This window comes from Entelurus aequoreus, linkage group LG11, assembly GCF_033978785.1.
Source record: "Entelurus aequoreus isolate RoL-2023_Sb linkage group LG11, RoL_Eaeq_v1.1, whole genome shotgun sequence".
NCBI classification, from domain to species: Eukaryota; Metazoa; Chordata; class Actinopteri; order Syngnathiformes; family Syngnathidae; genus Entelurus; species Entelurus aequoreus.
The window spans coordinates 69,797,828-69,942,006 of NC_084741.1; the positions used below are offsets into that span (position 1 = coordinate 69,797,828).

A 144,179-nucleotide genomic window follows, 5' to 3' on the forward strand; every position below is an offset into this window, starting at 1 on the left:
GTATATGTGTAATAAAATACAATTTAAAAAAAATACACATTGTAACATAAAAAATGACAATGTATATCATAAAACACAGTATAACAACCCAACATAACACAATACAATATCATATACATACAAAGCATGATAAATGACAAAATATTCTATAAAGAATAGCAATACCAAAACAAAAAACAATATATAGTATTGTGCAGGACTGCGGACTGTCTTGGCTGAATGAGCAGGTATCGGACGCCTCGGTCCCCTGCGACGCGGCCGAGGGTGGCCTTGGTTGCTTTGTTGGGTCTGCTCCTATCTCTGGCCATGCTCCTCCCACCCCAGCAGACGATGGCTTGGAACACCGCAGAGGCCACCACAGTGTATATGTTTTAGGGTTTTTTTTGTTGCTGTTTTACTTTTGTGGCTGTGTGTAGAAGTGGTTAGTTGCATCAGCTCTGCTCTTTTAATGTCTCTAATGTCCTTTGTGTTCTTTTATGTTTCCCTCTTACACGCATGTTTATGTGTGCTATGGCTATGAGGTTTTTTCTCTTTCGCCTCAGTCTGGACTAGGCTTACACTGATTTTATTTTTCTCACCCGTTTACCTGTTTCTCACCATTTTTTGTAAGGGGTGCCGGAAGTTGGCAGACCCGTCAGCGATCCTGTTCTGTCTCCCTGTAATGTTTGTCTGATCTTTGATTGAGATTGATTGAGACTTTTATTAGTAGGTTGCACAGTGAAGTACATATTCCGTACAATTGACCACTAAATGGTAACACCCGAATAAGTTTTTAATAACTTGAATGGGATTGTGTTGAAAATCTTTAAATTCCCGTCGGGGATTATTAAAGTATTTCTGATTCTGATTCTGATTGTCAAGAAAATATTTTTAGAAGATAAATAGTGCCCTCTAGTGGACAACTTATTCTAGTGCGGCGCTTTGTTTCACCGCGCTTTGTTTACAAGTCAAGCCAGTGCTTCCATCCACCGGAATATACGAAATAGCTTTCAAGTTAAAACTCAATTTAACCATACCCTCTTGTAAAGACGATACAGCTAATATACAAAATGTTGATTTTAATGTTATAAGAGCTAATATACTTTAAATATAATTTTTCGAGTCACTTAACGTGGTTATTTCGTAAGTTTAGGTCGATTGGATTTTATTTTGAAAAGCATATATCCGCCTTGTCAATGCAGTGACGTGATATGGCATTGCGGCGCAGGCACCGTGCGGTCGAGGTGACATTTGTTGACTAAAATGAGTTATTATTATTTATTCGTCATTTTAATGCCGTTGTAACAGATTTGAATCGAGGCGCGTCAGTCAAAAGTGGGACCAGTGATAATTCCTGTTGTAGTTTGTATTTGTCGTGTGTTTGTTTTGATTGTTTGTGTCACCGCGCGGATTCACACAGCAAAACACTATCCGCTTTCAAACTGGTTTCGTTTTCCTTCTGGGTTGAAACAGCTGCCAAAAACGACAAGTTAAAACTGTTGCGTTTGAACGAACGGCGGGGAGAAGAAGGAAGAAGACATTTTCCTGTTTTTCAATTTTCCCCCAAGCCTCGCTGCACGTTGACATTCTATCATAGCAGGTAAGCATGCTTTTGTTTGGGGACACTATAAATATACACATTATTTACTTGTCACTCGCTCTAAACATATGGATCACATGACTTTTTGGGGGTAAAAAAGGATAAAAAAGGAACAAAAACATGGGTCAAGCACATGTTATGTGCTATAATGTAATATAAATATGTCAATTTATACAGTACACACCTCATTCAATGCGTTTTCTTTATTTTCATGACTATTTACATTGTAGATTGTCACTGAAGGCATCACAACTATGAATGAACACATGTGGAGTTATGTACTTAACAAAAAAAAGGTAAAATAACTGAAAACGTGTTTTATATTCGAGTTTCTTCAAAATAGCCACCCTTTGCTCTGATTACTGCTTTGCACACTCTTGGCATTCTCTCGATGAGCTTCAAGCACACCTGGGAAATGAAAACAACTTCAGGTGACTAAAAACAAAAGAAGAGAAATATAACCTCAAAGAAAAATGTAATTTAAAACATTTGTATACATACATATACGTATATATACATGTATATATATATATACATATATATATATATATATATATATATATATATATATATATATATATATGTATATATATATATGTATATGTATGTATATATATATATATATATATATATATATATATATATATATATATATATATATATATATATATATATATATATATATATATATATATATATGTATGTATGTATGCATATATGTGTATGTATGTATGCATATATGTGTATGTATATATATATATATATATATATATATATATATATATATATATATATATATATATATGTATGTATGTATGCATATATGTGTATGTATGTATGCATATATGTGTATGTATATATATATATATATATATATATATATATATATATATATATATATATATATATACATACATGTGTATGCATGTATGTGTATATATATATACACATGTGTAAATATATATATATACACACACACATTATATTTATATATATATGTATATATATATATATATATTATATATGTATATATATATATATAATGTGTGTATGTATATATATATATATATATATACACATGTATAAATATACACACACATTATATTTATATATATATTATATATATATGTGTATATGTATATATATATATTACACATGGATATGTATATATGTATACATATATGTATGTATATATAAATATATATATGTGTATATTTGTATCTATGTGTGTATGTATATAATTATATACAGTATATATGTAGTATATGTATACATATATACGTATATATACATTTATATACAGGGACGGTGTGGCGAAGTTGGTAGAGTGGCCGTGCCAGCAATCGGAGGGTTGCTGGTGACTGGGGTTCAATCCCCACCTTCTACCATCCTAGTCACGTCCGTTGTGTCCTTGGGCAAGACACTTCACCCTTGCTCCTGATGGCTGCTGGTTAGCGCCTTGCATGGCAGCTCCCGCCATCAGTGTATGAATGTGTGTGTGAATGGGTGAATGTGGAAATACTGTCAAAGCGCTTTGAGTACCTTGAAGGTAGAAAAGCGCTATACAAGTATAACCCATTTATCATTTATCTCTAAGGGAGAGCCCCGCCACCCGACGGAGGAAACTCATTTCGGCCGCTTGTACCCGTGATCTTGTCCTTTCGGTCATAACCCAAAGCTCATGACCATAGGTGAGGATGGGAACGTAGATCGACCGGTAAATTGAGAGCTTTGCCTTCCGGCTCAGCTCCTTCATATATATATATATATATATATATATATATATATATATATATATATATATATATATATATATATATATATATATATATATATATATATATATATATATATATATGTGTGTATATATATGTGTATACTGTATATAGATAGATGTATACATACATATATAGATGTGTGTGTGTATATATACCATGTATATATATATATATATATATACGTGTACATATATGTATACATCTATATATGTATATATATACATATATATATATATATATATATACACATATATATATATATATATATATATATATATATATATATATATATATATATATATATATATATATATATATATATATATATACGTGTACATATATGTATACATCTATATATGTATATATATACATATATATATATATATATATATATATATATATATATATATATATATATATATATATATATATATATATATATATATACATATAGACGTACACATATATACGTATATATATAGATGTGTATATATATATGTGTGTGTGTATATATGTATGTATTATATATAATATATTTTATTTTTTACTAAAATAGGGACTTTTTTGAGCCTACAACCAATTATTCATTTTTACATGGATTCTTATGGGGAACACTGCTTCACGATACAAACTTTCCGGTTCCATGTTCAAGAACCCTTTGATCGAAATATTGAGGTTCCACTGTCCTTTAGTAGCTGCGCCCGCTAAATCTCTGGGAGACCAACAATGAATAGGCTGTCAACAGTAAAATGATGGACAGTAAATATTGACTCATTTTCATGGTTGTTAGCTTTGACTAATCATGGCAGCATTATATCAAATCAACAATGACAATGTAATAATAATGAAGGAAATAGATCAAATGGTATCGTTATCCGCAGATATCCAAATTCAAGTATAAGCATAGAATTAGAAGTGAAAAATGTGAATCGGAGCATCCCCAGTCAGAAGTTGTATTGTTTTTACATTTTACTCTGGTTTGGAAGCTTAAAGGCCTACTGAAATGATTTTTTTTTATCTAAACGGGAATAGCAGATCCATTCTATGTGTCATACTTGATCATTTCGCGATATTGCCATATTTTTGCTGAAAGGATTTAGTAGAGAAAATCGACGATAAAGTTCGCAACTTTTGCTCGCTGATAAAAAAAAAGCCTTGCCTGTAGCGGAAGTAGCGTGACGTCACAGGAGCTAGTATTCCTCACAATTCCCCGTTGTTTACAATGGAGCGAGAGAGATTCGGACCGAGAAAGTGATGATTATCCCATTAATTTGAGCGAGGATGAAAGATTCGTAGATGAGGAACGTTACAGTGAAGGACTTGAGAGGCAGTGATGGACGTATCTTTTTTCGCTCTGACCGTAACTTAGGTACAAGCTGGCTCATTGGATTCCACACTCTCTCCTTTTTCTATTGTGGATCACGGATTTGTATTTTAAACCACCTGGGATACTATATCCTCTTGAAAATGAGAGTCGAGAACGCGAAATGGACATTCAGTGCCTTTTATCTCCACGACAATACATCGGCGAAATGCTTTAGCTACGAGCTAACGTGATAGCATCTTGCTTTAACTGCATATAGAAACAAAAAAAATAAACCCCTGACTGGAAGGATAGATAGAAAATCAACAATACTATTAAACCGTGGACATGTAAATACACGGTTAATGCTTTCCAGCCTGGCGAAGGTTAACAATGCTGTGCTAACGACGCCATTGAAGCTAACTTAGCAACCGGACCGCACAGAGCTATGCTAAAAACATTAGCTCTCCACCTACGCCAGCCAGCCCTCATTTGCTCATCAACACCCGTGCTCACCTGCGTTCCAGCGATCGGCAGAAGGACGAAGGACTTCACCCGATGCGTTTGGCGGGCCGGAGACGTAGGAAGTCAAGGTGAGGTCGGCGGCTAGCGCGGCTAGCGCGGCTAGCGCTCCAACAAGTCCTCCTGGTTGTGTTGCTGTAGTCCGCTGCTAATACACCGATCCCACCTACAACTGTCTTCTTTGCAGCCTTCATTGTTCATTAAACAAATTGCAAAAGATGTCCAGAATACTGTGGAATTATGAAATGAAAACAGAGGTTTTTGTATAGGATTCTACGGGGTACCATAACTTCCGTTATACTGACTTCGTCACGCGCATACGTCATCATACCGCGACGTTTCAGCCGGATATTTCCCGGGAAATTTTAAATGTGACTTTATAAGTTAACCCGGCCGTATTGGCATGTGTTGCAATGTTAAGATGTCATCATTGATATATAAACTATCAGACTGCGTGGTCGGTAGTAGTGGCTTTCAGTAGGCCTTTAACATTATACCCTGGGGACAGTTTGACACTGGAACAGATGATTTCTATTTCTGTTGTTTTCTTTGGGCAAAATTAGTTGAACAAATCTGATTGCGTAAAATTTGAGCTACCCTCACGTAACGAGGTGAAAATATAAAAATAACATCGCCACGCAAGTCGTCACATGATGAATACGTCGTCCTTTTAGCCATGACAGTTGCATTTACATCATCTAGGTGGAAAAGCAGAAGAGCTTTCAGTTAGTGTTAATATGCAGGGTGGTTTTTGAAGTTCACATGTGTCAATGTGTGTGTGTGTGTGTGTTATGCTGGGGAACTTCTCCGTGAACCCACCGCGCCGTTGCTTCATCCGATGACGTTGCACCATGTGAGACCTCCCGCCTGTTTTCTTTAAAAAGCCTGGAAACTCTCAAGAATTGACTTCACACACTCAGAGGAGGGTTGAACTCTTGCAGCTGTTGTCTCCCAAACATTTTTGACAAAACATCAGCGGTGTCTCTCCACGTCTCCAGAACCAACATGGACGTCAATCTGGACGGCCTGTTCCGCCTGAACTCCAGCTACGACTACGGGGACGACTACGTGTACACGGACGACGACCTGGAGTCCCGAAGGGGCCAGGCGGTGTGGATCCCGCTGGTGTACTCTGTGGTTTTGGTCATCGGCCTGCTGGGGAACGGACTGCTGCTGGCGTTTCTGGCGCAGAAGAAGCGAGCTTGGAGGACGTCGGACACCTTCGTCCTCCACCTGAGCGTCGCAGACGTCCTGCTCCTGGTGACGCTGCCCCTGTGGGCCGCCCAGGCCTCGCAGAGCTGTGGATGGTGTGTGGGGCTCGCTCTCTGCAAGATCAGCGGGGTTCTTTTTAAGGTACGTTGCCAACAGATTGCATTATAAGCATGTGTGAATGGACAGACAGATGTCTGTGAATGGACAGACGTCTTAAAATGTTACTTTATGCAAGATCAGTGGAGTTCCTTTTAGTGTACGTTGTGAACAGATTATGCGTGTGTGATTGGACAAACGTCTTCAAATGTTACTTTATGCAAGATCGGTGGAGTTCTTTTTAAGGTACACTACCGTTCAAAAGTTTGGGGTCACCCAAACAATTTAGTGGAATAGCCTTCATTTCTAAGAACAAGAATAGACTGTCGAGTTTCAGATGAAAGTTCTCTTTTTCTGGCCATTTTGAGCGTTTAATTGACCCCACAAATGTGATGCTCCAGAAACTCAATCTGCTCAAAGGAAGGTCAGTTTTGTAGCTTCTGTAACGAGCTAAACTGTTTTCAGATGTGTGAACATGATTGCACAAGGGTTTTCTAATCATCAATTAGCCTTCTGAGCCAATGAGCAAACACATTGTACCATTAGAACACTGGAGTGATAGTTGCTGGAAATGGGCCTCTATACACCTATGTAGATATTGCACCAAAAAGCAGACATTTGCAGCTAGAATAGTCATTTACCACATTAGCAATGTATAGAGTGTATTTCTTTCAAATTAAGACTAGTTTAAAGTTATCTTCATTGAAAATAAGGACATTTTAATGTGACTCCAAACTTTTGAACAGTAGTGTATGTTGCGAACAGATTGCAATGTATGCGTGTGTGAATGGACAGACGGATGTGTGTGAATGGACAAACGTCTTAAAATGTTACTTCATGCAAGATCAGTGGAGTTCTTTTTAGGGTATGTTGCGAACAGATTACAATTTATGTGTGTGTATGTGCATGGACAGACAGATGTGTGTAAATGGACAAACGTCTTAAAATGTTACTTCACGCAAGATCAGTGGAGTTCTTTTTAGGGTATGTTGCGAACAGATTACAATTCATGTGTGTGTATGTGAATGGACAGACAGATGTGTGTAAATGGACAAACGTCTTAAAATGTTACTTTATGCAAGATCAGTGGAGTTCTTTTTGGGGTATGTTGCGAACAGATTACAATTCATGTGTGTGTATGTGAATGGACAGACAGATGTGTGTAAATGGACAAACGTCTTAAAATGTTACTTTATGCAAGATCAGTGGAGTTCTTTTTAGGGTATGTTGCAAACAGATTACAATTCATGTGTGTGTATGTGAATGGACAGACAGATGTGTGTAAATGGACAAACGTCTTAAAATGTTACTTTATGCAAGATCAGTGGAGTTCTTTTTAGGGTATGTTGCGAACAGATTACAATTCATGTGTGTGTATGTGAATGGACAGACAGATGTGTGTAACTGGACAAACGTCTTAAAATGTTACTTTATGCAAGATCAGTGGAGTTCTTTTTAGGGTATGTTGCGAACAGATTGAAATGTATGCGTGTGTGAATGGACAAACGTCTTAAAATGTTGCTTTATGCATATCAGTGGAATTCGTTTTAAGGGATGTTCCGAACAGATTGAAATGTATGCGTGTGTGAATGGACAGACGTCTTAAAATGTTACTTTATGCAAGATCAGTGGAGTTCTTTTTAAGGTATGTTGCGAACAGATTGCAATTTATGTGTGTGTGTGAATGGACAAACGTCTTAAAATGTTACTTTATGCAAGATCAGTAGAGTTCTTTTTAGTGTAGGTTGCGAACAGATTGCAATGTATGCGTGTGTGATTGGACAAACGTCTTAAAATGTTACTTTATGCAAGATCAGTGGAGTTCTTTTTAGGGTATGTTGCGAACAGATTACAATTCATGTGTGTGTATGTGAATGGACAGACAGGTGTGTGTAAATGGACAAACGTCTTAAAATGTTACTTTATGCAAGATCAGTGGAGTTCTTTTTAGGGTATGTTGCAAACAGATTACAATTCATGTGTGTGTATGTAAATGGACAGACAGATGTGTGTAAATGGACAAACGTCTTAAAATGTTACTTTATGCAAGATCAGTGGAGTTCTTTTTAGGGTATGTTGCGAACAGATTACAATTCATGTGTGTGTATGTGAATGGACAGACAGATGTGTGTAAATGGACAAACGTCTTAAAATGTTACTTTATGCAAGATCAGTGGAGTTCTTTTTAGGGTATGTTGCAAACAGATTACAATTTATGTGTGTGTATGTGAATGGACAGACAGATGTGTGTAAATGGACAAACGTCTTAAAATGTTACTTCATGCAAGATCAGTGGAGTTCTTTTTAGGGTATGTTGCAAACAGATTACAATTCATGTGTGTGTATGTGAATGGACAGACAGATGTGTGTAAATGGACAAACGTCTTAAAATGTTACTTTATGCAAGATCAGTGGAGTTCTTTTTGGGGTATGTTGCGAACAGATTACAATTCATGTGTGTGTATGTGAATGGACAGACAGATGTGTGTAAATGGACAAACGTCTTAAAATGTTACTTTATGCAAGATCAGTGGAGTTCTTTTTAGGGTATGTTGCAAACAGATTGAAATGTATGCGTGTGTGAATGGACAGACAGATGTGTGTAACTGGACAAACGTCTTAAAATGTTACTTTATGCAAGATCAGTGGAGTTCTTTTTAGGGTATGTTGCGAACAGATTGAAATGTATGCGTGTGTGAATGGACAAACGTCTTAAAATGTTACTTTATGCATATCAGTGGAATTCGTTTTAAGGGATGTTCCGAACAGATCGAAATGTATGCGTGTGTGAATGGACAGACGTCTTAAAATGTTACTTTATGCAAGATCAGTGGAGTTCTTTTTAAGGTATGTTGCGAACAGATTGCAATTTATGTGTGTGTGTGAATGGACAAACGTCTTAAAATGTTACTTTATGCAAGATCAGTAGAGTTCTTTTTAGTGTAGGTTGCGAACAGATTGCAATGTATGCGTGTGTGATTGGACAAACGTCTTAAAATGTTACTTTATGCAAGATCAGTGGAGTTCTTTTTAGGGTATGTTGCGAACAGATTACAATTCATGTGTGTGTATGTGAATGGACAGACAGATGTGTGTAAATGGACAAACGTCTTAAAATGTTACTTTATGCAAGATCAGTGGAGTTCTTTTTAAGGTAGATTGCGACCAGATTGCTGTGTGTGTGTGTGTGTGTGTGTGTGTGTGTGTGTGTGTGTGTGTGTGTGTGTGTGTGTGTGTGTGTGTGTGTGTGTGTGTGTGTGTGTGTGTGTGTGTGTGTGTGTGTGTGTGTGTGTGTGTGTGTGTGTGTGTGTGTGTGTGTGTGTGTGTGAACAAATGTCTTAAAATGTAATTTTACCCTCTCCAAGATCAGTGGAGTTCTTCTTAAGGTCTGTAGCTAACAGATTAGACTGACTTGCATCATGTGTGCGTGAATGGACAAACATCTTCCAATGTTGCGGTTTTAAAACTGTGTACCTGTACCTAACAGAGGTCCAGCAAAGGACAAATGTGAACATTCTATTTATGTGTGAATGGAATCCTAAAGAACATTCTTGTCTACTGCAGTAGAAATATTTCCCCAAACAGGGAGTGAAAGTGAAAGTTCCATGCATTTCTGGGAAGGGGCACCAGAAGGGGTGAAACGAAAGCGAAAGTGTTTTGTAAATGTTTTTCTTTTACTTTTTCTAGCTCAACTTCTTCTGCGGGGTTTTCCTCCTGGCCGCCATCTGCTTGGACCGCTACCTGTTTTGGGTCCACGCCAAGCCGCTGTTTTCCCACAAGAAGCCCAGGATGACTCATCTCAGCTGCGCGTGTGCCTGGGTCTTCTCCCTGCTCCTCACCCTCCCCGACTGGCTCTACCTGACGCTGGAGCCCCATCCTTGGAAGGAGGAGTGGACCCGGTGCGTTCCCAGCTTCTACCCCGCCGACACGCGGCTGGCGTCACGCCTCCCTCAACACCTGTTCGGCGCCGCCGCCGCCGTCGTCGTCGGCTGCTCGTGTCTGCTGCCGTGGCTCCTGCGCCCGCCAAGGAGCCTCCGGAACCAGCGGGCCGCTATCATCACCCTCGTCCTCGCGGGCGTGTTCTCCTTCTGCTGGGTGCCGTACAACGTCGCTCTGGCGGTGGACACCTTCGGCGGCGCCAAGAAAACCTCATCCGCCACGAAAACCTCCCTGATGGCCACGGCGGCGTTGGGCTGCGTCCACGCCTGCCTCAGGCCGCTGCTCTACTTCGGCGTGAGCGCGAGTTTCAGGACGTGGACGCTGGCGGCGCTGAGTTGCGCAAAAGTTGAACCCGAGGGGTCGGTGTGGGGGCTGGGTGTTGGCGAGGACGCCGTGCCTGAGCGGAACCCGGAGGAGGAGGAGGAGCTAAAACAGGTGGCCAATGGGGAGCAGCAAGAGCAGTCAAAAGTGTCCTCATGTGACTCATAGCTGGATTGATTGAGTTGAACGTGTCAACAAGGGATGTTTGTGTCATGCACGACGAGGAATGGGTATTTATAGAAAATGACTTATATTGCCACTGTTATTTATTTAACCGCCATTTTTGTTACATTTCTTTTAATGGCTTCATTTGAACTGTTGTAGTTGCTGCTGTGTAACAAAGAAGGTCATTGTCATACTCTAATATCCGCTACTTCGGTTTAAGAGCAGGCGAGTCAGTTTATTCTGAACATTTTCTGTGTTTATAACTGGGGATGTCCGATAATATCGGGCTGCCGATATTATCAGCCGATAAATGCTTTAAAATGTAATATCGGAAATTATCGGTATCGGTTTCATAATTATCGGTATCGGTTTCTAAAAGTAAAATGTGTGACGTTTTAAAACGCCACTGTGTACACGGACGTCGGGAGAGGTACATGCGTGCGTGCCATCCGAGTCACATAATATCTACCGGCTGTTATCATCACGAATTAATGCAAGGCATACTTGGTCAACAGCCATACAGGTCACACTGAGGGCGGCCGTATAAACAACTTTAACACTGTTACAAATATGCGCCACACTGTGAACCCACACCAAACAAGAATGACAAACACATTTCGGGAGAACATCCGCACCGTAACACAACATAAACACAACAGAACAAATACCCAGAATCCCTTGCAGTGCTAACTCCTCCGGGACGCTACAATATAAAAAAAAAAAAGCAACAATGAGAAAAAAAAATATAACAATCAAATAGGAATATAACAAGAGAAACTAGGCAGTAGTGACCACGTTATGAAAAAGTATTGCACTGTTTTTGTTTTGAGGCATGTTAAAAAAAAATAATGCACTTTGGTGACTTCAATAATAAATATGGCAGTGCCATGTTGGCATTTTTTTCCATAACTTGAGTTGATTTATTTTGGAAAACCTTGTTACATTGTTTAATGCATCCAGCGGGGCATCACAACAAAATGAGGCATAATAATGTGTTAATTCCACGACTGTATATATCGGTATCGGTTGATATCGGAATCGGTAATTAAGAGTTGGACAAAATCGGACATCGGCAAAAAAGCCATTATCAGACCCCTCTATTCATAACTGTACTGTAGTCTAGGTCCGAATTAATTAATGGCATTTAGTGTCAGAAGCCTGCGAAAACTGTAATTCCCAAACTTCACCACTAGGTAGAGCAGTTGTGGTATTTTGTTTAGTCTGATGTACAAACCCCAAACCACTGAAGTTGGCAGGTAAAATACAATAATTTGCAAACCCTTTTCAACTTATATTCAATTGAATAGACTGCAAAGACAATATATTTAACAATCGAACTTAAAAAAACTCAATTTTTTTTGCAAATATGAGCTCATTTTGGAATTTGATGCATGCAACATGTTTCAAAAAAGCTGGCACGAGTGGCAAAAAAGACTGAGAAAGTTGAGGAATGCTCATCAAACACTTATTTGGAGCATCCCACAGGTGAACAGGCTAATTGGGAACAGGTGGGTGCCATGATTGGGTATAAAAGCAGCTTCCATGAAATGCTCAGTCGTTCACAAACAAGGACGGGGCGAGGGTCACCACTTTGTCAACAAATGCGTGAGCAAATCGTCGAACAGTTTAAGAACAACATTTCTCAACCAGCTATTGCAAGGAATTTAGGGATTTCACCATTTACGGTTCGTAATATCATCAAAAGGTTCAGAGAATCTGGAGAAATCACTGCACGTTAGCGATGATATTACAAACCTTCGATCCCTCAGGCTGTACTGCATCAAAAAGCGACATCAGTGTGTAAAGGATATTACCACATGGGCTCAGGTACACTTCGGAAAACCGCTGACAGTAACTACAGTTTGTCGCTACATCTGTAAGTGCAAGTTAAAACTCTACTGTGCAAAGCGAAAGCCATTTATCAACAACACCCAGAAACGCCGCCGGCTTCGATGGGCCCGCGCTCATCTAAGATGGACTGATACAAAGTGGAAAAGTGTTCTGTGGTCTGACGAGTCCACATTTCAAATTGTTTTTGGAAACTGTGGACGCCGTGTCCTCCGGAACAAAGAGGAAAATAACCATCCGGATTGTTATAGGCGCAAAGTTGAAAAGCCAGCATGTGTGATGGTATGGGGGTGTATTAGTGCCCAAGACGTGGGTAACTTACACATCTGTGAAGGCACCATTAATGCTGGAAGGTACATACAGGTTTTGGAGCAACATATGTTGCCATCCAAGCAACGTTACCATGGACGCCCCTGCTTATTTCAGCAAGACAATGCCAAGCCACGTGTTACAACAGCGTGGCTTCATAGTAAAAGAGTGCGGGTACTAGACTGGCCTGTCTGTAGTCCAGACCTGTCTCCCATTGAAAATGTGTGGCGCATTATGAAGCCTAAAACACCACAATGCAGTCTATGAAAAGGATTTGCAAATCATTGTATTCTGTTTTTATTTACGAGTTACACAAGGTTCCAACGTCACTGGTTTTGGGTTTTGTAAATTCCGAAATTTACCACAAGGAACGGTATGTTGTAGTTTTTTTGATCGAATGTCCATCCGTTTTCTACCGCTTGTCCCTTTCGGGGTTGCGGATGTAATTCACAAATTTCACCACTAGGTAAAGTAATGGCGTTCTGTTCTTTTTATCGAATTCATATTTAGGACAAAAGGGTGTATGACTTATCGATAAACTATTATATTTTCAGACAATATTCGTCCGTTTTAAGGTAGCCAACTACACAAGTACAACAGTATTCACAAATAATTAACTGTATTGGTTCATTATTTGCACAATAGGTGAGGGCCGACATCCGGGCAACTGAGCTACATACGGGTTCTTCGAGCCATAGCAACCAGACTGGCGTTGAAAACAAACCGTTGCCATTACTCTTTAACCTGTCGACCTACGCTGGTTAAACCCGTCATTCTGCCTCCAAAATGCTGAAAAACTGTGTTGTTTTTGGTTGTGCTAACCACAACTGGAAACAGGGAAAACAAAGGTTGTATTTTGTTCTGTCAAAGCGCGATAAAAGCCCACAGAGACGAGACAAATGGCTCGCAGCTTTACACCGGGAAAACGAGGACGGTTCTCACTGGAGTCCCCCAAAGTCCCGGGTCGTGTGTTCGGATCACTTCGTTTCTGGTAAATATAAGGAACAAAAATCCACCTTCTTAACCACAACTTGGCTATACCGTCCGTGCTAATGTTGTACTTGTTGAATTTGTACCTTATAAGTTTCGACAGCTGAAGTTGTTGTTGTACAAAAATAACATGCGGTATACCAGGGGTCACCAACCTTTTTGAAACCAAGAGCTACTTCTTGGGTAGTGATTAATGCGAAGGGCTACCAGTTTGATACACACTTAAATAAATTGCCGGAAATAGCCAATTTGCTCAATTTACCTTTAATTATATTAATAATTAATGATATTTACACTTAATTGAACGGTTTAAAAGAGGAGAAAACATGAAAAAAATGACAATTAAATTTTGAAACATAGTTTATCTTCAATTTCGACTCTTTAAAATTCAAAATTCAACCGAAAAAAAAAGACAAAAACTAGCTGATTTGAATCTTTTTGAAAAAATTAAAAAAATAATTTATGGAACATCATTGGTAATTTTTCCTGATTAAGATTAATTTTAGAATTTTGATGGCATGTTTTAAATAGGTTAAAATCCAATCTACACTTTGTTAGAATATAAAACAAATTGGACCAAGCTATATTTCTAACAAAGACAAATCATTATTTCTTATAGATTTTCTGGAACAAAAATTTAAAAAAAAAATTCAAAAGGCTTTGAAATAAGATTTAAATTTGATTCTACAGATTTTCTAGATTTGCCAGAATTTTTTTTTGGAATTTTAATCATAATAAGTTTGAAGAAATATTTTACAAATATTCTTCGTCGAAAAAACAGAAGCTAAAATGAAGAATTAAATTAAAATTGATTTATTATTCTTTACAATAAATTTTGTTTTACTTGAACATTGATTTAAATTGTCAGGAAAGAAGAGGAAGGAATTTAAAAGGTAAAAAGGTATATGTGTTTAAAAATCCTAAAATCATTTTTAAGGTTGTATTTTTTCTCTAAAATTGTCTTTCTAAAAGTTATAAGAAGCAAAGTAAAAAAAATGTATGAATTTATTTAAACAAGTGAAGACCAAGTCTTTAAAATATTTTCTTGGATTTTCAAATTCTATTTGAGTTTTGTCTCTCTTAGATTTAAAAATGTCAGGCAAAGCGAGACCAGCTTGCTAGTAAATAAATACAATTTAAAAAATAGAGGCAGCTCACTGGTAAGTGCTGCTATTTGAGCTATTTTTAGAACAGGCCAGCGGGCTACTCATCTGGTCCTTACGGGCTACCTGGTGCCCGCGGGCACCACGTTGGTGACCCCAGCGGTATATACTATATAGTCTATAGCCTGTATAGGCTATTTTCGAAAACCGGTTTCGTTTAAATTTGCACTTAACAGTTGGGTTTTTAAAAACCAATAAACCCTATAATTTTCATGTTGCCATTTAATCAACTACAGAACATTTTAACTCGTATCTTAACCTAGCCTCACTGGAAAGACTATTTACATAATCATACGCCATTTAGAACAGTTTAAAATGCCGTTAAACCTCGTTAAATGCTTTTTCTGTCAATGCTGTGTTCGCTGTGAGCTGGTTTGTTTTCAACGAATTCAATATGGCGACCGGTTGCTAGGGAATTGGTAGGCGGAAGTGACGTAGGTCCGCCCTCACTACCACTTGCGGGGGGGTCGGGGGGCTCTTGTTACAAAGCGGTAGCCCTTCTGGCGCTGATCCAGTTATCCAGCCCACCTAAGTAGTTAAGCAATGGCAAAGACGTGGAGTGGGATTGGAGGGTATGTATGCGTATGTGCAATCAATGGTGTGTGTGTGTGTTATGTTTGTAGCCCTGGAGTCGCTCTGCAGGCTCGGCAAACAGAATTCAACTCCCAGCTGCGTCTGTTGCGTCTTCGCAGCTCTGTCCTTAGGGCAGGGGTCGGCAACCCAAAATGTTGAAAGAGCCATATTGGACCAAAAATACAAAAACAAGGAGCCGCAAAAAAATTAAAAGCCATATTACATGTGTCATGAGATATACATTGAATTAAGAGGACTTAAAGGAAACTAAATGACCTCAAATATAGCTACAAATGAGGCATAATGATGCAATATGTACATAGAGCTAGCCTAAATAGCATGTTAGCATCGATTAGCTTGCAGTCATGCAGTGACCAAATATGTCCTATTAGCACTCCACACAAGTCAATAACATCAAAACTCACCTTTGTGCATTCACGCACAACGTTAAAAGTGTGGTGGACAAAATGAGACAGAAAAAGAAGTGGCACAAAACACGTCCTAGAAAGTCGGAGAAAGTTATACATGTAAACAAACTATACGGTGAGTTCATGACCGCCAAAATTAGTAGGACAAAACGGCGCTCGCCAAATACTCGAATCAGTGAAGCATGTTTAATATAAACAGTGTGATTTATAACAATTAGGGAGGTTTGTGTCATGTTTGTCCTCCTACAGAAACCATACTAAAACAAAAAAAATAGATTTTGTTCCCCTCATCTTTTTCCATTCTTTATACATTTTTGAAAAATCTCCAGAGAGCCACTCGGGCGGCGCTAAAGTGCCGCATGCGGCTCGCCGACCCCCGTTTTAGGGGAATCTCGAAGGAACAACCTTGGGACCCATAACCTCCCTGCTTGGCACTCAGCAACAAAGGGTTGGAGTTGGGGGTTAAATCACCAAAATGATTCCCGGGCGCGGCGCCGCTGCTGCCCACTGCTCCCCAAGGGGATGGGACAAATGCAGAGGACACATTTCACCACATCTAGTGTGTGTGTGACAATCATTGGTACTTTAATCTTAATCTTAATCTTTACCAGGTCGCTTGCAGCCAGGGAAAACAATCCGGATTAGAACGTTTGTGTTTGATCGAGCGAAAACAACATTTTCATCCAAATTGTCCAATTTTCGTCCTCAAATTCATCATACTTTGCCCGTGCAGAGCAGACGGCGTCTCCAAGATGTTGTCCCAGTTTCTTCCATCCACAACCATCCAACCATATATGTTGTATTGACCTGAATGTAAGACAGCTCCTTAGAACAAAGGGCAGTTTGTCCTATACTGGTGTCGACATTACTCAGTGGTCTAGTGGTTAGAGTGTCCGCACTGAGATGGGTAGGTTGTGAGTTCAAACCCCGGCCGAGTCATACCAAAGACTATAAAAATGGGACCCATTACCTCCCTGCTTGGCACTCCGCATCAAGGGTTGGAATTGGGGGTTAAATCACCAAAAAAATGATTCCCGGGCGTGGCCACCGCTGCTGCTCACTGCTCTCTCACCTCCCAGGGGGTGAACGAGGGCGATGGGTCAAATGCAGAGGATAATTTCGGGGGGAAAGTATCTCAAAAGTGGTTAAGCGAGTAAGCAAACAACGGAGGAGGAGTTACGATGCTAAAATGAAGACAATGCCGATCAATCAAACTGCCGAAACACAGAAGAAATATTATGTTTGTGTTTAAGCTTACTTTTTTAAAAACCGGTCCTGGAAAAGAGGAGTCGCTTTATATTAAGGGTCATCTTGTATGATCTGTTCGTCCATCCCATCATACCTGTCAATCCTGCTGTGTCATATTAGGCCCTACTTTTCATCGGACCTGCTTGAAATGACCAACAAATCCCTTTTTGTTTCTGGCTTGTAAGGTTTGGTGTATCCAAGCAGCCGTGTTCTATTAGTGGAAGTAACATTTCCCACACTAAATGCCAGGATTGTTCTGGAAAGCGTGATTCTGGCAGCGTGACCGTGTTTCCACGCATGGATTAATCACCTTGGAAGTGGAGTCTCGTAACTCCGCTGGGATTCTTGGGACTGTGCTGACTTTAAGCAGTGGTTCATAGCATTATTATTCAGATCTGTACCCCCAGTGAATGTGGTAGCGTATTGAAATGATGCAAAGGTGAACCATGAATATTTTGAGTGTGTTACAGTTTTACCAGCTACGTATCACTTGACTGTTATCAAGATAAAGGCTGTAAGTCCTTATCAGTGTTATTGTTCTTAAATCATAATGTTGTCCGTGGTAAAACTTCAAAGATAAACCAAGTAATCCGGTCGTCTCCATAAAGCAATAACAACATGCATGTTTTAGTGCAGTGGTTCTAATGCTAGGTTCACACCAACGGCGCTTTAAAGCGGCATGCAAAGCGGCGTTAAAGCGTAACAAAGCCTGATTAAAGCCTGAGGGTCGTAATGGATCGTGGGAAAGCTTGTAGTAAAGCGGGACATGCGGCAAGTTCGCCAAAATTTTTTAAACGGTTTAAAAAAATTTGGCGCTCTGTCAAGGATGGAATAAAGCGTATCAAAGCCTGACAAAGCTCAGAAAAGCTTGACTCAAAGCGTAGGAAAGCTTAACAGATCTTGGTTCAAAGCGCGGACCCCAGTCTACAACTACAAATAGGAAGTGACTGTGATATTGACTAGTGACATTGAATATAAAAAATAAAAGAAATGCCTTTTATTATTGTCAACTTGCATAAGAAATGAAAGATAGATATTTATTAAGATGACAAAGAAATAAAAGAAATGAAGATATAATGAATAATATACATAATATAACGGAAAAAAAAGACAAATTGAAAAAATAAATGAATATAAAACATAATAAATAATAAACAAAAAATAACGAAAAAAGAAGAGAAATTGAAAAAATAAATGAATATAGAACATAATAAATAATAAACATAATATAACGAAAAAAAAGAGAAGTTGAAAAAATAAATGAATATAAAAAATGTGTGGAAAACAGTATACTGAGTTTTTCACTTTTTTTTTTTACTTGTTTATCATATTTCTCTTTTTTATTACATTATGTGTTTTATCCTGTATATAATAAAACAAAAAGAGAAATCAAATAAATAGATAAATCTAAAAAAATGTGGGAAAAACTTAGTATACTGAGTTTTTCACTTTTTTTTTTTACTTGTTTGTTTATCATATTTCTCTTTTTTATTACATTGTGTTTTATCCTGTATATAATAAAACAAAAAGAGAAATCAAATAAATAGATAAATCTAAAAAAATGTGGGGAAAACTTAGTATACTGAGTTTTTCCACTTTTTTTTAACTTATTTGTTTATCATATTTCTCTTTTTTATTATATTATGTGTGCGCACGCAATTTATTCATCAAATTCACAAAATAATAATCACAGCATCTTCCAAATTGCACATAATTACATAACAAAATCACATTTCAAAGTCATTATTACAAATTAATGTTCATAATGTTCATGACACATTAATTCCAATGCACAACAGAGCTTGATAATCGTGTCAGAGCCTGATTTAAAGCGTCAGGATCGCATCAAAGCATAATAAAGTTCAATAAAGCCTAATAAAATGTATCAAAGCGTGATTTAAAGCGTATCAAAGCGGCATCAAATCGTGAGGAACGGTAATTCGTCCCCCCAAAGCGGCAACTAATTCGTATCAGAGCGTATCAAAGCATAACATTACTTCGGAGATCGGGATATTCGTGGAAAAATTGACAAAAATGACGGCGCTTTGCGGCAAGCGCCGTTGGTGTGAACCAGGCATTAACCTGGGTTCGATCGAACCCTAGGGGTTGGGCGGAGGTAAAGAGTGAGTCGGCCTCAGGGGTTCGGCGGAGGTAAAGAGACATCCGACTTATCGTGTAAATAAAAACTTCTCCCTGTCAGCGTATTATGGATACCCCCAAACAAAGTTCCCTCTAATTTTCCATCTGATTTGCAGGTTTTTTTGATTGATTGATTGAAAAATTTACTAGCAGATTGCAAAGAAAGAGAATACACAGTACAGTTTACACACTACAGTACATATTCCGTACAATTGACCACTAAATGGTAACACCCCAATAAGTTTTTCAACTTGTTTAAGTCCACGTGAATCAATTTATGGTAATGTGTGTAAGGCAGGGGTGTCCAAACTTTTTCCACTTAGGGCCGCATTCTGAAAAATCAAAGCATTTTGATATTTTTTATTTTAAAAACCAATACAATGTATGTATAAAAAATATACATTTAGGCCTCCACTCAGGCTTGATCCCGGGGACCCCAAAGGGTTTTGGTCAAAAAAATATTAAAAATGTGTCATTATTCAGTATTATTATTTTAATTATTATTTAAGTTTTAAATCTCTAGATCAGTGGTTCTCCACCTTTTTTCAGTGATGTACCCCCCTGTGAACATTTTTTTTAATTCAAGTACCCCCTAATCAGAGGAAAGCATTTTTGGTTGAAAAAAAGAGATAAAGAAGTAAAATACAGCACTATGTCATCAGTTTCTGATTTATTAAATTGTATAACATTTGTTGTGGTCTTTCTTGAACTATTTGGAAAAAAGATATAAAAATAACTAAAAACTTGTTGAAAAATAAACAAGTGATTCAATTATAAATAAAGATTTCTACACATAGAAGTAATCATCAACTTAAAGTGCCCTCTTTGGGGATTGTAATAGAGATCCATCTGGATTCTTGAACTTAATTCTAAACATTTATCTTTAACATCAATATTTATGGAACATGTCCACAAAAAATCTAGCTGTCAACACTGAATATTGCATTGTTGCATTTCTTTTCACAGTTCTTTTTGACAGACATTTAAAAAAAAAATCTCACGTACCCCTTGGCATACCTTCAAGTACCCCCAGGGGTACGCGTACCCCCATTTGAGAACCACTGCTCTAGATCGGTCAATATAACTGTTTTAAAGATTTAAGTTGTATGCTCTTGTCAAAGAAAGCCCTGTTTTTTTATGTAAAAAATACAAAATATGCAATATTTTCACACAATAACATTTTTATGTGGAATATTTGAGATTATATAATAATTGGAGCCTTAAAAAGGTCAATAACTCAATAACTTTTTGAGCAATGACACTTAAAAACAAATCACACTAAAATTATTGGGGATCCAAATAATTATAGTGTTGAAAAATAAATTCTATTTTTTTTTTTACTGTTTACCTTTAACACAATAATCTCGAGTTTAACTTCAGCTCTATCCGTCAATTATACGTTTTATTGTTGTTTTTCGTTTGTTCGATTTAGGTCCTTTATAAAAAAAACAGCTCAGTTTTTCATATGGCAAGCACAAAATATGCAACATTTTCCCCCAAAATATCTCAGATGTGACGTAATTGGAGCCTTGAATAGGTCAATAATTCATAATGACATTAAAGAAAGAAACAGCCTGCATGGCAGCTTGGTGTTATTAGAGTATACATTAGGGATGATGTTTGATAAGGAATTATCGAGTTCCAGCCTATTATCGAATCCTCTTATCGAACCGATTCCTTATCGATTCTCTTATCGAGTCCAGATAGGTTGTTGTATATGGGAAAAAAACACAATATTTGGTTTAACAAAAGCTCACTTTTATTATATAATAAAAAAATTAAATCTAATAAATAAATAAATATTGACTGTTACCCACCTAAAAAAATTAAATAAAATAAATAAATATTGACTGTTGTTACCCAAAGAATATTAAGTGGGATTTTTCAGAGAAACAAATATATACAGTAACACAAAAACAAGCTGTCTCTGTGATCACTATAGGTGTATAAATAATAATATAGTGTTAAATAAAATCAGTCCCTTGGGCACAAAACTGGAAATAATACAGCTCTCCAAAAAGTGCACTTCTGCTGCTATTTGACATAACTGTTTGTTATGATGCTTTGACATTTTTGCACTTTATTTCTTTATTGAAAGAAAATTCTAAGAAGAGAAAAGTTGTTTGCAAATGTGGTTACAATGCTAAAAAATGAAAAGTTAAAGCTAAAAAAAGAAATACACTTTATTGAGTTAACATTATTTCTTTATGGGGAAAGATGTTATGAGCTAGAGAATACGGTATAACAACTACACTACCCAGCATGCAACGGGAGTTACGAGCATGCGCGGTCACCCCGAAAAGTGTTGCATGTTGCCACGCTGTGAAAGTAAACGTCAAGAACTCAGCCAACGCGCCTCGTCTGCATTATTTATAATTAGACAGACAACACATATACAGTGTGATTTTGTTTTGTTTACAAGGAAAGAAAAACAAAAATTAAAAAAGGGAGATATGTTGTATATATATGTATGTGCTGCAGTGTTGTATATATATGTATGTGCTGCGGTTGTTTTAAGAACGTTGCGACAGCTGCCGTAAAGGAGGTGCGTTGCTAGCCTGGTTGCTATGTTTCCGGTTGGTCGTAAAAGTGTTCGTCATGTGTTTTTACCCTGCTAAAATCTCTCAGTAAAGTTATTCGTTGGATTATACCTTTTGTTTCGAACTTTATTACACCTTGGAGCGCTTTTTCCCGTCCATTGTTTTCCTGCTTTCGCTATCTGCGCCTAATGACTGAGCTACGTGACGTCATTTCTTGTGATGTCCCACGGAGCATTTCTGGTCGGGACGGGATTCCACTCTTTTTCTTTACTATAGTGGTCTCGATAACGGGTACCGGTTCTCAAAAAGGGATTCGAGTCCGAGGACTCGGTTCTTTTCTTATCAAACAACCGGGAAAACCGGTTTCGAGTATCATCCCTAGTATACATTGCGACATTTTCTTGTTACATTTCACCCGTTTGCTCTTTTATACCACTTATAATGTTTTTAATTGTTTTCAATCGTATTTTTAAACTGTGCCGTGGGGCCGTTAAAAAATGGCCACAAATGGCCCCCGGGCCGCACTTTGGACACCCCTGGTGTAAGGTGTGTAATTTGTTGTGAGTTCATGCACTGTGTTGGTTTTGTTCTTTGAACAAGGTGATGTTCATGCACGCTTCATTTTGTGCACCAGTAAAAAAAACATACAACTTTTTCTTGAATTTGAAAAATACAGTATATTTATATATATATTTTTTTCACTAAATAAGGGTTCGGTGAATGCGCATATGAAACTGGTGGGGTTCGGTACTTCCAACAAGGTTAAGAACCACTGTTTTAGTGTATGCCCGCGAAGGGATTTCCCTCGGCAATTCCAGCAAGTCTTTTAAATTTCACTTTTGTTTCTACATGTTTTTTGGGACCGCACATTGCAAGTTGCCACTGACACGTTGTGATGTCATCTGTCTTGTGATGGTGAGTGGAACAGAAGATTAAAAAAACCCTTCTTGTGAACTCCCTGTCTGTTTGTAGAGACTTGCCCTACACCTTTACAGCACAACCAGACCAACCGGAATTTGTAAGGTGAGTTGTCAATGCAAGACATTCAGTCTGACTTTGACAAAGACGGTGGTGTCATACCTTCTCACTATTCAACTTCATGTGACTTTTAAATGATCCAACAGTAATCTGTGTCCTTAGGGCTTGTTTGTTTTCTTGCCATTAGCTCACTGTCCCTGTGATTCAGCTATTTATTTTCATCTTACTAGGTCATTTGTCCATGGGTGGCAGTATAACATTGGTTGTATAAGCACAGGTGTAGGGAATTAGAGGTATTAGGTGGGGGATCGTGCGTCTTTTGAGTTAGTTCCTCTTACCAGTGCAGTCGTGTTTGGTTTTGTAACATTTAATGTTATTAAACAGGAAGTTGACCCAACTACCGTCTGGACAATAACATTAAGATGTGTCACACCCAATGCCTGATTGAGTGAGGACAAGAGGACAGTCACCTACACAGGTGAAAACCTCCGTTACCTGGAAAAGGCAAGTAAGACGTCGGATCTTTTGGAAAAAGGAAACCTGGATTTATATATATATATATATATATATATATATATATATATATATATATATATATATATATATATATATATATATATATATATATATATATATATATATATATATATATATATATATATATATATATATATATACACACATATATATATATATACATATATATATATATACTACCGTTCAAACGTTTGGGGTCACCCAAACAATTTTGTGGAGTAGCCTTCATTTCTAAGAACAAGAATAGCCTGTCGAGTTTCAGATGAAAGTTCTCTTTTTCTGGCCATTTTGAGCGTTTAATTGACCCCACAAATGTGATGCTCCAGAAACTCAATCTGCTCAAAGGAAGGTCAGTTTTGTAGCTTCTGTAACGAGCTAAACTGTTTTCAGATGTGTGAACATGATTGCACAAGGGTTTTCTAATCATCAATTAGCCTTCTGAGCCAATGAGCAAACACATTGTACCATTAGAACACTGGAGTGATAGTTGCTGGAAATGGGCCTCTATACACCTATGTAGATATTGCACCAAAAACCAGACACTTGCAGCTAGAATAGTCATTTACCACATTAGCAATGTATAGAGTGTATTTCTTTAAAGTTAAGACTAGTTTAAAGTTATCTTCATTGAAAGGTACAGTGCTTTTCCTTCAAAAATAAGGACATTTCAATGTGACCCCAAACTTTTGAACGGTAGTGTATATATATATATATATATATATATATATATATATATATATATATATATATATATATATATATATATATATATATATATATATATATATATATATATATATATATATGTATATATACTGTATGTATGTGTATATATATGTGTATGTATAAATGCATGGATATGTGTATGTATAAATGTGTGTATAGATATACAGTCGTGGTAAAAAGTTGACATACACTTGTAAAGAACATATTGTCATGGCTGTTTTGAGTTTCCAATCATTTCTACAACTCTAATTGTTTTGATAGAGTGATTGGAGCACATACTTGTTTGTCACAAAAACATTCATGAAGTTTGGTGCTCTTATGAATTTATTATGGGTCTACTGAAAATATGAGCAAATGTGCTGGGTCAAAAGTATACATACAGCAATATTAATATTTGCTTACATGTCCCTTGGCAAGTTTCACTGCAATAAAGTTATTTTGGTAGCCATCCACAAGCTTCTGCTTGGATTTCTGACCACTCCTCTTGACAAAATTGGTGCAGTTCAGCTAAATGTGTTGGTTTTCTGACATGGACTTGTTTCTTCAGCATTGTCCACACGTTTAAGTCAGGACTTTGGGAAGGCCATTCTAAAACCTTCATTCTAGCCTGATGCCATTCCTTTGCCACTTTTGATGCGTGATTGGGGTCATTGTCTTGTTGCAACACCCAACTGCGCCCAAGACCCAACCTCCGGGCTGATGATTTTAGGTTGTCCTAAGGAATTTGGAGGCAATCTTCCTTTTTCATGATGTTGTTACACCTTTCCTGCTGTTCGGCTGCCATGCAGTCCATAGTCAAGGAGCACAGGGCAGACGTTCCCTCCAGGGCGGACGAAAGAAAGTTTTCGTCGGGGGTAACACCTTTCACTTAACCCGGTAATGGGTCTGCTAAGCTCAGCTTTTGGGTGAGAATGACAAGGCCGCCGAGTCGTGACAATCTGGTTGCTTTATTATTAGTTTTGCAGCACACAACCGGACCCGTTCATCACTCTACTGCGCAGTGCACAGTGCAGGCTCTCCCTCCCTCTCTCTCTCTCTCTCTCTCTCTCTTTACTCGCCCACTCACTCGCTGACCTTCTCCCATTCTCGCAAACACACACACACTACTCTTATAAATTAACTATCTCCCCTGGTGTGCACATGTAGACACATAGACACACACACAGCTGCTTGGCTTGATGTCAAATATAAACGGGATTAAAACCGCCCAATTCGCGTCAACTAATGCAAGTGAAATGACAGAATCTTGTAACAAATTGCTACAATTTGTGTTTTGTCTTAAACAAATGTGTTTTACCTGCTACATGGCTTATCTGTGTACATATGTCAATAATGCTTTTTTAAAATTATTATATTCTGATCTAATCTTTGATTATGGCAGACTATATGGAAAATTGAGAAAAGCCCCATGTGTTTAATGCCTTTTAATTTCTATTTTAACCTTGTACAATTGTTCTTTGAGTGCATTAGGAAACATGTTTATTGTATTGTCAGATTTTATGTTAAAATAAAGCCAGTATTGATATTGTTCGTAGTTCCCTTTATTTGGAAAAGTATCAAAAGTATTGATATACATTTTGGTACCGGTGCCAAAATGTATTACAATTATTGTACAGCAACCCCACCTATTCCTTAGTCCAATTCACTATTGTGGACTCTTTAAGACTTGTTTAAAAGTAATATAACATCATGAACCTTTTAATTGGAGGAGTCATTTCAAGACAAGTGGCTAATCGAAATAAACCAATGTTCTATCTTAGTACAAAAATCCATAACATAATGGTTTCAATCATAGAAGTTTGATCACACTCGAGCACTGCCGGTTGTAGTTTGCAAGCCAATTCTTTTTCCCTGTCCTCATTTTTCTGCACGAACCACACATTGTGAAAAACTATTGTTTTTTTTTTCAAAAAGTCATTTCCTGTCAGAATCCTGACAGACATTTCTGCTGCATATTTTGCATTCATGTTGAGTAATGTTGCCACCTACTGGTTTGCATGGAGGTACCTTATTTGTCTGCAGGACTACATGGCAGACCGTGGGTTTCCTACCCGTCTTCTAATGAGATGCAATACATCTCAATATGATACAGTGCAACAATTCTGTATTGGTTAATTACTTGCTCAAATGTTAGCATTATTGGATAATTACAAAGGTATGTTTGTGATACAACCCCTGAATAATGATGTTAGTAATACTGTAGCTATTTGTTGACTGCAGAAGAAAACAATAGCAGAAATATTAATAATAGGGGTGTTTATATCGAATATCGGACCGATATCAGCAAATATTAAGTATTGGATGATATTGGCTTGCGTTTAAAATCTTTGATATAAGCTCCGACACAAGCAGTCCTGCGGTGTGTTTACTTGTGCAAAACTGGACAGACAGTGAACATCTAAATGCCTCTAATAGGCACACAAAGTTGATCTTTTCTTGTATTTTAGTGAAGTAATTTACAATAGGTAAACATGGTCGGCTATAGGCTACATTGTAGCCTATAGCCGACCATGTTTACCTATTGTAAATTAAAGAGCTGGGCATGCGGCCCGTTAAGCTTTTCAATCTGGCCCGCTGCACATTCCCAAATCATTTTTTTAGATCTTTAACCTCTTAAGGCCCAAGCTGTTTGTTTACATGCTTTTATTTATTTATCTTTGCTATTTGGGCTTATTGGAACCTAATTATAATAAAAACTAAGAATCATCTTTTGATATGATGTACTTAGTCCATAAGTACACAAACGTGTACTTCATGTTTAGTGACATGCTAATTCTTATTTTTACACTTTTTTTTCTCCAAATTCCATTGTATGTTATACTCTTCTGACACCACCAGATGGCAGTATAAGTGTCCACATGAGCGGCCATAAGACCCCAATTCAGTAGTGTACACCATTTTGGAAACAAGAGCTAAAAGGTGCTGTCCACGCATGTGGCCACTAATGACCTTAGTTTAAGATAGAAAGTGTAGCTGCCATTATGATGTGCACTCATGTTTTCAAATGACCGTAAGTCTTGAACTATACAAAGTATTTCAATGGTTGGAATCTGCTCTTTTGCTTGATATACTAGTTACTATGGTATTCTAATTAGTTACTATGGTAATCTAATTAGTTACTGTGGTAATCTAATCACAGCAGCTCAGACGAGGCACCACGCAGTGTGGGTGGGGAGCGTTTCCACAGAGTGTTTCCAGACGCGGAAGGAGATTTTTATAACAAAGCTCTAAAGCTTAGTGATATATCAGATGTATCAGATCGTAGGTATTTCTTATTTTTTTGCCTTTTGCGTTCATATTTCGCTGTGTTTGTTGCATTTTTATTGCGTTTCGCTTGATTGTAAAATATGTCGATGGAGACGGGGTGTGACGTTCATATGTTATCAATATTCAGTGTTTTATCCTTCATAGTTAATATTGTAAACCCCACATTCTTTATTTTCATGTACATTCTGGGTGTCTAATTCAGTAAAAAAAAAATTAAATTCCATTCTGTTTTTTTTAAGGCGGTCTGTCATAATGTTTTTAGCTTTCAATCAGACATTATCGTGATATTCTGTATTAGTGTTCCTAAAAATAGATATACCGGCCCCCAGACACATTTTTTTTCTCTAAATTTGGCCCCTGAGTGAAAATAATTGCCCAGGTCTGGGCTACAAGCAGCTTGCAGAATAGCACACAAACTAGACATTCATAGTAAGTGTCCTTAACTGAACAATATTGCAGTCTAAAACACATCTGTCAATATAAACAAGTGTGAAATAATCATAGGTACATCCATCCATCCATCCATTTTCTACTGCTTGTCCCTCTCAGGGTCGCGGGGGGCGGCTGTAGCCTATCCCAGCTGTTCTTGGACAAGTCGCCGCCTCATCGCAGGGCCAACACAGATAGACAGACAACATTATAAACAAACTCAATAATAGTTTTTTTCTCCCAAAGAAATAACCACCCGGAACTGTTGTGTGCTGTGACTTTTCATAGATTCTACAACTAATCAAAACCATCAATGCACAATATTCCATGTGTGCAATATATTTATATGTCCATAATTAATACTCCTTTTCACCATATTTATCTCAGGTTACCTCCATGTAACTATGCAACATTCACACACTAGGGCCAATTTAGTGTTGCCAAAGAGCCTATCCCCAGGTGCATGTTTTTACATTTTACTTACACATACAAAGCTTATTACAAAGTATTAAACGTGTCCATATTATTCAATTTACTGTGTCATGAGAGTCATGCGCCTAATGTAATGAATTATTGTGACCATTAGATGTCGCCAATAAAACAAATGACCACTCCAATTGAATTTTGATTTAAGAGAGCATAAGTCCATTCTACTCAATGGTTTGTTTGTTCTTTGTTTGAGTAATTTCACATGATCAAGACTTTTATAACATTCCACACTACTAAATAGTAAAAGTATGGATGATTCCATATCAGGTTAATATTGTATCGGACAACACTAAAGACTTCAATATCGGTATCGTGTTAGTGGTGGAAAAGGTTAAACCCAAAACCAGTCAAATTGGCATGTTGTATAAATGGTAAATAAAAACAGAATACAATGATTTGCAAATCCTTTTCAACCTATATTCAATTGAATAGACTGAAAAAACAAGATGTTTAATGTTTGAACTGGGAAACTAAATTTTTTTTGCAAATAATCATTAACTTAGAATTTAATGGCAGCAACACATTGCAAAAAAGTTGGCACAGGGGCATGTTCACCACTGTGTTACATGGCCTTTCCTTTTAACAACACTCAGTAAACGTTTGGGAACTGAGGAGACACATTTTTGAAGCTTCTCAGGTGGAATTCTTTCCCATTCTTGCTTGATGTACAGCTTAAGTTGTTCAACAGTCCGGAGGTCTCCATTGTGGTATTTTAGGCTTCATAATGCGCCACACATTTTCAATGGCAGACAGGTCTGGACTACAGGCAGGCCAGTCTAGTACCCGCACTCTTTTACTATGAAGCCACGCTGTTGTAACACATGGCTTGGCATTGTCTTGCTGAAATAAGCAGGGGCGTCCATGATAACGTTGCTTAGATGGCAACATATGTTGCTCCAAAACCTGTATGTACCTTTCAGCATTAATGGCGCCTTCACAGATGTGTAAGTTAGTCATGCCTTGGGCACTAATACACCCCCATACTGGCTTTTCAACTTTGCGCCTATAACAGTCCGTATGGTCCTTTTCCTCTTTGTTCCGCAAGACACGACGTCCACAGTTTCCAAAAACAGTTTGAAATGTGGACTCGGCAGACCACAGAACACTTTTCCACTTTGCATCAGTCCATCTTAGATGAGCACGGGCCCAGCGAAGCCGGCGCCGTTTCTGGGTGTTGTTGATAAATGGCTTTCGCTTAGCATAGTAGAGTTTTAACTTGCACTTACAGATGTAGCAACAAACTGTAGTTACTGACAGTGGTTTTCTGAAGTGCTCCTGAGCCCATGTGGTGATATCCTTTACACACTGATGTCGCTTTTTGATGCAGGGAGGGATCGAAGGTCACGGGCATTCAATGTTGGTTTTCAGGCCTTGCTGCTTACGTGCAGTGATTTCTCCAGATTCTCTGAACCTTTTTGATATTAGGGACCGTAGATGGTGAAATCCCTAGCTGAATGAGAAATGTTGTTCTTCAACAATTTGCTCAGGCATTAGTTGACAAAGTGGTGACCCTCGCCCCATCCTTGTTTGTGAATGACTGAGCATTTCATGGAAGCTGCTTTATTACCCAATCATGGCACCCACCTGTTCCCAATTAGCCTGTTCACACGTGGGATGTTCCAAATAAGTTTTTGATGAGCTTTCCTCAACTTTCTTTTGCCAGCTTTTTTTAAACATGTTGCAGGCATCAAATTCCAAATGAGCTAATATTTGTAAAAAAATAAAGTTTCTCGGTTCAAACTTTATGTATCTTGTCTTCGCAGTCTATTCAATTGAATATAGGTTGAAAAGGATTTGCAAATCATTGTATTCTGTTTTTATTTACCATTTACACAACGTGCCAACTTCGCTGGTTTTGGGTTTTGTAGTATTATGTCCGCTACAGTACTGATAATAATTGTCACATATAATACTCATTGATATTTGAGCTAAGGATCATTTCAATTTAATTCCACTGATTCTTTGGTTAATACATTTGTATTTGTTCAATTGTTTTACATGTGATATCATTTTATTTTGTATTCCTCGATGAAGCCCATGTACAGTATCAACAGTGGTACAACAGTTTTAAAATCATTGAGCAACAGTACAAGCCACGGCTCAATATACAGTATTACATACATGTATATACAGTTGTCAGTTTAAATGCACAGTAAGACATCGCAATTTACATAGCTCAACAAAAAAAGATCTTAAAGAAGAGATCTATGACTGTGTGAACCCCAAACTACATTAAAGAAGAACAACCCGAAGAAGAATGATGAAGGTCTGTGCATGCTTCTGTCTCAGATCGCCAGGGAGTTGGAAGTGTCCCCAGAGTTGGACCAAAAGGAGCTTCTCCTGCTGCCCACTGCCGACTGGAGTTTGACGCTCTCCTTGGGTTTGCAGGTCATTACCCTCAGGATGTCCTGGAGCTGACGACGGAACTTGATCCCCACAAAAGCATACAAGACAGGGTTGAGGCTGCAGTGGAGGTAACCTACGGTGGGGGTGATGATCATGGCCTTCCCCAGCGACGCTCTGAACTCACAACTCTGGCTGGTGTCCTCTGAAAAGGCAGTGTCTACCATTAGTGTGATGTTGTACGGCATCCAGCAGATGAAGAACACCACCACCACGGCGGCGATGACCCTGAAGGCCTTTTGTTTCTGGAGGCCCTGTGAGCCGCAGCGCAGCCGCCGCAGGATGCACGAGTAGCAGAAGACCAGGACCAATGACGGCACCAGGAAGCCGGCGACGTGGTAGACGAGGCGCAAGGCCAGTCTCCAGGACTCGGAGACGTTGCGGACGCATTCGGTTTTGTCTCGTCGGGCGTCTTTCAGGGCTTCCAGGAAGATCCAGTCGGGGAGAGACAGGAAGAGCGAAAAAAGCCATACGGCCGAGCAGCTGGCCTGGATGAAGTGGGGTTTCCTGTGGGAGTACATCTGGGTGGCGTGGACAATGGAAAGGTAGCGGTCCATGCTGATGCAGGCCAGCAGGAAGATTCCACAATAGAAGTTGATCTGAAATTGAAACAATAATGGCTCTCAAACCATTTGTGTCCTTCAATATTTCCATACATGGATCAGTCTGTCAATCTGTCTTTAAATTTATCTCTGTCTGTCTGTCCTTCTGTGTGTTGATTCGTCTGTTCGTCCAACTGTAGATCCATCAATCTTGTATTTCAGTTTTTTCTAACCATTGAGTGAACCACCACGCTGTCACTCAATTTAAACATCTGTCAGTCCAACTATCTGTCTGACCTTTCATCTGTGCATTCATCCTGTCAGTTCTTCCAAGTCTGTTTGTCTGTTTATCATTTTGTCTTATCTATCTGTCCTCCCTTCAGTCTGTCAATCAGTCGATACAAAAATCTGTCCAGGCAATCTGCACTCCGTCCATCTCTGTTCATTGACCCATTCCGTCTATTGCTTCCTGTCTGTCCTTCAATCAGTTGATTTGTCTGTCTGTCTGTCCCCCTGTTGTTCATTTAGTCTGTCTCTCTGTCTAATGTCCATCCACTTAACTGTCTACTGGTCTTTCGATCTGTTGATTCGTCTGTCTTTCCGTCCACCTGTCTCACCACCAATCAGTCATACGTTCTAGGTATCAGTCTGTCAATTTTGTCAATACCTCTGCCAGCCAGTATAACCTTTCATCTGTACATTCATCAAGTCTGTTGATTGACTGCTGTTAGTCTGCTTGTCCGTCTATTTGTCCATCAATTTATTCATTGTCAAGTCCTGTCCGTCCGTCTCCCTGCCCCCCTATCTATCTATCTATCTATCTATCTATCTATCTATCTATCTATCTATCTATCTATCTATCTATCTATCTATCTATCTCAGAGGTGTCCAAACTTTGTGACTTGGGGGCCGCACAGGGATAAATACATTTGGTCGAGGGCTGAAAGCCGACTGCATAGTAACTATATATATAGTCCCTTATATATATATATATATATATATATATATATATATATATATATATATATATATATATATATATATATATATATATATATATATATATATATAATGTATACACATACATGTGTACACACACACAAACAATATATATATGTATAGGCTATATATGCACTCACTATATTTATGTATATGTGTGTGTGTATATATATATATATATATACATATATATATATATATATATATATATATATACACACACATATATATATATATATATATATATATATATATATATATATATATATATATACACACACACATATACATAAATATAGTGAGTGCATATATAGCCTATACATATATATATTGTTTGTGTGTGTGTACACATGTATGTGTATACATTATATATATATATATATATATATATATATATATATATATATATATATATATATATATATATGTATGTATATATATATATATATACACACATGTGTGTGTACATATTAATATGATTGATATATAATTAGTCATTAATATAATTGGATTTTAAGAGTATGTGAAAGTTTGACTCCTTCCTTGTTTACTCCCGTGACAACCTCCTTAAAGTTGTGTAATCAATCAGAAATATCAAGCAGCTAAAATGTGCCAAACATGGATGAGTGTGGAGAGTGTTTTACATTCTTCCCATCAGGCTTTGTAATGGATTTAAATGGGTGTAATTTAGATTTTTTTTGTTTTTGGTTGGACTTTTTCTTTTTTGCACCATGACTATGGAAGGTTGTTTGCATTGGGTCATATAAGTGAAACGCTGCAGTTAGTGCCATTTTAAGTATAATTGACCTGAATTCCTAGCAATGTCCACTTAGTGGCGATACAATTGCAGCATCAAAAACGGTCTTTTAAAATGATTCCTCAATTAACTCATGTCGTTTCACAGGCTTTAATTGAAGACGTCAACACGGCAAACTTGGCCCGCGGGCCGTAGTTTGGACACCCCTGATCTATCTGATATGACAATCATTTTAAAAGCTAGTCTTACCGTGAAAACTGAACCTGTGATCTTGCAGAGAGGAGTACCAAACGTCCACCCCGCCCCTTGGGCGTCCTGTGCCATCAACAAGGGCAGCGTGACCAGCAGCAGCACATCAGCCACAGCCAAGTGGAGAATGAAGGTGTCCGTCACACTCCAGCTCTTCCTGCTCCGAGCCAGAACCCCCAGGAGCACCGCGTTCCCTGGGATGCCCACCACCAAAGCCACCGAGTACAGAACCGGGATGAAGACCGCCTCAAACTGCCGGCCCTCCTTCACGCTGCTGCATGAATCGTTGGTGTAGAAGTCAGTTGCTTCTGAGAAGTTGACGCCATCAAAGATCAGATCGTCCACATCAAAGGTAACAGCCTCACTGCTTTCTGGAAAATATGCCTAGACAGACAGTACACTTTGTTTTAGGGTGCTTTAAAGGCCTACTGAAATGAATTTTTTTTATTTAAACGGGAATAGCAGATCCATTCTATGTGTCATACTTGATCATTTCGCGATATTGCCATATTTTTGCTGAAAGGATTAAGTAGAGAAAATCGACGATAAAGTTCGCAACTTTTGCTCGCTGATAAAAAAAAGCCTTGCCTGTACCGGAAGTAGCGTGACGTCACAGGAGCTAGTATTCCTCACAATTTTCCTTTGTTTACAATGGAGCGAGAGAGATTCGGACCGAGAAAGCAACGATTACCCCATTAATTTGAGCGAGGATGAAAGATTCGTAGATGAGGAACGTTACAGTGAAGGATTAGAGAGGCAGTGATGCACGTATCTTTTTTCGCTCTGACCGTAACTTAGGTACAAGCTGGCTCATTGGATTCCACACTCTCTCCTTTTTCTATTGTGGATCACGGATTTGTATTTTAAACCACCTCGGATACTATATCCTCTTGAAAATGAGAGTCGAGCACGCGAAATGGACATTTAAAGTGACTTTTATTTCCACGACAATACATCGGTGACACACTTAGCTACTGAGCTAACGTGATAGCATCGTTCTCAAATGAAGATAGAAACAAAATAAATAAATCCCTGACTGGAAGGATAGACAGAAGATCAACAATACTATTAAACCATGTACATGTAACTACACGGTTAAAAATTTTCAGCCTGGTAAGGCTTAACAATGCTGTTGCTAACGACGCTAAGGCTATTTTAGCAACTTAGCAACCGGACCTCACAGAACATTAGCGCTCCACCTACGCCAGCCAGCCCTCATCTTCCCATCAACAGCCGTGCTCACCTGCGTTCCAGCGATCAACTGCGCGACGAAGGACTTCATCCGTGGGTTTGGCGGCAAGCATCGGCTAGGCGTCTGCTAGTCCTTGTAGTGTTGCTGTAAGTATTGTACTTAGCCACTAATACACCGATCGATCCCACCTACAACGTTCTTCTTTGCAGCCTCCATTGTTCATTAAACAAATTGCAAAAGATTCACCAACACAGATGTCCAGAATACTGTGGAATTTTGTCGAAGAAAACAAGAGGTTTCTGTATCGGGTTAGACGGGGTCCAACCACTTCCGTGGATTTTGTGACGTCACGCGCATAAATCATATCAAAAGGAGTTTTTCAACCGGAAGTGTGGCGGGAATTTTAAAATTGCACTTTATAAGTTAACCCGGCCGTATTGGCATGTGTTGCAATGTTAAGATTTCATCATTGATATATAAACTATCAGACTGCGTGGTCGGTAGTAGTGGCTTTCAGTAGGCCTTTAACCACATATTACAGAGGAAGCACTTTTCAAGATTTTAAACAACCTCAGGTGGAATATACAAAACCCAAAACCAGTGAAGTTGGCACATTGTGTAAATCGTAAATAAAAACAGAATACAATGATGTGCAAATCCTTTTCAACTTTTATTCAATTGAATAGACTGCAAAGATAAGTTATTTAATGTTCGAATTGAGAAACTTTTTTTTTTTTTGCAAATAATCATTAACTTAGAAGCAGCAACACATTGCAAAAAAGTTGGCACAGGGGCATTTTTACCACTGTGTTACATGGCCTTTCCTTTTAACAACACTCAGTAAACGTTTGGGAACTGAGGAGACCAATTTGTGAAGCTTTTCAGGTGGAATTCTTTCCCATTCTTGCTTGATGTACAGCTTAAGTTGTTCAACAGTCCGGGGGTCTCCGTTGTGCTATTTTAGGCTTCATAATGCACCACACATTTTCAATGGGAGACAGGTCTGGACTACAGGCAGGCCAGTCTAGTACCTGCACTCTTTTACTATGAAGCCACGCTGTTGTAACACGTGGCTTGGCATTGTCTTGTTGAAATAAGCAGGGGCGTCCATGATAACGTTACTTGGATGGCAACATATGTTGCACCAAAACCTGTATGTACCTTTCAGCATTAATGGTGCCTTCACAGATGTGTAAGTTACCCATGCCTTGGGCACTAAAACACCCCCATACCATCACACATGCTGGCTTTTCAAATTTGCGCCTATAACAATCCGGATGGTTCTTTTCCTCTTTGTTCCGGAGGACACGACGTCCACAGTTTCCAAAAACAATTTGAAATGTGGACTGGTCAGACCACAGAACACTTTTCCACTATGCATCAGTCCATCTTAGATGAGAACGGGCCCAACGAAGCCGACGGCGTTTCTGGGTGTTGTTGATAAATGGCTTTCGCTTTGCATAGTAGAGTTTTAACTTGCACTTACAGATGTAGCGACAAACTGAAGATACTGAAAGTGTTTTTCTGAAGTGTTCCTGAGCCCATGTGGTGATATCCTTTACACACTGATGTCACTTTTTGATGCAGTACCGCCTCAGGGATCGAAGGTCCGTAATATCATCGCTAACGTGCAGTGATTTTTTTCAGATTCTCTGAACCTTTTGATGATATTACGGAGCGTAGATGGTGAAATCCCTAAATTCCTTGCAATAGCTGGTTGAGAAATGTTGTTCTTAAACTGTTCGACAATTTGCTCACGCATTTGTTGACAAAGTGGTGACCCTCGCCCCATCCTTGTTTGTGAATGACTGAGCATTTCATGGAAGCTGCTTTTATACCCAATCATGGCACCCACCTGTTCCCAATTAGCCTGTCCACTTGTGGGATGCTCCAAATAAGTGTTTGATGTGCATTCCTCAACTTTCTCAGTCTTTTTTGCCACTCGTGCCAACTTTTTTGAAACATTTTGCAGGCATAAACTTCCAACTGAGCTAATATTTGCAAAAAATTAAGTTTACCTGTTTGGATGTTATGTATCTTGTCTTTGCAGTCTATTCAACTGAATACAGGTTGAAAAGGATTTGCAAATCATTATATTCTGTTTTTATTTACCATTTACACAACGTGCCAACTTCACTGGTTTTGGGTTTTGTACAATATTATCAAAAATAAAGTGCAACCAACTTCTCTTCAGTTTGGATTAACAGGTGGTTTACCTAATAAATTAAGTGCAACCAAACATTTTCAGGTGGTTCAAGCGGTCTGACCTGCTATTACTCTCACTTTAATAAACCGCTACGGTAACTGTGAAAGGTCAAAACAAGTGCAATCGCCACAACACAACATGAAGCCACAACACAAGTTTTAGCTTCAGCACGATTGCAAAAGCCACAACAAATACAAACACCACAACACAACAACATAAAGCCATAACTCGAAGCTGGGGGTCAGCAACCCACGGCTCTTTAGCGCCGCCCTAGTGGCTCCCTGGACCTCTCTTAGAGATGTGTGACAATGGAAAAAGATGAAGAAAAACTTTTTTTGTTTTTGTTTTTGTTTTAATATATTTTCTGTAGGAGGACAAACATGACACAAACCTTCCTTATTGTTAGAAATCCCACTGTTCATGTTAAACATGCTTCACTGATGAGAGTATTTGGCAAGCACCGTTTTGTCCTACAAATTTCAGCGGTCCTTGAACTCATCGTAGTTTGTTCACATGTACAACTTTTTCCGACGCTGCCACAGAAAGACGTGTTTTATGCCGCTCCTTCTCCGTCCCATTTTGTCCACCAAACGTTTTATACTGTGCGTGAATACACAAAGGTAAGCTTTTGTTGATTTTATTGATTTGCTGGAGTGCTTACCAGGCATATTTGGTAAATCCATGACTGCAAGCTAATCGATGCTAACATGCTATTTAGGCTAGCTGTATCTACATATTGCATCATTATGCCTTGTTTGTAGGTATATTTGAGCTCATTTATTTTCCTTTACTTATGTCCTCTGTGTATTTCATTTATATTTGCATGTCTCGTGACACATTATCTGTATGTAATATTGGCTGCATTTCTCATAGTTGTTCGTGCGCCATGTTGTTCCAGACCACAGCAAAAGTTACCCAGCTTGCAAAGATGGTAATGAATCCATTAATAGAAGACAACCTGCCGTTTCCTTAAACTTGGACACACATCTATGCATTTGGCCAATATAAGCCAGTCATTTCCAGAAGTTATATCATCCTGTGAGAAGCCTCCTTTTTACTAATGATTTCCAATGTTGCAAAAATGTGTAGAATGAAAATTAAAATACAACATTTCTGTTAACGAAGCTTTTGATAGTAGGCTAATATAGACACTTACATCATGTGTTGCCTTTATTATAACACTTATATAAGGTTTTTTAATTTTTAGCGGCTCCAGACAGATTTTTTAGGGGTATTTTTGGTCCAATATGGCTTTTTCAACATTTTGGGTTGCAGACCCCTGGTCTAAGCCAAAAAACAACAACATAAAGACACAACAGAAGTGAGAGCGGAACAAGTTTGGCGGATGAACCAAGTGACTGAGGTGGAAAGTTGGAAATGGTGTAATGAACAAAGTTGGAAAAGTAAGTGAATTGTGACAACCTTTTCAATAATACTAATATACTATGTTCATTACACCATTTTTAACCCTCCTCCTAAACCACCTGGTCCGTTAACGAAAATTGGTCCGCTCTCACTACCGTTGTGTCGGTCACTTCCTTCTAAGGTTTAAAGCACAGCACTATTGACAATAACAAAGCAAAACCAAAACAAAGCACGGCACGGCACCGAGGATTTGAGGAAAAACGTCACCTCTTGAAGCGTCCACACTGAAGAATAACAAAAATTAACGCCATCTAAAAAATTGTATAAAACATATGATAAAACATAAGTAAAAATAAAATATTTTTAAAAAAAAGTTAATAAAAACATTACATTGAGAGAATAACAGTAGTAAATATAATTAAAATGGGCCATGCAGGCCCTAATAATTAAAAAAGAACACAAACACTCAGTAAAATAATAAATAATAATGATAATAATAAATAATAATAAAATAATAAAAAAACATAAGAGTTTTAGATGATCAGTAAAAAGTTTTTGGCTTTTTTATTTATTTATTTTTTAAAATTGTTTTTAATTAACCGGTCTCTGCAGTCCTGACGCTCTCTGGCAAGCTGTTCCACAGGTGGGGGCCATGGTGTCTGAATGAATATGATACATATTCTGATATTTGGTAAACGCTAAAAGGCCAGTGCCTGAGGACCTCAGAATCTGCGATGGTTGATACGATAAAATCAGGTCAGATAGATAACAAGGTGCAAGGGCTTTAAGATATTTAAAAACTCATAATGGAACTTCAATCACTGAAAGTGTTAAACTCCATATGGAGTCTGGCGTTCTTAAATCAATGTTTTCTTTTATAGTATTGATCAAATCTATTGCTTGCCCTTTAAAACAATGTTTGATCGATATATATCTTCCGGAAGGCCAACTTGCCGAGCACAGATTAGGAAAATAAATCGATAGGCCAATGAAGTGGTTTAATTGTTTTACCCTTTCTATTTTAATCTTTTTATGCATTTATTATCTTTATCTTATTTCTACATATATTTTAAAATATGTCTTATATATTTTTTAGAGTGCGTTAATTATTATTTTTACTTCTGTGTGGGTGCCTCAAAGATAGTATTTTTCCTCAAACCTCAGGGTGTGTGCATCTTTTTTTTTTTACTGGTGTAAAGAACTTTGATGCAACTTGCCTGTGCATGAAAAGTATTCTATAAATAAAGTTAGATTGATTGATGTGGAGTCTTAAATTCACTCCTAAAAATCTCTCATAATGCGATGTGAGTTCTTTATGTGCTTGCCGATTAGGACAGGAAGTCATTGTGCAGCAAGTAGACTCATTTGTAATTTTTGTGCATTAAACATTTTAAATTTAGCTACACGGGTGAATGAATAAACACCTCATGTCATTCCAAAGTGGACATTGTATTGTTGTAAAGGCATAATAGTTAGTTTTTTTTGGTAGTTGCATTCTTACCTTCAACCTATGCAGCTGAACTTTCTCTGAACTAATTAAGCTCTGATGCTGCACATTATTGATCAGTTTAAAAATATATGTAAGAGTAGTGAAAAAAGTATAGATATTAATGACTTACCAGGTTGAAATTAGCAGACATTGTCTTCAATAAGCGGGTTTTCAATGCAGAACAATGCACTGAAGAACTACCAATGTGGTCGAGAGGAAGCAAGAAGTTATACCAAGTAAAAAAAAAAAAAAAAAATACCACAGAAGGCAGGTGTGCTGAGGATAATGCCTGCAAATAAGTATTTCAAACATTTCTCATAGTAAATGTAAAATAATGGGCGGACACATGGGTAAGATTAGTTGTTTTTTCATATTCACATCCACACATTACTTTGTTCATAATGCAAATTTCTTGCTTCTTCCTAAGTTTAACATTAAAATACATTTATATGACTATATATGCAATGCATTTATTTGCATATATTTGATGTTATCCCCATTTATTATTGAATGGGAATTTACACCTAATTCAGAAAAGTCCAATTATAATGATTTTAATAGATATAATGAATGATAACAATAATTATGATAATACTACTACTAACTAGATGAGGACATTTCTCAAGGAATTGCTCCAATGCTGAAGTTGAACTGAAATGCTGCTAGAATGTACAAAACCCAAAACCGGCGAAGTTGGCACGTTGTGTAAATCGTAAGTGAAAACAGAATACAATGATTTGCAAATCCTTTTAAACCTATATTCAATTGAACAGATTGCAAAGACCAGATACTTAACATTCGAACTGGAAATCTTTTGTTATTTTTTGCAAATATTAGCTCATTTGGAATTTGGTGCCTGCAACATGTTTCAAAAAAGCTGGCACAAGTGGCAAAAAAGACTGGGAAAGATGAGGAATGCTCATCAAACACTTATTTGGAACATCCCACAGGTGAACAGGCAAAGTGGGAACAGGTGGGTGCCATGATTGGGTATAAAAGCAGCTTCCATGAAATGCTCAGTCATTCCCAAACAAGGATGGGGCGAGGGTCACCACTTTGTGAACAAATGCGTGAGCAAGTTGTTGAACAGTTTAAGAACAACATTTCTCAACGAGCTATTGCAGGGAATTTAGGGATTTCACCATCTATGGTCGGTAATATCATCAAAAGGTTCAGAGAATCTGTAGAAATCACTGCAAGGCCGAAAACCAACATTGAATGCCCGTGACCTTCGATCCCTCAGTCGGTACTGCATCAAAAAGCGACATCAGTTTGTAAAGGCTATCACCACATGGGCTCAGTAACACTTCAGAAAACCACTGTCCGTAACTACAGTTCGTCGCTACATCTGTAAGTGTAAGTTAAAACTCTACTATGCAAAGCCATACTTTTACGTTGTCGCCAAGTAACAGAATCCATGATTATTAGGTTACAAAGTAAGAAATTAGATCAAATGCTAGCGTGACATGTTAGCATGCTAACATTAGCATACTAACAGGGGGACAGCTAGCATACTTCCAAGATGGCGCCATGTAATAAAATTAATGAGCTGAACATGTTGCTGTTTGAACTACTCGTGGAACTTGGAAAAATGTCTTATTCATTTAAATGGGAAATTCCTGGTAATTTGGGTATTTCGGGAAAAGCAGGAATTTTTTTAAGGTGATAAATAGAATGAATGTTCTAAATGATCTGAATTAGTTGGTGTTGGAAAGGTTTAATCGGTCAAGAAATGTTGAAGTATTGCCATTTTTTAATTGACAAATGGTATTACGGAATTCCTGGAATTTCAGGAAAACCGGGAATTGTTGTAGTTTCTAAACAAACTTATTTTTTTGTCCTGACTAAGAGTAATGTTTTGATGGTAGAACGGTTGAAATAGGTTGAAAAATGTGACAAAAGTATTCGAACGAAAAAGGGTGGAAATAGGGTTAGAAAAAAAAAGTGAATTCCTGGAAATGTGTTGAACCTGGAAATATGGTAGTTTCAATGTCCAGGATGAGTTGAATTTGTTGAAGGTGGAATGGTTTGAATCGGTTGAAAATTGTGAGAACTGTGGAAGTTTGAAAAATGGGGAAAATTTCCCTGAAAACTGGGAATTCTGAGAAATCCGGGAATTGTTCTGGAACTGTTGGTGGAGGGCACAGAATTCCTGAACAGGCTGAATATTTTGAAGTTGAAACGTAATGAATCGGATAAAAAATGTGGGAATTGTGGAACTTTGGAAAATGCCCCATTCATTTAAACCGGAATTTCCTGAAAATTTGGGAATTTTAGGAAAATATTTGAAAATAGTAAAAAAAACTTGAATGTTCTGAATGGGTTGAAATGGTTAGTGTTGGGATTTTTCTAATAGGTCAAAAATGGTTGAAGTCGTAACATTTTTAATTGAGTATGGTATTACTGAATTCCTGGAATTTTCCGGTAAAAACGGGAATTTTTCCAGTTCAAAAACCAACTTAGTTTTTTTTTTTTGGAATAAGAGAAACGTTTTGGCGGTGGAACGGTTGGAATGGGTTGAAAAATGTGGGAGTAGTAGTCGACAAAAAAAATAGGGTGAAAATAGGGTTTGGAAAACCGGGAATTCTGGTAATTCCTGGAAATGTTTTGAACTTGAAAAAATGGTGGTTTAAATTTCCAGGATGAGTGGAATATGTTGAAGGTGGAATGGTTTGAATCGGTTGAAAAATATGGGAATTGTAGAACTTTGAAAAATGCCCCATTCATTTAAATCGGAATTTCCTGAAAATTTGGGAATTTCAGGAGGGGGAGAATTTGAAAATAGTAAAAAACTTGAATGAGTTGACATGGTTGGTGTTGGAATTTTTCTTATCTTGAAGTCGTCCATCCATGCATTTTCTACCGCTTGTCCCTTTTGGGGTTGCGGGGGGCGCTGGAGCCTATCTCATCTGCATTCGGGCGGAAGGCGGGGTACACCCTGGACAAGCCGCCACCTCATCACAGAATCTTGAAGTCGTAACATTTTTAATTGAGAAATGATATTACAGAATTCCTGGAATTTTGGGAAAACCGAGAATTTTTCCAGTTCAAAAACCAACTTCGTATATTGTCCTATAAAAATAAATAAATTAATATTATCATTATTATTGTTGTTTTATTGTCATCCAAAGTATTATGATTGTAATATTGTGGAATTATACTCCTCATCAATCCATATGAATAATCTCTAATCTTTTTTTACTACTATAGAGTCATTTCTATTATTATTATTATTATTATTATTATTAAGCCTTTTCCGAATATGACTTTCTTCAAGAATCTGGCTGTCTGAGGTGTTGAAGTCCGTCAATGACTTGATACATCTGCTAGTCAGTCTCTCTGTCCTTCTTCCTGTCCATCCATCTATGTTACCGATCACTCACCTGCCGCCTCTCTTTCTGCTGAGCGCACCTCGGGACACGCCCACGGGCGTTCCCCTCTGCGCGGCTGAAACCGCTCTGCAATCAACACACCTGCCGGTGATGAGAGACCTGCCTTCTTAAGCCAGCGCGTCTTGCGTCCCAGTGCCAGAACGTAGCTAATCGTACTCGTACGGTAAGCCTCGTTGCGTTTCCAGCTTTCCTTGCCTATGTGCTTCCTCTCTCTTTGTGTTCTTCCCCCGTCGCGCTCATTGTGTCCTGTGTTGTGTCGTTGTCCAGCTACCCGTCTTCCTCCCCCGTTGTCGAGCTGTGTGTCTCGTCTTCCCGGATCCCCTCTGAACTCTCTGCTGCCTCTCTGGATCTCGACCTCACGCCTGCCCTTGACTTTCTGCCAGTCTCTGGACTTCCGAGCCTACCTTGCCCTATCTGGACTTCCGCCTCGATTTTAACACGCACCTTCAACACCCCCTGGTAACAACCCTCACATACTTGCTACACATAGTCACACCATATTCATGTGGATTACGTACACACTTCACTAAGGCTGCAGCTAACGATTATTTTTCTATCGATTAATCTATAGATTATTTTTTCGATTAATCGGTTAATCTATAGATTATTTTTTCGATTAATCTATAGATTATTTTTCCTTTTACCGATTATTTTTTTTATTCAAAATGAAGATGAAAAAATAAATGTAGGCCTGTTTTTTCAAAAGGCATGGCTTTTATTTACAAAAAAAAAGAAGTATGGCCACTCAGTCAACATTGACAACAACATGACTAAATATTCTGTAACAATGTAAACATTTAAAACTTTTAACATTTAACAAAATTAAAAGTAGCTTATTTGCTTTTTAATGTGCAAATATAAAAGTCAACATCCAGTGCAAATCTTAATATTCTGCAATAGTATAAGCATTTCAAAAGTAAAAGTATTGCTTATTTTGCTTTAAAATGTGCAAAAATAAAGATAAACATCCAATACAAAAAAGTGCAAAACGAAATATTCTGTAACAACAGTGTAAACATTTCAACAAAAGTGAAAGTATTGCTTATTTGCTAAAATGTGCAAAAATAAAGATAAACATCCAATACAAAAAAGTGCCAATCTAAATATTCTGGAGCACTGTAAACATTAAGTATTGCTTTTAAAATGTGCAAAATAAACATCCAGTCTAACACCGTACACAATAACCAATTCTACTCATTCCAGTGAGTGACTAACAGTTGTAATGAAGAAAGGTTAGCATGTGTACATGTTTGGTTCTTTTCTTGTTTACAATATTCCCAGCAGCTGAAAATAGGCGCTCAGAAGGGGTCGATGTGGCTGGAACGAGAGGTAATTAGCCTTCACCTCAAGCCAGGACTGCGAGTGAGCTGAGCTGCAGTTTATATTTCTAGAAGGTCAACGGGCTCATAGTGATGTTACTAGTAGTTGACTGGGAGGTGTTTATTATCATTTGGGGAGAGTCCGCTGCCTGATGCTCACCTGCTAAACACCTATCTGCTCCACGCTGAAGCGCTGACTACATGCGCTCTGAATACACACTGCTGATTGGCTGATAATGCTTCGTGTGTACCAATCAGATGGTTGTGTGGGTGGGACAATGCTGCGTGTGTACCAATCAGATGGTTGTGTGGGTGGGACAATGCTGCGTGCTGAGACAGACGCAGAGGAGCGAAGCAGCTTGTTAAGACTTTAGCAGCTAAAGTTAGCTTTAGCTTAGAAACTCGTTCGGTACACCCCCGTGCCGAACCGAAAGCCCCGTACCGAAACGGTTCAATACAAAACACGTACCGTTACACCCCTAGCAGATACAAATGACACAGTCATGTTTTTGTGTAATGATGACAACGTATGCTCGCGCGGACGATTGACTAGTTGATGGTTTTCTTTTCAAATGTTCGTTCATAGCCGTTGTGCTGCTATGATAGGCCATTTCCGCTCGACACAGTGTGCATACAACAACATTATTAGGCCGTTTATTGAAATACTCCCACACTTTTGACCACTTTTGGCATGCTTTTCCCCCCTCGCTCGCACCGCTCGCACCGTCTGCTTTGATCGTCTGCTTTGCGGTCCGCCATGACGGTAGTGTGACGTAAATATGCGACGCGTCGACGCACAAAAACGGCGTCGACGTATTTACGTAACCGATGACGTCGACTACGTCGACGCGTCGTTTCAGCCTTACACTTCACACACGTTTGTTTATTCCAATAAACGCGCTGCGAGCTAACGACTCAGCTGTCTCCGTGCCGTCTCCTTCTCCCGCTGTACCGTTGCAATCTATCTGTCATAAAAATAATTGATGGTACTGCAATCAACGGAAATTCTATAGTCCCTCTCCCACTCTCCATGACTGAGGTTGCCAGATACGCAGCCGAATCTAGCTCGATCGATTGGGCTACTCCATTTTACCCAGAAATAAGGCTAATTTCAGGAAGAAGTACGTCATCCCTGCGTACAATATCACAACAAATGGCAATCACATGGTTATTGTCAGTACTATCAGAAAACAAAGACTAAAACTAACTACAACCAACACTAGCAATGGTTATACTGGTGAAAATAAGTAGAGTATGCTTAGCAGCCTAATGTACGCCCAAAACTAAAGAGGAGACATTTTACCAAGGTATGCCTATAGGCTACTGTTTCAAACGTTTCAGATTGCCATATAACTTGGTACATGTAGTCCACAACATGCAAACACGAATGAGGAATTATTTTATCATGTGATTTTGCTGTCTCCATACGTTTCACATTGCCATGACAGCCGTGCTAATGTTGGAACCCATTTCCTCAGCGTCTCAGCATATAGAGAACGAAATAGGCACTGACACTACCCATATATGCACACAGGTTTTATTTGTTAAAAACATATTTTGCCCTGTCAGTTCGATGACACATCGACATACAGGCTAACGGCCATATATTTCCCCTCTTAGCCTATATGTCGATGTGTCATTGACCAGGCTAGCATGCTAAGCATTACACTAGGAACTAAGCATCACACTAATCGTCCGTTGCACGAACATACTAGCTTTGTTAGACAAGATCAGACTGTATTGGACAATATAGTTTACATAGTTTCCATTTATTAGAAGTAATAACAAAACGCAAATGTCTTACTTACCTATCAAGGAGGAAAATAGCAAGTTTGGCATCAGATGAAAAAATCTTCTCCGCCTTCAATAGTCTCCATCTTTCAAAGACACCCCCGATACAAATCCTCGTTTTGTTCCTGGCTTTGTCATGAATAAGTTGAGAATCGTAACGACGCCTTTTAGATTTACTTAGGTCTGACATGTTTAGTAACTTTACCGGTGGCAGTAGCTAGACCAGGGGTCGGCAACCCGCGGCTCCGGAGCCGCATGCGGCTCCTTGACCACTCTGATGCGGCTCAGCTACATACATGCCGACACCCCCGATTTTCCCAGGAGATTTATGGATCTCAGTGTCCCTTATAGATTACTCCCAGGGAAAGAATAATACTTTTTACACTCTAGTTATTAAATTAAGGGCGTGCCCTAATTACACTACAGTAATTGTCCTCTATAGCATTTACATACAGCGTGCCAGTTCAGCCACATGTCGCATGTTGTTATTACTTGCGCACACAGGAGACAGCAAAGCATACTTACTCATCAGCCACACAGCTTACACTGACGGTAGCCGTATCAAACAACTTTAACATTGTTACGTTACAAATATGCGCCACACTGTGAACCTACACCAAAAAAGAATGAAAAACACATTTCTGGAGAACATCCCACCGTAACACAACATAAACACAACACAACCATTACCCAGAATCCCATGCAACCCTAACTCTTCCGGTCTACATTATACACCCCCGCTACCACCAAATCCCCCCCACACATCAACCCCCCCCCTCTCCGTGCGTTGGTTGAGCGGAAGAGTTAGGGCTGCATGGGATTCTGGGTATTGGTACCGTCAGTGTAAGATGTGTGCCTGCTGAGTTAGTACGCCTTGCTGTCACTTACGTGATTAAGCTGAAATTTTACATGTGGTCGAGCAGGTACACTGTTAGGGCAGACTGTAGAGGGCGCCAAATGCAGTGTCATCACGCTCTGATATTCGGGAGTCTCCCGGGAAAAATGAGAGGGTTGGCAAGTATGGCGCTATCAAGCGCCATTCATTCAAAACTCGCGGGCTGCACTAACATATAATTTCCACATTAAAGTGCGTGCCGGTGCCGGTAACATAGCACAAAGCGTTTAAGCTTTGTATGCGGTGTTTTTCATTTAAAAATTTTTTTTGTGGCTCCCATTACTTTCTTTAATTTGTGAAACTTGCCAAAATGGCTCTTTGAGTGGTAAAGGTTGCCGACCCCTGAGCTAGACGAAGAGGGCGGTGTGCAACGGACAACCTGGATGTGACACACTCACAGACTTTCTAATTGGTCAAACGGTAGAGGGCGGGGCATCTAAATGAAAACAATAAGATTTCAGGGCTGTAAATCTCATTTTTAAATGAGCATATCCCAACTGAACTACTGTTATCAGTTATGGAGGTATTTGAAAAGAACATGATTTATTAATGCCTTTCGACATATCAGGGCCATTTAATGATGAATTGACATGAAATTATTATATATGGCTCCTTTAACATTGTTGTTATAATTATGACATTTTCGGATTTCAAGATTCTGATTGGCTAGAAAGTGTTGCCAATAGATAAATAAAAAAAACTGGGATAAGTGCGCATCAATCCGGGCTACAGTTCTGGTGGATGTGTCTTCCTTGGAGGAAGTTTTTCCTTTCCTCTGTCACCAAAGTGCACATGTGTGACTTCAGGCTGTATTTTCTATGTGGTGGAAATTAAATGGAGTCGTATATCATATAGTCCCTTGAGACATTGCTTATGCACTTCACTAGTATAATTTAGTGTAACTTGTTGGTGTTTTTTCTTCTCAAATCTCTGCTCACGCGCAGAACTGCCACCTGCCACCGTCATTGTGCTAAGTTTCCGCTCCTCTTATTGAAATTATCATGTGAGCGTGTTCCTGTTTACTTCACACCTCGTCTTCACTTCTTGTTTCACAGTACATACGTTCGTGACCTCGACATGGATGTGCCAGCACCTGGCTCGTGAAATAAGTCAAATAAAACACAAAAAAGTTTAAATTACAGTTAGGTTCAGAAGTATTTGGACAATAAATGAGTCTAAAAATATAACAATAAAATGCAAACATGCCGCAAGCTGAGTCCAGCACTGATTGGTGCAGTGCTTAATTTTTTTCTTCTCTTTATCGAATAACATGTTTACGTTAGTTGCCATGGAAACATATTACTCAATGTTTGCACTTCTAGAAAAAGTACTGAAGTTAAATTTCATGTGTCTCAATACAAGTACAATATTGCATAGGTTTGGTTCAGTCAAGTACATGCATTATTATACAATATTGTGGACGTATAATTCCAAAAAGACCAAATTGACACAAAGAGCACAAAGAAAAACAAGGTGAGAAACTAATAATCTCCCGTACAAAAGTGAGAGCACCCCTCTCTTTTTAATGACATTTTTGATGTCTCAAAGGAAGTAGATCTGAACAGGTTGTATTGTCATTGCACAAGTTCAACAAAATAAAATAAAATAAATATATATTTGTGGAGGGGGGCGTGGTCTGCGGGCCTGCCGCGGAGCTGGGTGTGTAAGGACCGTCCTCGAATCAGCGTTTGAACACTGCTGATTGGCCTTCTCAATTCCTTGGATATCTTTTTATACCCCTTTCCTGTTTTATGCAGTTCAGTTACCTTTTCTCGCAGATCCTTTGACAATTACTTTCCCTTCCCCATGACTCAGAATCCAGAAACATCTGTGCAGCACTGGATGAAAGATGCAATGGTCTGTCAGAAGCCCAGAAACTCACTGACCTTTTATACACACACATTAATTACAAACAAACATGTCACAGGTGAGGATTGGAACCTTGATTAGTCATTCAAACTTGTTTGTGTCAACTTTTGTGCATGTTATCAGATCAAAGTCACTGGGGTATGTAAACTTTTGATCAGGGTCATTTGGGTACTTTCTTTTGTCATTTTAATTTAAAAAGAGTAACGTTTGCCAATAAATAGCTTCACACAACCATTAAGCATGAGTGGAAGAAAGGTTTTTGTGTTATCATTCATATTCTCTGAAGAATGGCCAATAAATCATAAATTCTCCCAGGGTATGTAAACTTATGAGCACGACTGTATATAGATAGATGTAGCCTACAGTAAAAGCCAAAAGTTTGGACATACCTTCTATTTCAATGTATTTTCTTTATTTTCATGACTATTTACGTTGTAGATTGTCACTGAAGGCATCAAAACTATGAATGAACACATGTGGAGTTATGTACTTAACAAAAAAAGGTAAAATGACTGAAAACATATTTTATATTCTAGTTTCTTCAAAATAGCCACCCTTTGCTCTGATTACTGCTTTGCACACTCTTGGCATTCTCTCGATGAGCTTCAAGAGGTAGTCACCTGAAAGGGTTTTCACTTCACAGGTGTGCTTGAAGCCTGGACACACCTGCTCATTTCAATGTGTTTTCTTTATTTTCATGACTATTTACATTGTAGATTGTCACTAAAGGCATCAAAACTATGACACCTGTGAAGTGAAAACCATTTCGGGTTTCTTGAAGCTCATCGAGAGAATGCCAAGTGTGTGCAAAACAGTAATCAGAGCAAAGGGTGGCTATTTTGAAGAAACTAGACATTCTATAGTTCAAGACTTACGGTAATGGGAAACATCATAAAGGCGGCTACAGTTTTGATGTAAAAGGTCTAAAAGAATTATTTGGAAATGTCTGGCGGGCCGGATTGAAAATCTTAACATACCATATTTGGCCCTGGTCTGTACCAAAGAAACGTTTCCTTCGATGACCCGCGGCTCCCCTTTGAGAGCCAGCAGCACTCGTGCCGGTTCAGATTATGGCACTACCTCTTGACAAGCGTCAATTACAAACCCCGTTTCCATATGAGTTGGGAAATTGTGTTAGATGTAAATATAAACGGAATACAATGATTTGCAAATCCTTTTCAACCCATATTCAGTTGAATGCACTACAAAGACAAGATATTTTATGTTTAAACTCATAAACGTAATTTTTTTTTGTTGCAAATAATAGTTAATTTAGAGTTTCATGGCTGCAACACGTTCCAAAGTAGTTGGGAAAGGGCATGTTCACCACTGTGTTACATGGCCTTTCCTTTTAACAACACTCAGTAAACGTTTGGGAACTGAGGAGACACATTTTTGAAGCTTCTCAGGTGGAATTCTTTCCCATTCTTGCTTGATGTACAGCTTAAGTTGTTCAACAGTCCGGGGGTCTCCCTTCTGCTATTTTAGGTTTCATAATGCGCCACACATTTTCAATGGGAGACAGGTCTGGACTACAGGCAGGTCAGTCTAGTACCCGCACTCTTTTACTATGAAGCCACGTTGATGTAACACGTGGCTTGGCATTGTCTTGCTGAAATAAGCAGGGGCGTCCATGGTAACGTTGCTTGGATGGCAATATATGTTGCTCCAAAACCTGTATGTACCTTTTAGCATTAATGGCGCCTTCACAGATGTGTAAGTTACCCATGTCTTGGGCACTAATACACCCCCATACCATCACAGATGCTGGCTTTTCAACTTTGCGCCTATAGCAATCCGGATGGTTCTTTTCCTCTTTGGTCCGGAGGACACGACGTCCACAGTTTCCAAAAACAATTTGAAATGTGGACTCGTCAGACCACTGAACCCTTTTCCACTTTGTATCAGTCCATCTTAGATGAGCTCAAGCCCAGCGAAGCCGACGGCGTTTCTGGGTGTTGTTGATAAACGGTTTTCGCCTTGCATAGGAGAGTTTTAACTTGCACTTACAGATGTAGCGACCAACTGTAGTTACTGACAGTGGGTTTCTGAAGTGTTCCTGAGCCCATGTGGTGATATCCTTTACACACTGATGTCGCTTGTTGATGCAGTACAGCCTGAGGGATCGAAGGTCACGGGCTTATCTGCTTGCGTGCAGTGATTTCTCCAGATTCTCTGAAACCTTTGATGATATTACGGTCCGTAGATGGTGAAATCCCTAAATTCCTTGCAATAGCTGGTCGAGAAAGGTTTTTCTTAAACTGTTCAACAATTTGCTCACACATTTGTTGACAAAGTGGTGACTCTCGCCCCATCCTTGTTTTTGAATAACTGAGCATTCCATGGAATCTACTTTTATACCCAATCATGGCACCCACCTGTTCCCAATTTGCCTGTTCACCTGTGGGATGTTCCAAATAAGTGTTTGATGAGCATTCCTCAACTTTATCAGTATTTATTGCCACCTTTCCCAACTTCTTTGTCACGTGTTGCTGGCATCAAATTCTAAAGTTAATGATTATTTGCAAAAAAAAAATGTTTTATCAGTTTGAACATCAAATATGTTGTCTTTGTAGCATATTCAACTGAATATGGGTTGAAAATTATTTGCAAATCATTGTATTCCGTTTATATTTTCATCTAACACAATTTCCCAACTCGTATGGAAACGGGGTTTGTATCTTGCGAGTCACTTGTGTTCTGTCTTGAATAATTTTAAGTGGTTAGTAAAACTATACTGCTATACAAGACTATTCCAAGTTTCATTTCTATAGTATTGTCCCTTAAGAACATACGGTATACTCAAATGTTTGCTGTAGCCTGAAGGCTGTATATGTATAGTGTAGTACATTATAGTATTTTTTTCTAATTTTCACACATCCTTGAGTTAAAGCCTCCGCTTCCTCTAATGACTCAAAGTGGTTACTTTCACCGCATTGTTGGTTTATGTGTGCATGACTGCATCTTTTTAAGGTGCAAAGCTTTCCGTCATATAAAGTGCAACATCAGCAAAGATAAGGCAATACACAATTGTTTATCACCATAAAGATATTCACTTTGACTTCTGAGTGCCTGGATAATGACCAAGTGTACGGTTCCCCGGAAAGACAAACTTTGGCCCCTTTTGTGTATTTGCTGTGCAACATTTTGCTGTCATTGCCAACTCTGCTAATGTTTCCACTGCATTTTTGCATAGTTTGGAACAAGTTTTGACTAGTTTTTTATTTTTATGTTTTTTATGCACAACCATCATATGCCCATGCTTGGTTGTGTATAATATTAAAACATATTTAAAAAAAAAAATTCAAATAAATAAATAAACCATATAATGAGAGAGTGTGTTGATAATTATTCACCTTTTTTGTCTTGCTTTATTCAAAAATGATATGACTGTACAATGTTTCTGTCAGCATGATTATACTCATTGATTGTGCAGTGGTCATGAATTGAATGCAAACACTGTGACGATATTATTGTGGGGGAGAGAAAAAGGGACATTTTTAATAGAAAATATTAAAGTAAATATCTCAATCAATTTTTATTCTTCAGTATTCAAATTTTTTAAAACAATATATATTTACATGGATTTATACATATTGTACATTATATTCTATCTACTCAGTATTTTAAAATTTGGGCAGTTTTTGACATTTTATTTTCCAAAATGCTATCAATATATTACTGTGTATATCAGTGTGTCCCAAACTACGGCCCATGGGCCGGATTCGGCCCGCCAGAGTCCAAAATCTGGGCCGCGGGGAGTCCAAAGTTTAAAAACGTTTATATTTTTCTATTATAAATTTTTAAAACTCTGCCACTCAGGCAAATCATATTGTATAAAAATGCATTTTCCCATCAAAAACGTGACATCATTGCGCTCGCACCGCAGTGTCGGGTGAGCGCGCAGCAAGTGCGCGCTCTTTCAGTCAATTAGTGCGCGGGGAATAAAATATATATGTATGTATATTTATATATATATATATATATATATATATATATATATATATATATATATATATATATATATATATATATATATATATATATATATATATATATATATATACATATATATATACATATATATACACATATATATACACATATATATATATACACATATATATATATATATATATATATATATATATATATATATATATATATATATATATATGTGTATGTATATATATATGTATGTATGTGTGGGAAAAAAACCACAAGACTATTTCAACTCTACAGGCCTGTTTCATGAGGGGTTTTCCTCAATCCTCAGGAGATTTTTATTTTTATTTTTATTTTTTTTCTTTATTTTTTTTTCTCCTTAAGCTTAAAAACCCTAATCTCCTGAGGATTGAGGAAAACCCCTCATGAAACAGGCCTGTAGAGAGGAAATAGTCTTGTGATTTTTTCCCACACATACATATTACGCTCTACCACGGTATCGAGCACTATTTTTTGGATAATCTAATTAAGACATATATATATATATATATATATATATATATATATATATATATATATATATATATATATATATATATATATATATACACATCCTTATTTTTGAAGGAAAAGCACTGTACTTTTCAATGAAGATAACTTTAAACTAGTCTTAACTTTAAAGAAATACACTCTATACATTGCTAATGTGGTAAATGACTATTCTAGCTGCAAATGTCTGCTTTTTGGTGCAATATCTACATAGGTGTATAGAGGCCCATTTCCAGCAACTATCACTCCAGTGTTCTAATGGTACAATGTGTTTGCTCATTGGCTCAGAAGGCTAATTGATGATTAGAAAACCCTTGTGCAATCATGTTCACACATCTGAAAACAGTTTAGCTCGTTACAGAAGCTACAAAACTGACCTTTCTTTGAGCAGATTGAGTTTCTGGAGCATCACATTTGTGGGGTCAATTAAACGCTCAAAATGGCCAGAAAAAGAGAACTTTCATCTGAAACTCGACAGTCTATTCTTGTTCTTAGAAATGAAGGCTATTCCACAAAATTGTTTGGGTGACCCCAAACTTTTGAACGGTAGTGTAAATATATATATATATATATATATATATATATATATATATATATATATATATATATATATATATATAGCACAAATATATATATATATATATATATATATATATATATATATATACATATATATAGCACAAAAAGATAAAATAAAAAGGTGATAGGATATATATATATATCCCTATCACCTTTTTATTTTTTAAGATATATATATATATATATATATATATATATATATATATATATATATATATATATATATATATATATATATATATATATATATATATATATATATATACCCCTTATATATATGTATATATATATATATCTCCTATCACCTTATATATATATATATATATATATATATATATATATATATATATATATATATATATATATATATATATATATATATATATTTCCCTATCACCTTTTTTTAAAATCTTTTTTTGTCTTCTTTCCGTTTCTATTAATACAGCATTTACACAAAACTATTTTCCATTATTTGAATTACAATCTAATCATTGAAATTCATATTTTTTGTTACATCAGACTGCCTTTTACATTTTAATTCATTGACTAATTTATCCGGTGAATATAATTATTGACACTTCTTTTGAAATGTAGTCAGTTTTTATTGCAACATTATTGATTTATTATTTATTCATATTTGTCATGTATTTCGTCGCTTCAAGTGTTTATTTGTAAGTTGTTTTTTTTATGTCTACTTACTGTAATGTGACAGGTTGTGTCCAGATGTGTGGTCTATTCTGCCCATCGCCACTGGGGGCGCTGCTGAGACGCGCCTCTTTTATTGTGTTGGCAACCACTATGCGCCTGCTCACCAAAACCAAAACAACAGGCATCTGTAGTCGCCTCGCTGCTTATAAAAAAACGCGTTTCACTCTAACCGTCTCCACAGCGACCGAGTGCAGAGAATATAATTCCCCGTGTTGGTTTTTGTGTCAAGTAGTAGTCAATAATTCATTAATGTTGATTGATATCGCAGCTCCCGACTACTGCGCATCTGGATCGGACCGAGGCTGCGCTAACTAGCTAGCTCGCTAGCTGGCTTGCGGGTCGTCGTTGTGAGCTCGCCGGTGGCTTACTTCCACTCGCTAGTGGCTCATTTGGGCTTAGCTTTTGCCAAGTCACTCTCGGTTCATGGAGCAGCGGGACGAGGATATTGCCGGACAATGTAAATAGTCATGGCGCCAGAGAGACGGGAATTGGTACGTATAACGCTGGTGTGTACAGCGAGAGACAGCTGACTGGTAGCAAGGCTAGTGGGGTTAGCATTGTTAGCATAGCCCTTTAAACTTTACTGCTGATGTTAATGTTATTTTTGTGACACGGTGTTTATTATCGAATTATTAGAGTGCTACGCACATATTACGTGTATTATGTAGTGTGGGTGTTTACTTGATTAAATGATTGCTGTAACGCGATCGGGCTAGTGCAGAGCTAGCCGCCTTGATGCTAATTCACACTGTTTTTAATCTGTTTCTAAGAATGCAACTGTTTGTCATCAGTTTAGTGCCAAAGTATACAACAGCAGCATGCTCACTGTCAAGTATCTTGCACAAAAATGGAAGATTTTAGACGGTTTTTTTAAAAGAAAAAAAAACCGCACCACCCATCCATCCATTTTCCTACCGCTTGTCCTCCTTGAGGTGGCGGTGGTTTGATTGAAACTTGTATTAGTAGATTGCACAGTACAGTACATATTTTGTACAATTGACAACTAAATGGTAACACCCGAATAAGTTGTTCCAACTTGTTTAACGGGTCCACGTTAATCAATTCATGGATACCATGAATTGATTCATTGTATCAGCACTAAAAGAACACCTCCAGGCAACTTCAACCCTAAGCTAACACCCTCCCTTCCACATCCTACCTCCCCGGATTGTAAATAATCAAATGTAAATAATCAAATGTAGATACTTATTCTTATGCTTTCTGATCTCTCTCTATGTCCACTACTTGCTGTACATATCCTGCCAAGTCAGTCCTACACTGTTCCAATGTCCATTTCTCTGATGATGCAATTGTTGATGACTGAAGTGTTGATATCAACCAAACCTACCCCCCCCCTCCACATCCCACATCCCACATAATTCAATCTACATACTCTGATGATTATCTTGTGTGATGACTGTATTATGATGATAGTATATATCTGTATCATGAATCAATTCAAATGGACCCCGACTTAAACAAGTTGAAAAACGTATTCGGGTGTTACCCTTTAGCGGTCAATTGTACGGAATATGTACTGCACTGTGCAATCTACTAATAAAAGTTGCCATCAATCAATCAATTCAAGTGGACCCCGACTTAAAAAAGTTGAAAAACTTATTCGGGGGTTACCATTTAGTGGTCAATTGTACAGAATATGTACTGTACTGTGCAATCTACTAATAAACGTCTCAATCAATCAATCAATGGAGCCTATCCCAGCTGTTCTCTGGCGGAAGGCACCCTGGACAAGTCACCACCTCATCGCAGGGCCAACACAGATAGACAGACGACATTACAAACAAACTCAATAATATTTATTTTCTCCCAAAGAAAAACTTTTGTGTGCTGTGACTTTTCATAGATTGTACAACTTATTAATACCATCCATTAGGGCTGTGAATCTTTGGGTGTCCCACGAGTCGATTCAATATCGATTCTTGGGGTCACGATTCGATTCAAAATCAATTTTTTTTCTATTCAACACGATTCTCGATTCAAAAACGATTTTTTTCCTGATATCAGATGATAAATTGAACTGGAAATCTCATGTAAAAATTATACAACATAAAGTAGCAAGAAACATGTCAATAACTAGATGAGGCAATTCCTGAAGGAATTGCATGTGAAGGCTCCAATGCTGAAGTTGAACTGAAATCCTGGAATTTTTTTTGTAAAGCACACAACTCCCAAACAGGCTGAATATTTTAAAGTTGGAACAGTTTGAATCAGATGAAAAATGTGGGAGTTGTGGACCTTTGAAGAATGTCCCATTGATTTCAATGGGAATTTCCCCAAAATTTGGAAAATGCCAAAACACTTGAATGGTCTGAATAAGTTGAAATGGTTGTGGTTAGGGATGTCCGATAATGGCTTTTTGCCGATATCCGATATTGTCCAACTCTTTAATTACCGATACCGATATCAACCGATACCGATATATACAGTCGTGGAATTAACACATTATTATGCCTAATTTGGACAACCAGGTATGGTGAAGATAAGGTTGTTTTTTAAAAAAATAAAATAAAATAAGATAAATAAATTAAAAACATTTTCTTGAATACTAATTTGGACAACCAGGTATGGTGAAGATAAGGTTGTTTTTTTTTAAAATAAAATAAAATAAGATAAATAAATTAAAAACATTTTCTTGAATACAAAAGAAAGTAAAACAATATAAAAACAGTTACATAGAAACTAGTAATTAATGAAAATGAGTAAAATTAACTGTTAAAGGTTAGTACTATTAGTGGACCAGCAGCACGCACAATCATGTGTGCTTACGGACTGTATCCCTTGCAGACTGTATTGATATATGTTGATATATAATGTAGGAACCAGAATATTAATAACAGAAATAAACAACCCATTTGTGGGAATGAGTGTAAATGGGGGAGGGAGTTTTTTTGGGTTGGTGCACTAATTGTAAGTGTATCTTGTGTTTTTTATGTTGATTTAATAAAAAATAAAAATAAAAAAAACCCCCGATACCGATAATAAAAAAAACGATACCGATAATTTCCGATATTACATTTTAAAGCATTCTCTAGTTTTAAAAGCATTCTCTAGTTGTGGTTGGAATTTTTCAAATCGGTCAAGAAATGTTCAAGTAGTAACATGTTGAATTGGGAAATGGTATTACGGAATTCCTGGAATTTCGGGAAAACCGGGATTTTTTCCACTTCAAAAAACAACTTAATTTTTGGTCCTGATTAAGAGGAATGTTCAAAAAAACAACTTTATTTTTTGTCCTGATCAAGAGGAATGTTTTCATGGTGTAACTGTGTAAATGGGTTGAAAAATGTGGAAGGAGTAGTCGCCAGAAAAAAGGGTGGAAATAGGGAAGTTTGAATTTCCAGAATGGTGGAATATGTTGAAGGTGGAATAGTTTGAATAGGTTGAAAAATGTGGAAATGGTGGAAGTTTGAAAAATGGCCAATTCATTTTGAATGGGAAAAATGTCCCGGAAAACCTGGAATTCTGGGAAACCTGGGAATTTTTTGAATTAGTCAAGGGAAAGCCCGCGATTCCCGAATAGGCTGAACAGTTTGAAGTTGGAACAGTTTGAATCGGATGAAAAATGTGGACGGTAGAGTGCGCCAAAATCTGGAGAAGAAGAATAAATAAATTAATTTTGGTGTAGAAAACCATATGTGTGAATGCTTTGGAGCATTCACACTAATGAATAAAGCAAAACATGTTCTAGACCAAAACTCACTCCATATTCTTTACTGCTAGCTAGTGTTACCATATCTGAGTTATTGTGCAGAAATATGGGGAAACAACTACAAAAGTACACTTCATTCATTAACGGTGTTACAAAAAAGATCAGTTAGAATAATACATAATGTTGGATATAGAGAACGTACAAACCCTTTATTCATTGAATCGAAAATACTGAAATCCCACGACATAGTGAATTTGCAAACAGCTAAAATTATAAACAAAGCAAACTATAACCTGCTACCCAAGAATATACAACAATTCTTCTCAACAAAAGAGGAGAAATATAATCTTGGAGAAAAATGTAATTTAAAACATTTGTATGCACGTACAACACTTAAGACCTTCAGTATATCAGTATGTGGAATTAAATTATGGAATGGATTAAGCAAAGAAACCAAACAATGTACTAATATGATCCACTTCAAGGAAGTCTTCAAACTTAAAGTGTTTACAAACTACAAATAAGAAGAACCATGGTAAACATTCTGAATTTATCTCATCCATGCATTCATTTTCAAGATAATCTTACTCATCTCACTATATGAAATATAACTTACTTCACCAATTATTTATTTATTTATTTTTATTGTTATTATTTATGGAGTATCAGAATCAGAAATACTTTATTAATCCCCGAGGGGAAATTAAAATTTTCAGCACAATCCCATTCAAGAGCAGACAAACATTACAGGGAGACAGAACAGCGATGTGAATAAATTCAGAACAGGAAGTGAACAAAAGTTTTAGCAACTGCTATGTAAAGGAAAGGGGGTAGGATTAAATAAGCTCTGCTTCTTCGTACTCCTTTTCGAACATGTTAAATAGAGAAACTGGAGATTGTGACGTATCTTGTTGTATGCATGCATGTTCCAAATAAACTCAAACTCAATCAATAAACACACATCTTTATAAATACCCAGGCAGTGCCAGCGATGGCCTCCCCCATCCCTGTCGTCTCCTTCCTCCTTGTGGCGCTCCTGCTGTTGGCCAAGTCGCCCCAGTGCCAGGCCGGTGACTGCAAGGGGCACCGGCAGGTTTTGAGGGGACCACCTGGCTACGTCACAGATGGACCAGGGAACTACTCTGTCAACGGCAACTGCGAGTGGCTCATCAGAGGTATTTTGTTTTTGCACGTCAATATCTCGATTTGCTTGGTTCGGTGTAAAACATAAAGGCAGAGAAACCCTGGAACCTGTGTGCTATTTTGCGTTGTGTGTATTCTTAGAAATAAATGCATGTTATAATGCACTGCAAAGTGTGTTACAGTATTTTACTTTACTTAGATCCTATTTTCTCCCAGTACGGCCTTTTAAAGCAAAGTTTTTCCTCTCTTGCTGCATTGGGGAAGTGTTAAAAAATTGAACAGTAACACTGCTTACACATCTAAAACTAAAACAACCACTGGTTATTGTAAGACATAAAACAATACAAAAAATCTTTTTTTAATCACTTAGACTTAGACGAACGTTATTGATCCACATGGGAAATTGTTCCACACAGAAGCTCAGTTACAAATGATGGAAAGGATAATGCAGGTATAAAGTAGAATACAAATATACCATAGTAGCAATATAAAATATAACATAAATGTAATATTTACATATTATATATACAGTAATATATACTGATATGTTATATTTTTATATAATATATACAATATATAACAAATCCCAATTACCATGTACAATATTACAGTATATGTAACAGCTGCAGCAAAAAAAGGGCAGCATAAAATAGAGAGTAGATCCAGCAGAAAATATACATTATAAACAAAGAGCGGTAGCTAACATAGAAGTGGTCAGGCAATAGACGGATATCATCTATTGCTGTATGGCAATAGAGTGCGGAATGAAGGAGTTCTTGAATCGAACACTGTGGGAACAAAACTGAAGGAGCCTGTTGGAGTATGAGCTCCACTTGTTTTGGTTTTTGATTTTACATTGTTAAACAAACTCGGTTTAACAATGTAAAAATCACTGAAATTGATACCATATAAAGGTAATCATAACTTCAAATAAGTGACATGTGTTACGACACTGCAGTGTATTTGACGAGGCTGATACTTATTTCACAATCAGCGTTGTAAAAAGCAAAAGGCAACAGTTGTGGCTGAAACTGTCAGGTACGGAAATAAACACAGGTCTGGCTATAAGAATAACAAAATCGCATGATTTTTTGAAGACCTAATGAACCTCTTTGGATTAAGGCAAGTAGAGCTAATTCTTTACTTGGTATGCGGAGCCCTCACAAGGGATGCCGATGACGCGTGTTGCATTGCTTTTTTGGCATAAATGTAGCCAAAAGCCGAAGAAAAAGCAAAAGATTAATGGGCTAAATTGACTAAGAGCCAAATACCACATGCTAAACAACGTGTCCAATCTATAAAACTGATGTGTACCCTATTTATCGCACTTAAAATCCTTTTATTTTCTCATAAATGGACAGTGCGCCTTTTGAATTAAATTGAATTGAATTGACTTTATTGTCATTGCACCAGTACAATGAAATTTGCAGTACAAACGAATAAAGTGCAGAAATAATTTAACATTGAAAGCATAAAAAAGAATAGGCTGGATCTTTAAAAGACACATTTAACACGACAATCTTACACACATGCAAGCACACACACGCGCACCGTAGCAGCTTATGGAGACAAAACAAAAAACAGTAGATTGCAGAGACCCTGTGGGAAGATAGGCACATATTGCAGACTTTGAACATCACAGGCAGAAACAGTAAAGTGCAACACATTTGGTGATTATAAGGAAAAGGGTGGTGTTGAGTACATGTACTTTGCACATCATTAATATAACACAGATGGAGATTTATAGGAAAAGGTATTTGCGGTGTTAAGCACTGTTAAGTGTTAAGTCCGAGCATTTAGAGACCTGGAACATCTGCCTGGTGGCAATAATTCAAAGTGTTTGTGATCTGGGTGGGACAGATCCCTTAGAATGTTTTTAGCCCTACTAAGACACTGAGAGCTGTACAGTTCTTCCAGGGTGGGGAGTGGGCAACCAATGATTTTTGGGCTGTGTTAATAACCCTTTGGAGGGCTTTCCGGTTAGCCACTGTGCAGCTGGCAAACCACACACACATGCAGTACATCAGGATGCTTTCTATGGAGCAACGTTGGAATGACACCAAAAGTTTCTGAGTCAGATTGTTATTCCTGAGAACTCTCAGAAAGTACAGTCTCTGCTGTGCTTTCTTGATGGTGATTGTGGTTTTAATGTTCCAAGTTAAGTCCTCCTGTATGTGCACGCCGAGAAACCGGAAATCCGTTACCCTCTCCACCTGTTTCCCCCCGATGAATAGGGGCTGAGTGTTGGTTTTGGCTTTCCTCCTGAAGTCTATGATCAGCTCCTTGTTCTTGGAGGTGTTCAGGACAAGGTTATTGTCTGAACACTACATTGACAGCTGCTCCACTCGTCCCGGTAAGCAGACTCATCTCCCCCAGAGATGAGCCCCACAGCTGTGGTATCATCAGGAAACTTGATGATGGCGTTGCTGGAGTGTGCGGGGGTGCAGTTAACACATTGCACCTAATGTACGAATAATTCTGGTTGTGCTTACTAACCTCGAAGCAATTCTATTTTGTGCATGGTGTAATGATAAGTGTGACCGGTAAATGGCAGTCACACATAAGACATACCAGAGCCAAGAGATACATGTGTACTGTAAGACGTCTCTTGCAAGCAAGCCCAAAACTTTGATGTTTCATTGAGAATATACAAAAAAATCTGGCAAAATGTTTTAGTACGACTTTGGTAAGCTATGAAGCCCCACCGTTTAATGGTTAGTCGGCGCATTACGGCTAGCACAGGGGTCGGCAACCCGCGGCTCCGGAGCCGCATGCGGCTCTTTGACCACTCCGATGCGGCTCAGCTGCATACTTGCCGACCCTCCCGGTTTTCCCTGGAGTTTTACGGACGTCAGTGCCTCTCCTAGTGATCTCCCGGGGTTAATATTCTCCGATTTTCACCCTAACAATTGAATTAAGAGTGTATCTTAGCGGTACTGCAATAATTGTCCTCTATAGCCTGCACAAATCGCATGACAGCCCAGCCACATGTTGTATGCAGCTTCTGCTTGCTAACGTAGGAGACAGCAAGGCATACTTGTTCAACAGCCCCACAGCTTACACTGACGGTGACCGTTTAAAACAACTTTAAAACTGTTACGTTACAAATATGCGCCACACTGTGAACCCACACCAAAAAAGAATGACAAACACATTTCTGGAGAACCTCCGCACCGTAACACAACAAAAACACAACACAGCAAATACCCAGAATCCCATGCAGCTAGTCTACATTATACACCCCCGCCACCACCAAACCCCCCACACATCAACCCCCCCCCTCCCCCCCTCCCCCCCTCCGTGCGTCGGTTGAGGTGGGCGGGGTTTGGTGGTAGGGGGGGGAGGTAAACCGGAAGAGTTAGGGCTGCATGGGATTCTGGGTGTTTGTTTTGTTGTGTTTATGTTGTGTTACAGCGCGGATGTTCTCCAGAAATGTGTTTGTCATTCTTTTTTGGTGTGGGTTCACAGTGTGGCGCATATTTGTAACGTAACAGTGTTAAAGTTGTTATATACGACCACCGTCAGTGTAAGCTGTGTGTCTGTTGAACAAGTATGCCTTGCTGTCACTTACGTGTGCACTGAGCATGCTGAAGCTGCATTCAACATGTGGCCGAGCAGGTACGCTGTTGGAGCAGGCTGTAGAGGGCGCTAAAGGCAGTACCATCACGCCCTGGAACTCGGTAATCTCCCGGATAAATTGAGAGGGTTGGCAAGTATGACGCTATTAGGCGCAATCGCGTGTCGCACTATCATTACATTTTTATATTAAGGTGCGGGCCAGGGCGTGTGTCTGAGACCCCTGGTTAAAACATAGCACAAATCAAAAAAAGCTTTGTATGCAGTGTTATTTCGTTTTAAATTTTCAAGAGTTTTGTGGCTCCCATTGTTTTCTTTAATTGGTGAAACTTGTCAAAATGGCTCTTTGAGTGGTAAAGGTTGCCGACCCCTGGGCTAGCATAATCAGACGTACTGTGCTCCAACTTACAAGTATTATGGTGTGTGTAATGACCCCAAAATGGCACCTATTAGGAGACATTATCTGACGTTTTGTTTTGACCTGTTATGCAAAACCAACTTTTCTTTCCTATTGGGTGCTGCTAATGTGTATTTGGGATTTCCATAAGTTTCGAAAATGTGCGCGCGTCTCCACCAACGCCGTAGCTAATAAGGTCCTTCTATTTCTCTATCCTCGTTGCGAGGCGTTCATTCTCGGCTGTTGCCATTTCTAACACAAAGTAGCGTATAGTTCGAACGTATATCTGTCAGTAGACTCTATATGGAAGCACTAAAAACTACAACATGGTTGATGGGAAGAAGACACGGTCGAAGTGGAGGCACATAAATAAGACCGTCCACAAAAAGAGGCATCCTGTAGAGACGGTCAGAAAGCGGCCTGAAGATGTTCTGTGAAACCTAATTCATGCCACATTTTGACCAAAGAACCACCATTACATGTTATTTAGACCACAATAAAGTGTTTTAAAAATGTAGGATAGGATAGGTGCTTTATTGACCTCTTTAATGCGCCTTATAAGACAGTGTACCTTTTCTATGAATAACGACCTGCTTATCGGCAGTGGGCCTAATAATCCAGTGCGCCCTATGGTCCGAAGAATAGGGTACTATTAGTGGGCGTGTTGCATGTGATCTACTAACACTGTGTGTACAATCAAAAAGTGGTGCAGGCCGCCTTTTTGAAATGAGGATTTTGCCTGTACTATACAGGGCATCATCATGGAGACACTTGGTCATCTGCTGCACATTCATGTTATCAAATGCATGCTTCAAGAAGTTGTTTTCATATAGGTGATAATAATATATAATATACTGTATGTGGAAAAAATTAACACCATTAAAAAAAATACTGAAGGACACCAAATCAATTCAGTTTGGTTTAAGCAGCCCCTTAAGTCACCAGCATGCGGCATATATTATAAAAGGATGTTGCTGAATAGACGATATGTCTAATTTTTTTTTTTTTGACATCAGTCCAAATATGTTGACACACACAAGTAGGATGGAGGATTCTCGTCTGTCTGTCATCTGTCTTTGAAGCAGGAGCACTGATCCTGCAGCCGTGTATGTTTGTGCGTACTTTTCATATGTGTTAGATAAAGATGCTAATTTAGGTGCCTCAATCACTTTTTAATTTAGTTTATCACCCTGCATGTGCTAAATAATTATATTTGCAATTTCTCCTCCCAGTATTGTGGGCGTTCTGACGATCAGCATACTGTATCTTTTGCGTATGAATGAAGGCATGGACGCAAAATGGATTGCACACGTTTAGTAGATCAGCTTTGCGTGTGCTACCAAGTTTGCACATGTTTATGCAAACCTTTCGTAGATAAGGCCGCTAGTATTTTGATGCTTGCTACAATTAAATATTGTGAGCTGCTTTTGTTTAGAGGCATACAGTATCAGATACTATACCTAAGTATTAACTGCTTTATTTCCATAAAGGGGCAATACTATTGAACGTGTAAACTTGGACATACTTCAGAGTAGTCAGTGTACAGTTTGTATAGCAGTATATACTTACTATCCACTGAAAATGTGTAAATGTTACTGTTTTAATAGCTGGCAACAGGAGTGAGTGGTAAATTAATTGGGCCTTTGTGTACAGTGAAGCATGGAAGTAGTAGTATTAATGTCTTGGGGCATTGCTAGTATTGGGGAGCTGTGGTTTAACTCAGAAAATATACCCCTGCACTCGCAGATATGAGTGCTTGTTTGAGTCTAATCCCTGCATCTTTTATATTTTCCAGCGCCTAACAACAGCCATCGCATTGTGTTGAATTTCACCTTCATGAACACAGAGTGCACTTACGATTACTTGTTTGTGTATGACGGAGACTCCTATCAAAGCCCCCTGCTGGCCAGCTTGAGTGGCAACACCCTGCCGCACCCCATAGAGGCCAAGTCCGGAAAGGTCCTTAATATATTATTTATAAATAAAAAATTACCGGTAATGCAAATCAAGTGCATTGAATTTGGATGCTAATGCTTCACTTCCTGTTTTCCAGATGCTGCTTCATCTCTTCAGCGACGCTAACTACAACCTCTTGGGCTTCAACGCCACCTACACCTTCTCCCTGTGTCCCGGAGCGTGCGACGGTCACGGCCGCTGCGATCCGTCCACACACAAGTGCCATTGTCATCTGAGTTGGGGTGGGCCGGCTTGCGCGACGCCCCTGTGCACCCACGCTTGCTTGGCGCACGGCCAGTGTGACAAGGTCTTTATCAACACCCAAAGTAAAAACGTAGAGGTGTATTTAACGCTTCACTTTGACATTTTCAGAAAGGAGAGCGCTGCCTTTGTAACCCGGGCTTTCTGGGTCACAGTTGTCAGCTGGGTCTCCATGATGACAGCGGGGCGGGGCAGTGGTGGCACGTCAGCGAGGGGGACCCCTACATGTCGCCCAGGACTGGCTCTGCTGGTGTGTACCTGGCCTCCACTGGGGCCTTGTACCTGTTTGGAGGTGAGAGTGATGTTTATTATGGAGAATTTCCCACACACAATGTGGAGGCTCTTGCTGATGTCTGGTTGCTTCTTCCAGGGTTCGACCTGAACAGAGCGCTTGGTGACTTGAACAAATACAACTTCACGTCCAACCAGTGGGAGAGAAGGTCTTACGGTCACTCACCTGTAAGTAATATGAGGTCACCCAATCTCTCTTATACCGTATTTTCCGGACCATAGGGCGCACTGGATTATAAGGCGCACTGCCGATGAGCCAGTCTATTTTCATACAAAAGGCACACCGGATTATAGGGCGTATTAAAGGGGTCATATTATTATTATTTTTTTAAAATTGAAAACACTTCCTTGTGGTCTACATCAGTGTTTTTCAACCTTTTTTGAGCCAAGGCACATTTTTTGCGTTGAAAAAATCCGGAGGCACACCACCAGCAGATATCATTAAAAAACAAAACTCAGTTGACAGTAGAAAGTTGTTGTCGCAATTGTTGGATATGACTTTAAACCATAACCAACCATGAATCAATGTAGCTCTTGTCCATACTTGCCAACCCTCCCGGTTTTACCGGGAGACTTCAGCGCCTCTCCCGATAACCTCCCGGAAGAAATTTTCTCCAGATAAACTCCCGGAGGCCACGCCCCCTCCAGCTCAATGCGGACCTGAGTGGGGACAGCGGCGACAGTCTGTTTTCACGTCCGCTTTCCCACAATATAAACAGCGTGCCTGCCCAATCACGTTATAACTGTAGAAAGATCGAGGGCGAGTTCTTGGTTTCTTATGTGGGTTTTGTTAGGCAGTTTCATTAACGTCCTCCCAGCGCGGTAACAACACACAACAACAGCAGTCACGCTTTCGTCTACCGTAAAGCAGTTCATCTGCCGTAAACAGCAACGTTGTGACACTCTTAAACAGGACAATACTGCCATCTACTGGATAGCCTCCAGAACACTGAAATTCAAGTATTTCTTTTATTTATATGTATAATAAAATAAATATATATATATATATATATATATATATATATATATATGAAATACTCGAGTTGGTGAATTCTAGCTGTAAATATACTCCTCCCCTCTTAACAACCACGCCCCCAAACAACCCCCCCCCCCCCAACCACACCCCGACCAAGCCCCGCCCCACCCCCCACCTCCGGAATCGGAGGTCCCAAGGTTGGCAAGTATGCTCTTGTCTCAAAGTAGGTGTACTGTCACGACCTGTCACATCACGCCGTGACTTATTTTGAGTTTTTTGCTGTTTTCCTGTGTGTGGTGTTTTAGTTCTTGTCTTGCGCTCCTATTTTGGTGGATTTTTCTCTTTTTTTGGTATTTTCCTGTAGCAGTTTCATGTCTTCCTTTGAGCGATATTTCCCGCATCTACTTTGTTTTCAGCAATCAAGAATGTTTCAGTTGTTTTTATCCTTCTTTGTGGGGACATTGTTGATTGTCATGTCATGTTCGGATGTACATTGTGGACGCCGTCTTTGCTCCACAGTAAGTCTTTGCTGTCGTCCAGCATTCTGTTTTTTTTTACTTTGTAGCCAGTTCAGTTTTAGTTTCATTCTGCATAGCCTTCCCTAAGCTTCAATGCCTTTTCTTAGGGGCACTCTTTGTTAAACCAAAAATAAACTTTTGTTTATTTTTGGTTTAAGCATTAGATACCCTTTTCCCTGCACACTGCCTCCTGCTGTTTCCGACATCTACGAAGCAATTAACTACCGGCTGCCACCTACTGATATGGAAGAGTATTACATGGTTACTCTGCCGAGCTCTAGACAGCACCGACACTCAACAACAACGCATCATTTGCAGACTATAATTACTGGTTTGCAAAAAATATCTTTAATTACTGGTTTGCAAAAAATATCTTTAACCCAATTAGGTGAAACTAGATAATCTCCCACGGCACACCATACTGTATCTCATGGCACACTAGTGTGCCGCAGCACAGTGGTTGAAAAACACTGGTCTACATAACATGTAATGGTGTTTTTTTGGTCAAAATGTTGCATGGATTATGTTTTACCGATCATCTTCAAGCCACTTTGACAGTCGCTTAAGGATGTGCAGTTTTGTGGGCGGTCTTATTTACGTGGCTCACCTTCGGCAGCGTCTTTTCTCCGTCATCTTTGTTGTAGCGGTGTAGCGTGGAAGAAGTGTCAAAAGATGGAGCCAACTGTTTTAACGACATTCAGACTTTACTTAAATCAATAACGGGGTAGCATCTCCTCATTCGTGGCTCACTAGTGCAATAACAAGGCCGGAAATGTGTCCCGTGAAAAACCGTCCGACGGGAACTCTCTAATAACTAAAGTTCCTTGTGTGAATAATGTAAACTCACGGTATGTTTTAGGGCTTTCATGGCGAGTTTACTGGTAGATATAAGTAAGAACTTTACACTACTTAATATTAGAAAAGGCAACAGCGGAGGATGAATGTCCCATAACAAGAAAATAGAGAAAAAGAAGCTTATCGACCACGGTGTCAGCACGGATGCAGAATTATGCAAATACAGATCAGCAGGTACCAGAAGGTAAGAAAAGTTGCTTTTGCATAATATTGCAAAACAAAACGCCAGATAATGTCTTACCTTATACACACACCATAATAATACTCGTATGTTGAAGCACTGTACAATCCATCAAGCTGTGCGGCTTCATAGCTTACCAAAGTCGTACTAAAACATTTTGATACATTTTTGAGCGCCATGTGTAATGTTCTATATTTTCAATGGAACATATACAATTTTGGTGTTGTTTACTTGAGTCATATTGCAGTCTACACGTATCTCTTATGTGTGACTGCCATCTACAAGTCACACTTATCATTTCACCATGTACCAAATAAAATAGCTTCGAGGTCGGTAAGCACAACTAAAATGATTCCGTACATTAGGCACACCGTGTTATAAGGCGCACTGTCGAGTTTTGAGAAAATTAAAGGATTTTAAGTGCGCAATATAGTGTGAAAAATTCGGTACTTAGTAGGCCTGTGCGTTTTTTTCTTTTCAATAACTTGATTTTTTTGATAATAAAAAAAAAATTCTCCTTTTTCTCTGGCACATTCTTTGCCCCAGGAGCTTCCGTAGCTTTCAATCCCCCCCCCCTCCATTGTCTTCTTAGTGGAGACTCACACACACAGCTACAACATGGCTACTCCTACAGGTTGTGAAAAATGTCGATACCAACACTAAAAAAATGCATTAATACCGTAATTTCCGGACTATAAGCCGCTACTTTTTCCCCTCGTTCTGGTCCCTGCGGCTTATACAAGGGTGCGGCTTATTTACGGCCTGTTCTTCTCCGACACCGACGTAGAGGATTTCGGTGATTTTAGTACGCAGGAGGAAGACGATGACACAATGATTAAAGACTGACTTTTCATATACCGGTAGGCTGGTTATTTTGATAACGTACAGGCGAGCACTTTGTATTACTTTGCACCGTTGTATTATTTGTACTCTGCACGAATGCTGTTCGCCATGTCAAAGATGTGAAAGTTTGATTGAATGATTGAAAGATTTATTGTTAATAAATGGGACGCTTTGCGTTCCCAAACAGTCATCTCTGTCCCGACAATCCCCTCCGTGGTAGCAGGAACCCCTATATACTACGCTAATTACACATCAAAACCCTGCGGCTTATAGTCAGGTGCGGCTTATATATGGAGCAATCTGTATTTTCCCCTAAATTTAGCTGGTGCGGCTTATAGTTAGGTGCGGCTTATAGTCCGGAAATTACGGTACCTGCTTTTTTCAGCATCCTCAGTACCTAAAACTGTACAACACTTTTTCCTCGAGTCAGCGCCGAAGAAGAGCTTAACAAATGAGCAAATGTTCTGTATATATTTACTTATTTGTGGAAGCCTGTCACAAATGCGGATTTGGCACTTCTGGGTCAATCCTCGCCCATTAGCAAATTATAATGGAGTGTGGCAGTGTAGCTTGACTGTAGGTGTGACGTGTCTCCGCTTCACAACACATCTACTACACGCCGGGTGTGTGTCTGTGACTGTCGCTATATTTAGAAAGTAGAGATACATAGTGAAAGAGAGATGTGTCCTGCGTCATGCATATATTGGGTAATCAAAAGCGGTCACAAAAGTATTCGCCGAGCGAGTGAGAGCGCCGATCGGCCACCACAATCCTAGGGAGTATGCATTACTACTGCGTGCAGAAAACCGCCACAACCTTTCAGCAGTCCCAAACTTTCTCACTTCCATAGGAGCAAAGAAATCACAGTTTTTGTTGTTTGGCAACATTTTGAACACCACCGGTTTACTTATTTCACCAGGAAGACAGTGTGGCCTCGGGGGCACTTGCTGAACAGAGCTCTTTTATAGGCCTTTTACGGGTCTTTCTTAATTAATGTTAATGATTGTATGTAAACAAATAAAAAGTTGTGTATTTAATTTATTAATTAATACATTTATAAAAAAATTTATGAATTACTTTTTAATTTACTTACATTTTTGATTCAAATTTTTAAGGACCATCCCCAACCCTCAGCAGTTTTACTAAACAACATTAAAAAGTTTGTCATGAATTCTAATTATACTCCTGCGCTCTTTGTGTTGTCAGCTGGCCCGCCATTCCCACACAGCTGTAGAGTGGGCGGGAAACATGGTCATCTTTGGTGGGGAGTTGCTTAATGGCTCGCTGGCAGGGGATGTCTGGATGTACCGCCCCCTGCAGGATGACTGGCAGCAGATCGGCTTTTCACAAAGCGAAGGCGCCCCCAAGCTGGCCAATCACGCAGCCGCCGTAGTGGATAGTTACCTCTATGTGTTTGGAGGTGGGTTTTTTTCCTCCCCCACACAGAGAAAAGGTTTGTAACCTCACAGCCGTTTGCGTTTTTCCCCTCCTTTTTACATCCCAGGTCGCACAGAGGAGGACATGTTTTCCTCCTCCCTCTATCGGTTCAGTCTGAGAGGCTCTGGGCGGTGGGAGACAATTCAGCCCACTGGTGGGAAGCCTCCGGCCACTGCTGGTCACTCCATGGTGTACCACAGCCCCTCTAGGACACTGCTGGTGTACGGCGGCCACAGGCCAACCACTGCAAGGTACACAACCTAAGCCCATTACGTCGATCGCAAGCTACCAGTCAATCTTGGAGGGAGTGATCGTCAATCGCCAGGCATTAAAATAAAATATATACACATATATATATATATACAGTACAGGCCAAAAGTTTGGACACACCTTCTCATTCAATGCGTTTTCTTTATTTTCATGACTATTTACATTGTAGATTTTCACTGAAGGCATCAAAATTATGAATGAACACATGTGGAGTTATGTACTTAACAAAAAAAGGTGAAATAACTGAAAACATGTTTTATATTCGAGTTTCTTCAAAATAGCCACCCTTTGCTCTGAATACTGCTTTGCACACTCTTGGCATTCTCTCGATGAGCTTCAAGAGGTAGTCACCTGAAATGGTTTTCACTTCACAGGTGTCATAGTTTTGATGCCTTCAGTGACAAACTACAATGTAAGTAGTCATGAAAATAAAGAAAATGCATTGAAATGAGAAGGTGTGTCCAAACGTTTGGCCTGTATGTATATGTAATATATGTAGGCAACTGGCTAATGTCATTTTCTTTGTCACCCACAAGAGAACAGTCACTGTATTTGAAGTATCATGTGCAGCTTTATCTACCTTTGCCTCTATAAATAAATCAGCAAGAGGTCAAAAAGAGCTGTGTTTTCCTCTCTACTTTTCTCATGCACTCCAAATCAATATTAAAGTGTAAAATTAATTTATTATATTTAATTTCAAGTTTCGGAAACAACAGCCTCTCTCCTGTTATTGCCTATTTCCAACTAATGTAAAGTCCGCTTTGCATTTTTATAGACCCCCTGCCGTTTTGAGCATTTACGTTATCTGTCGTTAACAACATGACCACTGGCCAGTGAAACCGAAAGTGCTTCTTTATTGCAGGTTTAGCGTGAGGGTGAATAACACCGACGTGTTCCACGTGGACCAGCGGTTTTGGACATTGTTCCGTTCCCGTTACCCGGCAACGGGCCCCCGAGAGCGAGCTTTCCACTCTGCCACCGTCATTGGAAATTACATGGTAGTCTACGGTGAGCAGATCTGTGCTTAAATCATCACAGTTGTGTGTTTGTGTGTAGACTTGATGGGCTTTTTATTTGTACCAGGTGGGAATGTTCATATCCACTACCAAGAAGAGAAGTGCTACGACGAGGAGATCTTCTTTTACCATTTGGGCTGTCACCAGTGGGTGTCTGCAGGGGAAAGATGGTCTCTCAGTGAGTCGCTCTTCAATTTATCTACACATCTATTTTGGTTCTTTGGTCAAATGCTAAGATTTTACTTCACCTCTGAAGATGGGGAAGGTGTAAAAGGGCGCTACTCCCACGTTGCTGCTGTGATAGAGGGACGGGTGCTGCTGGTTGCGGGGGGTTACAGTGGCGTTGCCCTTGGAGACCTGGTGGCTTTCAAAATGCCGCTGTTTGTCAGTAGCAAAGAGGGTGATAGGGTGAGAGAGATTACATGTTAAAAGAGGAGAGTTTAAAGCGGACTTTGCTGAGGAAAACTACATTTGTGGTCATGTGTCTGTGTTGCCTTTCTAGGATGCTGTTTGTGCTGAGGCCCTGGATGAAAGCATGTGTCTGAAAAACCCAGAATGCAGCTGGTGTGAAGGCCGCTGCAGAGAGTATCAGCCCACAAATCCGGTAACATTGTAGAAACGCACAATCCCGCACACCCCAGGTCAGTGTAGAATCACTGCTGCAAATATTTCGCTTCTTTTATCCTTCACAGTGCGGCAGTACCGGTTGCCTGGGCCTGGCGCGCTTCCTGTCTGACTGTCAATCGTGCCTTGTGTTCAGCGGCACCCCGCCCTCGCTGGTCCGTGCTCCCGGCGAATTCGGCTGGTGTGTGCAGAACGAGTCCTGCCTGCCGGTGTCAGGTGAGACCCAGGGAGGGATGGAGGAAGGAGGAGGGGTGGCAACACTAGCGGCACGCGAGGCTGTGCCTTAGACTGTTGGGAGCTGACATGGGAGGGACTCGACTTGTGTTTGGCGTGTATCAGAGATGACACAGTTTTGGTTTCTGCTCGGTGTCAAGTAGGGGCTCCTTAAATGGACTCAGAGAGCCCTTAATTCTCTAATATAGCCATAATGCTGGAACGAAAAATAGGGCTGCAGCTATCGATTATTTTAGCAATCAAGTAATCTATTGATTAATTTGTTCAATTAATCAAATAAACAAAGAAAACACTTTTTAGCCTTTATGCGACTTTTAGGGAAAATTGTTTAAATAAACAAGGATTTTTCCACATTTAGAATTTTAAACTTTTACCGATGGGATCATCAAAATATGTTACTTACAAAAAGGTTCAAAAGTAAAAAAAAACAACAATCTGTCTAGCCAGATGATCAAGAACCAGGTAATAGTTAATAAATAAAAAAACAAACTCAAAAAAAGACTAAAAGTATGATAAATTGACTGACCATGTATTCAACAATTTAAACAAACACATTTGAAAAGGTAATAATTGGAGCAGGGTTGTTTGATTTTTGGACAAACCACTCGTTATCAATAACATTTAAACTGTATATGCTAACACATCCTCACATGTGTTTGAATGAAACATTTTGTTATGCAAGTCAAACATACAAGATTGCCAAAAAAGACTTTTACCTTGTTTGTACTTGTTTTCTGCCCTTAAATACGCAGGATGATTTCTGGTAATGTTCTATCATTGATGTAATGCTGTTGTGAAATGCCAGCTCTGTGTGACAGTGCAAACATTTCACCACAATGTCTGTCTTTTTTTTACATTTAAATGATTGCAAAACCTCTCTCTTCTCTGGGCATGTACCAATACGTAAGAAAAGTTGGTTTTGAAATGTAGGTCCCCTTTAAGAAATGGGACAAAAGGACTCACCTTTAATTAACATAGTTATGTAACGTTAACATCACATTTTAAAAGCAACATCATGCTAGGTTAATGTATTAGCAGAAGAACCACATAATTATCAAAAATAGTCACGTCTGTAGCTGACTTATAGTTAGCAGAACTTTATATTATGATGTGTAGTGAAGCCTGCCAAAAAACTCTGAAATGTAAGTGAACGGGGGGGGGCTCATCAAGCTATGGGTGGCGATATCCAATTCATGACTTCATTAAAACCCGGAACTTCATGACGAAGTGTTTAAAGTTAAGTTAAAAGTTAAAGTACCAATGATTGTCACACACACTAGGTGTGGTGAAATTTGTCCTCTGCATTTGACCCATCCCCTTGATCACCCCCTGGGAGGTGAGGGGAGCAGTGGGCAGCAGCGTAGCCGCGCCTGGGAATCATTTTTGGTGATTTAACCCCCAATTCCAACCCTTGATGCTGAGTGCCAAGCAGGGAGGTAATGGGTCCCATTTTTATAGTCTTTGGTATGACCCGGCCGGGGTTTGAACTCACAACCTACCGATCTCAGGGCGGGCACTCTAACCACTAGGCCACTAAACACACAAGTTCAAAGTACATTTTGTATGATCAAGCATACTTAATTATTAGAGCTTGTCTGTACATAAACAGCCATGAACAGTTCGGCTGCCCAGTGGGCTACACAGTGGTCATCTACAACCATGACTGATCTAGTTTATACTTAAGTTTACGCAATCAGAACTGGTGTTGACATTGACTATTTAGTCATAGGTTTGTATGTTCTCATCTTACAACTGTCTTGAATTATATTCCACATATTAATGTTGCCTATTTTGTGTTTAAGAAGAGCCCTCTTATGAACAAAGTATCCTTGACACTGAGAAAAACCAATACCGGCTTGACGACGCCCAGCTGAGATTGCAGAGGTCACTCAAACTTTCATTTGACTCGCCTCTTCAATCCCAAGCTCGTTTGAGTGGACGTCGCCATGTTTCACTCTCTGACACACTCCCCGCCACTCGCCGTTACAATCAGGCTCCGCTGCTGTATTTGTTCTTTAGATCTCACGAGGTCAGATGTGTTCCATTATGTTGCTGACCTCTCCCTCTCGGTCTCGCAGAGCGAAGTGCGTGCCGTGTGGACCAGATCTCGGGGGCGTACGGCTGGTGGGGGGAGCGTACCCGTTTCCTAACCTCCCTCCACTCCTGTCGCACCGAGAACTTTGTCCCGGGACTGCACCTGCTCACCTTCCAGCATCCCCGCAACGACTCCCAGCCTGACAAGGTACGGAGTCCCCATCTTAAGTGTACTCTCCCACCCCTCTACTTGTCCGTCCTTCCTTCCTCAAGTATTGCTTTGGCACTATAACTCCCTTGAGTTTGCTTGTCTCTACTTTGTGCTCTTGACTTTTTAACACTTTTCCTTTTTCTTTGTCTGTGTGGGCTTCGAAGTATTTCAGTATTTCTGTTGATGTGTCTCCACTTCCCCTCCGTCCTCCACCGTCTTCCATCCTCTCGCCAGGTGTCCATTCTCCGCAGCACCACCATCATCCTCAGCCCGACCACCGAGATGGATGTGGCCCTGCAGTTCAGGGGCTTCATCCATCCTTTATGGGGGGCCCCGCCACCAGTGCCCCCTCCCACCGAGACTGTCTCCATGTGGGCTCGCATCCAGAGACTCCACTTTGAGGCGCGAATGGCGGCAGGCCCCAACTCGAGCCAACTGGTGAGCAAACGGGGGCAAGAAATATACATTTCAAGATGTCTGTAGATAAGGGACACAGGCATTGCTTTGTTGTCTGTGAGCAGGAGGTGGTGGGTCGCTGGGCGGCTCAGCAGGAGAAAGAATTAAAGCTGCTGGCTCGCACTGATGGGAGCAGACTGTTCTCCAACCTCACCAGAGGTAACCACTACCTGGTCCAGGCTGAGGGCTACCTGAACAATTCGGGCTCAGGGCAGACCAGTGAGATGGCCCTGATCTGGAACAGAACTCTGTCTGGAGGGAGTGTGAGTTGTTTTTTTTCCGGTGTATCCTAAGAAACACTGAAGAACTCCCACCTTATATCTGCATATTCATCTTTGAACTCCAGGAACTCTCCTTCCTGTTCCTGGAGCCCTATCGCTCAGGCTCCTGTTCAGTGTACATGTCCTGTCTGGCCTGTCTCTCGGACCAGTCTTGCGGCTGGTGCCCGACTCTGTCCCAATGTCTGCTCCGGGATGGCCCTGAACTTAAACCCTGCCCTGAAGGGGAGCCTGGAGAAGAAAAAGGGGAAGCTCAGCGCCATCTGCTGCTAGCACCTCAACACTGCACCCTGTGTGAAGAGTACAGAGACTGCTCAGCTTGTACTCAGGTATGCCAAGCATTTTATTGTGTGTACATTAATGTAGTAATAACAAATTAATGTGGGGTTGAGTTCATTCTCATAAGGATGTATTTTTATTACCATTAAAGTCATAATTCTAAGTAGTATTAGAGTTACACTGAAAATAAACTAAATGATAAAATGTGAATAAATAAAGATTAAAAAAAGTCATAATATGACAAGAAAAATGCCATAGTTTTATAACAGTAAAGGTAAATTTTTATATAAAAAAAGTCATACTTTGTGAGGAAAATGTCATCATTTTATGGACGCAACGTCTTAATTTAAGGATTAAAAAAGTTCAACTGTTATGATAAATCATGGTTTTATTACAATACAATTATTTAAGGGGGGAATAAGTCATATTTTTATCAGAATAAAGCCATAATATTTTGTGAAGCAATTTTAAGTGAAGTAAGTCATAATTTCACAAAATAAGCTCATGACAAATAAGAAAAAAGGTATAAAATTTAGAAAACATAATGTGCTCTAATAATACTTACCTGTAGGACTATCAAAAAGAACTAGTCAACTCCTGCGATAAATCACAAAAAAGTATCACATTAATATTGTATAAAATGCAGATTAATCACCTAATTAATTTTGATTTCACATGCTCCTTTACCTTAACCATGAATGGTTGGCAGCAAGGGTTCTTATACAGGCAGTAAACAGGTCAATGCATACGTCAAAGATGAATGAAGAAACTCCGACTGGTGTGCTCACTTCAAAATGCACCCAAGCAGGACTTTTACTGAAGCTGTTAGCAATTTGGAGAAAATAAACAAAGTGAATTCAATGAAAAACATTTATTTTAATTCTGACAATAAAATTGCATTTGTATTCAATATTGTTAATTTGAACTTAATTTGAAATATGCAAGTGAGTAATAACCTTTGATTAATCATGATTGATCCAAATTCAAAAGTTTGATTAATCTGATTTTAAAATGTAATCATTTGATGTGTGAATTATATTTATAGAGCAGGTTTTTTTCTCCAGAGGCTCAAGGCGTTTTACATGGTGAAACCCTTTATCCACATATTTAACCTACATTTAAACCAGTGTGGCTGGCAGTGGAAGCAGGTGGGTAAAGTGTCCTGCCTAAGGACACAACGGCAGTGACTAGAATGGCGGAAATGGGAATCAAACCTGGAACCCTCAAGTTGCTGGCAGGGGCGCTCTACCAACCGAGCCATGCCGCACTACTTAAATACAAACAGCACCAGAACCAGTGTTTTGGCAAAATCATTTTTGTGATATATATAGAAGGAGACACTTGCAATATTGACTAGAGAACTTGATTGCTGCTCTATTTCTGACTCATCCACTGCTTTTGCCTGCAGGACCCTTATTGCGAGTGGCAGATCAACTCCAGTAAGAAAGGAGACTACCAGTGCAGCAGGAGAGGAAGATTGGACGGCTCGATACGTCATCCGATGGGGTGTCCCAGAGTCTGCAACCAGTGAGTTGACAAATATTGTCTTCATAGAGAGAGAAAAACTATTTTACAGCAGACTTTTTTTTTGCTTCCCCAAGGCGGATGACATGTGGCGAGTGCCTCTCCAACTCCAGTCAGTGTGCTTGGTGTGAGTCGGCCCAGGCCTGTTTCTATTTTGCTGCCTACCTGACTAAATACCCATATGGGGAGTGCAGGGACTGGTATGACAGGTAATAATCATTCAACATTTCTTGTTGTTGTTTTTGTCTCCTGAAATGTTGTTCAAAGTCTAACCATGTGCTTTTTTCTTATACATCAGTGTGCATTCCGTTCCACAATGCAAGCAATGCTCGGCTTTAAACACGTGCACAGACTGCCTGCGAACGTTCCAGTGTGGCTGGTGTGGGGACTACAATAATCCTACAATTGGAAAGTGAGTACCAAAGAAACAAAGACACCTCGTGCACAATAATAGTTCTGTCATATTATAGATTTGTTGTCATCTCGTTGATTTTTAGATGTCTGAGGGGGGATTGGGCTGGAATAGATGATCCATCTGTGTCTTTAACTGCAGTGTGGCTGTAGCTGAAGCTCGAGCTGCCTAAGTAGTACAACACCAAAATCGCACTGTTTTTTTATTGTTATCATTATTATTAGGCCCTTTGTTGTCTTGTTGTGCTTTAATAAACGTCCAATGGTCTTTCTTCTGTTTTTTCCAAGAGGTCCTGAAGAACAGTTGAAATAAACATACATCAATAAAGTTAAAAACATGGCACACTTGCTCACTTCACAATATCTCATTGTCGGGGCTGCAGCATAAAAAATTGTCAGCAATCATACAGTGCAGGCCAAAAGTTTGGCCACACCTTCTCATTCAATGTGTTTTCTTTATTTTCATGACTATTTACATTGTAGATTGTCACTGAAGGCATCAAAACTATGAATGAACACATGTGGAGTTATGTACTTAACAAAGAAAAGTAAAATAACTGAAAACATGTTTTATATTCTAGTTTCTTCCAAATTTGCCCTTTGCTCTAATTACTGCTTTGCACACTCTTGGCATTCTCTCGATGAGCTTCGAGCACACCTGTGAAGTGAAAACCATTTCAGGTGACTACCTCTTGAAGCTCGTCGACAGAATGCCAAGAGTGTGCAAGGCAGTAATCAGAGCAAAGGGTGGCTATTTTGAAGAAACTAGGATAAAAAACATGTTTTCAGTTATTGCACCTTTTTTTGTTAAGTACATAACTCCACATATGTTCATTCATTGTTTTGATGACTTCAGTGACAATCTACAATGTAATTAGTCATGAAAATAAAGAAATTGCATTGAATGAGATGATGTGTGCTAACTTTTGGCTTGTACTGTATATTTTACTGAAAAATCTGTCAATCGAGTACTGTAATCGGATAAAACATATTTTACTTTGTTAAAGAGCAATTAAAAATATGTGAGAAAATAAGACATTCCACTTAATATTAAACAACAAACTGGTTTAATTTTGAAATTACTACTTAATATTATGTGCATTTTGAACTATAGACTTAAAAATGAGAAAAATATTATTTTTGAGTTTTGGCAGTGTTTAAACTATAATGAATGAACTATGGCAGTGAAGCACATTGGACACAATTGTTACTTGATATTTTATTTATCAACCAAAAGTTAAACACGTACTTCTTTGTTCAATGAATTGTCTGGTAAAAATGACCAGCCATTGATTAGTTAGCTATATTTTTTTTATTTTCCATCTCTTTACTTCACAGTGCTTTTGTGACTTAATGTAATTTGTAATGAAATAAGATAATAAAAAGGATATATAAATCTTATACATATATTTTGGGACAAGTCTTTGTGTTTTTATGCAATATTAGTATCAACATTTGAACTTACTTATTACATAATGCATTTTTATTTCTATTTTTCTATTTTTGCTGATTTATTGGTTATTTTACAGAGGAACTGCACTTTTTTTCAAATGTTGCCTATCATTCACAATCTTTATGTGAGACAAGCACACATTTGGTTTTCTTATTTTAATGCATTCTAACTCGTAAATAAACGCTAGCAAAAGTCAGCTAACAATGGAAGTAATGGTATTTTCTCTATTTCGCCTATAAAGCGCTCTAAAAAACATCCAAAAACCTTCAGCAACATTTTATATACATACTGTGAGTATATAGGTAATGTAGTACAAGGCACATTCATAATAAAATGTAATAAGTCCGTATTTTGGTCATTTTAAGCATACAACCGCTTATTAATTTCACAGACATGTCACAACGTTTTCTATTTCCGACAACAACCATTACTAATCATGTCAGACGTCATAAGAGCCAACAATGACTACTTTGGGACAAATAATGATCCATAAGCTCATATTTTTGATCCTGACTATGTTATTGATGAGCTACAAGTTTTAGAAGCTAAGTGATTATAATAAACAGAAAGTAACACTATTGGTAAGTACTAAACAAGGAATACAGTCTACGAACACAATTAAACATTACTGTACAATGTCTGCTCTTACTGGTATGCCGACTGATAGATGTTCACCTCTTCCCATTTAGATGAAGAAATAATAATTCATAATAACCCATAATTCTAATTTGATTTGCCTACTGTACACAGCTTCAGTCACTTACTCACCTCGGAATTGTCTGTGTGTGCGCGTGCGTGTCTCCCTGTGACAAAAGTTGAACATTTTGCTAGCTAGCTCATCATGTCAGTGCAGAGATGAGATCCACACGCCTCCAGACTACAAATGAAATGCACATTTGCAAAGCTGCCACTCTTTCCGCCTTGGTTTAATGATGTACAGATGTAAATATTTCTTCATTGTCATGTCAAGCTAATATAAAATCACTGCAACGTTCCAATTCCATCGTTCATGTTAATGAGCCAGTCATTAGATATGGTTCGTTAGTGAATATCACAATCCTCCATTATTTTGATCAAATATTATACTCTAACATTTATCAATGCAGAACAAAATTGATTAAAACAACTGAGTTTAAAAAATGGAAAGATAATCTGCAGTTTTATTCATAATTATATTTTTTTTAACTCAAGATTGCATCTCTCCAACAGCGTCTATTGACATAAATTATGGAAGTGAGGTGATGACGTCAGCTAGCGACTTTTAGGACAGCCAGTAGCTACACTGCAAAAAGTCAGTGTTCAAAAACAAGAAAAAAAAATTACTAAAATTAGAGGTATTTTATTTGAACTAAGCAAAATTATCTGCCAATAGAACAAGAAAATTTGGCTTGTCAAGACTTTCCAAAACAAGTAAAATTAGCTAACCTCAGTGGACCCAAAAATACCTTAAAATAAGTATATTCTCACTAATAACAAGTGCACTTTTTTGGTAGAAAAAAAAGAGACCTTTTTGCTCAATATGTTAAAAAACATTCTTAAATTAAGTAAACGCTAGTGCCATTATCTTGACATAATGATATGCGCTCGGCATTATATTTCTTGAAACCAGCAAAAAAGCTAATTTATTGTTCTTAATTGAAAGGCAACAAGGCAACGTCTTGTTACTCTCGGGGTCTCCTAGCCGCTCAGGCAAATCACATTGTCTAAAAATGCATTTTTCCATCGACAACATGACATCATCGCGCCAAGTGAGTGCTCTTTCAGTCAATTAGTGCGCATATATACACCCGGCCCACGGCCAAATTTTTTTAAATTGTAATTTTTAAGAATTGATCTGAATGTGCATGAACTATCTCTGTTCAGTTTACTGTACTGTGCCAACTGTACTACTATATAGTACGTGTTTTCTATTGTTTCATTGAAAATAAAACAGCAAAGTCCATTTGGCTGTCATCTGTTTCAATTACGAGACACAATTTTGTCAAAATCATGATTTTTTTTTTTCATGCTTCAAATAAGAAATTATTACTTTGAAAAAGTAGTTTTTTACTTGTGAGTGTTGATGACACAGCTTTGCAACACTTGATATTCTAGTTTCAAGCATGTTTTTCTCAATATAGGTCATAAAATCTTAGCAACAAGCTATATCTTACTAAGATCATTTAGGACAAAAACCCATAAAACAAGTAAAAGACTAACATAAAATCTGCTTAGTGAGAAGAATTATCTTATCAGACAGAAAATAAGCAAATATCACCCTTATTTCAGATATTTAATCTTACTTACATTTCAATTTTTGCAGTGTACTTTCTTTGCTGAGGAGTTGGCAACACTTGCTGTTTCTCGTAAATGGTCGCTATAAGAAGGTTTGACTGTGTTTCCCTTTCCAGTCCTGAGCCGCAGACCTCCGCACCGCCTCGACCTTTGGACATGGAAATGGAGCTGGAGCACATGGAAGATGAAGAGCAAGATGCCGTCTGGTCCTATCCCACCTGCCCCGATGTGGAAGAGTGCCGCCTGGGTCTCCATAACTGTCATCTTTTCGCCACCTGTATCAACACCCCCACCTCTTACGAGTGCCACTGTGAGCGAGGCTACACAGGGGATGGCACTTTGCACTGCAATCAGACGTAGGACCGCTCTTTTTTTCTTTGTTGATCATCACCTTGATGTTCAAGTTTAGAACTCCAGAAGCTAAGACTCTTGCACCTGCAGGTGTTACAATGAATGCAGAGAGGGCCAGTGCAGTGGCAGCCCACGCTTCGAGTGCGAATGCTCCCTGGGTTGGACATCCGATCCAGCCACCCTGGTCCTGAGCGGTGTCGAATGTGATGTGGACTGTGGCTGCAACTTTCACTCCACCTGTATCACTGCACCGGGGATCTGTGATGAATGCCAAGGTGAAACCTTAACACTGTACAGAACTAAAATGAAAATGAAGTCGATAAATTGCTATGTCCGTGTGAGTTTTTTTTCTTCGTCTCTCGCTTTAAACAGGGAGAAAGATGTCTCACTAATGCAACACCTTTAGTACCTGAGCGCGTTTATGTAACAGTAGTATTAATCAAACTCAGCGAACCCTCTTTTCAGGCATCCACAATCTTTGTCTCGGTGGGCGGAGAGCGGGACTGCTAGCTTACATACACAGAATTCACGGACATCGCCTCCCTATTCATGACTTGCTAGTGAGAAGTTCCGCAGAGTAACAAACATTAAGAGGAAAAAATATCATTACTAACCAAATGTCTCGTTGTAATAACCGGATGGGCAATATGAGCCCATCAACACAGACAATTGAGCAAAAATGCCGCGATACACTGGACCTAGTTTGTCCTACTTGAGAACAAAATTGCACTTTTAGATGTTTGATATTTATTTAAGTACATTTTTTGCTCACAGATGAGAGTCCTTTTTATGTATTAATTTAGAATAACTTTAAGTCATATACTTTCCAACTACGGTACATTGATAAACAATTCTACACTCATGAGAAATAAAAGTTAAATCCTTTTAAATAGTTACTTGCATTATTATTATTATATGTCATGATTAAATTAGTGATTAATTTGGTCACACAATAATGCTGGCAATAATATCCTTTATCTGCAATAATTTGTGGGACAATAAATCGTCCAGCAAAATTTGTTATCGGCCGAGGCCTAATCATGTGAAAAAATGAGAAAAAAATAGTCAACACAAATAATAGCACAGACAAGGGAGTAGGTCAACTCCCTTGTCTGTGCTATTATTTTTCTGACCAATACACAAAAAGTTTGGCTTCCGAAAAATAGATTGACCTGACATTTTTCACACGGATTAATGTGCTCGCATACACTTTGACTTTATGGTGTTTACCTGAATTTGGTACACACCTTTTCAGGGACTGTCAAGCAATTTGAGCAAGATTGGTTGAAAAATGTGGTTGCCATTAAGCAAAACATCATTTTAGGGGCATGGGTGGGACTTAGCAACACATTTTCTATAAATCATTGATCATTTCTTTAATGATGATAAAACCTGTATTCATTGATTTAAATTGTGTTACAAAATGAGGACAAAGTGAATATGTGCTACTAAATTGCTATGAATTGGAAAAGTAGTAGGATTAAATAAGCTCGGCTTCTTTTTACGCCTTTTCGATCATGTAAAGAGAAATGTAAATGTGTGAACTATATGATATATCACTTGTAACTGCATACGTGTTCGAAATCAATTTAAAACAACCAACTTTTAGGATATCTGTATTGCATATGTACTAGTATGTCCTACAAAGCATTTTGACCACAACTTATTGAGGGAACCACAAATTTACAGCTGTCAAAATAAGTTTGTTTTTTTTCACATTTGCCCTCCTAATACCATGTTGTGTTTTTCAGACTGGACCACAGGGCCCCACTGCGAGCACTGCCGCCCAGGGAGCTTTGGCTCAGCCCTGGCCGGCGGCGGCGGCTGCGTGTCGTGCGAGTGTAACGGCCACGGCGACCCCATGCGGGGATACTGCCACAACCAGACAGGACAGTGTTACTGCACACATAACACTCAAGGGCTCCACTGTGAGTCCTGCCTTCCCGGTTACTACGGCGACCCGAGGTATGCACAATTGTAACAATCCTTTTTTTGTTTTGGCACGATCCATGTTGACGTGTTTCTTTTCTTCCGATAGGAATAATGGAACGTGCTACCGGCAGTGCCAGGGTCGCTCAGTGCTGCTCTCCTCCTCCTCCAACGTCCCTCTCTCCTCTTCCCTGGGCTGGAGAAGTGGCACAGAGCGCAAAGGAGGGCTCTCTCATTGCCTTTGGGTTCTGTCAGTGACTGAAAACTTGGGACCCTGTCTCCCCAGACAACTGTGTCCCCCTGTCGCCCTCACGCTACACCCAGACTCCCATACCCAATGTAAAGTGAGTGAGACATTAGCATTGTACGGTAGCTCTTTCTGTGGTGAGCTAACATTATTTGGCAAACAATTGAAGCATAAAAGCATTGTATAGCCTCCTTAGAAATTGTTTTTTGTTTTGATGTGTTTTTCAGCATGAGTGTACTGTGTTTTTTTGGGAGAGGTGGTGCATTTTTTAGGACAATGGTAGTCTTATTTTTTTTTTAGCATTTATTCTCAGGGTATATTGATGGTATATGGTGGAACCAGTGTTAAGTTGTTAATTGTTTGCAGAGCTCATATGTGTACGTGTTTGACGGCCTTCCTCGTTTTCTGGACAACGGCGTCGTGCATTCAGATCACAATCTGATCGGTGCGTTTTGCGGCACCACAAGGACCCAGCCTATCACGGTGGAGGCCACGTCAGGTAAAAAAACAAAACATCTTAAACTAGTCTGGCAGTTCTTGGGCCAGGGCTCGAAAAACATAGACAGAGGTTGAGCTTAGAAATAAATGTACTCCCCTTTTAAGAGAGCCAAGTCTGATCTTTACCTGAATCAATGCAATAAACCCCAAAAAGTTTTGGCAAACTAGACTTAGACTTAGACTCAGACTTACTTTTTATTGTCATTCAAATTTGAACTTTACAGTACAGATAAGAACGAAATTTTGTTACATAAGATCATGGTAGTGCAGGATAAAAAAGCAATAAGGTGCATATATAAATAAATAAATAGGTTACTGTACAGATAAATACAGTATATTGCACTTTTTCACATGTATGTATGTTATATTGTCTTTTTTATTCCAGCGAGTTAATCCATTTTGGGGGGAGTTGAGGGGATAATTATGATGCGTTCAAGAGTCTTACGGCCTGAGGGAAGAAGCTGTTACAGAACCTGGAGGTTCTGCTTCGGAGGCTGCGGAACCTCTTTCTAGAGTCCAGCAGTGAAAGCAGTCCTTGGTGGGGGTGGTAGGAGTCTTTGCAGATTTTCTGAGCCCTGGTCAGGCAGCGGCTTTTTGCGATCTCTTGGATAGGAGGAAGAGGAGTCCTGATGGTCTTATAATATCTATAAAAGCTTCTTTCATTCACATGACAACAAATGACTTTCCAAATTTTTTAATTTCTCTATCTGGTACTTTGTCCGATAAGACAGCTGTATCAAATTGTTTTAATGAGTATTTTATTTCTGCCGGGTCCTTGTTTGAGTCGTTGCATCCTCAATTGTCAAATATTGGTCTGACTAATGCTAATATACCAAGTACACCGCAGGCTTTAAATAGACCCAGCACCTGCACTTTTCAGTTCACACCTGTATCAGTATCTGAGGTAAACAGTGCACTAAAGAGCCTGGACACAAGTAAAGCTGCAGGACCTGACCGAATTGAACCCTTTTTCTTAAAATTGGCTGCTGATTTTGTTGCTGAGCCTCTATCGCATATTTTTAACCTAAGTCTGACAAGTAATATCATTCAAAAAATCTGGAAATTGGCCTTTGTTCTTCCCCTGCTAAAAGGGGGTGATCCCACAATTATAAATAATTACAGACCACTTTCTAAATTATGCATTTTAGTGATATTGTTTGAGAAGATCATCAGTAACCAGCTAAAAGGTTTATCAGAATCAAACAAAATTGTATCTCTGTTTTAATCTGGTTTTAGAAAACAGCGTAACACTATTACAGCTGCACTTAAGGTCCTAAATGATTTAATCGAGGCTTAAACCGGCATGAAGTATTGTGTCGCTCTATTTATTGATTTGTCAAAAGCATTTGACACAGTAGACCAGAGTCTGTTAATTCAAGCCCTTCATCATTGGACTGTCTAAAAATGCAGTGTGTACAGGTGGCTGGGACGACCTCTTCATTACTGAACATTACCAAGAGTTTTGCAAGGCTCAGTGCTAGGGCACATTTTATTTTCTATCTACCGGTACATAAATAATCTTTGTAACAATTCGTCAAATGCAATGTACCATTTATATGCAGACGACACCATTATTTATTGCTGTTCAACCTCCATTACCTAGGCTTTTGAGTTTTTACAAGCTGACTTTGATGTCATCCAGGCTTGCTTATTTGATCTTAAATTGGTTTTAAATAGAGATAAAAGCAAGCTATGGTTTTCTCTCATTCAAGGGTGCTACCGGAAAACATTCCGAATATTCTAACATCAAAAGGAAACCCTGTAGAGCAGGTCTTTAATAACAAGTACTTGTGTTTTACTCTTGACGGCGTAGCGAAGTTGGTAGAGTGGCCGTGCCAGCAATCGGAGGGCTGCTGGTTACTGGGGTTCAATCCCCACCTTCTACCATCCTGGTCACGTCCGTTGTGTCCTTGGGCAAGACACTTCACCGTTGCTCCTGATGGGTGCTGGTTAGCGCCTTGCATAGCAGCTACCTCCATCAGTGTGTGAATGTGTGTGTGAATGGGTGAATGTGGAAATACTGTCAAAGCGCTTTGAGTACTGTTGCGTTGACCAGCATTCCTCCAATGGGGAATTCAAATTGCTAGTCTCTCCCAGATTCTTTTTATGGCAATATGCTGTTGTTTATATTCAATCACCAGGCAGAAGTTGGTATTTTGTGGTTTATTCTCCAAGCTTAGAGGACAAACCTGAGACCAACCCAGCACCCAAGCGTTCCCTAGCCCGGTCCAGATCGGTCTACCAAAACCCCGGAACTCCTGTCTACTTCCTCCTTCTCCTGTCCCCCCCACCTGCTGTTTCCCCAGTCTAGCTGTGCTCCGTATCTCAGGAATGTAATGGCAGTCTCAACAAAGACAGCGCTCTGCCTCTCTACTCAAGGACACTCGAATGCAAGCACTTTGTACCACACGAGACATTAGCTGATGTAAATATGACTATAGGAGTTTTTAGAAAGAAGTAACACTTAAATATGGATATGGCTTCCAACAGTACCTTGAAGGTAGAAAAGCGCTATACAAGTATAACCCATTTATTTGACCAGGAGCTTTCAATTAAAGCCCATATTAACAACTTGGTCTCTAAACTAAGGGTAAAGCTTGGTGTCTTCTTTAGAAATAAAAACTGCTTCTCTCAATGTCAGAAAGAAATTGATAACAGCAACTTTCTTGCCCATAAGTAATTATGGAGACGTGATTTATTTTAGTGCTTCATTTAAATACCTCCAGTCCTTGGACAATGTTTTTCATTCAGTACTAAGATTTGTTACTGGCTGTCCTCGTCTAACCCAGTGAAAATTTGTCCCGGGGTTTTTTTGTTTTTTTTTGTCATAAAAAATTTCAATCATGTGTGCTTACGGACTTATCCCTGCAGACTGTATTGATCTGTATTGATATATAATGTAGGAACCAGAAATATTAATAACAGAAAGAAACAAACCTTTTGTGTGAATGAGGAGGGAGGGTTTTTGGGTTGGTGCACTAATTTTAAGTGTATCTTGTGTTTTTTATGTTGATTTAATAAAAAAAATAAAAATAAAATTCGTTTTTTATTTTATTTTATTTTAATCGATCCACGGACCGGTACCGGGCCGCAGCCCGGTGGTTGGGGACCACTGGTCTAACCCACCACTGTCAACTGTATGTGCAATCAAACGTATATTCATTGAGCGCATTCAGATACACACATTGGCTGACTATCATTTATAAGGCTCTTTTAGGTTTAATGACTCCCTACTTGTGTACTTCGTTACCAAGAAAAAACAGCTCTTATGCATTACAATCCAACAATACTTTAACTGTTCCTCGGGTATGGACTGAATTTGGCAAAACAGCTTTTAGCATAGCTGCCCCTTTGGTATGCAATACATTACAAACAAAACTGAAACTCTCTGAACTACTTCCATTTGAAGCCTTCCGTTTTATCCTGAGGGACTGAGACGTTTGCACAGTGCCTGTGTTTTTAAAAGGTGTAAATCTTAATTGTTTCATTGTTTTACAGTTCCCTTTTATGCATTTTAAAATGTATGTTTTAACTTATTACTTTTCTGAAACTGCTCTGTGACATGTGCTGCTGAGCTCTTGGCCAGGTCAACCTTGTGAAAGAGGTTTTGATCTCAATGGGTTTCTGATCTGGTTAAATAAAGATTGTATCTCGGCTTGACATCGCTGCATCTCGTCTTCTGCCTGCCAGGTGTGATCTCCGTCTACTTTGAGGCCAACGTGTCGTCCAGCAAGCCCCAAGGCTTCAACGCGTCTTTCTGGGTGCGGCGGTGTCGCCACAGCTCTAACGAGGGCGATGAGGGGTCGCCTCCGTGTCCAGGTGGCGCCCAGTGCCAAGGCGGGCTCTGCCAGTGCCCACCAGGGTATGTAGGACCCCACTGCGATCGGCTCTTGTGTCCCCAGGACTGCGGCGTTGCAGAGGGAAGAGGAGCTTGTAATATAGTAAGCGGCATGACAATGTTACTTAATTTAAGTCATTAAAGAGTGGCAATGTCTCATTCATACATTATGGCATTCTTAGACCCTCGGAGTGTGTGTGTGCTCAGAGAACTGGGCAGGCTCTGACTGCTCTGTCCCCCGCGACTCCAACAGCCTTGTCTGGGAGACCCTGCTGGACACGCAACTGACAGCGGTACAACACGGTTACAACAGCACCGTCAATCAAAAGCACAACTTTTACATTTAAACACACTTTTTAACCCATAGAACCAGGCCCACAGGTTCCTCCACAGGATGGGACACTCTCTGGTGTCTGGACCTCATGGCAACCTTTGGATGTATGGGGGACTCTCTCTGTCAGAGGGAATTTTAGGAAATATTTATAGGTGAGCAACCATCACAAGATCAAATTGTGTAAACTGTCATGTATTATATAATGACCGGAAGCATCCATTTACTTAATTGCAGTGAATACCAGGCCTCAATTAGAAGTAAGGAATGTATGTAGGACGAGACTTTTCCATCCATCCATCCATTTTCTACCGCTTGTCCCTTTTGGGGTTGAGGGGGGTGCTGGAGCCTATCTCAGCTGCATTCAGGCGGAAGGCGGGGTACACCCTAAACAAGTCGCCACCTCATCGCAGGGCCAACACAGACAGACAACATTCACACTCACATTCACACACTAGGGCCAATTTAGTGTTGCCAATCAACCTATCCCCAGGTGCATATCTTTGGAGGTGGGAGGAAGCCGGAGTACCCGAAGGGAACCCACGCAGTCACGGGGAGAACATGCAAACTCCACACAGAAAGACCCCGAGCCTGGTGATCGAACCCAGGACCTTTGTATTGTGAGGCACACGTACTAACCCCTGTCACACCATACTGCCCAGGACGAGACTTTTATTTTTTGAAATGCATTTTAACACTATTATTAAATAATATATTCTTTTATATAACAAATGTGTTAAATCGTAAATTTCTGCTGTACAAATGTAAGGTCTGCTGTACTTTTGGTGTTTTCAAACATGGTCAAAGTATTTACAGCCACCAAGTGTTTTTTTTAGTAAGTTTAGTTCAATATAGGGGCAGCGCGGTGTAACAGGGGTTAGTGCATGTGCCTTACAATACGAAGGTCCTGGGTTCGATCCCCGGGCTAGGTGGCTTTCTGTGTGCATATTCTACCCGTGACTGCGTGGGTTCCCTCCGGGTACTCCGGCTTCCTCCCACCTCCAAAGACATGCACCTGGGGATAGGTTGATTGGCAACACTAAATGGTCCCTAGTGTGTGAATGTGAGTGTGAATGTTGTCTGTCTATCTGTGTTGGCCCTGTGATGATGTGGCTACTTTTCCAGGGTGTACACCGCCTACCGCCCGAATGCAGCTGAAATAGGCCCCAGCACCCCTAGCCACCCCAAAAGAGACAAGCAGTAGAAAATGGATGGATGGATAGTTCAATATAGTAATTGTCCAAATGTGTATGTATAACATGGTTCTACATCTTTTAGGTATTCAGTCTCTGAGCGCCGCTGGACCCAAATGTTGACGAGCTCGGCAGACGAGGGTTCCACACCTGTCCCTCGCTATCACCACGCCGCCGCCCTGCTGACGAGTCATGAAATGGGGGTCAGTCACAACTGCATGCTGGTGGTAGGCGGTGTCACGCAGCACTTAGTCGCCATGGACACTTGGAGTCTGAACCTCAGTAGTTTAGTCTGGAGAGAACACAAGGTAGAAACAAAACATGTATTCTTATTCAATGTGGAATATTTCAACTTCAAACAAAATGTTCTCATCCTATGGCAGAGCCCAGTGCTGCCCCCTGTGGCGGGCCACACACTAACAGTACGGCGGGACAACTCCGTGCTCTTGATCGGAGGTTACTCTCCGGAGAACGGCTTCAACCACCATCTGCTCGAGTTCAGCCCTCACACTGGAAACTGGAGCGTTGCCCCTCACACCGGAACGCCACCTACAGGTTTATACGGCCACTCGGCTGTTTACCACGAGCAGACCGACGCTGTCTACGTGTTTGGAGGTTACCGTTTTCACGTGGAGGCCGTGGAGCCCTCGGGAGAGCTTTACAGCCTGTACTACCCGAACCTCACCTGGTCTCTTCTGGTGCCCTCACAGGGTAATAAGGTAAGAAAACCTGACCGCGTCCAAGTCATTGTGCAAGCGATTATTGTCAACCGCTTTCTTCTCGTTGCAGCCTTTATCGCGTTTCTTCCACGCTGGAGCCCTGATGAAAGACACCATGGTCATCGTTGGAGGACGGACCGAAGCAGAAGATTACAGCAACTCTGTGTCCTTGTACCAGATCAACTGTAACACCTGGATCCAACCAGGTATATTGATCTTGGCTCTATTCATTGTCAGATTTCCTATTTTGACCATGTCTCTCTCAAACTCTTTCTCCCAGATTCTGCCATAGGAGACCCAGTCAACCGTTCGGTGTCTCTTGCCATGACGAGCTTGGGAGGTAGCCTGTTCTTGTCGGGTGGCTTTAATGGCGTCACCTTAGGGCGCCTGCTTAACTTAACAGTGCCCGCCGACCCCTGCGCCGTGATGGCCACACCAGAGACCTGCAACACTACCACTGGGAGCTGCGTTTGGTGCAGAGGCACTTGTGCGTCTTCTGATAGTGCTGAAAGGTAACTGGACTATAGTGTACCCCAGTGTTTTTTTAACCCCTAGAACAGTGGTTCTCAACCTTTTTTCAGTGATGTACCCCCTGTGAATTTTTTTAAAATTCAAGTACCCTCTAATCAGAGCAAAGCATTTTTGGTTGAAAAAAAGAGATAAAGAAGTAAAATACAGCACTATGTCATCAGTTTCTGATTTATTAAATTGTATAACAGTGCAAAATATTGCTCATTTGTAGTGGTCTTTCTTGAACTATTTGGAAAAAAAGATAGGTTTTTATTTATATTTATAAAGGATTTTTGAATTGTTGCTATTTTTAGAATATTTAAAAAAAATCTCACGTACCCCTTGGCATACCTTCAAGTACCCCCAGGGGTACGCGTACCCCCATTTGAGAACCACTGCCCTAGAGTGTCGCCAAAAAATGTGTTTCTCAGTTGTGGTCCATCTAGGCTGCTGCGGTACTCAGTTGTTATACACTTTTCTACCAATTGTGGCATTCATGACAATATAAAAAAACAGACGAACTCTGAATCTTATTTCAAAGAGAAGATTCTTAAGCGCAAAATTTATGACTAAAGTGTTGATTCTGTATTTCCATTTGCACTTTAATTTTATTGACAATTAAAAAAAACAACATATATTATTATTATTTAATTTTATTTTAGTTGGAATTTATTTATTTTAGCACAGCATATTTATAAGTACATTTATTTTCATCAGTTTTCTTAAATGCCCTCTTTTGCAGTATATTTCATTAATATTTGGGACGGTGTGGCTCGGGTATTAGAGCGGCCGTGCCGACAACTTGGGGGTTCCTGGTTCGATCCCCAGCTTCTACCATCCTCGTCACGTCCGTTGTGTCCCTGAGCAAGACACTTCAACCTTGCTCCTGATGGGTCGTGGTTAGGGCCTTGCATGGCAGCTCCTGCCATCAGTGTGTGAATGTGTGTGTGAATGTGGAAATAGTGTCAAAGCGCTTTGAGTACCTTTAAGGTAGAAAAGTCCATTCACCATTTCTCATTTATTTTTGTAATCTGCCTGACCGATGCTTTGATAATAATAATTGTGATTAACACATGGTTTCATATCATTTGACGAGGTTTATCCTGTTAAAATGTAAGTAGGTTAGATATGATTATTGAATACAGTAAAATAAAGAATAAGATTACTAATTTAGTGTTAATATTTGAGTGGGCTCCAGGCCACTCTGTAGTGCAAAAGTTGGGCCCCTCAAAAAGGTTAAGAACCCCATGTGTACCGTCTACAGCCCTTACATCTTAGCAACATTTATATTATCATTTTTCAAAGGACAATGAAATAGAAACAAAACTTATTAGAGTATTCAGTGTACAGCATGGATAGCAGCATATATTTTCTGTCCTCTGAAATTAACTCAACACACCCCAATTATTATTATTATCAGTACCTCATTGAACAGTAGCTCCCCAGTGTCGGCAGCACCCATGCATAACGTAACATTACCGCCACTATACTTAACTGTAGGCAAAGCACAATTATCTTGCTACTCGTGTGTTTTCAGTTGTTTAGACAATAACTCTTGTGTATTGACACATATCAGTAGATGTCAATCTACTGAAAATGTGCTATATCTGCTATAAAAGAGCTGTTCACCGACTGCTCTAAATCAGTGGTCCCCAACCTTTTTGTAACTGTGGACTGGTCAACGCTTGAAAATTTGTCCCACGGACCGGGGGGTGGGGGGGGGGGGGGGGGAATAAAAAAACAAACAAAAAATATATATATATATTTTTTATTTTTTAAAATTTTTTATTTATTTTTTTTAATTTTATTTATTTATTTATTTATTTTTTTGGTCATTAAAAATTACAATCATGCGTGCTTACAGACTGTATCCCTGCAGACTGTATTGATCTATATTGATATATAATGTAGGAACCAGAAATATTAATAACAGAAAGAAACAACCCTTTTGTGCGAATGAGTGTGAATGAGTGTAAATGGGGGAGGGAGGTTTTTTGGGTTGGTGCACTAATTGTAAGTGTATCTTATGTTTTTTATGTTAATTTAATTTTTTAAATTTTTTTATTTCTTGTGCGGCCCGGTACCAATCGATCCACGGACCGGTACCGGGCCGTGGCCCGGTGGTTGGGGACCACTGCTCTAAATGATGTCCAAATTTCATTTTCTAAATAGTGTCCCTTAACTTTATGTACTGTAATAAAAATGCTGATGTGTGAAATGTGTACTACGACATGTTATTAATTATGTCCTCACTTTCTTTTAGAATGGGCTGCTTATCTGGCCAGTCGCCCTGTTCGCCAACCCCACGTCAGCCAGATCAGTGCCGCAGACTTAAGACCTGCAGTGAATGCCTCGCCCGACATCCCAAAACATTCTCCACGCCATCACAGGTTGTCCCCACCCTGTATTGTAAATATTCCCCCATTGGCTCCTCTGTGTTAACTCGGGTCTCTTCCAGCCTGCGTTCCAATGCAAGTGGTGCACCAACTGTCCAGAGGGGGCGTGCATCAGCAGCTCTGTCAGCTGCACGTCCGAGCACGACTGCCGCATCAACCAGCGAGAGATCTTCCTCTCCAGCAACTGCACCGAAACCAGCTGCGAGGCATCGGATTGCCCCAAGTGTACAGCATCTGGCAAATGCATGTGGACACGCCAGTTCAAGCGTACAGGTACTGGCATGTAATATGAATATTTTTTTATTTTTAACTCACTCACCCTCTGACATTTTCGTCATTTCCACCAGGCGAGACGCGGCGAATCCTGAGCGTGAATCCTACATACGACTGGACCTGTTTTAGCTACGCCCTCCTTAACGTCTCACCGATGCAGGTGGAGTCCTCGCCACCGCTGCCGTGCCCATCTCCTTGCCACACCCTCCTTAACTGCAGCCTGTGTCTGGGGTCCAGAGGCTCTGATGGGGGCTGGCAGCACTGTGTGTGGAGCATGGCTCTGCAGCAGGTAAGATGTCCACACTGGAGTTGTTTGGACTAACATCACTCAACTCTTGTGTTGTTTGTCTGCAGTGCATGAGTCCGTCCTTCATGCCGCTGCGATGTGAAGCGGGCCAGTGTGGTCGTCTTCTCTCGGGTGGTGACTCCTGCTCTCCCCAGTGCTCCCAGCTCACCCAGTGCTCCCAGTGCATTGCCAGACCCCAGTGTGGCTGGTGTGCTACACGGGGTGGCAATGGGGCGGGATACTGCCTTCAAGGAGGACTTAATGGTAACTTAGACTTAGACTTAGACTTCCTTTTTATTGTCATTCAAATTAGAACTTTACAGCACAGATAAGAACGAAATTTCGTTACATAAGCTCATGGTAGTGCAGGATAAAAAAAGCAATAAGGTGCATATATAAATAAATAAATATATATAAATAATATATATATAATATATATATAAAATAAATAAATATATATAAATAAATAAATAAATAGATTACTGTACAGATAAATATATTGCACTTTTCCACATGCGTCCACGTTTATGGATGAGAAGAGTTGATTTAAAGTTTTACATTTAATCGTAACTAATAGTTTAGCTTACTACCTTTTCCAAGTAGCTTGCCCATCACTAATTATCTATCAGTGCAGTGGTTCTCAAACTTTTTTCACCAAGTACCTCAGAAAACACTTGGCTTTCCAAATACCACCATAATGACTAACATTAAAATACAGTAGTGTAGTAGGCCTAAGTATTCATTAAAACAGGGGTGTCAAACTCATTTTAGCTCAGGGACCGCATAGAGGACAATCTGTGCTCACGCGGGCCGGACTATTAAAATCATGGCATTAAAACTAAAAAATAAAGACAACTTCAGATTGTTTTCTTTGTCTTACTTTGGCCAAAATTAAAACAAACACATTATATATATTACAATAAAAAAATTGAAAAAAATACCGGCAGCGGTAATGTTCAGATCCATGAAGGAAAGAAGAAAGTGAATGAATGTTTATAACTGAATACATTTACATATGCAAAAAAATGTGTTTTCTTTTGTATAATTTTTTTGAATGAATTTAGTAACGTTTATGACAACATTTTTCCAAAACACAATATAGAATGTGAGATATAACAGGATAATGCATACATTTATCATTTGTTTTCAAAACAGTTACAAAAAAAGTGGGACCCCAGAGATTTACTGTGGGACCTCATTTATATGACTTGATGGGGTTCCTGGGACCCCATTTTGAAAATTCCTAGCGCCAACACTGATGGAGTATTGGTGCGTGCAAAACAGCAGCAGGCGGCTGTGGCCTGTGGGCCGGTTCTAATACTAATCAAATATCATCCCGGGGGCCATAGATCAATTATTTCGCGTGCCGGATCTGGCCGGCGGGCTTTGACTTTGACATTCCTGCATTTTTGGCCACTGTGACATTACACACAGTTTGAACAGTACCATTCTGTTTGATTATAGGAAAATAAAACACTGTTCTTTAATTAAGTGATAATTGGGGTAAATTGTATTGTTGGTATACATTCAACTTTTCATTTTAAGGCTGACAACAATCCTAGGATCCCATTTACATCTGTAAATATATCTACATTTAAACATGATACTGTCCTCACAGGACTGAGTGAGGGCGTCTGTCCCCTGAGAAACAGCAGCTGGTCCTTCCTGAACTGTCCAGAGGAGGACGAATGTGCCAATGGCCATCATCACTGCAACAGCACACAGGACTGCCACGACCTTCCTCAAGGATACCACTGCACCTGCAAACAAGGTTATATACTCAGCAGGTGAGATTGCCACAGATCACCATCTCATTGCTTGTATTCATTGTATAAACTCGGGGGTCAGCAACCCGCGGCTCTAGAGCCACATGTGGCTCTTTAGCACCGCCCTTGTGGCTCCCTGGACCTCTTTCAGAGATGTGTGAAAATTGAAAAAGATGAAGAAAAAAGTATATTTTTTGTTTAAATATAGTTTCTGTAGGAGAACAAACAAACCTTTCTAAATGTTAGAAATCCCACTGTTTATATTGAACATGCTTCACTGATGAGAGTATTTGGCTAGCACCGTTTTGTCCTACTAATTTCTGCGATCCTTGAACTCATCGTTTTTATTTACATGTACAACTTTCTCCGATGCTGCCACAGAAAGATGTGTTTTATGCCACTCCTCCTTTGTCACATTTTGTCCACCAAACATTTTATGCTTTGCGTGAATGCACAAAGGTTAGCTTTGTTGATTTTATTGGTTTGCTGTTGTGCTTTTCAGGCATATTTGGTCAAATCATGACTGCAAGCTAATCAATGCTAACATGCAATGTATGGCTAGCTGTATGTACATATTGCATCATTAAGCCTCGTTTGTAGGTATATTTGAGCTCATTTAATTTCCTTTACTTGTGTCCTCTGTGTATTTAATTTATATTTGCATGTCTCATGACACATTATCTGTATGTAATATTGGCTTAATTTATCATAGTTGTTTGTGTGCCATGTTGTTCCAGACCACAGCAAACGTTACCCAGCTTTCAAAGATTGTAATGAATCCATTAGAAGAAGACAGCCTGCCGTTTCCTTTAACTTAGACACACATCTACACCTTTGGCCATTCTGAGCCAGTAATTTCCAGAAGTTATCGCACCCTCTGAGAAGCCTCCATTTTAATAATGATTGCCAATGTTGCAAAAATGTGTAGAATAAAAATTAAAATACAACATTTCTGTCAACGAAGATTTGACAGAAATGTAAGCAGATTGTAGGCTAATATACCTAATATAGACACTTACATCATGTGTTGCCTTCATTATAACACCTACCGTAATTTCCGGACTATAAGCCGCTACTTTTTCTCCTCGTTCTGGTCCCTGCGGCTTATACAGGGGTGCGGCTTATTTACGGCCTGTTCTTCTCCGACACCGACGAAGAGGATTTCGGTGGTTTTAGTACGCAGGAGGAAGACGATGACACAATGATTAAAGACTTAATTTTCATATACCAGTAGGCTGGTTATTTTGATAACGTACAGGCGAGCACTTTGTATTACTTTGCACCGTTGTATTATTTGTACTCTGCACGAATGCTGTTCGCCATGTCAAAGATGTGAAAGTTTGATTGAATGATTGAAAGATTTATTGTTAATAAATGGGACGCTTTGCGTTCCCAAACAGTCATCTCTGTCCCGACAATCCCCTCCGTGGTAGCAGGAACCCCTATATACTACGCTAATTACACATCAAAACCCTGCGGCTTATAGTCGGGTGCGGCTTATATATGGAGCAATCTGTATTTCCCCCTACATTTAGCTGGTGCGGCTTATAGTCAGGTGCGGCTTATAGTCTGGAAATTACGGTATATGAGACTTTTAAAGTCATTTTGATAGTAGGCTAATATAGCTAATATAGACACTTACATCATGTGTTGCCTTCATTATAACACTTGTATATGGCTTTTAATTTTTTGCGGCTCCAGACAGATTTTTTTTTTGGGGTATTTTTGGTCCAATATGGCTCTTTCAACATTTTGGGTTGCCGACCCATGTATTAGCTAATTACGCTGCTTTGTTTCTTGTTTTTAATTTCATTACTCTGCTGTCTTTTTTCCTGTTTAGTGTCAGTGGTCAGTGTGAGCCAGTTTGCGCACAAGGCTGTGTGAACGGGACGTGCGTGTCCCCCGGTGTGTGCCGCTGTCACTTTGGCTTTGTGGGGGAAAACTGCTCCTCTCAGTGCAGCTGTAACAAACACAGCAATTGCGCAAGTGTGGCAAAACCGGACGTTTGCCTCGAATGCCACAACAACACCATAGTAAGTGCACTCTTGGAAGATTTGCGCACAAGCGATGCGTGTTGACGATTTCCCCTTCCGCCGTTCTCAGGGCAAGCACTGCGAAAAGTGTAAACCGCTGTTTGTGGGCTCGGCCAAAGGGGGTGGCACCTGTCGACCATGCCGAGAGTTCTGCAGGGGAAACAGCGCCCTATGTCTGTCCCGGGATGAACACAAGAAGGCCTTAGAGAACCCACGTCGCTTTCCCCTGGAACCGAACAGCGTAAGTGTCATTCCTGTCTTGGTTCTTATTCCTCGTGACGTCTAAATGGACCATGGTCTCTTATCCAACAGATTCACAACTGGGTGTCTGAGGGTCCCACAGAAGAGAACGCTGTTTGTGTGAGTTGCCAGAACAACAGCGTGGGTGACAAGTGTGAGAGCTGCCTCAGTGGTTTCTTCCTGCTGCAGGGGAAGTGTGAAAAGTGAGTGACCGCCATTAATACGATTTCAATACCATTAACAAATAAAAATCTTCCATCATATTCATGTCATTATATTAACAATCCACATTCAATCTCTCTTTGTTTCCAGGTGTCAGTGTAATGGCCACGCAGACACGTGCAATGAGCATGACGGCACAGCGTGTCCATGCCAGAACAACACAGAGACCTCCTCCTGTCTTAGTAGTCCTCAGAGTGACCGCAAGGACTGTTACCGACAACAGGTATGTACTGGAAGTGTGTTCATATCATAGAACTAGAATTACTGCCACAGTGGAACTTCTGAAGACAAGCACAATCCCGGTGGTTTCATTTCAGAACACATTAGTTGATATAATTAATACTTTAACATGCCTAACTTTCCTACAAGTGTTAAGAGCAGTTAGCCACTGTTTAAAAAACTAAAATAAAGTCAAACTACTCACCCATTTAAGATGCCCGACGCACACTTAAGTTAACAAAGCATTACTGCCATCTATGTTTTATAAGTGTTGTTCAGTCGTGGGCTGCAGCTATCGATTATTTCAGTAATCGAGTAATCTATTGATTAATTTGTTCGAGTAATCGAATTAAACACACTTTTTCGCCTTAACCTCTTAAGGCCCAAGCTGTTTGTTTACATGCTTTTTTTTTTTTATTTCTCTTTGCTATTTGGGCTTATTGGACCCTAATTAGAATAAAAACTAAGAATCATCTTTTGATATGATGTACTTATTCCATAAGTACACAAATGTGTACTTCATGTTTGGTGACATGCTAATTCTTATTTTTACACTTTTTTTTTCCAAATTCCATTGTATTTCATACTCTTCTGACACCACCAGATGGCAGTATAAGTGTCCACATAAGTGGCCATAAGACCCCAATTCAGTAGTGTACACAATTTTGGAAATAAGAGCTAAAAGGAGCTGTCCACGTATGTGGCCACTAAGCCTTTAAAAATCAGTGCCGTTATTAAAATTTATAGATAACGCGTCTGCAGTTTCCTAATGAAGCCTTAGCTTGACGCTCCTCTACTTTCTCCTGCTCCCGCTTGCTGCGGCAACAACAAACAAAACTCCAGACGCTCCTCTTCGTTTTGTATCGTTTACTTGTCAACTTAATCATTCAAAAACGTAAATCAATAACGATGTGGGAACAAGTGAATGGCAAAATAAATCGAGTTTGTTACAGTAAGAAAGAGTTAAAAAAAGTAAGAGTAAGTTCAAAAAAACGTGTGGCTCGATTCCACCCAACCTGACTGCCATTACCCATGATACATTGTGTCCAAAACCATATTACCACACAGATCCTTCCGCCATATATGCAATTAAACAGTTATATAATCTTCACTGTATTAAAGCAGTATAAAATAGTACGTCATCAAATTATTCAGACAAATGTAATAATTACAAATAAAGTGTACCTTATAAATATTCTAAGCATGCAATATATACATTTTCGTTAGAGATGTCCGATAATGGCTTTTTTGCCGATATTCCGATATTGTCCAACTCTTAATTACCCATTCCGATATCAACCGATACCGATATATACAGTCGTGGAATTAACACATTATTATGCCTAATTTTGTTGTGATCCCCCGCTGGATGCATTAAACAATATAAGAAGGTTTTCCAAAATAAATTAACTCAAGTTATGGAAAAAAATGCCAGCATGGCACTGCCATATTTATTATTGAAGTCACAAAGTGCATAATTTTTTTTAACATGCCTCAAAACAGCAGCTTGGAATTTGGGACATGCTCTCCCTGAGAGAGCATGAGGAGGTTGAGGTGGGCGGGGTTGGGGGGTGCCGAGGGTGTATATTGTAGCGTCCCGGAAGAGTTAGTGCTGCAAGGGGTTCTGAGTATTTGTTCTGTTGTGTTTATGTTGTGTTACGGTGCGGATGTTTTCCCGAAATGTGTTTGTCATTCTTGTTTGGTGTGGGTTCACAGTGTGGCGCATATTTATAACAGTGTTAAACTTGTTTATACGGGCACCCTCAGTGTGACCTGTATGGCTGTTGAACAAGTATGCCTTGCATTCACTTGTGTGTGTGAAAAGCAGTATATATTATGTGATTGGGCCGGCATGCAAAGGAAGTGCCTTTAAGGTTTATTGGCGCTCTGTACTTCTCCCTACGTCCGTGTACACAGCGGCGTTTTAAAAAGTCATACATTTTACTTTTTGAAACCGATACCGATAATTTTGAAACAGATAATTTCCGATATTACATTTTAAAGCATTTATCGGCCGATAATGTTGGCAGTCCGATATTATCGGACATCCCTAATTTTCGTATTATTTAAATAAAGTAAATAGTCCCCTTTTGGCTGAATAAACATAAAGCACCTTCCATAAAATGTAAATTAACTTAAACATTATTTTTATTTTTATTTTATTTTTTTTTATTTTTATTTTTTTATTTTATTTTATTTTTTTTTATTTTTTTTTTATAATGTCCTGCCCAGCTTCTCGGGCAAGTCATATAGCAGATGTAGATGCCCATATCGGCTGTTCAGATTCACTTTACAAAAGAGAAGTGTAGGATACTTATCTTGTTGCCTTACTTGTATTTTGACTTTATTAAATGTATTTATATTATCATTTGGTGCAGCCGGGCCAGAGCAGGAGGGGATAGAAAGAGAGAAAAAGGAAGACAGAGGGGGGAATTGTGGGGACAAGAGGGGGATTAGACAGAGAGACAAAAACAACAACTTAAACATTATTTAGGCTCCTACAGCGTCATTGCGTTAACCTTGACAGCCCTAAAAATAATCATGCTTCAATGTAAACAAGCAGTGTTCCAAACGGAACTGTACCCCTTTTTACGTATTTTGTCTTTGTAAAAATCTCTCCAGTGCGCCAAGTGCAAAGACTCTTTCAACGGCACACCGGTGAACGGGCGCCAGTGCTACCGCCAGTTCAACGTGGATACCGAGTGCTGCTTCGACCCCACCTCCCAGACCAACTGCTTCCACGACCCCACCATTCGCAACCTGCCCCGAGGGCGCACCGTCTTCTTCGCCGCCCAGCCGAAGTTCACCAACGTGGACATCCGGGTCACCATCGACGTCACCTTTGGCGAGGTGGAAGTGTACGTGTCCAACTCGCACGACACTTTCATCGTGGATGTGGACCGCCACACGGGCGTCCACGCCGTCTTGATCGAGGAGGAGTCTGCGGCTCGAGGGACAGCAACGGGGGTAGACAAGGATTCGCCCCCGTCCCCTATCAAGGTCTTTGCCAACGCTTCATCTGGTCTAGGTCCTGTCATTTCCCACAATCCATTGCAGCTGCAAGCAAAGTCTCCAGGCTCCGAGAGGGAAATTAGGGAGGAACGTTCTGAAGGCCTCATTACCTACATCACGGTGTGGAAACCGCAGACAGTCCTGATCGTCCGCAGTGTCCGGGACCGCGTGGTCATCACCTTCCCACACGAGGTGCACTCGCTCAAATCCAGCCGCTTCTACATCGCTCTCAGAGGGGTGGGGGCAGACGGCAAACAGGGCGAGTCCCAAGGCCTGCTCTTTTTGCGACAGGACCAAGCCCACATCGATCTGTTTGTCTTCTTCTCTGTCTTCTTCTCCTGTTTTTTCCTCTTCCTGTCTGTCTGCGTCCTTCTGTGGAAGGTCAAGCAGTTCCTGGACTTCCGGCGGGAGCAGCGCCGACACATCCAGGAGATGACTAAAATGGCGTCCCGGCCCTTCGCCAAGCTCACCATATACTTGGAGCCGGACGAGCCACAGCTCATCTATCTGCCGTCATCCGTGGGAGGGGTGGGCGGGAGCACCGTGTCGCTCGCCCACGCCCGCTCCGGCAAGTTAGGAGGAGTGATGGTGGCTCAGAGAGGTCGCGCCGGAGCCGTGTCCTACAAACATGACCTCGGCTCCGGGCCCACAGCCCACCACCATCACCACCTCACCCAAGGTGGGGGCAACAACGGCCAGCACCTTCCGCTACACTACCTGAACACCCACCACTACGCCGGCACCACCGCTGGCACCCAGGCCTCGCATCAACACCACCCGTCCACCTACAGCGGCTACCAGAACATCTGCCGCTCCGACCCCTTTCTGTCTCAGCTCATGGGCTTCTCCTACTCCTCCTTCAAGGTGGGGCCCATCACCCTGGAGCCCACGGACGACGGCATGGCTGGTGTGGCCACCGTCCTCTTTCAGCTGCCCGGGGGCGTCCTGGCTCCGAACCGTGCCTGTCTGGGCTCTGCGCTGGTTACGCTGCGGCAGAACCTGCAGGAGTACTGTGGCCACGGCAGCGGAGGTGGGCACGCAGGGGCGGGCGCCGGGCGCAAGGGGCTGATGGGGCATCAGCACCTGACCACTATGGCTATGTAGGACCCATACTATCTCACTGTATACTCAGCAGAAAGGAATTAAATTATTTGGCTTACATCTTTTATGGAAGGAGGAGCAATGAGAGATTTATCGTCACCTGTGGTGAGCAATTTGAACAATTGTACATACACCGTATAATGCTTTATTAAGTGTCCCGTATCATGTATCGCTTTACTGTACTTCAGTGTTTCAATCGACCAAGCCAGCTGTTCTGAGAATGCACCAAAACGACGACATTTCTCCACAATGACATCACTTTTGTTCACTTTGGAGGTATGAAGCTAGCGCTCGCTTTGGAACCAATACTGTATTTTCCGGAATATAAGTCGCACCGGCCGAAAATGCATTATAAAGAAGGAAAAAAACATATATATAAGTTGCACTGGAGTATAAGTCGCATTTTTGGGGGAAATGTATTTGATAAAACCCAACAGCAAGAATAGACATTTGAAAGGCAATTTAAAATAAATAAAGAATAGTGAACAACAGGCTGAATAAGTGTACGTTATATGAGGCATAAATAACCAACTGAGAAGGTGCCTGGTATGTTAACGTAACATATTATGGTAAGAGTCATTCAAATAACTATAACATATAGAACATGCTATACGTTTACCAAACAATCTGTCACTCCTAATCGCTAAATCCCATGAAATCTTATACGTCTAGTCTCTTACGTGAATGAGATCAATAATATTATTTGATATTTTACGCTAATGTGTTAATAATTTCACACATAAGTCGCTCCTGAGTATAAGTCGCACCAAACTATGAAAAAAAACTGCGACTTATAGTCCGAAAAATACGGTACATGCTTTAATACCCAATAGTGACAATCAAGCTTCCAATTGAGACTAAAATCAATATAAGTACAGCATTAAGTGCAGCAATTGTGATTGTTACAGCTGGAAAAATATATGTAATATGAGTTTTTTTTGTCTATACGGCAGGCTTCCAGGAATCATATTTATGTTTGTCTTTTTGCATTTCATTCACCTGCTAAATTGTTAGTGTTATCTGCACATCTGCCTTCATGACTTGCCTTGTATTTGAGTCAATGGACTCACTCTGAATACTGTGCTTTTTATGTTTTGTAAAGATAAAAATAGTTATTGTCGTTTCTAAATTAAAGAGAAGTGCATTCGTCCATCCAAATGAAGAAAATTGCTCAAGTGTGATGATGTTTTCTGTACGTGGAATTTATGTCCGTCTGGCTCGTTTTTGCCGGACTGCTTTTGATTTGTGCAAACCTGCCTGCATAGATGATTGTATTAGCTGCCGTTAAGTAAAACAACTAAAATAATGGCTAACAATAATGGATACAGCAAGAAATAAAATGTGTTATTTTGCGAGTACAGTGGAAATAGGATGAATTATCTTCGGAACTCCTCCTGGTGAGAGCGATTGATAGCATTGCTAAATGAAATGACTGAACGACATGTTCAATGTTTTTTTTTTTTCAATTGCATGGGGCCAATGGGCCCCTATTTATGTGAAACACTAACAATCATGTAAGACACAATTTTTAACAACTAAGAAGGTTTAAGTTATGAACTGAATTACCCTGATATATTTTAAGCTTACCGGTAATTAAATATTTGTCTTCATAACAACATTACAAAAAAAGTGTTTTTTTGGTCATGTACTGTATCATCCATTTTTTTGAACATGCTTTATTTTTGTACATAACTTTTCAAAGAAGGGAACAGTGTTGTACAGAAGATGGCATTAAGGTGATCTGTCATGAGTCGGGTGAAATAATAAAGTCTGTGAATATGATCGTGGTGTATTTTATGCAGTCCCTCTCAAATAGTGGGCCGTGGTGTGACCCCGGGGAATATGTTTTATCAGTATTAAGCTACAAATCCGCTTGAAAATGCTGTGCACTGCAAAAGGTGCTCATTGTAGCCATTAATCCTGAGTCCCTCATTTTGATTAAAAGGAGGAACAGTGTGGTTTTCGTCCTGGTCGTGGAACTGTGGACCAGCTCTTTACTCTCGGCAGGGTCCTTGAGGGTGCATGGGACTTTTCCCAAACAGTCTATGTGTTTTGTGGACTTAGACTTAGACAAATTTTAATGATCCACAAGGGAAACCGTTCCACACACCAAGGCTGCCCTTTGTCACCGATTCAGTTCATAACTTTTATGGACAGAATTTCTAGGCGCAGTCAGGGTGTTGAGGGGATCCGGTTTGGTGGCTGCAGGATTAGGTCTCTGCTTTTTGCAGATGATGTGGTCCTGATGGCTTCATCTGGCCAGGATCTTCAACTCTCACTGGATTGGTTCTCAGCCGAGTTATATGTGTTTTATGTTGCACGATTGCGTCAAGTAAAATTCCTAGTTTGTGAACCCGTTCTCAAACAATGGCAATAACAACTATTCTGATTCTGATTCTGACTGGGATGAGAATCAGCACCTCCAAGCCGGAGTCCATGGTTCTTTCCCAGAAAAGGGTGTAGTGCCATCTCCGGGTTGGGGAAGAGATCTTGCCCCAAGTGGAGGAGTTCAAGTACCTCGGAGTCTTGTTCACGAGTGAGGGAAGAGTGGATCGTGAGATCGACAGGCGGATCGGTGCGGCGTCTTCAGTAATGCGGGCGCTGTATCGATCCGTTGTGGTGAAGAAGGAGCTGAGCCGGAAGGCAAAGCTCTCAATTTACCGGTCAATCTACGTTCCCATCCTCACCTATGGTCATGAGCTTTGGGTTATGACCGAAAGGACAAGATCACGGGTACAAGCGGCCAAAATGAGTTTCCTTTGCCGAGTGCCGGGTCTCTCCCTTAGAGATAGGGTGAGAAGCTCTGCCATCCGGGGGGAGCTCAGAGTAAAGCCGCTGCTCGGAGCCAGATGAGGTGGTTCGGGCATCTGGTCAGGATGCCACCCGAACGCCTCCCTAGGGAGGTGTTTAAGGCACGTCCGACCGGTAGGAGGCCACAGGGAAGACCCAGGACACGTTGGGAAGACTATGTCTCCCAGCTGGCCTGGGAACGCCTCGGGATCCCCCTGGGAGGAGCTGGGCGAAGTGGCTAGGAAGAGGGAAGTCTGGGCTTCTCTGCTTAAGCTGCTGCCCCCGCGACCCGACCTCGGATAAGCGAAAGAAAATGGATTAATGGAGTTTATTTAATGTAATTTTATAGCATCAAATGGTTCAAGTCAGTCGAAAAATGTTCACTGTAAATACTTTTTTTCCCACCCAAATGAATGTACTAACCCAGACTAAAAAACAATGATTCATTCATTCATTTTTTATTTATCTCCTTCATTGATGTGCATTTTTGATCAATAGGCAATTAAACTCTAACAACAAAACATATATTTACACACCTATGCTTGAGAAGGAACAGGATGAAGAAAAATGATAATGAAGTTATTTGTTGCAAATTAATAAAAATGGGACCCATCACCTCCCTGCTTGGCACTCGGCATCAAGGGTAGGAATTGGGGGTTAAATCACCGAAATGATTCCCGAGCGCGGCCACCACTGCTGCTTGCTGCTCCCCTCACCTCCCAGGGGGTGGAACAAGGGTGATGGGTCAAATGCAGAGGGTAATTTCACCACACCTAGTGTGTGTGTGTGTGTGTGTGACTATCAGTGGTACTTTAACTTTAACTTATATCTCTTTTGTTGCTGTCTAATGTTAATAAGCAAACAATGTAATCCAGAGGTGTACTTACACTTTTATAGACAAATTATATTTATAGTCGCAGTGGAGAAATGTTTCCTCTTTCTTCCAATTGAGTAATAGTGGACACTTTTTAATGCAAGAATGTAGAAGATGAGGAAGGATAGGGGCGTGGTTTTATTCGGGGATTTAAACAAGGACGTTCTTGATTGGCCACAGAAACCGGAAATGCCCCCTCTTCATCCAGTACGGGCTTGTACTGTATTCTCATCAAAGTGCCAAATGTAGCAGGTTAGTAAACAGTACACAGGCCTTGCTGTAGCACGCCGGCCTTTTAAAGCGGCTTTTTGGAATAATATTTATAAATATCATACAGCGGACGAAGCCACAATACGTGAGGCGTCGCTGACTGCTTGACCGCGGCCAGGTTAATGCGGTTAGCCGCCATGCTAACCCCCCGATGCTAACGCTAGCATCGTTGTTATTGTCCTCTTTGACGTCTCATTGTGCGGCGAGTGTTTTATTGTTATTTTATTTTTTAACATCTTGTCGCTTTAAGCTGTGCGTCGTCCACGGGGCGCAACATGAGGGTGGAGTCGAAAAACAAAGCGAAGGCGGACGGCGGCGACGTCGTCGTCACGGTCAAACGTGAAATGGGCGAGGAAGATGGAGACTGTGATGAGTGTTGTACCAATGGAGATGAGCTCCACATCCAAATCAAAGAGGAGCCACACGCCCTGGAGATCACTGAGGTGTATTATGGGGTCACGTTAGGCTCCCAGCCTGATGCTGCTGCTGCTGCTGGTGGTGGTGATGGCGACAGGACACCCTTTACGGATGGTCTTCACCACCACTACCATCTGGCGGGGGTTTTAAAAGAAGAAGAACCAGATGTGCAGCCCGAATGCGATGTGACTGTCAAGGAGGAGCATTTCATCAAAGAAGAGGAGGGAGAGGAGTTGCAGGATGGAGACAACATGGATGAGGAGTTTGTCTGCACAGGTAGGAGTCAATGTCGTCGTCATGGAAACAAAGGGATGGAGCTCACCAATTAGCATCACAGAAGTAAAACTACTCACCCCCAGTAAGGCACGCTGCAACATTTGGGTCCAGCCGCGCTCAAATACTAAATACCTAAAACAGGGGTCACCAACGTGGTGCCCGCGGGCACCAGGTAGCCCGTAAGGACCAGATGAGTAGCCCGCTGGCCTGTTCTAAAAATAGCTCAAATAGCAGCACTTACCAGTGAGCTGCCTCTATTTTTTAAATTTTATTTATTTACTAGCAAGCTGGTCTCGCTTTGCCTGACATTTTTAATTCTAAGAGAGACAAAACTCAAATAGAATTTGAAAATCCAAGAAAATATTTTAAAGACTTGGTCTTCACTTGTTTAAATAAATTCATTAATTTTTTTACTTTGCTTCTTATAACTTTCAGAAAGACAATTTTAGAGAAAAAATACAACCCTAAAAATGATTTTAGGATTTTCAAACACATGTACCTTTTTACCTTTTAAATTCCTTCCTCTTCTTTCCTGACAATTTAAATCAATGTTCAAGTAAATTTATTTTTTTTATTGTAAAGAATAATAAATACATTTTAATTTAATTCTTCATTTTAGCTTCTGTTTTTTCGACGAAGAATATTTGTGAAATATTTCTTCAAACTTATTATGATTAAAAATCAAAAATTTTATTATGGCAAATCTACAAAATCTGTAGAATCAAATTGAAATCTTATTTCAAAGTCTTTTGAATTTCTTTTAAAATTTTTGTTCTGGAAAATCTAGAAGAAATAATGATTTGTCTTTGTTAGAAATATAGCTTGGTCCAATTTGTTATATATTCTAACAAAGTGTAGATTGGATTTTAACCTATTTAAAACATGTCATCAACATTCTAAAATTAATCTTAATCAGGAAAAATTACTAATGATGTTCCATAAATTATTTTTTTAATTTTTTCAAAAAGATTCGAATTAGCTAGTTTTTCTCTTCTTTTTTTTTCGGTTGAATTTGGAATTTTAAAGAGTCGAAATTGAAGATAAACTATGTTTCAAAATTTAATTGTCATTAATTATTAATAATAACATAGAGTTAAAGGTAAATTGAGCAAATTGGCTATTTCTGGCAATTTATTTAAGTGTGTATCAAACTGGTAGCCCTTCGCATTAATCAGTACCCAAGAAGTAGCTCTTGGTTTCAAAAAGGTTGGTGACCCCTGACCTAAAAGATGTACAAACCCTGTTTCCATATGAGTTGGGAAATTGTGTTAGATGTAAATATAAACAAAATACAATGATTTGCAAATAATTTTCAACCCATATTCAGTTGAATATGCTACAAAGACAAGATATTTGATGTTCAAACTGATAAACTTTTTTTTTTTTTGGCAAATAATCATTAACTTTAGAATTTGATGCCAGCAACACGTGACAAAGAAGTTGGGAAAGGTGGCAATAAATACTGGTAAAGTTGAGGAATGCTCATCAAACACTTATTTGGAACATCCCACAGGTGAACAGGCAAATTGGGAACAGGTGGGTGCCATGAATGGGTATAAAAGTACATTCCATGAAATGCTCAGTCATTCACAAACAAGGATGGGGCGAGGGTCACCACCTTGTCAGCAAATGCGTGAGCAAATTTAAAATAGCACTTTAGATAAATTTGACCATGAATTGATTAACATGAACCCCGACTTAAACAAGTTGAAAAACTTATTCGGGTGTTACCATTTAGTGGTCAATTGTACGGAATATGTACTGTACTGTGCACTAATAAAAGTCTCAATCAATCAAATTTCAGTCTGGATACAAAGCTTTGCACAGTACTGAATCTGCACTTTTAAAGGTTTTTAATGACCTGCTTTTAATGACTGATTCTGGCAGCTCTGCCATTTTAAATGGGTTATACTTGTATAGCACTTTTCTACCTTTAAGGTACTCAAAGCGCTTTGACACTATTTCCACATTCACCCATTCATTCACACACTGATGGCGGGAGCTGCCATGCAAGGCCCTAACCACGATTCATCAGGAGCAAGGGTGAAGTGTCTTGCTCAAGGACACACGGATTGTGACGAGGTTGGTAGAAGGTGGGGATTGAACCAGTGACCCTCAGGTTGCTGGCATGGCCACTCTCCCAACAGCGCTACGCCGTCCCCAAGTGGCGCAGTGCTTTTAGATCTCACAGCTGCCTTTGACACAGTCGACCACACAATTCTTTTAGACCGCCTGAGAGACTGTGTGGGTGTCAGGGGGACTGCATTGGAGTGGTTCAGATCCTACCTGTCCGAGAGGTCTTTCTCATGTAAAAAATATACAACAGAAAGTAGCAAGAAACACGTCAGTAATGAATAAAGCAAAACATGTTCTAGACCAAAAATCACTTCATATTCTCTACTGCTCACTAGTGTTACCATATCTGAGTTATTGTGCAGAAATATGGGGAAATAACTACAAAAGTACACTTCATTCATTAACGGGGTTACAAAAAAGATCAGTTAGAATAATACATAATGTTGGATATAGAGAACATACAAACCCTTTTATTTATTGAATCAAAGATACTGAAATTCCACGACATAGTGAATTTGCAAACAGCTAAAATTATACACAAAGCAAACTATAACCTGCTACACAAGAATATACAACAATTCTTCTCAAAAAAAGAGGACAAATATAATCTTAGAGAAAAATGTAATTTAAAACATTTGTATGCACGTACAACACTTAAGACCTTCAGTATATCAGTATGTGGAATTAAATTATGGATTGGATTAAGCAAAGCAATTAAACAATGTACTAATATTACATAATTTTGGAGAAATGTGTTTTGGTGCAATTGCAGCCTTTTTTAGAGGAAAATAGCACTTTAGATCCATTTCAGTCTGGATACAAAGCTTTGCACTGTACTGAATCTGCACTTCTAAAGGTTTTTAATGATTTGCTTTTAATGTCTGACTCTGGCAGCTCTGCCATTTTAGTGCTTTTAGATCTCACAGCTGCCTTAGACACAGTCGACCACACAATTCTTTTAGACCGCCTGAGAGACTGTGTGGGTGTCAGGGGGACTGCATTGGAGTGGTTCAGATCCTACCTGTCAGAGAGGTCCTTCTCTGTCAGGCTGGGGGACGCCACCTCTTCTTCTGCACCGCTTTACTGTGGTGTTCCCCAGGGATCTATTCTGGACCCCATCCTGCTTGCTTTTTATCTCCCCCCTCTTGGAGAGATGTTTAAGAGGCATGGAGTGTCTTATCATTTTTTTGCAGGCAACTGCCAAATTGATATGCCGATTGCAAAAGGCCACGGCCCCCTGACACCCCTTCTCAACTGTCAATGCGACGTCAAAGCTTGGCTAGCCCAGAATTTTTTAATAATGAATGAGGGAAAAACGGAAATTTTAGTTTTTGGACCGGCCCTCTAGGGATGATACTCGAAACCGGTTTTCCCGGTTGTTTGATAAGAAAAGAACCGAGTCCTTGGACTCGAATCCCTTTTTGAGAACCGGTACCCGTTATCGAGACCACTATAGTAAAGGAAAAGAGTTGATTCTTTATTCGAATCCCGTCCCGACCAGAAATGCTCCGTGGGACATCACAAGAAATGACGTCACGTAGCTCAGTCATTAGGCGCAGATAGCGAAAGCAGGAAAACAATGGACGGGAAAAAGCGCTCCAAGGTGTAATAAAGTTCAAAACAAAAGGTATAATCCATCGAATAACTTTACTGAGAGATTTTAGCAGGGTACAACACATGACGAACACTTTTACGACCAACCGGAAACATAGCAACCAGGCTAGCAACGCACTTCCTTTACGGCAGCTGTCGCAACGTTCTTAAAACAACCGCAGCACATACATATATATACAACATACGGGATCTCCCTTTTTTAACTTTTGTTTTTCTTTCCTTGTAAACAAAACAAAATCACACTGTAGATGTGTTGTTTGTCTAATTATAAATAATGCAGACGAGGCGTGTTGGCTGAGTTCTTGACGTTTACTTTCACAGCGTGGCAACATGCAACACTTTTCGGGGCTACCGCGCATGCTCGTAACTCCCGTTGCATGCTGGGTAGTGTAGTTGTTATATTCTCTAGCTCATAACATTTTTCCCCCTATAAAGAAATAATGTTAACTCAATAAAGTGTATTTCTTTTTTTAGCTTTAACTTTTCATTTTTTAGCATTGTAACCACATTTGCAAACAACTTTTCTCTTCATAGAATTTTCTTTCAATAAAGAAATAAAGTGCAAAAATGTCAAAGCATCATAACAAACAGTTATGTCAAATAGCAGCAGAAGTGCACTTTTTGGAGAGCTGTATTATTTTCAGTTTTGTGCCCAAGGGACTGATTTTATTTAACACTATATTATTATTTATACACCTATAGTGATCACAGAGACAGCTAGTTTTTGTGTTACTGTATATATTTGTTTCTCTGAAAAATCCCACTTAATATACTTTGGGTAACAACAGTCAATATTTATTTATTTTTTTTAATTTTTTTTAGGTGGGTAACAGTCAATATTTATTTATTTATTAGATTTTATTTTTTTTAATTATATAATAAAAGTGAAGTGTGAAGTGAAGTGAATTACATTTATATAGCGCTTTTTCTCAAGTGACTCAAAGCGCTTTACATAGTGAAACCCAATATCTAAGTTACATTTAAACCAGTGTGGGTGGCACTGGGAGCAGGTGGGTAAAGTGTCTTGCCCAAGGACACAACGGCAGTGACTAGGATGGCGGAAGCGGGGATCGAACCTGCAACCCTCAAGTTGCTGGCACGGCCGCTCTACCAACCGAGCTATACCGCCCGTATTGGTTTAACAAAAGCTCAAAAGTGAGCTTTTGTTAAACCAAATATTGTGTTTTTTTCCATATACAACAACCTATCTGGACTCGATAAGAGAATCGATAAGGAATCGGTTCGATAAGAGGATTCGATAATAGGCTCGAACTCGATAATTCCTTATCAAACATCATCCCTACGGCCCTCATTGACTTGGGACCATTGCAAAATGATGTGCGTCCCAAAGTCACCAGTCTTGATGTCACTATAGACAGTGATTTTAAACTTGACAAACAAGTCAATGGCGTTTTATAATCGTGTTTTTATCATCTTCGTTTTTTAGCAAAAGTAAAACCGTTTTTATCTTTTAACCTTTTTGAACAAGTTGTGCATGCTTTTATTTCAAGTCGCCTGTACTACTGCAATGCACTTTATGCTGGCATTAGCCAAAAAAGCTCTCTCCCGGTTGCAGTTAGTCCAGAACGCGGCAGCACAACTTTTAACAGGGGCCAGGAAACGGGAGCTTATAACCCCAATTCTTGAGACTTTGCACTGGCTCCCTGTTCATTTTAGAATTGATTTTAAAATGTTGCTGTTTGGTTTTAAAGCTTTGCATGGACTGGCACCTCATTTATATTTCGGACCTCATCCAAATGTACACTCCTGCGAGCGCTCTGAGGTCCGAGAGCCAGCTCCAGCTCGTGGTGCCCAAGACAAGATTTAAAACCAGGGGCGACGGGGACTTCTAAGCTCTGGACCACTCTGCCCCTCCATGTTCGAACTGCTCCCACAGTGGAGTGTTTTAAGTCTCGTCTTAAGACCCACTTTTAATCTCTGGCTTTTAACACTATGTGAGTTGTGTGGTCCTCTGTATTTTTAAATTTGTATTTTTATTTATTGTTTTAATGGTTTTACCCTTTAAAATAGTTTTTAATCATATTTATTTTTATTTTGGTTTTATATTTATTTATTTTGTTTTTATTCAGTCATTGGTGTAGCTAAGGATAGTATTTGAATCTTGTTTTTAATATTTTTGTGCAACACTTTGGAAACATTTTTGTTGTTTAACCGTGCTATATAAATGAAGGGGATTGGATGGGATTTTCTTAGGTTAAAACCTCTTAAGGCCCAAGCTGTTTGTTTACATGCTTTGTTATTTGGGCTTATTGGTCCCTAATTAGAATAAAAACTAAGAATCATCTTTTGATATGATGTACTTTGTTTGTAAGTAACAAACATGTACTTCATGTTTAGTGACATGCTCATTCTTATTTTTACACTTTTTTTTTTCCAAATTCCATTGTATGTTATACTCTTCTGACACCACCAGATGGCAGTATAAGTGTCCACATAAGGGCCATAATACCCCAATTCAGTAGTGTTCACAATTTTGGAAATAAGAGCTAAAAGGTGCTCTCCACGCATGTGGCCAACTAAGCCTTTAGTTAAGGTTGCAAGGAAAACTTGAAACATTAACAACTAAGATAAAAAAGACGCGACTTTCTGAAAAAGTTGCTGCAAATTGAGGCGTTTTAGGCTAAACCAATCACAAAAGTCTGTGAAGTCCTGGAGGCACTGGTTGTTATGCCTTAATACTACTAAACTGTTTTAATGTGCTTCTGTCTTTGTCACTCTCACCCATCTTAGGGTCAAATGAGTTTTTCCCTTGTCCCCACTGTGATGTGTCCTTCACCAACCTGGACTTCTTGGAGAAGCACGTCAAGTGGGTCCACCAGAAAGAGTACCTGGCCGAGCTGAATAACTGCCTCTCCAGCCACGCCCAAAAAAGCCTCATCCCCAAACACACCTGCACCGTCTGCAGCAGCACCTTCAGCTCCAAAGTCTACCTTCGGGTCCATGTCAGAGAGAGCCACCCTTCTGCCCCGACCCGCCGGCTCCACCCGTGCCCGACATGCGTGCGCAGCTTCCAGTACTTAAAGAACCTGAAAAACCACTGCCAGCGCTGGCACAACATGTCAGTGGTCATCAGAGGGGGGAACCTGTGCTGCGTCGACTGCGGGAAGAGCTTCAAAGCCACCTGGGGCCAGGGGCCTCACTTGTGTCACCAGCCGCACACAGAATCCGAGGAAAAGCCCATCTGTCTGGATCTGGGATTGAAGTGTCCAGAGTGTGATAAGAAGCTGCGCACCCCGCAGAGCCTGGAGGACCACATGCGCATCCACACGGGCGAGCGTCCGTTTGTCTGCAAGGACTGCGGCAGGCGCTTTGTGGAGCGCAGCAGCTGGCGGCAGCACCAGAGGATCCACACGGGGGAGAAGCCGCACAAGTGTCAAGTGTGCGGCAAGGCCTTCCAGAGGGGACACCAACTCAAGTGCCACCTCACCACGCACTCGGCTAAGAAGGAGTACTCCTGCTCCCAATGCGGGAAGGAGTTTGGATTAAAGGCGAGCCTCAACCTGCACTTGAGAACGCACTCTAGCGAGAAGCCCTTCCACTGCCTGGCTTGCGAGAAAACCTTCAACACCCGCAAGAACCTGCGCGTGCACACCAAGCTGCACAGCGAGAAGTCTCACCAGTGCGGCGACTGCGGCCTGAAGATCAGCGACCTGGGGGCTCTGAAGATACACCTGAGGACGCACACGGGCGAGAGGCCCTACCACTGCACCGTCTGCGGCAACAAGTTCATCCGCCTGTCGCATCTGCGGAACCACCAGCGCACGCACACCGGCGAGAGACCCTACAAGTGCGACCAGTGCGACAAGAGCTTCACGCAGTCCGGGGACCTGGTGAAGCACAAGAGGATACATTCCGGGGAGAAGCCCTTCGAGTGTCCCGAGTGCCAACGCCGCTACACCTCGTCCGGCGACCTAGGCAAGCACCGCAGGACACACACTAACCTGCGCCCGTACATGTGTCAGGAATGCAGCAAGAGCTTCCGCTTGTCCGGCCATTTGAAAACTCACATGCTCACTCACACCGGAGAGAAGCCGTACTCCTGCCCCAACTGCTTCCGCAGTTTTGCTCGCTCCCATCACCTCTCCGGACACATCGCTAAGTGTCGCTGAGGATAAACCCAGAGGATCCTAGCTACAGAACTCACTTCTAGATCTAGGTTTTGAAACTGACTGATACAGTGGAACCCCGAACGTCGAACCATAATCGATCCTTTTTGTTGCGGGAAAGCTGGAGCCTCCTAACCTAGCAGACTGTGAGGTGATTTAGCGATTGATGTCCAGTCAATCACACACAACGTTTTCCACTCACTTCCACACCTAGCAGGAGTCAATCCCAATTAACTGACGCCAAATCCGTTCTGGGATGTCCGATTTGTTACAATGAAGAAACCGTTTTCCCATGAGAAATAGTTGTAACTGAGGCTATACCTGTACGAACACAGATATTTAAAAAACTAGTAAATAATGCCAAATTAAAAACTAGACAATATGAATTATTAGCCGTATTAGCAAATCCAACCTTCACAAAAATGTAATTTCACTTATCAATGCCCCCGTTTTTTCTGCACACCAAATCTGTGACACAGATCAGATAAATGCTCCAAAGTGCTTCAAATTTGATCTTTCCGCTTCAGATTCAGGTTGCATAAAGAGGTAGTCCGAATCCAATTGGAATCTGGGGCCGTACTTATCAAGCTTCTTAGAATTACTCCTAAGAAGTCTGCTAAGAGTTGACTTAAGAGTAAATAAATTCTTCGCTGAAAGCTGCACTTAAAAGTTAGTTATCAAGCGTCTTACTCACACTTTCAGCGAAGTGTAGGACTGAATCTTAAGTGTCACACTCAGAGCTGCATTACGACATTACTATGTGCCGTAAACGGAATTTTAGGTGACGTCATTTCTGTGTCCATAGAAATGACCAATCACGGAAGGGAATCCGTTGTCTAAGAATAAAGAAATATCTTGGAAATATTTAAGTGGACATTGGGAGTGTATATTTTGACAATAAACTACAAAATAATACAAAACAAACTAGTCCTCGCCGGCACTCACGCTACCGCTCCCTCTCTTCTATCGCCCACACACTCACTGATGTCACTCACCTCACGGCCACACACATACGCTACTGTCATAACATTTTCTTTCCAATTCATTAATTAGGCAACTAATTTGAAACTGGTGTGGGTGGCTCTATATATACTAGCCCACTGCAGACACATGCAGAAATCAACAAGGAATCGAAAAGTATTAAATCTGTGACAAAAATAATATCCGCTCTGTCTAAACGATACCGTTTGATCAGCTGCTCGTCATCAAAAAAAACCAAAACATTGTTCCGTTCCCTGAACGTTCGCGCACGTCTCTCTCGCCTCAGTGCCATCCCCTGCTGGCAACTCCTAACCACTTAAGACACCTCTGAAGGTCTCTTAAATATCGTGGAGAGTAGGAGTGATTCTTAGACTTAAGAACGTTGATAAAAAGCTTTTATTCTTAAGTTTGAGAGTAGGACTAAATTTTGCAAATTCTCAGGACTTAAGTGTAAAATGGCACTCTAAGAAGCTTGATAAGTACGGCCCCAGATCTTTTCAAACGTGACTTCCCTATAAACGGAAATGCGACCTGAATGCGACTTTTGCATCATCTTTAGGCGACCTACGTTATTCGTGTGCACAAAGAGAGACGCAGCCCGCCAGCAGAAGTGGATACGTCGTCACAACGTCCGGTTTCGGTGAGCAAAGTATTTTTCCCGTGGCCGAATTATCGCTGCATCACTAGTCAATAGTGTGCAATTAATGGATTAAATGTAATATATACAGATATATGTATATATCAGAGGTGTGGACTTGAGTCACATGACTTGGACTCGAGTCAGACTCGAGTCATGAATTTGATGACTTTAGACTCGACTTGACAAAATGTAAAGAGACTTGCAACTCGACTTAGACTTTAACATCAATGACTTGTGACTCCACTTGGACTTGAGCCTTTTGACTTAAACTTGAAGTAGTTACAATGCAATATGCCATGGAAATACAATGTTAACACTTTTGTGCAAATAAGTACAGTTGCACTTGTTTTTCAAATGTGTTTATTCTGTAAAGGAATGAGTTAAATGTTTAAAATGACTGGTTAATAGTGCTATTATGAAGTGTAATGTCAGCACTATTTTTTTCCCTGTAAATTCAAATGCACTTGTTTGAATAAATAAATACAGCGTTTTAAAAGCATACACAATCTGTGTGAATATATTAGTCTGTGGTTTAAAGGACTTGAAAGGACTCAAAACTCACAATGTAGGACTTGGGACTTGACTTGAGACTTTCCAGTCTTGACTTTGGACTTGCCTGTCTTGACTCTGGACTTGAGGGCAAAGACTTGAGGCTTCCTTATGACTTGCAAAACAATGACTTGGTCCCACCTCTGGTATATATATATATATATATATATATATATATATATATATATATATATATATATATATATATATATATATATATATATATATATATATATATATATATATATTATATTATATTAGGGATGTCCGATAATGGCTTTTTGCAGATATCCGATATGCCGATATTGTCCAACTCTTTAATTTCCGATACCGATATCAACCGATACCGATATCAACCGATATATACAGTCGTGGAATTAACACATTATTATGCCTAATTTGGACAACCAGGTATGGTGAAGATAAGGTACTTTTTAAAAAAATGAATCAAATAAAATAAGATAAATAAATTAAAAACATTTTCTTGAATAAAAAAGAAAGTAAAACAATATAAAAACAGTTACATAGAAACTAGTAATGAATGAAAATTTTTGTAAAATTAACTGTTAAAGGTTAGTACTATTAGTGGACCAGCAGCACGCACAATCATGTGTGCTTACGGACTGTATCCCTTGCAGACTGTATTGATATATATTGATATATAATGTAGGAACCAGAATATTAATAACAGAAAGAAACAACTAGAGATGTCCGATAATATCGGTCTGCCGATATTATCGGCCGATAAATGCGTTATAATGTAATATCGGAAACTATCGGTATCGGTTTTTTGTTATCAGTATAATTTTTTTATTTTTACTTTTTTATTTTTTTATTAAATCCACATAAAAAACACAACATACACTTACAATTAGTGCACCAACCCAAAAAACCTCCCTCCCCCATTCACACTCATTCACACAAAAGGGTTGTTTCTTTCTGTTATTAATATTCTGGTTCCTACATTATATATCAATATATATCAATACAGTCTGCAAGGGATACAGTCCGTAAGCACACATGATTGTGCGTGCTGCTGCTCCACTAATAGTACTAACCTTTAACAGTTAATTTTACAAATTTTCATTAATTATTAGTTTCTACGTAACTGTTTTTATATTGTTTTACTTTCTTTTTTATTCAAGAAAATGTTTTTAATTTATTTATCTTATTTTATTTGATTCATTTTTTTAATAAGTACCTTATCTTCACCATACCTGGTTGTCCAAATTAGGCATAATAATGTGTTAATTCCACGACTGTATATATCGGTTGATATCGGTTGATATCGGTAATTAAAGAGTTGGACAATATCGGCATATCGGATATCGGCAAAAAGCCATTATCGGACATCCCTAGAAACAACCCTTTTGTGTGAATGAGTGTAAATGGGGGAGGGAGGTTTTTTGGGTTGGTGCACTAATTGTAAGTGTATCTTGTGTTTTTTATGTGGATTTAATTAAAAAAAACAACAAACAAAAAAAACAACGATACGGATAATAAAAAAACCGATACCGATAATTTCCGATATTACATTTTAACGCATTTTTCGGCCGATAATATCGGCAGACCGATATTATCGGACATCTCTATATTATATACATTATATACTTTGATTCCGAATAAATAGCAATTGTTGAAGGACCGGAATTGACGTGTATGCTGTGGCGTATTTTCTTAGATGTTACGTACATTGCGTAAGTTTTTACCTAAATGAGTTAAAAATGGAGCTAACGTAGATCCACGCTGATGTCCGTGTTGCCTCTGCTTAACATTCATAAAACGATTAGAACCCTCCCAAATATATTACACTGAGTATATTTATTCAGACATTATATTACGTTATTTGCCTTAATGGACCAATGAAAACCAACATTCTCGTCGCTTTCTAAAAAGCATTTAAAAAAACGAACAGGCCAAAGGGACGACATTTTGATTTTAAAAATGGGTGGGGTCACAATTGGCTTTGAGTACAGAGTGGGGTGTGGTTTAAAGGATTCAACGCATGTTTTTAACTTTTTGTCCTTTTTAAAAAAGTATTTACGTACAATTACGTGGTGCTAAAAAAACATTTTAACGAAATTAATATATTTTTTAACTTAACTGTCAATAAAGTGTTTGTAAAAAAAAAATACAGCTTCACTACTTTAGTCATATTTTTTGCGCTCAAGAAAGTTCTCTCTGACTTTAGCTCCAGACTTTTTCTGTGTGTTTGATATTGTCATTACTGTCACAAGTGGTGGAAAAGTGTATCACAACTGGGTACCGCTGCAGCCCATGTGGACCACAGTTGAGAAACAGATATGTTTTGGCGGCCCTCGAGTGTGCGCTCGTAACCCAACAATGGCAGAGCCGTGTATATGTATATAAACCGAGTTGGTCCCCAACATGGCACCCTGTGGTCCAGTGAGGGGTTTTTGATTAGTCAGAGATTGGCCATACTCTCTCTGATTGGTCAAAAGCCCCTCACATGACTACATGTTGGGGACCAAGTCTGAAACCGAGTTGGCCGTACTCCCTCTATACACGGTTTTAAGGTTAAGAAACATCATTTTAGATGATTAGGAATACATGATAAATCATATATTTATTTTCAATGCAAAAATAATAACATTAACAATAAAGGAAACAATTGTGAAGGAAATCGAACCCACATTCATCTATGTGCATCACAATCATGCATTCTAAGCTTCCTGGTCCAATATAATGTTCTGTAAACTAGACTCGTAATATTACAAAAGCAGTGTTTGAAAAAGTTTATGATCTCACTCATTTGTTTAACAGCAACACAGCAAGCGTTTTAATCCATTTCTATCATAAATATCTTTCTCCTGTGAATGATTATGATTCAATTTTACTCGCATCTGACCACTGATTAGTCAGCTGGCAAGAAGGCAGCCCTGAAAGGCCAATCAATGAGCTTTGCAGGCGGTCTAAAGAGACGGGCTTCTTCAGTTTGAGCGGGGGTTTTCCGCCTGGCACAAGCGTTTGACTTGCCTCCATTCAATAGCGTTACATTATTCTTGGACGTTAAAAAGTGCAGCGGGGGGGAGCCTTTTGAAAAAGTGCAGCGGACATGTCGCTTGCCCACTCCACCCCCAAATTAAGTCCACGGTAGGCCATGATGTCCTGGGGAAAAATGGACATTTTGTCAGCCTCACTAAACGTTTAAAATTAATTTTTACACTTGATTACAGGCATACCATGTAGAGTATTTTATTAATGGAACGTGCATTTCTACATCACATCTTGTCAAAGCATCTTGCTGCTAGAACATCTTTAGTGAATTGACTACACGATGCATTGTAGGTGTTATATTACTGTATTGATGAACAGCTGCGTTATAATGCAGTAAGTCAGTCTTCCAATCGGCCATAATGCCCATGACAGCCAATGAAGGCAAGGCAAGGCAACTTTATTTGTATAGCGCTTTTCATACACAAGGCAGACTCAAAGTGCTTCACAGACAACAAAGTGAAATGAAAGAAAATAAAAGCAAAATTAAAATGCAAGACAATAAAAATAAAAACAGTGCAGACGTTAAAAGTTAAAAGATTTAGCTGAAAGCTAAGGTGAACATAAAAGTGAAATGAATGCACTTACATGCGGTCATATTTCTTTAATTCTTTAAAACTAATCTTGTTTGGAAAGATTTTAGTCAAACAAAAACTCACCATTTGGAGCATTTAAAGGAGGCCCCCGAGTTGATGTTATGCATGGCGTTATTTAACATTCTAACCTGTCAGTACCTTTGCTGACTAAACACTACATTTTGTTATGTCTTTGTGTCGAGCTGTTGTCACTTTTGCCATATTGTACTGAGTAGCCAGGACTTTTTTCATGCCACGATGCTACTATATTTATTCACACCTGAAGAAAACCCAACATACATATTCCTGACCTATTTTCCCCAATCAATTAAATTATATTCTGACTTGTTCGACTTTTGAGGTTCCACTGTATTTTGAAGTATTGCTTGCTTGGTAATTTTATGAGGTTTGAACTGTATTTTTTTTTTTTTAAACACTAATGCTGGTCCAGCTCTACTAATCTATGCTGTTATATTTGTAAAAGAAATGTAATAAATTATCTGACATCTGCATGAACACTACCTTGGTTGTTGTGTGAAATAGTCATTTAAAATGTGAACGATACTGTAACACTGCTCTCATAGTTTGTGACTGTCAATATAATAAGCAGCAGAGTATTTATGTGGTGCATCATCATAATGCACATTACTATTATGATAAAGTAGGACAATCTAACTAACATATTGACTAGTAAAGTTGTGAATCTTTGGACACCTAACGATTAGATCCGATTCCGGTTGCTGGGTGAAGAGTTGATTTAGAATCGATTCAGCACGATTCTCGATTCAAACTGATTCTCGCAATGTATTATTTGGTATAATAAATATAATGAAACTTTTTCAAAACCGGTGACAGTTTAGAAAAGCTCTTTCTGGTTGCATGGAGATGGCAAGAACGTGCTTTTAAAATTGGCTCTAATAAAAAAAAAAGTTTTTTAAATTGATTTTGGAACATTTTTTAAGCGATTTAAAATCTGTAAGAATTGTGATTTGGCTGGAACATTTTTTTGTGCACCACCTCAAATAATACATTTTTAAAAATCCTGATTAATCGCACTTTTTAATTTCGATTAATCAGGAATTCATGACAAATCACAGATTATTTCTCACTTGCATAATTTCAAAAATACCCCAATATTTTGACACCAATGCATTTTTTTTTGTCAGAATGTCATACATAATTAAACAAAACATTACACTTGAATTGCACGTCGTTTATTTTCTCAGAGCTTGGTAAAAGTTTTATCTAAAAGTGTATTTTTTTGTGACATTTTCCAGCGAGCATGCACATCCGTTGGAGTGTCTGTCCTGATATACGCATTGACCTGATCACTGACCGCATAACAACCCGCACCTCCTTTCAGGTATCCATCCGCATTAAAGGTTTTCGACAGCCCTAGTATTGACATAAGTTTGCATGAATACTTGCACATGGTTCGCACCACCTGGTTGAATGTAATGTAATTAATAAAGATACTTTAATATGTCTTACAATAAATAGTTCAGCAACCATAATAATAAACCAATTTGTGCTATTGTACCTAATGTTGTGTCATGTAAGTGTAACGTTTTTTTTTAATAGGAAAAGCACTCACTTTGGTTTAAATGTGTCCCGGTTGGGCGGATCTGATTCAATTTAAGCTCCGCATGGCGGAAGGACGCGGCGCCGGTAAGGCAAACAAGCATACCTAGATGTCATTTTTTTTGGCTCGACTACTTAACTAACAGCAGGTGTTCGCTTCCGTAAATTTGGGCAAATAAGTCCGATTTCGGACGCTGACTGTCACAAGTTGAAATAAGAGGTTTAAAAAGTACAATTCATCAACACCACACGCCGCCTTTAAGGATATTTTTGGATATTTTGGCACCACAACACGAATTCAGCCAACTTTTGGGACTGCTGCTGTCTTGAACTGGAACACAAAACCTCCCATTTTGTCTGTAAGTATGGCATTTATAAACTACGTGCATATTTCCAAGTCAAATGTATTATGTTGACATTTTTACGTTTTAACTTTATTTACGTTGTGTAGCGAATCAAGCTAGCGCCATTCAATGTTCAATCGAACCATTTTGTATGTGTGGGCTGATCGATCCATTGTATTGCTAGCAACGATACCAATGGTAGTATTGGTTCGATACTGGCGTGTTGACATCGATATTTTCCAGTTCTCTTCTATAGGTGTGTGAATTCTTCCCAGATTTCCCAGAATTCCAGGTTTTCCAGGACATTTTTCCCATTCAAAATGAATTGGCCATTACTCAAACTTCCACCATTTCCACAGTTTTCAACCGATTGAAACCATTCCACCTTCAACATATTCCACTCATCCTGGACATTCAAACTATCATTTTTACAGGTTCAAAAAAATTCCAGGAATTCCCAGAATTCCCGTTATTTCAACTACTCCTTCCACATTTTTTGTCAACCTACTTCAACCGTTCCACCGTCCAAAAATTCACAGATTTCCCAGAATTGCAGGTTTTCCAGGACATTTTTCCCATTCAAAATGAATTGGCCATTACTCAAACTTCCACCATTTCCACATTTTACAACCGATTAAAACCATTCCACCTTCAACATATTCCACTCATCCTGGACATTCAAACTATCATTTTTACAGGTTCAAAAAAATTCCAGGAATTCCCAGAATTCCCGTTATTTCAACTACTCCTTCCACATTTTTTTTCAACCGTTCCACCGTCCAAAAATTCCCAGATTTCCCAGAATTCCAGGTTTTCTTGGACATTTTTCCCATTCAAAATGAATTGGCCATTACTCAAACTTCCACCATTTCCACAGTTTTCAACCGATTGAAACCATTCCACCTTCAACATATTCCACTCATCCTGGACATTCAAACTATCATTTTTACAGGTTCAAAAAAATTCCAGGAATTCCCAGAATTCCCGTTATTTCAACTACTCCTTCCACATTTTTTGTCAACCTACTTCAACCGTTCCACCGTCCAAAAATTCACAGATTTCCCAGAATTGCAGGTTTTCCAGGACATTTTTCCCATTCAAAATGAATTGGCCATTACTCAAACTTCCACCATTTCCACATTTTTCAACCGATTAAAACCATTCCACCTTCAACATATTCCACTCACCCTGGCCATTCAAACTATCGTTTTTACAAGTAAAATTTTTTTTCCAGGAATTCCCGTGTTTTCTAACTACTCCTTCCACATTTTTCAACCCACTTCAACCGTTCCACCGGCCAAACATTCCCCTTAATCAGGACAAAAAACAAAGTTGTTTTTTGAATGAGAAAAATTCCCGGTTTTCCAGGAATTCCTTAATACCATTTCTCACTTAAAAATGTTACTACTTCAACATTTCTTGGCCGATTTGAAAAACTCCAACACCAACCTTTTCAACTCATTAAGAACATTTTTTAGCATATTTTTGGGACCCCATTTTGAAAATTCCTAGCGCCAACACTAATGGAGTATTGGTGCGTGCAAAACAGCAGCAGGCGGCTGTGGCCTGCGGGCCGGTTCTAATACTAATCAAATAGCCTTGACTTTGACACTTAGGTAGTAATGGGACAGGAGGCCTTAAGGTTTTGTTTCTTCCAGCTCCTTCGTGGACACATTCCTTGTTTCCTTCTTTTAATTTTCCAGGTAAATCTCTTGTTTTTAGTAATGCTCTTTTGTTTGAGATGATCTTGATGGACATTGTTTTTGATACTATCATTGTGTATAGCACTCACACCAACCTTTGCAGTTTGACCCGTACACCGACTATTTCGACAAAAATTCAAGTTTTATGTTTGTATGATTTTTACTGGATTAAAAGTATTGTATTTTTTGTGCATTTATTTTTATTTTTTTTAAGTATTGCTGCTACCAGCTTTTATGCTTATTCCCAGGTGGATACTGTACATCATGGTGGCCAGTAAGGATGCCCACACTGAAGTGAAACCTCCTTGGGTGCGTAGAAAGCCAAGATACAGAAATGTCAAGGCCTGGGAGGAAGTGATGGCAGGGGAGAGTGGACACAATAAGGTAAGCTCTGGAGGTAGATTGAATCTTTCTGGAGAAAATAAACACATAACTTCAGTCGCCCAGCAACAATATTGAATTAAAACAGGCATATTGGTTACAAACCGAACGCTGTTGTACAAGGGTTTTTAAAATGTTGGCACTTCCTCCAGAGAATAAGATACAATTGAACCTCCTTTACATCCTGAAAAAGTAATATAGTTTGTATTCTCAGAGCATTCATTCGATCACAACTGGACTGTTTGGTTGGCTCTCATTGTCATTATAGTAGGCTTCTTTGCTTCATGCTCATAGACTTAGGCAATTCCGATTTTTTTGGCCATATGAGGCCTGTATTGGATTTTTTCAGGTCAGTATGAACATTGCAATTCCATATGACCCAGGCCTTTTCCTATGTGGGAATATATCGGATATGATGCGTCCTCAATGTGAACGCTCTCACGCTTAGGTCGCATTCATCCGACGAATACGTCATCAAAAAGTGATAAGTGTTGTATTTGTTCGCCAAAATAGACTGTTTAAAAAATAAATAGTTGACAACAGAGGGGAAAGCAGGTGAAAATAATATGTTGTAGGAACTCACGTGAAAGTTCCACCACTCCTGTCTCCGACTGCTCGCCCATAGACATGCTCTTCAAGCAGACATCGAAGAAAAATGTCCCGTAAAACTGTCAGAAACAAGATTCTTGTCTTCTTCCTTTTTAATCTTCTACGCAAAAATAATTTGGTTCAGAAAATGTTTACTGTAATTGCACAAAATCCTTTAAATTCCCACAAATACGCCAATACTGAGCCCGACTAGAGCTGAAACCATGTTTACTTCCGTAAACACTGCAGTGCATGCAACGTCATGACGTCATGTCTGCATACAGGTCAGATTGCTTTGGTATTAGAAATCAAATTTTTGTAATGTGAATGGCCACATAAAAAGATTGGATTTCACAAAAAAAATCTGAATTGGACATCCGACTAAAGTAGTGTGAACAAAGCCAGAGATTACTCAGATCTAGTCTTGTAGCTGGTGCCAAATCCCCAAGTAATTATACTCCAACACAAGGAGGGTGTGCCTGGGCATGAATGGTTCCGCCCTATTGTAGGAAAAATCAACAACTGTTGAGATGAAAGAGCAACCCTTTTGTCAATGCTAACGACAATCGTTAAAGTGGAATTTCCCCTCGTTAGTATCGAGGTTAGGGATGTCAAGGTATGAACATTTCTTACCACGGTTATTGTGACCAAAATTATCATGGTTATCATTATTGTCAGGTTTAAAACCCCGATGACATTTATTAAACAGACAAGAAGCAAGGAATTAAACAGAGACAGAATTTAATTTAGCTCATTGAGGAGAAACGCCTGGGCTGTACTCTTTGTACAGTCTTCCACCACGCTCTGACAAGAGAATTCTACGCCTCCTCTTTTATTTGGACTTTCCCTGATTACATAGCAACAACTGTTTCTTAGGGGAGAGGGGGTCGTAAACAGCCGTCGCCCTTGGTTACAAAACAGTTCAAAGAAAAGATGCCTGGAGCTTGCGTCAGGTCCTGCTTCCTCTCCGCTTTGTAGATCTCGGGTCAAGACAAGATCTTCCTGTGGATTACAATAGATCAAAGAAACCGACACCTTCATGTCGCGTCCCATCGTACACAGTGGAGTTTTACAAGCCTTTTGCTTGGTAAGATCAAAGACAGCTTTTGTCTGCTCGCCGGGAACTCATGGAAACACAAAGTTTTGTGATAACTTAGATCCAATTATTCTGACAATTATTATCGTGGTATTTTTAAATGTGGTCAAAATGTTCAAAAAGTGCTTGTACTGCAATCTTTTAACTAAGTTTATTTTAAAACAAACAAACAAATAACACATCGAAAATGATGTACTTTGTAGAAAAACATTTTTTGTAGATAAGTGTTACATGTTCCTCAAGTAGAAAACAAATGAAAGCAACATAAGCATTATTAACAGAGTAGCATGGCAGAAACTAAATAACATAAATAAATACAAATTACTGTGAAAGATGGCACATGATGGCCATAAGATGTAACTGCACTTTTTGTCATAGCATACAACACGAGTGCTGTAGTGAGGTCTTTTGCCATTTTTGATGAGGGAGCATAAGTAGCTGCTTCTGGAAGACATCAGGTATTGTATGTGTGATGGTGGTAGAAGATGATGTACTGTAACTGTGGCATACAACTTGCCCGCTCCACACCCACTCTGCAAATAAGGGAAAAGCAAATGTAATATTATATTTATTAGATGCTCATTATTATTATTATTATTCTAATCATCAGACTTGATGATTGGTGACACACAAACCCTAATGCTACAGTTGTAAAAACAAAACACGTTGCAGGGTTTTCGCTAGGATTTGTTTTTAACACTAACTTTTAAAAGTAACAAAGTAGCAGCAGTCATTAACAGCACAAAACACATAAACTGAATTACATTTTGTTCTGCTACAGCAGGGGTGGGCAAATAATTTTTACCGGGGGCCGCATGAGCAACCCGAGCACTGCTGGAGGGCCACATCGACAATATTTCAATTAAATTTTGCTCAATATTATTTTTGATATATACCGTAAGATAAATAATAATAATAATAATAATAATAATAGTAATACTTCAACATAGTGTGTGTAACAGCATTCCATGACTAATATAAATAAATTAACATTAATAATAAATGACAGTAAAATAAGCACACGCATGACTGAGGAGTCATAGTGTAACTTTGTGTGGTGTTTGAGTTGTCCGACTTTTTGTGTGGCCATAAACGCACCAGTGGTTTAGTGCTATGCGTGTTGGTGACAGATGACAAGTTGGTTTTGGCCTGGTTTGTACGGCAGAAAATGACTAGTTTTTCGAGATAGAAGTGTTTTACTCATGTTTTTGGTGTGGTTATGTCCGAATATAAACAGTTTTGCTCAATAAAGTCATCAATATAATTCCTGTCCTCGAAGCATCTCGATAGACGTTACAATAAATGAACGGTGTTGACGAACACCGTTAGGGCCGCTTGTTGTCACTGTCACTCAAAGTTGCATTGCAAAATTACACAGAATAAATGTGTTTATTTTGTTTAGAATTCAGATGGGATTTGACTTGGTGCGCGGCATATATTTGCTGTGCGCAGCGGACGCTTGAGCAGTGCGCAATTGCGCAGGCGCGCACCTTAGAGGGAACGTTGCTTGGCAGTCCAAGTCTTGTTGAAAACACGCCATTCCTCATCAACTTTTCTCTTTTTAGCGTCTCGGGTGTAAACCGTGCATCACTTGTCGCTGCATGTGCACCTTCACTCGCAGGTTACACACGGACACACGCCCATAAATAATACTTTTCAAAATAAAAGCAGCACAGTTGTATTGCGCGCACGACATATGTTTTTTCAACTTTATTTTGTAATTTGTGATTGCAGCTGTTCACATTCACTCACAATCACGCACACGCATACGTCCACAAGGAAGTAATACAAATAACGATTTTCAAAACAAAAGCAGCACCGTTGTATTGCACACTAGACATAGATACTTTTTTAAATTTATTTTGTAATTTATAATTGGCCTCACGCGGGCCGGACAGGGACGCACAAAGGGCCGCAGAATGCCCAGGTCTGTGCTACAGTATGTGTTGTGTGCACACACTACTCGTTCTGACCGATAGCGGCCATTAACAAGTCACTTTATGCAACACTTAGGTGCAACTACAAGAACGTTTGACAGACAAACGATGACAAGTTACTTTTTAAAGACTTACCATCATGCATTCATCTACAAGTTAACTTATTTTGCACTCGACGTGTAGTTGAGGATGGTGGTTCCAGAGTTGACTCAACATGTTTGAAGTGTTGCATCCCTTCGCAGGAACTTTTTTTCCTGCATTTTCTGGTGATGGGCTGACTATCCTCAAAGAAAGATGAGGTCACCTACTTAGGTTCCATTCTAGAGGCTAATCTTTCCTGTGATAAAATGGCAACCTAGGTAATCAAAAAGGTCAACCAACGAATGTGATTTCTCTATAGAATCTCCTCTCTGGTCAACAAAAGCACCATGAGGATTCTAGCGGGAACTCTCGTTCAACCCTTTTTCGATTACGCATGCACCTCCTGGTACCCTAGCACAGGGGTCACCAACGTGGTGCCCGCGGGCACCAGGTAGCCCGTAAGGACCAGATGAGTAACCCGCTGGCCTGTTCTAAAAATAGCTCAAATAGCAGCACTTACCAGTGAGCTGCCTCTATTTTAAAATTTTTATTTATTTACTAGCAAGCTGGTCTCGCTTTGCCCGACATTTTTAATTCTAAGAGAGACAAAACTCAAATAGAATTTGAAAATCCAAGAAAATATTTTAAAGACTTGGTCTTCACTTTAAATAAATTCATTTTTTTTTTTACTTTGCTTCTTATAACTTTCAGAAAGACAATTTTAGAGAAAAAATACAACCTTAAAAATGATTTTAGGATTTTTAAACACATATACCTTTTTACCCTTAAATTCCTTCCTCTTCTTTCCTGACAATTTAAATCAATGTTCAAGTAAATGTATTTTTTTTATTGTAAAGAATAATAAATACATTTTAATTGAATTCTTCATTTTAGCTTCTGTTTTTTCGACGAAGAATATTTTTGAAATATTTCTTCAAACTTATTATGATTAAAATTCAAAAAATTTTTTCTAGAAAATCTGTAGAATCAAATTTGAATCTTATTTCAAAGTCTTTTGAATTTCTTTTAAAATTTTTGTTCTGGAAAATCTACAAGAAATAATGATTTGTCTTTGTTAGAAATATAGCTTGGTCCAATTTGTTATATATTCTAACAAAGTGTAGATTGGATTTTAACCTATTCAAAACATGTCATCAAAATTCTAAAAGTAATCTTAATCAGGAAAAATTACTAATGATGTTCCATAAATTCATTTTTTAAATTTTTTCAAAAAGATTCGTATTAGCTAATTTTTCTCTTCTTTTTTTCGGTTGAATTTTGAATTTTAAAGAGTCGAAATTGAAGATAAACTATGTTTCAAAATTTAATTGTCATTTTTTTCGTGTTTTCTCCTCTTTTAAACCGTTCAATTAAGTGTAAATATCATTCATTATTAATAATAACATAGGTAAATTGAGCAAATTGGCTATTTCTGGCAATTTATTTAAGTGTGTATCAAACTGGTAGCCCTTCGCATTAATCAGTACCCAGAAGTAGCTCTTGCTTTCAAAAAGGTTGGTGACCCCTGCCCTAGCACCTCCAAAACCCTCAAATCTAAACTCCAAACATCCCAGAACAAGCTAGTCAGAATACTTCTAGACCTCCATCCCCGATCACACCTCACTCCTACCCACTTCTCCAAAGTGGGCTGGCTCAAGGTGGAGGACAGAGTTAAACAACTTGCACTGAGCCTAGTCTATAAAATCCGCTACACCTCCCTGATACCGAAGTACATGTCAAACTACTTCCTTAATGTAAATGACCGCCATAACCACAACACCAGGGGGAGCTCCACTAACCACGTTAAACCCAGATTCCGATCTAACAAAGGTCTTAACTCATTCTCATTTTATGCCACATCAATGTGGAATGCACTCCCAACAGGTGTAAAAGAAAGGGCATCTCTATCCTCCTTCAAAACCGCAATAAAAGTACACCTGCAGGCAACTTCAACCCTAAACTAACACCCTCCCCGGATTGTAAATAATCAAATGTAAATAATCAAATGTAGATACTTTTTCTTATGCTTTCTGATCTCTCTCTCTCTCTCTATGTCCACTACATACTGTACATATCCTACCAAGTCAGACCTACACTGTTTCAATGTCCATTTCTCTGTTCTCAATTGTTGATGACTGAAGTGATGATAACAACCAAACCTAACCCCCCCCCACATCCCACACCCCGGATTGTAAATAATGTAAATAATTCAATGTATATACTCTGATGATTATCTTGTGTGATGACTGTATTATGATGATAGTATATATCTGATAGTATATATCTGTACCATGAATCAATTTAAGTGGACCCCGACTTAAACAAGTTGAAAAACTTATTCGGGTGTTACCATTTAGTGGTCAGTTGTACGGAATATGTACCTTACTGTGCAATCTACTAATAAAAGTTTCAATCAATCAATCAAATTATTTTACCCTCAGCATGCTTTATCAATCCTAGTAAACGGACAACATTTCAAGAGCGAGGTCCGTGTGTTGTTTTCCGGCATTGCAAACAGCGCTGGTGCGCATGCACCATCTTCGGAGGCGCAGAGGCTGCATGCTTTTCCAGGAAGTGAGCAATGTCGCCTAAAATGCATTAATAATAATATATTTCGATAATTAAAAAAATCAAACGTTATTACGAACCGTCCGGAATTTTATCGTGGTTAATCATTATACAGTACCTAATTGAGGTATTGTGTGGCAGAATGATCGCTGTAGAACAGACCTGGGCAAAATACGGCCCGCGGCCCATTAAGATTTTCAATCCGGCCCGCCAGACGTTCTACATAATTTTTTCAGACCTTTAACATCAAAACTGTCGCCGCCATTATGATGTGCAGTGCTGTTTTTCAATTACTGTAAGCATTGAACTATAGAGAGTATTTCAATGGTTAAAATCTGCGCTTTTGGGTTTTATACCAGTTATTACGGTAATCTACGTCACAGCAGCTCAGACCAGGAACAAACCAGAGTGGGCGGGGTTTGTTTTCAGAGTAGCCAGCCCGAAACGCTTGTGTCAGAAACCGATGCGGAAGCAGATTTTTTACAACAAAGTTCTGCAAAAAAGTGATAATATATCATATTGTAGGTGTTTATTACACTTTGCATTCATATTTAGCTGTTTTTCACATTTTGTGTTGTAAAAGACGTCTATGGAGGAGCTGGTCTGAGAAGTAAAAGAGGAGCGATGTTCATATGTTGTTAATATTCACTGTTTTATTGTTCATAGTTAATATTGTAAATCTCACTTTCTTTATTTTAATGTACATTTTGGGTGTCCCATTCAGTAAAAAACTGTAAAATTCCATTCCTTTTTTTTGAGGTGGTCTGTCATAACGTTTTTAAAATTCTATCAGAAAATTGTGACTTTTGGTAGATAGATAGATAGATAGTACTTTATTGACCCCATCTATCTACCAAAAGTCACAATTTTCTGATAGAATTTTAAAAACGTTATGACAGACAATTCGTGTTCCTGGAAAAAAAGGGACCCAAACACACATACTGTTCAGCAGATTTTTACAGCTGTGTACATATAATTTATACACACATACACATTGGCCCCCCAGACACAATTTCTTCTTTCAATGTGGCCCCCGAGTCAAAATATTTGCCCAGCTCTGCTGTAGAACGACCACTACCAGCTCAAAATCAGTTGGAATCACCAATGTTAGCATACCATTCAGTTGTAAAAAAAAATGGCACCAAATGAGCATCTGAGACCAGAATGTTTCTAGCTTCTGTTATTTCTTGGAGGCTAAATTGCAGAGTCTTTTAGCATTGGTTGAAAGGACAGTGTTGCATGTGGTAGATGGGTGATGTCGCAGACCAACTTGTCTGTTCAAAGATGGTTTATAAACCTTGGCGTAGATGGTTTTCCTTACCCCGCCTTTCCAACCATCCGTCCTCCCTGACCAGAACCGGTACATTTTTGTTCTCAAAGGTGTGCGGTTTTTTCTTGAGGTGCAGGTAGACAGCTGAGTCTTGACCTGACAGGTTTTTCCGTCTATGCTGCGCCATACGTCGGCTTAGTGTTTGTTTTTTCCCCTCTAATATATGAATCATCATTACACTGGACACGACAGCATACACCAGATTGTTTTTGTGGGTGTGGGTTGTCCAGTCTTTAGGATGCACTAGTCTGTGTTTCCCGGGTGTTGCCTGGTTTGAAGTGTTCTGGGATGTTGTGTTGGTTAAAAATGTAAACATTTTCTGCAATGTTTTGTAGAGTTTTCTGCTCACCCCCGACTCTCTTTATTTGCTTACTGTAGGAACTAAAGAACTAATTGTATTGTGCTTTAAAATACAATTAAAGTTGTCTTAGCAGGTTTGGAGAAATAGTTTCTTTATTTTTTCCTCAACTGCTTTGAAAGCTCTTATCTAAATATTGAACTTTTATTTGATGTAGTTTGGTAGTGTGCCGTTTGAACCACCAGATGGCAGTGTTAGTTTGACTGAGAATCTCTGCCTTTTTGTTGTATTTAGTACTTGCTGATCAAAGACACAATCAACATAAACAAATATAAATAGCAAAGCCTACAAAAAAACTGTACACGAACATGATATTCTTTGATTTGTTTTTACTAATTTGAACCTCTTAATCTCACTCAAAAAGCGACAGAAATTAGTATTTTATGTGAATGAAATTATTGCTTTGTGTTACCTTTTTCATCAAAAATTAGTGCATTGTAATGTCTGGTCAGTAGAGGGCGGCCGAGAGCCTAATTTCCCACAAAACATGACCTTAAATCCCTTCTGCTGACCTTATCGTGAGGACACGTCAGTATTAAAATAAGTACTATTTTGTTATCTGTGATGATTTGTATGAAATGTAAATTACTGTAACCATGTTGATTTAAATTGGGACACTTTTTGGTTGAAAATGTTGATACAGTTGCAGTATTGTCTGTTGGCAGTACAGAGGTTGAAATTTTCCCCTCAAAAATACGTTCCCATTATAAATAAGAAATCCGGGAAAGAATAAACAATAGTAGTACATATTGCCAAATGGAAAGGTCAGAAGATTGATAGCCACTTAAGTTTATTTTGGAGTACATTGTTTATGCTGCACTCTATCACTTGTATTTTATCTCCCCTTTTGATCAGAGCTGATATCTGCCCTTTGCGTTCATTTACACTCCATATATGCATCACAAGGGGGAAAAACACTGCCACCCTACCTGTCACCGTCAATTTCGTGGCAATTGCTCTATTATTTTTATGCCCGAAATTACAAGAACTGAGCAGCGAGCATGCGGAACTCTCCCGCGTAGATAACAAAGATATATTTGGGAGTAAATAATATTGACTGTACCTTTTGTTTAAAGCTGGAATCAATACTTTTTAAAGCGTCTCCATTTTTCATTTAGGCCGCGTCATGTCCAGGCGTGGGAGGGGCCCGAGAGATGAATGGGTGGATCCTCTAATTCACCCTGTTGCAGTTATCATAATTGTTGAACAGCCACGCGTTTTAAAGATCGGCTTGAGGAGAGGCAAGCCACACAAAGAAAGCTAATAGATTTGGAAAATTGAGATGGATTGTGCCGCAAAGCACTTTTTTCCCCTTCTTCTTCTTCTTTTTTTCCTATTTGGCATGGGAGGCAAATGGACAAATATGTTCCTTGGATGAAGAAGCGTGCGTTTGAGATGTGATTTAACACAAAGGTGTCTCTGTTTGTTCTTCCCCTTTGAGGCCTCATGCATGGCGCTTCAAAGTCTGCAATGAAGCAGCAGCAGAAGCAGTTCCTTTCTTGAGACACCAGGGGGAAATGAATAACTGTGGGGGGAAAAAGACACTTCAGGGACAAGACAAACTATGGAAAACTTTTTGAATGTAGTCACTGGAGCGCAAAAGTTGCTGACGGTCAACATTCCATATTGTGTTTGGTAGCAATTGCTGCACAATGGAGTGCTCGACTGGAACGTTGTGATTTATTTTCTACATTTAAAACACTTCCTTGTGGTCTACATAACACGTAATGGTGGTTCTTTGGTCAAAACGTTGCATAGATTGTCTTACAGACCATCTCTACAAGCTGCTTTCTGACCATCTCTTCATGATGTGCTGTTTTGTGGGCGGTCTACCTGGCTCCACTTCGACAGTGTCTGCTCCCCACTAGGGTTGTACGGTATACCGGTATTAGTATAGTACCGCAACACTAATGAATCATATTTGGTATTATACCGCTTCTAAAAAGTACCGGCCCCCTGCTCCCCCGTCGTCGTCACGTCATGACATTGATGGTTTTACGAGCAGAGGAGCATGTTCGGCAACGCACAATCACGGAGTACTTACAAGCAGACACAGTGTGTAGACAGAAAAGGGAGAACGGACGCATTTTGGGGCTTAAAAACTAACGATAAAGGTGAAAGTATAACACTGAAACGCCCTCAAGAAGGAGGGGATGCTTCAAGACATGACTATCAAACTCCAGGCTCGCTTATTTGATCTTAAATTGGTTTTAAATACAGATAAAAGCAAGGTAATGGTTTTCTCTCATTCAAGGGTGCTACTGGAAAATATTCCAAATATTGTAACATCAAATGGAAACCCTATAGAGCAGGTCTTAAATTACAAGTACTTGGGTTTTACTCTTGATCAGGAGCTTTCATTTAAAGCCCATATTGACAACTTGGTCTCTAAGCTTAGGGTAAAGCTTAGTTTCTTTTTTAGAAATAAAAACTGCTTCTCTCTTAAAGTCAGAAAGAAATTGGTGACAGCAACTATCTTGCCTGTAATTGATTATGGAGACGTGCTTTATTTTAGTGCTTCATCTAAATGCCTCCAGTCCTTGGACACTGTTTTTCATTCAGCACTAAGATTTGTTACTGGCTGTCGTAGTCTCACCCACCATTGTCAACTGTATATGAAGTCAGACTTATCTTCATTGAGTGCACGCAGATACACACATTGGCTGACTATCATTTATAAGGCTCTTTTAGGTTTAATACCTCCATACTTGTGTACTCTGTTACAAAGAAAAAGCAGCTCTTACGCATTACGTTCTAACAATTTGTATGTTTTAACTGTTCCTCATGTACGGACTGAATTTGGCAAAAGAGCTTTTGGCATTGCTGCCCCTATGGCATGGAATGAATTGCAGACGAAACTGAAACTTACAGAACTACTTCCATTTGGAGCCTTCCGTTCTGTCCTGAGGGACAAACAGCGAGAGACGTTTGCACAGTGCCTGTGTTTTTAAAGATGTAAATCTCTGTTGTTTTACACTTCTCTTATGTATTTTAAAATGTATGTCTTAATGTATTTATTTTGAAACTGCTCTGTGACATGTGCTGTTGACCTCTTGGCCAGGTCACCCTTGTGAAAGAGATCTTGATCTCAATGGGTTTTCTTATCTGGTTAAATAAAGGTTCTAAACTAGCGACTTAAGTCCATCCGCAGTCTGCAGTGTTTTAGCTACTTCTAAATCACTAATCCTCGCCTCCATGGCGACAAATAAAGTACGTTTCTTACAAGTATCATCCCTGCAGGACGAGGAATAGCTAAACATGCTTCACTACACACCGTAGCTCACCGGCATCACAATGTAAACAAACGCCATGGGTGGATCTACACCTGACATCCACTGTAATAATACCAAGTACAGGAGCGTATTAGTCGATACTGCCATTACATCGATATATTTTAGCATCACAAAATCTTTTTCCGTTTGAAAAAAATCATATTATGTTCAAAGACTCATGAAATTTGTCCCTGGACACATGAGGACTTTGCATATGACCAATGTATGATCCTGTAACTACTTGGTATCGGGTTGATACCCAAATTTGTGGTATCATCCAAAACTAATGTAAAGTATCAAACAATAGAAGAATAAGTGATTATTACATTTTAACAGAAGTGTAGATAGAACATGTTGAAATGGCAAATAACCAGATATTAACAGTAAATTAACAAGTAGATTAATAATTCATTTTTACAGCTTGTCCTTTATAATGTTGACAAAATAATACATTGGAAAATGACGCAATATGTTACTGCATACGTCAGCAGCTAAATTAGGAGTCTTTGTTTGTTTACTTACTAATAAAAGAAAAGTGGTCTTGTATGTTCACTATTTTATTTAAGGACAAACTTGCAATAAGAAACATATGTTTAATGCACCGTAAGATTTTTTGTTAAAATAAGGCCGCCAATGCCATTTTTTGTGTTCCCCTTTATTTAGAAAAGTACCGAAAAGTATCAAAATACATTTTGGTACCGGTACCAAAATATTGGTATCAGGACAACTCTACTCTCCACTATTGTTGTAGTTTTTAGCGCTTCTGTAACGAGTCTACTGACAAATATAAGTTACAACTGCACCCTATTTTATATTGGAAATGGCAACAGCGGAGGATGCATGTGCATGTACGAGCCAGTGGGCCCCACTCCAAGAGGACAGCGAAAAAGAAGGAGATTATTGACTACATCGTCGGACTGCAATAGCAGACGTGCGCAAAGCTCTAAATCTCTACCATATATGAATAATTCGCTGACGTCACCAAAGGCAAACAATTACCAATGTGCAAATTCCAAGCGGCTCGTTTCCCTGAAGTATGAAGGAAGGCAAGATTTGTTCGATAAATATCACTGCAAAACCTCCATGTTTTTATTTCAATTTTTTGGAAATTATGGGTATCCCAAATACACATAAGCAGGTACCATCAGGTTGGAAAAGTTAGTTTAGCGTAATGGGGCCACTTTAAGATAAAACTGTTACCAAGTTCTGTGCAAATAAATGACTATACTTTATGTTGTGTCTTCAAGTGATAAAAAAGAAGACTAGTTCAAGTCGCTCGCAACAACTTGTTTGCCGGCATGCTTTGCAGATAACCGTTGTTTGGTCTGTTTCTGACTTTTTTAAAAGCCAAACAAAGGAATTAATCTTTAATATTTTTGGCATCAATTCCTCTTCGTTTTTTGTTGGTTTAGCTTCCATTGGGCAATTCTGTCTTTGCTACATTGTTGACATCCATACTCCAAGTGATGTAGAAATGTATGGTGAGAAGTTTGTCTTTTAATGCAACTAGTGATGTAACGATGAACCGTAATAATGATAACCGCGGTAAAGCTCCAGAAGGTTAGTATTACCGTGTTAAATTAAAATGATTGAAAAACCGCGATTGATAACTGCACTTGAATAAAATCACGGACTGACTGCCGCCAGCGAGCTAGCTTAAATGCTAACTAGAAAACCAGAGACATTAACTTCTTTCCCCATTAAGAAACAACATATCCCAATCTAAACTTATATAAACCAGTGTTTCCCACACATTCATTTATTTGTGGTGGCCCGCCACGAAAGAATTACGTCCGCCACAAATTAAAAAAAATAAAGTTTTTTTTTTGTTTTTGTTTTTTTGTCCTGTCCAGCTTCTCAGGCAAATCATATAGTTGATGTAGATGCCCATATCGGCTGTTCAGATTTACTTTACAAAAGAGAAGTGTAGGATACTTCTCTTGTTGCCTTATTTGTATTTGACCACTACTGTTTTCTGTTTATTTGTTACTGACTGTGGCAGGACACCTCTGCCTCTGTTTCACTTTATGTTGCTGGTAAATAATATGGTTGTAGTAGTAGGCTAAAGTTAGATTATTTAGTATGCACTAATTAAAGGGGCAGAGCTTTAAGAGACATTTTAGCTTTTATATTTTATAAGATGTATTTTTTGTAAGAACCACAATTAATAAATATATTTCAGTGAATAACTTATTGTTCAAATCTGTATATAAATATGTACATAAAGTGTTGTAATTATATTGTAAAATGGATGGATGGATGGATGGACGTTTAAAACAAAACAGTTATTATTAATTAGTAAGTATACATTTTTTGAGCCTTTTTAGAGAAAATCATATCATTGTAGTAAATTATGCAAATTACTCGATGATGTCATGGTAACCACGCCCATAGCCACGCCCCCACCGCCACAGGTATCTTGGCAGTTTATGGGAAACACTGTAAGCACATTGCTGTCTGTGCAACTAAGATATTCAATTGTGCACATTAAACCTACAGGCTGTGCTCTTTTATAACAGAGTGATCGTTCTATACTCGGAGGAATACGAAAGCGCGTTCAAGGACTGCTGAACAGGGTAGGATGGCACATAAATCATAAATATTAATAATATATCTTATTCGTTACTTTTAAATTGATCTTAAAGTGCTACAGTACACACCAATATTTCAAATAATAAAAACTTGGCCATTAAGACAAAATACTAAGACTAAAACTCCCAATGAAGCATAAGAAACACAAACCATACAAAAGTGGGTGTCTTTTAATTTTAGTTATAAAAGAAAGAACATACCTTGGCGTGTATATATTGTAAGTATTTTTTGAGCAGATACTGATAATCGTAATTATTTTGGTCACGGTTTAATGAGCAGTAATTTTCATATTGTTACTTCTCTATATGCAAACACAAAAGTGATTTGCATCCATAAAAATATTTGCAAACAAAAATAAAGGCTTCGCAACCCAAAATATATTTCAAACAAAAAAAATGGATTTGAAAAAAAAAAAAAGATTATACTTTATTTAAAAAAACAAAAAACCTTTTGGTTTTTTTTTTGGTAACAAATCCTTGTTTGGGTTAGAGCTAAACGTCATTGTGGACAAAGGCTCCTCTGAACAATACAGTATGTTAGAAGCCTTTTTATTAGAGGATGTTTGACATATTGGAGTGACTGTTGACTACTACTCAACACACCTGCAAAGAAAATACCAAACTACTAGGGGTAGGCAATACTGACAATTAAAAAGGCTTCCAGAGGAGGCCCCACCCACAAGATTGAAGTTGCGTTGAAAACCCCCACAAAAAAAACAATTTGTAAACAAAAAATATTTTCAACCATTTTTTTGTTTTTAAATTTCGAATTCATTTTTTGGTTGCATAAAAAGATTTTCCATAAAAAAGTAGCAGTGTTGCTGCAGTTAAATTAGCTGCAATTACGATATAAACAACAGAGAATTACGATACATATCATAAAATTTCCCAGCACTATGAAGTATATCCAAGTATTGCTCCTTGAGGAGATACACTGTAATGCCAATGATTGTGAAATGTGAGGGCTGTCTTCATTTCTGTTTACGTGTTAAATTATTACTTGTTATAATAAATAATTCACCCCTATACAATATCCTACCCTAATACCCTACTGTGCAGTATTACCCTTCGAGTGCAATGATTGTTATTTATTACTCCTGTACTCTTGTCTGGCTCTGTATATTGTACAGTATTTTGTATTTTATGTAGTGTTCTGTATATTGTACAGGATTGCTTATTATTTTTATTGGATAGTAGTCTGTTTATTTCAATTCTTAGTTTGATCTTTATTACCTCTTGTGTAATTTATTTTTATCCCATATTTGTTCCCACTACCGCAACTTAAGTTGGAGTCCTTAATCTCGTTATATGCAAATATAATGACAATAAAGTCCATTCTATTCTATTCTTAATAAAATAATGGATACTTACTAGACGTTCATGTTCCTTTCAGCTTTGTTCTTCACTCGTTACCAAAGTAAGCTGTGTGGTCTGAATGGATGACCGTTCTGCCGGTGGGTAGAGATACTACACATGTTAAAAACCTGTTTACTTTAGGAGCTACGCACTTTTGACGGTACCTGCAGGGGATGAACCTGATTCAGTGTTTCCCATAAACTGCCAAGATACCTGTGGCGGTGGGGGCGTGGCTACGGGCGTGGTCACCATGACATCATCGAGTAATTTGCATAATTTACTACAATGATTTGATTTTCTCTAAAAAGGCTCAAAAAATGTATACTTACTAATTAATAATAACAGTTTTGTTTTAAACGTCCATCCATCCATCCATCCATTTTACAATATAATTACAACACTTTATGTACATATTTATATACAGATTTGAACAATAAGTTATTCACTGAAATATATTTATTAATTGTGGTTCTTACAAAAAATATATCTTATAAAATATAAAAGCTAAAATGTCTCATAAAGCTCTGCCCCTTTAATTAGTGCATACTAAATAATTTAACTTTAGCCTACTACTACAACCATATTATTTACCAGCAACATAAAGTGAAACAGAGGCAGAGGTGTCCTGCCACAGTCAGTAACAAATAAACAGAAAACAGTAGTGGTGGTAGATAGACACAGAGCTTCATCAAACATCTGATCCACTGAACAAAGAGCTCCAAAAATCTTGAACTTTAGACTGCCATCAGTTTTACTCCCTACACTTAACCATGTGTTTCCTACTGCCTGCAGACTTTGCACCCTTTGTTGTGTACACATGTTGTGTTTCTAATATAAATACATTTAATAAAGTCAAATACAAATAAGGCATCAAGAGAAGTATCCTACACTTCTCTTTTGTAAAGTAAATCTGAACAGCCGATATGGGCATCTACATCAACTATATGATTTGCCTGAGAAGCTGGAGAGGACAAAAAAATAAAAATAAAAAATAAAAATATATATATATTTTATTTGTGGCGGACGTAATTCTTTCGTGGCGGGCCGCCACAAATGAATAAATGTGTGGGAAACCCTGTGATTACATTTAGAAATCTGCTTTACGCGGCGGAGTTTTTATCGGACATCGACCCCATGCTCTTCTGTGGAGCAGCATCATATCACATGTGTGATCTCCGACCCTCTTACTCGTGCGGGGAAAATGGCTTTCAAAACCCCTAAAGGATATTTTACGACAATCTATCTGGAGGGTGTTAGATTTGTTTCTGTCTGTTTTTAAAAAAAAAATTGGCCATTGTTTTCACATTTGACGCATTCAGGCTTTTCTCCCCCCCACCCCCCGTTCTATACTCTGTATCCAATTTTCGCCTTTCTCACATCCAATTTTCCCTAATATTCAGATGATTATGGCCTGATGCTTTCCTTCCCCCTGTTTGCTACCCCGCTCCCTTCCTATACTGCTCCATTTTCAGCCGATTCCACCCCTCCACTATTAAATTGGCCGGCATGATACGTATGCTTTCAGTGGTGTCTCACCAGCACACGTTTGGACCCATACAACACTGCGCAACGATCAACAAATAGAATCATAAAACCTTACATTCATTTGACCTTTTACGTCCAAAAGTCAAACGGCGAAAACATTCGACATTGTCATCGTCTTGACGGACAGTCGGTAGTGTTTTAGGGCCTCCAGTCCGAGAATTGAATTATGGAATTGTATAAAAGTGCAGCTGAGGGGGCTTTTCTTTTTGTGATGTAATTTGAGCTATCCAATTTTCCTCGTATTTACTGTGTATACTTTTTGTCAATTTGCCGGGGGGGGGGGGGGGGGGCGGATTGCAGAAGACGATGTGTGTGTGTTGGCGCTGGGTGTCAGCGGTGTCGTCACACCGCTGTGGTTTTCGGTGTTAGATAGCCTCTAGGGTCAGCGTGTGGGAAGAGACGGTGGCTTTTTTTTTTTTTTTTGGTGCCGCCTCTCGGCCCATCCCTTTGGGCTCCGGCGGGCCCGTGTTCGCTTCTCTCATTCATAGGAGGGTCAAACGCATGGGTCAGAACACACCGTTTGACTCCTCGCTTCTCACTGCTACGTGTGTGTGCGGGGGCGTAGATGAAACCCACTATTTTTTTTTTTTTTTTTTTGCGGACCTCCTCGGTTGTTGTGTGGCTGGTTCGGGTTTGTTACTTGTCTGCCTCTCAAGTTCAAAATGTGCCTGAAAGCACTGTTCACACAAAGGAGGAGAGAGAGAGAGAAGATGCCCTTCAATTGTGTTGCATTGAGTGCTGAAAGTGGACTTACAGGAGAAAGGTTGTTTATTCTCCCTATATCGCTTCTTTGACAGCTCGGTCAAAAAGTGAGGAAGATTTCTCTCGTCCAAGCACCTCTCATGTGGCTATTGAGAAACTTTGACGCTTTGGACCAGTGGTTCTAAACCTTGTTGGAGGTACTGAACCCCACCAGTTTCATATGCGCTTTCACCGAACCCTTCTATAGTGAAAAATAAAATGTTTTTTTCTTAATTTAATCTTAATTTACAAATATTAATCATGAAATGATGTTATTATATTAAATAAATACTAATAAAGATATATTTTACGAACAAAACGTTACAGGAATGTAAACATGATCCCATGTTTACATCTCATTGTGCAAAATGTGAATGTTTTAGTGGGAAGTAAATGCGATATCGGAAAGGGGTGCAAATGATTTCCAAAGCAGGACCCCCACCCAGACATACAATACTAGGACAAGCAGTAGAAAATGGTGGATGGAACTTTTTTCGTCACTTACTGTTTGTCTTTGGTACACTAATGTATATATTTTAGGCCATTGGTTCTTTGTTTTATTTTATTTTTTGCAAAAATATATATACATCTATTTTTATATTGCTCTTTTTATCTTTGGTATGAACAATATTATGTAAACTCGAAGTTATTATTATTTTTTTGGTTCTTTGTTGTTGCTATTTTTGTATTACAACATTTTATTATTTGATCATGTTGTACTGCATTTTAATCTTTTGTTTTGTGATTGTGTGATGTTTTTTGCCTGGACCCCAGGAAGAATAGTCTCCACTGCGGTGTAGACTAATGGGGATCCTTAATAAACTAAACTAAACTAGTACACAGCTCATGAAAAACAATATGTTGTGTCACTGTCATTGTAAGTGGGCCAAAACACTTATTTTAGAAAATAATCCCATGGAAATGACTGCTGTCATTTGATTATAATAATAAAACCATCCATCCATCCATCCATTTTCTACCGCTTGTCCCTTTTGGCGTCTTTAACTTGGTATTTAGTCAGGTTTGGGACAGGTGTGCTGCTGGTGTGGCCACATTGTGCACATCTAAGTTAAAGTACCAATGATTGTCACACACTAGGTGTTGTGAAATTTGTCCTATGCATTTGACCCATCACCCTTGTTCACCCCCTGGGAGGTGAGGGGAGCAGTGGGCAGTGGTGCCGCGCCCGGGAATCATTTTTGGTGATTTAACCCCCAATTCCAACCCTTGATGCTGAGTGCCAAGCAGGGAGGTAATGGGTCCCATTTTTATAGTCTTTGGTATGACTCGGCCGGGGTTTGAACTCACAACCTACCGATCTCAGGGCGGACACTCTAACCACT

The 144,179-nt window shown here is 39.3% G+C and overlaps 4 protein-coding genes and 3 long non-coding RNA genes across 7 annotated transcripts; 6 read left to right on the top strand and 1 right to left on the bottom strand.

Moving 5' to 3' along the window:
• Positions 1–1,261: 1,261 nt before the first annotated feature.
• On the top strand, positions 1,262–12,901 carry LOC133660770 (C-X-C chemokine receptor type 3-like). The gene is made up of 3 exons (XM_062064354.1): positions 1,262–1,579; positions 6,181–6,535; positions 10,178–12,901. Exons 2-3 carry the CDS (start codon positions 6,188–6,190, stop codon positions 10,916–10,918), a joined length of 1,089 nt encoding a protein of 362 aa, XP_061920338.1. The 5' UTR covers positions 1,262–1,579; positions 6,181–6,187; the 3' UTR covers positions 10,919–12,901.
• Positions 12,902–15,236: 2,335 nt separating this feature from the next.
• On the top strand, positions 15,237–23,636 carry LOC133660426 (uncharacterized). The gene is made up of 3 exons (XR_009827818.1): positions 15,237–15,797; positions 23,126–23,176; positions 23,516–23,636. It is a non-coding gene; the product is annotated as an uncharacterized LOC133660426 (long non-coding RNA).
• A 6,945-nt stretch (positions 23,637–30,581) lies between these two features.
• cxcr3.1 (chemokine (C-X-C motif) receptor 3, tandem duplicate 1) lies at positions 30,582–40,002 on the bottom strand. The gene is made up of 3 exons (XM_062063917.1): positions 39,912–40,002; positions 33,530–33,913; positions 30,582–31,581 (listed from the first exon to the last, which is right to left on the bottom strand). Exons 1-3 carry the CDS (start codon positions 39,930–39,932, stop codon positions 30,865–30,867), a joined length of 1,122 nt encoding a protein of 373 aa, XP_061919901.1. The 5' UTR covers positions 39,933–40,002; the 3' UTR covers positions 30,582–30,864.
• On the top strand, positions 30,794–45,292 carry LOC133660427 (uncharacterized). The gene is made up of 3 exons (XR_009827819.1): positions 30,794–31,527; positions 33,558–33,881; positions 43,441–45,292. It is a non-coding gene; the product is annotated as an uncharacterized LOC133660427 (long non-coding RNA).
• A 9,619-nt stretch (positions 45,293–54,911) lies between these two features.
• megf8 (multiple EGF-like-domains 8) lies at positions 54,912–104,942 on the top strand. Its single transcript, XM_062062252.1, is given in 45 exon segments — positions 54,912–55,319; positions 59,478–59,673; positions 65,410–65,573; positions 65,668–65,877; positions 65,943–66,123; positions 66,202–66,290; positions 70,702–70,915; positions 71,000–71,183; positions 72,065–72,210; positions 72,286–72,396; positions 72,475–72,626; positions 72,721–72,822; positions 72,911–73,058; positions 75,155–75,318; positions 75,556–75,759; positions 75,843–76,040; positions 76,124–76,384; positions 77,743–77,861; positions 77,936–78,067; positions 78,157–78,270; positions 78,356–78,395; positions 78,398–78,418; positions 78,653–78,663; positions 82,113–82,352; positions 82,438–82,622; positions 84,099–84,312; positions 84,386–84,620; positions 84,890–85,022; positions 88,712–88,962; positions 89,042–89,152; positions 89,227–89,345; positions 90,469–90,691; positions 90,767–91,119; positions 91,121–91,308; positions 91,383–91,614; positions 93,876–94,002; positions 94,071–94,281; positions 94,356–94,570; positions 94,636–94,831; positions 96,186–96,354; positions 98,174–98,366; positions 98,437–98,607; positions 98,679–98,809; positions 98,919–99,051; positions 101,670–104,942. Coding segments are annotated over 45 exon segments (8,709 nt in total). The 5' UTR covers positions 54,912–55,295; the 3' UTR covers positions 103,164–104,942.
• Positions 104,943–107,024: 2,082 nt separating this feature from the next.
• On the top strand, positions 107,025–117,914 carry LOC133660771 (oocyte zinc finger protein XlCOF6). The gene is made up of 2 exons (XM_062064355.1): positions 107,025–107,787; positions 114,229–117,914. Exons 1-2 carry the CDS (start codon positions 107,370–107,372, stop codon positions 115,605–115,607), a joined length of 1,797 nt encoding a protein of 598 aa, XP_061920339.1. The 5' UTR covers positions 107,025–107,369; the 3' UTR covers positions 115,608–117,914.
• Positions 117,915–123,077: 5,163 nt separating this feature from the next.
• LOC133660772 (uncharacterized) lies at positions 123,078–134,902 on the top strand. The gene is made up of 3 exons (XR_009827885.1): positions 123,078–123,304; positions 125,241–125,376; positions 134,450–134,902. It is a non-coding gene; the product is annotated as an uncharacterized LOC133660772 (long non-coding RNA).
• The last annotated feature ends 9,277 nt before the right edge of the window (positions 134,903–144,179 follow it).

Bases quoted from the DNA above. Each gene is read 5' to 3' on its own strand.
- LOC133660771 (XM_062064355.1), top strand. From the start codon at position 107,370: ATGAGGGTGGAGTCGAAAAACAAAGCGAAGGCGGACGGCGGCGACGTC. The intron at 107,788-114,228 runs GTAGGAGTCAAT...CACCCATCTTAG, and splicing joins TGAGGAGTTTGTCTGCACAG to GGTCAAATGAGTTTTTCCCT.
- cxcr3.1 (XM_062063917.1), bottom strand. From the start codon at position 39,932: ATGTCTGCTAATTTCAACCTG. The intron at 33,914-39,911 runs GTAAGTCATTAA...CTGTCTGTCTAG, and splicing joins TGTCTGCTAATTTCAACCTG to GCATATTTTCCAGAAAGCAG. The intron at 31,582-33,529 runs GTAAGACTAGCT...TTTCAATTTCAG, and splicing joins TCACAGGTTCAGTTTTCACG to ATCAACTTCTATTGTGGAAT.
- LOC133660770 (XM_062064354.1), top strand. From the start codon at position 6,188: ATGGACGTCAATCTGGACGGCCTGTTCCGCCTGAACTCCAGCTACGAC. The intron at 6,536-10,177 runs GTACGTTGCCAA...TACTTTTTCTAG, and splicing joins TCAGCGGGGTTCTTTTTAAG to CTCAACTTCTTCTGCGGGGT.